Source organism: Manis pentadactyla, chromosome 18 (assembly GCF_030020395.1).
Source record: "Manis pentadactyla isolate mManPen7 chromosome 18, mManPen7.hap1, whole genome shotgun sequence".
NCBI lineage: Eukaryota > Metazoa > Chordata > Mammalia > Pholidota > Manidae > Manis > Manis pentadactyla.
Genome location: NC_080036.1, coordinates 26,493,421 through 26,634,298, shown reverse-complemented (window position 1 = coordinate 26,634,298; position 140,878 = coordinate 26,493,421). Strand labels below are relative to the sequence as shown.

Below are 140,878 nucleotides of genomic sequence, written 5' to 3'. Positions count from 1 at the left end.
CAATCGGGCAGCAGAGTCCTACGTCCGGCCAAGTCTAAAGACAGCAAGCTTGCTCCTCACCCCCTCATCCGTGTGGGGGTGCTACTGCGTCTCGGCAGCATGAAGGCAGAGGTAATTTTGGGCCATGAAGCTGCCAGAACTCCTGTATTTTGTGAAAATCAATTCAACTCCAATCCCACAAACATTCTCAGGGCACCTTCTGTGTGCAAAGCTTGAAGTCCAGTCGGGGGGCAGGTAGAGTATATAGCAGGCGTGTGGACAGGCAAGCTTTTAAGTGCATGGGCCACAGCAAGGAAGGCGAGAGACTGGGGTGTCCAGTGGGACGGGGCGGGATGGTGGGCAGGGGTGGGAAAGGGCATCATGAAGGACTCCTCTGGTCTGAAGGGTATCATTTCTGGGCGGGGAGGGGAGAGTAGGGGTGGGCTGAAAGCACAGGGTGGGGGCTGGCTGAGCTGTTAGAGAAGGCAGGAAAGGCAGGCAGGTTGGGGCCATGAATGCTGGGCTTCCTTAGGCAATGGGGAGTCATGGGAGGCATTGAAATAGGGGATGGGAGGCTGTGATCTGAGCCAAGCTGGGGAGGTTTCTCTGGGAGCCGGGTAGGAGAGATTGGTGGCAAGCATACCCGGGGTAGCAGGCAGAAAATGGGCCAGAATCAAGGGAAGTCGGAAAGGGGACTCAGATCTATAATCCATATTTCTACCCTTCTCGTTCCAAGGGCATATTTAGTGACCACCAGCCAGGAACCAGGCAGTTTTTAGGGCTATGGGTGACTACTTCCACCTATGTGAGGCCTGGGAGACACATTAATACTCCCCTTCCTCTGATGAGGAAGCCACAAGGCTCAGAAAAGTTCAGTAACTTGCTGAAGGCCACACAGACCAGGAAGGGATGCGGCAGGAAACGTGAACCCCAGATGGCTCAAAGATCTTAGGTCCCTGCCTCACTCCTTGAATGGATGAAGTGCCCACTCTGAGCAGGACTCCATGTTCTACCCTTGAAGCACTGGGCCAGCTACCATCTCCCTGGGACAGATCCTTCCTCGCAGGCCTCAGATCAAACCAGCCCTGCTGACACCTTGACCTTGTCCTTCCAGCCTCCAGAACCGTAAGTCAATATATTTCTATTGAATAAGCCACCCAGTGCGTGGTCCTTTGTTACAGGGGCTCTAGCAAATCAATGCACTTAATTCAAATGAGCCTCAGTGTCCCCATCTGCAATATGGGGAAAACAGGGGAAGATAGGGGAACGAGGAACCCAGCCCCCATCTGCAAGGGGAAAACAAGGGAACATAGAGGATACAGGCATTCTATGCACTTTCTCATCCTCACGATAATCCTATGAAATGCTACTATTATCTCTATTCTCTTTGACAGGTGGGGAAACGGTCCAGAGAGGTTCACTGATGTGCCCCAAGTAACTTAGCGGGTAAGTGAGCAGCAGGGGATTCAAAGCTGACCCTCTTCACCCTGAGAAACCCTCCTGGCAGGCCACTCTGTGAGGTGTGAATGAGCTCGTAGATGGTGAGCTCTTAGGAGCACATCCAGCCAGTAGCCAGGGCTTAGCAAACAGTAGCTACGGTGGGTTTATCTCTGGAGCCTGGCACACATGCGCTGTGTGGCGTTTTGACGGAACTCAATTCTCTGTGCTCTTCTTGGGCTTCCCCAAGCCCCAGCAGCCTAGAAACTGATGAGTCATCTTGCCCTTCTAACCCTTCCCAGAAGTGACTAACCCTGATGCTTCAGTGGTTGGGTTTACTTTCCATTTGGTAGTTCAGAGAAACAGAAAGTTAGACCTGGAGAAGATGCCGCAAGGTGAAGGGCGAGAGGGTGGGACATCTAGGGACCACATGCTGGCTTCAAACTGATGGGCAGCCTGCCAGGATCTGGGAGCAAGCTCCACCCCAGCCCTGGGGGCTCTGGCCTGTTCTCCGGGACCAGCACGGCCCACCACCAAGGGCCTGGCCGGTAAGGGCCTCTGCCCCACACCTGTTGCTCATTTCTCTGCAGGGCTCACCAGAGGCAGACCAGGACAGAGGAAAGAACGAGGAACCCAGCCCCCAAATCACTGTGTGAGGAACATCATGTGCGACTCAGTTTCCCCACTGCAAGGCCAGCAAGGTGGCCCAGATGTTCCCAGGTGCGAGTCTAAGGTTGTCCAATGGCAGAAGGCCTTATAAGGGGTGTGATGAGATGGCAACAGGTTTCTTCACACCCTGGTTCTCCCCATGCAGGGGTGGCAGGGAATCCAACACCGCTGGAGTTACAGGTCACTAACCTGGCACCTGGGGAAAGTGCCAGGGAAGTATGCGTGTGTGTGCAGCAGGGTGTCCACAGCCCACTTGGTCTGGCTGGCATATGGCCCTCCACTCACCTCCAGCCTGGCCACTGCGAACGGCGTGGCCTCCTCCATGTGCCGAGGCAGGACCCCGCTGACCCGGGTTCTGTAGTCGGTGATCTCCCCCTCAGGCCGGATGAACTTGTCGTAGAGCACGGTGCCGTGGAGGTCCACCAGGCTGCAACGGGCCAAGCCGCTCTCCCGGTGGGGCCCCAGCCCCACCATCTCACAGTCCATGGCCACCACCTCGCGACCCGTGGCCTCCACCTCAGCCCTGCTTGCCATCATTCGCCAGGACCCTCAGACTGGCTGGAGAGAGGGGGGTGGGGGGCACATCACTCAAGGGCCAACCGAGGGCCCAGACATCTGAGCCACCACCCAGCCAGCCTGCACTCTCCGCCCTGCTCTTTGTCACAAACGCCACCTGGCAACAGGGGAAGTTGGCCTCTCGCCACCCCACCCGCTTCCTCAGCCTGGCAGCCTCAGGACCAGGAGGGTCCTCCCACCGCCTCCCCTGGCCGTTCCTGGGGAGAAGCACCTGGAGCCGGCGCCCTGGCTCCCACTCTCACCTGCCCGCCTTCTGTGCCCTCAGCTCACGCCTGCCTCTCTGGCGCCACTTCTCGGCTACTGCAGCTGCTCTTAGCAGTGACTCATCAGTGACTTCAAGCCGGGAATCCTGACACTGTTTCAGTTTCTGGTTTGTTATCAAGCGAAGTCAGGGGCGGGAGGCCGGGCGCATGGGCTGGGCCGCTCCATCTCCTCCAGCTGCTGGCGCTGGGGAGCTCGGTGGCCTGAGGCGGGGCTCCTGGGGCTAGCAAGCTCCTTTTCAGGTGTCCCGCCTTTGCCCCTGACCTCCCCTTAACCGCCCAGAGCCCTCCCCTCCCAGATGACGCAGCCGGCGCGGCTCAGAGTGGATTGCAACATCTTTCTTTCCTTTCTCACCCTCCACCCATAGAATAAACATCCCAGGCCTGGAGCCCAGGGAATGTCCACAACTTCCGGGGATCTGGCTCTTGGGACACTGAGGCTATTAACTGGGAAGAGTGAGTGAGGGTGGTTAGCCTCCATTCCCAGCCCAGGGAGGGCAAGGAGGCAGTGGGGGAGCTGTGCCAGCCTTCGGGGGTTCAGGGGGGCCTCAGAAACGGCCACCCACCTGCCCTCGACGGGCTCTGCCTCCAGCTGGGCTGACACTGAGCACCAGGAAAAGCAGTTCTGGAGGGACCCCCTCCCCACCAAGCCCAGCCTTATTTCCTAGGGGCTACACTCTCCCACACTCAAACTTTGACCTCTTTGAACAGCGGGGAGCGCTCAACATTTACTCAGTAAGTGGATGACCTACAACTGGCGCAAAACCACAATCAGCTTTCGTGGAGGAAATTGTCCACCTTGTACAGCGTGAGCTTCAGTCATGAGCGGAGCTCCAGCTCGCCTCCCGTCCCAGACGCATGCGGAGTTAGCTTGGAGCAGTGAGATCTGATTGCCCCCGTGGGTCACAGTTCGCGGCTTGAAAAGGAATGTCCCCGGGCCTGTGGTGTTTTCCACAAGGGACATCTGTCTTGAACAGACTTTCAGAAATAAAATCCTGAAATATGCCTGAATGATAAGGCATGGTTCCTGGTTTTTGTTCAATTGGCTCAAATTTGAGGTATAAGGGGCTGTTTTTGGTTCTCATCCTGAGTGAGCAACTTTTGCTCAGATTCAGACTATTTGGGGACTTTTTGTCTCAGATGCATAAAGATTGCTACCCTGATTTAGGGGAAGATGAAACAAAATTCCCATCAGTTTACGTGAATGAGCATTGAAAATGTAACAAATTGGTTTGTTTCTACAATCCCCACACCCCCTCTGGTGACCCCACCTACCAACATCCCCACTGCAGACCCACCCCTTTGCTCCCACTCACCTCCTCTGGCCTCAGAATATATCCCAGCCCCTCCAATTTGTTAAAAAGAGAAGCACAGGCCCAACATGGGGTCACTTCCAGGACGAGTCACCAAACTGGGGCTAAATGTCCAACCTTACTGCAGTTTCAGCCTCTCCAAGAAGTAGAATTTTGAACCAGTTTGGAACTTCCTAGTGAGGTCATCTGCTAAGACCCCCTGCTCCTCCTGAGGGAGGGTCACCTTCCCTAATCTCTTCTTTTGCTAATAACGTTTTGCCTCCCCTGACCATAAAAATTTTCCATTCTGCACAACTCCTTGGAGCATTTCTCTACTTGCTAGTCAGGATGCCCGATTCATGAATCACTTAATAAAACCAGTTAGGTCTTCAAATTTACTTGGATTGTTCTTTTCCTTAAGGGTCCAGGCCCACTCCCTGGACTGGCTCCAAATTAGCATCAAGTCTTCCCGGCGCATCTCCTTTCTGCAGCCCTGGCCCTCCTCACACACCCATCGGCTCCTTTGTCGTCCTACCTCCATCTTCTTGCCCTGCTCTAAGCCATCCTTCAAATCCTAACATTTAATTTCCTAATATCTACTCTCTTGCACTGGTTGTGGCAGCACGTCGCTCAAGAACCTGCAGTTATTTTCCTATTGTCAAAAAAATTTAAAAATCAAAAATCAAAGCTCAACTCCCACTCAGGTTCAAGACTCTTTTATCCGTCTAACCCGCCTTTCCAACTCAAGGACTCTTAGATTTAAACCTAAGTTCAAGGCCACTGTGCATTCTCATGGTGAGTCTTCCCGAGCCGGCCAGGCCCGCCCTGCCTGGGTCTCACACGCACTGGGCCCTGCGCCCTGGAGCCCGGCTGGAGATCAGCTTCAGGGCTCGGCCCCGGGGAGGAAGAGACAGGCCGTCCTGCTGCAGAGGGCAGCCCCTGCCGCACGCCTTCCCCCTTCTCCTTCTCTGGCTTTGCTGCTCCCCGAAGCCGGGGCTTTTGCCATCCTGTCTGGAAAGTTCTTCCTCCAGGTTACCTGCCTCGTTTGCTGCCTCTCCCTCAGGACCCCAGAGGCCTTTTCTGGCCTCTAAAAACTGCACCTCTTCCCCACTTCATGGATCTCTTCAAAATGGCACCATCCAAAAAACACATGTATTTGTTCATTTTCTGTGTGCCTCCCGCTCATTTGGTTTGCAGCAGGGCCCCTAGCACCCAGAACTCTGCCTGGGTCATGCTGAATTTTTACAAAGGTATTTTGTACTGAGGTTGGACACGGCCCTGGTAACAAGAGCCTAGGCGAGGGATCCCTGGCCCCAGAGGAGCATGGGCCAGCGGGGTTTCCTAGTGGCATGCTTCCCAGGTCTAACTGGTGTCACTCATCAGCCCATAAATCTCATCCGGTCAGATGACAGCAGGAAAATGAGTCACTCAGGGTAAAACTCTCAGCCTTACAAGATGCACATCCTTCCAGAGTTGGCCCAGCTCCCAGCTCCCACCTGCCACCTCCCTTGAGCTTAGCAGGTGCAAACCCTGGGTGTACTTCTCTGCACAGTGCACAGGGCCCAGGGCCCGTGAATGACTCCTGACAGCGGATCAGACACCACTCCCCTCAAGGCAACCTGCCCTTCGAATTCCAGCTTAAGCGCCTCCAATCTCAGCTGGGCATGTGCCCCTGAAATGCGTATGAATTTCTAAATGATACACGGCAGGCGGAACAATCTCAGTCAAGTATCAAAAATGTCCTGTGGTTCGATTTAATATATTCCAAAACCATGCTAATGGAATGCATTTTAAGAGACAAAAAAAGGTTAAAAATTAACTCTATACCAGTAAGCATGTGCAGAGATGCTCAACAGCACCCATCAGTGGGGAATGCAAATCACGACAGTGAGGTAGCACCTCACACCCAGTAGAAGGCCTACGGAAAGACAAAAGTAACAAGTGCTGATGAGGACACGACGACTGGAACCTCTGTAGCTGTTGACAGAAAGTCAACAGTGCAGCCACGACAGGAAGCTGAATGGCGGCGCCACAAAAGATTAAGAACAGAATTACTGTATGACCCAGCATCTTACTGCTGGGTATGTACCAGAGTTGAAAGCAGGGTCCCCAAGAGATACTGCACAGCCATGTTCACAGCAGCATTCATCCCAATAACCAAGGGGGAAGCAACCCAAGTGTCTGCCTAGACTGACTAGATGAAATGTGGTATATACATCCGAGTGGATATTATAAATCATCTATACGTCAGCCTTCAAAAGGAGGGAAATTCTGACACATACCACAACATGCATGCACTTTGAGGACCCCGAGCTAAGTGAAATAAGCCAGTCACAAGAAGACAAACATTGCGACTCCACTTAGATGAGGTGTCTAGTCAAATAAAAGAAACAGGGAATAAAGGGTGGTGGCCAGGGGCATGGGGGTGGGGGGAAGGGAATGGGGAGTTGTTATTTGATGCGTACAGCGTTTCCGGTTTGCAAGATGAAAAGGTTCTGGAGATGGGTTGAATAACGTGAATCTTACTGAACACTAATGAACTATACACTGATAAATGGTATATTTTATCACAATTAGAACTAAACATTTATTTTAAAAGATTTTTTAAAAGTGAGTACATAGCATCAGGGAGAAATAAACTTCATGCTCTATTACAGAGGTTATATAAAATTTTAAATAAGCCATATAAATTCCATAGCTGTAATATTTTCTTGCCACACCCCAGAGCACGACTGTGAAAGTCCCCAGCTCACGGGCCAAAGCACCAGCAAGGCTCAGGGCCTGGCACCCTCAACCCCACCACCAAGCCACCCTCCCACCTCGCCTGCAAATCCACAGAAAAGGCCATTTTGCCCACTTTCCCAATTGAGTTTTAATCCAGAACAAATGGTTTTACAACAAGGCTGTTTTTAAATCCAGTACATTTCCCCACTGGTAACAGGTCCATTTTCCTTCAACCCACAGACTGAAGAATCGAAGCTACTGCTCAGCTCTGGGTTTGGCACCAGCTACATACTGTTAAGGAATCGAGAACAGAGGCAGGCCAGCAGCGGTCACTAACTCAGCCAGCTCCCTAGTCTGGAGACAAGGGGGTGGTGACACAACAGTCATCTATGGCCCCTGGCTTGTAGTGTGGTTTCGATAGTGTCTCTCCCTTCCTGGTCCTGCTGCTTTACTCAGGCTGACATGAAAAACCACTGTCACCTTGTGCACACAGCAGATGGATGCTGAGTATACACAGGTCACCCAGCCACAAAGACCAGCGAGGACGCCGACCCTCTGCGTTCCATCCTCACCCGGCCCCGTGCCCCACCTGTGGGACAGCCAGGCAAGGACAGTTCTGTCTGGGCCACGGCCCCTGACCAAACGGGTGTGTGTAGGTATTACTCAGAGACCCTGAAACTAATCCTTACAGAAAAAAGAGCACCTCACACGGACCCTGGCTCACTGTGCGTCAGCCTCCTGACAGCTGTGACAGGCAGGCTGCATCACCGCCATTTTAAAAATGAGGAACAGGCTCAAGAGTGGAGTCACATATTTGCTTAAGGTCTCAAAGCTATCAAGTGGCAAGTGGCCTGAGCTCTTAGTTACCCCAACACCCCTAAACTGCCCCTTAGGAAACAAACAGGAGCGGGGATGAAATCCTGAGAGAGAACATTTTCAGACATTTGGAGAAAACCCAGTAACCATAGGGACTGCCGATCAAAGCGACTAAGGGGAAGCCAGGCCAAGTGCGGACACACTGCACAGGGGCCAACACCTGGCCCCAGCCCTGGCGGACACGCACTCTGCTCCCCTATAGACTGGTGGCCTTGCTCCAAATACACAAAGATCTCTTGGGAGGGATTCCGCACAGGCGTCTCGGGACTCAAACTGCTGTCTTGTTTCTCAGGCTTTTGCTTAGAGAGCCCACTGCTAAGTGGGCAGGAGGAATGCCTGGTTGGGTCAAAATAAATATGCCAATCTCCACCCAAAGCTTATCCTGCTTTCCCTCTGCCAGGAGCTGTGTCCGGTGACTCCAGGAACCAAGCATGTTAAGGGGCCAGCTCGCCACAGGCCTGTGGGCTCAGTTACTCTGCCTGTCCTGGCACTGAGCTCCTACAATGGCTTCAGGGCACATTTCTTCTGAACCTGAGGACTGTGGAGGAAGAGGTAGACGGCGACAACAGGAAGGGAACTTTATCCCAAGTCACTGAGATGAGTTAAGGGAGCTCCTACATACCACCCCCCAGGGAGGGAGGGTTGGCCCTTTAGATAGCACAGCATGGGCACGGGGGAGGCCAGTGACAGCCTGGGGCTGTGGGCCAGGCTTTCTCTACTCCCGCTGGGCCCCAGTGGCTGGTCCACCTGACTTTCTCATAGTCTCTGTAAAGTGCCATTAGCAAAACGACGGAGTTGGGGAGGAAAGGCCAACAGCCCTGGAGGGAGGAGGGCTGTGCTCTGAGCAGGGAGTCAGGACAGAGGACCTGGGGACACTCTGGCCACACTCAGCCTGCTCAGGATGAAGTGCCCAGGCTCTCCGAGCCTGACCCCCCACGCCTAAGGCCTCTCTCCCCTCACTCCTTCCTGCCCTGTGCCTTCCCCGCTGTTCCCCCACTTGTGCTCGGGGCCAGGTCCTCAGGCCAGTACTGGTCCTCCATATACTGGTCCATGTCCGTGCTGCTGTCTGGCTCTCTGTCCTCAGGGTGGGTCTGCAGGCTGCTGGCCTGCTGTTCCCACTGCACCTCCACCAGCCGGTAGAGCTCCATGGCTGTCATAGCGTCCTCCACTGACGAGTGCCCATGGTGGCCCACCTGCAGACAAAAGCCACGTCACTGCCCACAGTCCTGGCAAGAGGTCCATTACCCTGGGCTCCGTGTGCAGGCCCAGGAACACGTACTTTCATAATGGGGTGTGCAGCTCGGTACAGTGAGAAGACAGGGTGCTGATCAGACAGAGGCGTGCTGGACGCTCAGCTGCACAACCCACCTCACTTCCCAAGCCTGTGACCTCAAACATAAAACACGGCAAACATCGCCAAAGGCTCGAGGAACGGACGGAATCAGTGTCAAGCACAGCAGGAGCAAGAGTTACTAGCTGCCATGACCGAAGGCTCCGTCTCTCTGGCTGCAGCAGATGGGGCTACACGCAGATGCAGGGACAGAGCCAGGAAATACACGGGGCACTGCTGGAAGCGCAAATGTGGCTGGCTGTCCCGATGACGCTGCGGAAGGCTGGTGGGGAGAAACACCCAGGGCTGCCTTTGCACCTGGGGGACTGCGCTTTGTCCCAGCCCCTGGAACCTGGACTGGGGAAGGAGGCTGCACGGCCCCAGGCCTTCCCCCTCCCGGGGACCGCTCCTACGCCACACACCTGGATCTTCTTGTGCAGCAGCTGCAGGGCCAGGTCCTTCAGAGAGACCCGGGTCCGAGTGTGGAGGCCGGGCTGGCTGAGGAAGTTTGGGACGTATGTGGTGTCGCGAGTCTGGCTCCGAGGGTGGAAGTACTTGAGGGCCTGGAAGTCATTGTGCAGCGCGTGCCCCACGACCACCTTGCCCTTCAGGAGCTTGAGGATCTGTGAGCGGAGAAAGGGGTTAGGAAGGCCCATGGGGCTGGCCCCGACACAGCCCGACACCCTGCCCAATGGGGACACGGACTCCCCCTGGCCGGAGGCAGCAGGGACCGGGGAGACCGTGAGCTCCAAAGTCACCCAAGCCGTCCCGAGTCTGAATCCAGGCCCTCTGCTTGCTACAGCCAAGGGCACCCTTCAGCTCTGTGCACCCCGAAGTCAGCCCTGCTGCCAAGAGCATCCCGCGGGGCCGCTGGAGCTCTGAAGGACGCGGATGGAGCCATGAGCCGGTTGCTCCACACACGCACCTCACCTCCTTCCTGCTGGCACACGCTGTCCTCTTGGCCTGACTCTCCAGCCCTCCCACCCCGCCCTCCTCTGCCGCCAACTCTCCCGTTTCAGCTTACAGGTCAGGTCGGGAGCCTCGCTACGACTCCCCCATAGACTCTGGGACCTGTGCTGTTTGTTCTCTCCTTCAGGGGGGTTCAGCACCTTCAGGCCTGGCACGGTCTATCCGCCTGCCCGCACTGTAAGCTCACCGTCCACATGCAGAGAGCCGTGTGCCTTCACTGGCGATGCTCAGCACACAGGTGCCCACAGTGCCCACAGACCCACTGGGGACACCACGAACAGCAGCTTCGGTTGGTGCTAGCAGCCACAGACCCCGTCCACAGGATCCCGTCCCTCTGTCCCTCTGCCCCAGGGTACTCCTAGTCACTCCCAAAGCCTGCTCTCTCGCTCAGGGCCAACATCTACCCAGCATACACTACTTTCCCCTGCCCTCCACACTGCTCTGGCCCCAGGGAGGCCACATCCAAGGCCCCTTGGGCCCTCTCTGCTGGGTGTGGCTGTCCTTATCATCAGCCACTGGCCTCCCAAAGCAGGCCTCTGTTGGCCGTGCACGGATTATCGCTAAACCCAGCTTTCACGGCAGATCGATTAGGTATGTCACACTTTAATGGTAGGGACATGCCACCACACTCGTGTCACCCCCCCCAATCACCAGCCGTGCGGTGGGAAGGGATCAAGCACACTCCACACTGGCGAGTCTGGGCAGACAGGAAGGGTCCTGCTCTTAGGAGCCCCTCCTACCAGGCCAAGGGAAGCACCAGGAGCTGGTCGGTTCACCGCAGGCCCCCTCCCTGTTTTTGCTTCTATTCCTGGTCAGCCTGCTTGATAAATAACCTCCAAATCTTTTGAAAGAAATGCCACACCTTATGTGAAAAAGGAGAACAAAGATGACAGCCACATACCAGGATTTCCCAACTTTACCTCATCCCAAGAATAACCCAGATACATGAAACAGTTCTGCTATAACTGCTTGAGACTCCACGTTTGCAATGTTCTGACATGACTGATGTACCTGGACATGATTTGAGAATCAATGCAAATTTCGCCCTTTGAGAACACTAAGTGAATGCAGAAGACGGCACCCCACTGAACTGAGGAACGCCACCCTGGCGAGCTTAGTTCCCGTGTGTGATGAGCCACAGCCACCCACCCTGGCCATCCCCCTTTCCGATTTCAGGTAAATCCTTCAGTCCCACCCCCACTCCACCGTAGGAGCTGCAACCTGACACCCACTTCCACAAGCAAACTTCCAATCTTTTTCAGGGTCAAGTGCCATACTTATTGCTGCACATGTGCATTTCTTCACTATTTAACATGTACAAAACTGTGCTAGCATTGTTAGTAGGTTTCCATCTTTTTATTTTTGGGGTTTCACAGATGAAGTTTTGGAGTGTTACGTTCCTAACCTCATTCTCCCCATAAGCTCTGAGGTTTTTATCGTCCAAGTCTGCACAGTGTGATGATTATCAGGAACACACACATCAGAACCCTCCCCAGGCCTGGAGGCCCATGGGATCAGACTCTCCCTGGAGGAGTCTGGGGACAAAGATCTGAGATCGCTAACAAGTCTTTAGGTGTTTCCTATGGTCAAGCACACTTGGGAATTCCTGGCACATTAGTGTGGTCCCAACCACTAATTAATTTTTTTCAAAGCACTGAAAAACTAACATAAGGAAATACACCAAATCACTGACACCTGAAAGTGACAGGACTGTGGGCCTTACAAATTTTACAGTGATACGTACATAATACTTTCATAACCAAAAATGTCGAATGTAAGCTATCTCACACCTTACAGTTGACAGCCTTCCCACAAACATTACCACATACAACATTCAGCAAGCCTTACACGGAAGAAGGTCAAGATTTTTATGTACCCTTTTCTCCAGAGAAGGAACCCACTGTTTGGAGAAGTAACTTTCTCAAAGTCCCTTGCCTCCTGTGGCTAAGCAGTGACTCAGATCCAGGGCTGCTCTTCCCAGCCAGTCACTGATCCCCCAAAGCCTGGCCTCCGTCCTCACCTCCTTCTGGGCCACCTGGAAGGGGATAGCCTTGCACATGTGCTTCCGGGTGATGCCGCTCCAGCGGGTGCGGAAGTCCACGATGGGCATCTCAGGCCGGACGTACTTGTCGTAGAGAACATCACCGTGATAACTCACCACTGAGCAGCGGGCCAGCTCGCTCACCCGCCCTCGGGGACCCGTGCCCACCATCTCACAGTCGATAGCCACACACTTGCTGGGCAAGGGCCCTGCGGATTCCCTGTGGGTGGGCTTTCTGCTACATGGGGCATCTCCAGTCTGAGCCCCTGGGCGCTGCCTCCCACTGCGGGCAGTGTCAGTGCCCAGCAGCGCCTCCGACAGCATGGGCAATGGGGAAGCTCCTGGCTCTGGGGGTATGCCCAGCAGTCCCTGCTCCTGCAGCAAGGCCTTCCGGGCCATGAAGCGCTGGTGCTGCCGGCTCTTCCTCTTGTGCTTCCTCCGAAGCACATCCTTGGCATTTGGGTTGGCCAGGGAAGGGCTGAGGCACTGGGCAGACCCAGTGGCTTCGCAGGGTACCATCCCAATCTGCTCACCCTGCCAATAGGGCAGCACCCTGGAAAGAGAACACACAGGGCAGAAGGGCCGGGTGAGGAGTGTGCCAGGCCAGCCCTGGCCCTCTCCCTGCAGTGCTCAGCTGCTGGGCTGCCCCGGAGCCCATACTTTGTCTCAGGCTCCCAGAAAGATTTGAGGACTTATTTTAGTAACTGAACCATGTGGTCGATACTATTGCATTTGCATGGAATCAATCTTCCCCCAACAGCTCAAACAAAGTATTACTATTCTCATATTACAGGTAGAAAACTGAGGCATCAAGATTGAGTAATTTGCTCAATTAACGAGACAAAAGTTGAGATGAACCCGGAATCCATGGTCTAAACCTTCAAGCCACAGCTTTCCTTCAATATGGTAAGCATCAAAAATTTGAGAAGTAGAATTACGGGAAAATAAAGGTTACAAGAAAAGTATATATATATATATAATCCCATTTGGAAAAAACATCAACCCTTTATGCAAGGTAAGGGCACAGACCCTCAGCAGAACCTCAAGAAAACACTTCAGAGGGAGCCCACAATAGCTGCATTTTGGGTATATGTATGTGTTAACCTAAATGAGATAATTTATTACATGACTTTCTAGTTAGTTAATCACAACAGCATCACAAACATTTTGAAATAGCTGGGCATGTTGTTCAGAAGGCCATGGTGTGCTAGGAAACCAGTTACACTTAAAAAAAGAAAAACAGAGAGAACACCCTGAGGGTAGCACCTGCAAACTTGAGGCACCTGCCCACCCAGGCCGTTTCAAGCTCTCCATCCTTGCCTGCAGGCTGGCAAGGGGTGCTTTCCTGGGCCACTGCTATAGGACATCCCCGTGAGCCTGCAAATCCCATGCAGTAAGGACACCATCTTCCCAACAGCAAGGGATCTAGCTTGGAGAGGTTCATCCCATGTACTGTGCTGAGTCAGCTAGTACATTTTAACAGACCAGAAAACCAGGGCTTTCAAGTAGGCAGACCAGGGTTAAACTCAGCTCTTTTTAAAGTTACCTAAACTGCAGAGCCTCAGGTTCCTTGCCTGTGAAATGGCCCTACTACCCTTCCTGTGTGAGACGAGAGGACACAGTGCATGTGTGCTGGGATCTGCATGCACGGTGCACACAAGGGGCTCAATAAGTACCTGCTCCCAATCCCCCAGGGAGGTTAAGAGTCTTGCTCATGGTAGGTAATCAGCTCTTCCCAGGCAAAAGTGGCCTCAGCCTGGACTCACTGCCCTCCCAATCCACAGCTCTCCCCACTCCCCGCCTCCCTTCCCACTCCATCCTCCTATCCTTTCTAAACCCCAGGAACAACCCTTTCTCCTACTGGGTTGCACAGCCCCCCATGGCACACACAGACTCGCTGGGGTCTCAGCTGTGCCAGGGGCTGAGCACAGAGTTACAAAGGTGGATCCTGGGCGTCTAGGAGCTATCTTGCTGCAGAGACAGACACGAAGCAGGAGGCATGCGTACAGGGCTGGGCCAGAAGTGCTAGGAAGCTGAACAGGCTGGAGGACTCCGGAAAGGCTTCCTGGGAGAGGTTAAGTCTGCCTGAAGGATAACAGGGTCCCTCCAGGTGGAAGGGAGGGGAATTAGTGGCCATTCTAGGGGCAAAGGCCTAAAAGAGAAGTAACCCACGGTTGAGAAAGGGGGGCCCACAAGCAACCAGGTGCCGCCGAAGCACAAGGCTGTCCCGGCTGTAGGGGCTGCCTCTCCCTTTCCAACACCTAACCTCCTGCCCCCACCCTGGGAAGCCCTTCAAACACTTCCACAAGCCACCCCTACCCCAGGCTCATGTCCCCAGACTGTCTCTGCTGAGCAACTGAGGGGCCCCAGAGGAAACTGGGGAGGTCGCAGAAATATTGCACGGTAGTCCTCACACCAGACGTTTACCGCCAGTCTGGGAACAAAGAAACCCACCCCTCTGCGCAGAAGGCACAATCAGAGGAGAATTTACTGCACTCTTCAAAGTTACAGACAGTCTACCTCAGAGCCCTCCTTAGTCTCTGTCCTTTCTTTCCCCATCGGCCAGCCCAAGACCTGGCGCATCACACATCCTCCTCTGAAATGTGTGAAGGCAGCTGAAGCCACCAGGCCTGCTATCTGGCAGACTATGGGGACTACAGAGCTGAAGTGAACCTCGACTCGGGGAACTCCTGGTTTGGCAGGGAGAGAAAGAGGCAGGCAGAAACTTACAACGGTGTGCTCAGCACAGGAGCGAAGGCCGAAGGACAGGCACCTGACTCACCCGGCCAGCCACTGAGGCAGGCAGGAACACTGGGTCAGGGAAGGCCTAGCAGTGGAGGGGCCCCGGAGAAGGACATCGGACAGAGAAAGTGAAGACACAAAGCGCCGGAGGCAGGGCTTGGTGCAGCATTGGAAAAGCCAGGCGGTAGTGGGGAGGGTGAAGCAACTGCTCCTGGAAGGTGAGTGAAAGCCCGGGCTTAATCTTAAAGTTTTAGGGACAGGGTGACAGGATCACAACTGTCTCACAGCAACCAGGTCTGGAGAACAGAACTTGAGCAATAGCAGCAGAGATGAAGAGAAGCGGGAGTGGCGGGCGGTGCCTTCGGCTGACGCCTGGATGCCTGGCGAGGCCCGGTGACTCACCCTTCTACGTGCTCGTCCTCCCCCCAAGAAGCACCCTCCCTTTTAAAAGGGCTCTTAACTGTAATCGACTTCCTCATAGTGACAAGGCACGTATTAAAGGGGACAAAAACAGAACCTCAGTTTGCCTCAGCCCAGCAATCGGGGGAAGGAGGCCAAGCTGAGACTGACTCTGCTAATATGGAACGTCTGTGGGGGAGGACTGCGAGCATCAGAGGTCAGGACTAGGGTCCCCGGCCTCCCTGGCCCTGCAGGCAAGGTAGCAAATAAGCCCGAAAGAAATTAGCATCCCTGAGAAATGTTCTCAGCACCTGATGTTTCCAGGGATGAAGGCAGGAAGTGCTACTCTTTACCCACCCCGGTCAACAGTTAATCATCAAGGGCCCCGCCCCCATCCTGGCCCCAGACGGAGTTCAGGGAGGCGGGGAAGAAGCGTCCCGCAAACACACCCGGTTCAGGAAGGACACACACTCTTCTCCCTCCAGCCCCGAGCCAGCGCTCTAGGGAGCGGGGGCCACCCAGCCTTCGGGCCCAGGGGCAGAGGCGTCTGAGCGAAGGCCACAGAGGACCCGCCGGGTCAGAATCGCCCGTGGCCTCAGGGTCGCCAGCCCGCGTGGGCTGCTCAGGAAGGCAGTGGGCAGAGCCCTAAACAGCTAAATGAACCGGACCAAGTCGAGGTCCCCTCACCGTAAAACGAGGGTATTTTAAACCGAGGGGGAACTAGGTTACGGGTTTCCCGAAGCTCGTAATTAACCAGGTACAACTAGGGCGTCTGTTTAAAACGCTGATTTCCAGGCACCCCCACGCCCACCTCCTTAACTACCATTTCAGGAAACGGGGCCTGAGAATCTGCGTTTTAAAGAGCGAGCGACGCCACCCCAAGCCCTGATACTAATAATCGCCCGAATTTGGGAGAACCGGGCTCTATATGACGCCTGTGCTCCTTAACGGTCCACGGGGCAAGCGAAGCTCCCGCACCACGTCCCCAGCCACCGGCGTGTCGGAGGAGCACGCAGGAGGCAGGCCTCACCCACGGGAGAGCGCGGGCGTTGGCCACTCATCGGCCGCGGCGGCCGGGCCGGCGCCCTCAGGCCGAGCCCCGCCGCCCAGCGCCGCCCCCTTCAGGCCTGAGCACCCGGGCGGGGACGGGAACGGGTGGCGCTCCGGCCCCGGGGCCTGTGGCCTGCACATCGCGGGTCGGAAGAGCCGGTCGGCTAGGCCCGGGCGTTCCCCCACGCAGGCCGGGGGCGGACATTCGCCAGGGGCCCCGCGGCCGGGGACACTCCACGCCAAACTGCCCCACCCCGCCGCCCCCAGCAGGGTCCCCAGGTCACCTGAAGCCGAGCGCGTCTCCTCCCTCCCGCACGTGGCGTCCGGACAGCCGGCAGCTTCCACATGCCCGGGCAAGCCCCGCTCGGGCTGCTCGCCTATTGGCTTGCTGGGCGGCCGTGCCCGTCTAAGACCTCTTCTGATTGGCCGAGAGCCTGGCTCTCCGCCGGTAGTAGCGCAATGCAGAGGAAGCGGGGATTCCTAAAGGGGCGTGGTTTACGTCCAAAATCTGCCAAACAGGCGGGAAATTTTTTAAAGAGACAGGAGGGTATGTGGTCTTTCTCTCTCTCTCTCTCTCTCTCCTGGGTCCCGCTCCCATCTGTGTCCCCTGGCTCTAAACACCCGGCTCCCTGGGTCTGGATGTAGGCTCCTATGGGCTCCGTACCACCAAAAGCAGAATGTCTTAGAGTGCAGACCCACATTTGCAGAAAGGTAATAGTAGCCCCTACCTTCTTGGGTGTTGGGATTTCTTGAGATAATATACAGGGTGGGCACTAAAGAAAGATTTCTAAAGTAAGGCTTGCTCCTTTGGCGCAATTTTTTCATTTGTCCTTTTGCAATACTATACTCATAGACATCAAGGTCCGGTTATGGGCTCAGCACCGGGATACACAAAGTAAGGGAAAGCCCTGACTAGTTGCTCCCAGACCAGCTTGGTAGCAGTATAGTTAACAGTTCAGCGCAAAGTGAATGACAACAATAATGAACAGTTCACATTCATTATGCCAGGCAATATACACATTTAATTTGCACAAGAACTCTATGAGATATGTACCATTATTGTTTGTTTTACAGTTAAAATAATGATAAGGGCTACTAAAATTCAGACGGGCTACTAAGGAGCATGATCATACAGCTGGAGTCCCTTCTGGGTCACCCAGAGGATGGGACCTTGCAAGCCCAAATCGGAGCTCTCAGTAGCCCCTCCCTGCTTATCTGAAGTAGGCCATTGAGACTGACACACACAAACAAAGACATTAAGGAGAAAGAATTAGGGGCCAAACAAAGACCATTACAGAAGCAGTCTAATTCCTGGCTCCCTTTTGCAAGCACTAGTGGCATTACAAAGGTACCCAGAAAGCCAGGGGTACGTGTGTCAAGGAATCCACTGCTTGGATTTGGAGGAAGCAGGATAAAGGAGAGGTAAGTCCCTCTACTCAGACACCTGAAGCCTTGGGGAGCTGGGAGTGTTAGACAGAAAATAGGTATGAGCAGGTAGGTGGAGGGAGAATAGGTCAGTAAAGCCCACTTAAAGGGACTCAAAGAGTTAACCAGATAAAACTAGAGAGTCAGAGAAGACTCATAGAGTTAATGAGTTAATGAGTTGAAGTTCCAAAGGCCAGGAGAAACTTAGAATGTCTGGATATTCCCCAGATAAGGAGAAGTATTGGAACACAGCCCATGTCTTCATTGTATCAATTAGATCATGCCATTGGAAGATTTACTTCAGCCTACTAAAAGTCCCAGCTTATTCTTTAATTTAACCCATATGCTGTTTTTTCCTCTTCCTCTAGCCCCTAATCAAGTAACTTTGTAACCAGGTCAGGAGACAGAACTCGGAAGTGTAAATAAACCTGTGTGGACAAAGAATGAAGTCCCAAACCAATACAGTCACCTAAATAACCCTATTCTTAAGACAAAACTCTAAAGGAATTATGAATCACCTGAATACTTCATGCCTTATGCTGACCCTTACCCAAAATAGCCCTATAAAACCCCAGACCCTGCACCCTTCGGCATGCCTCCTCTCTGAGGTTGCCCACACTCATCTTTGTTTGTGTGTGTCAGTCTCAATGTCCTACTTCAGATAAGCAGGGAGGGGCTGCTGAGAGCTCCGATTTGGGCTTGCAAGGTCCTGTCCTCTGGGTGACCCAGACGGGACTGCAGCTGTATGATCATGCTCCTTAGTAGCCCATCTGAAAATCTCTTTTATTTGCCTTTGGGAATTTCTCAGAACATAATCTCACTCCAACCAGTTCTCTGCAGCTCCCCCAAATCCTGGAGTGGGAGGGACTTAGTTCCCATGCCATGCAGATTCAAGTGGACCCTGGACACCAGGTGACAGTGGCTTCAGGAGTGGCAAGGGGTTATGCCCTCAGGCTGAGCAGCAGTTCAATGAGCGTCCCTTCCTCCATTTTTCCTTCCTCTCTGCTTTATTCATGTAAACCTGGTTTTGTCTACCTTGACTGGCCGGCTCCTCTCTTGGAGTGCATTCAAATAAAACTTTGACTCTGCTTCACTTCTGTGTCTCTGTTCTTCAATTCTTTGTTGCGGCGGGGACAAGAACCAAGGAAAATAAACTTAACACCCCCCCACACCCAATAGAAGGAATTTAAGCTGTGTGTGTGTTGGGGGGTGATTCGCATCTGGGGAAGCTCACTCAGGCAGCAGCGTGGAGAAGAATGGATTAGGCCTGGAGAAAGAGGAGTTGAGTCACCCTGGCGGCCAGAGTGGTAGAGAGGATGAAGCTTGGGACAGTTCAGAGCTTCTTAGGAGGCAACATTGATAGGACAGAACAGGAAAGGAAAGGGACATAGAGCAGCTGTCTTCAGTAGCGGAGACTCTGCGACAGGTGACTCTGGGAGCAAGAAGGGTTATAAGGGAGGCAGTAGCCAGCTCCCCAGCTCCCGTGGGACGGGACCTGCCCCTGTCCCTGTTGTCCTTGGCGTTCAGCTTCCCTCTCCCCTGTTATCACCAGCTGTAGCCTGCTTCACAATGGAGAGTCTCACACATACATCCATTGTAAATCTCATTCTGCTGCATTACCCTGGGAAATAAAAGTAGTCTCCAGGGAGGAAGAACAATAAGGAGTCCTGAATATGTGCTATTATTGTGGAGTAGGCAAGAAACCCACAAGTCAGGAGGTTTCTGATTCTTTGCTTTCACTACAATTCCCAGAGGATTTAATCATGTCGTCAACTAGTAGGTCATTAAAAATAATTTTTTGAGGATAGAAAATTATCAGGAATTGAAACAATTGAGAGACACATTGTCAGAATAAGCCTCCTTCCACTTCTATCTGCTTTGTATGAACAATATTTATTGGTATTTATATCCATTAAAACAAAACAGAAGGCCCAACTCTCTTTCATTCTTGCAAGGTATAATATTCGTTCCTAGAGTTTTATAAATGTATACATTTCATCAAGTTTTTACTTAATGAAAATAACTGGCTCAATCTATCTTCCCATTGACATTTCTAATGGAATTCTACTTTTTATGTTTGAAGATTATCACATACTACAAATAATTGCAACAATCTCAATCCAGAAGGAAGCTTTGGAGCCTAGAACCTTCTGGGTGTGAAGAATGGACATGACTAGGGTCCCGTTGTAAAACAAGCTGGAGCAGCCACTACAGAGAAACTGCCTTACCAGTCTTTGCACTGGGCCAGAATCTCTGGACTGGGAAAAACAAGCAGTTGTTTTAAGCAGCTGATGGACAATTCAGCAAGAGAATGGACATCCTGATCACAAGACGGAGGGATGTGAACTTCCTAAAGATCGCGTCAGTAGTTAATCAATGTGTAACCCTGACGGCTTAGCTTGTTAACACCCAGAGGAAAACTTTTTTTCCAATTCATGTAATTGCTCCCTTCTTTTTCCCCATAAAGACCCCTTAATCTCACTCTCTAAGCGATAACACTTTTTGGATTTCTCCTCTGAATCTATGCTCCCTAATTGCAACTCTGATCCCAAATAAACACTCATTTGCAGTTTATTTATTAAAATAACCTGTTTATTTCCAGGTTAACATGGGTCACAGAACATTATTTTCAAGAAAATACATAATTTTGTGGCAGAAAATTATGATTGGGTGCTCCAGAAAACATTGCCGAGCATGAAAATATATTGTACTAGGATAAAACTCCATAACAGGAGTTGAATCAAAGTATAAGTTGAAGAAGAAAAAAGAATGTTGCATGTCATGTATATAAAAAACAAATCTGAATTTAGTAAGGAGAGACTGTTTGAGAGAATTACTGTGGGGCTGTGGGGTGGGAAGGACTTTTGCAATAGGATAATGCTCTGACGTCAGGTCTGCTATCTCTCAAGTGTTGGACAAAAAAGGAATTTTTTCATAGGAGTAAACAAGGCTAGAAAGAGCAGGGCATGGGGAGGTGGGATGAACAGGAGTGGCCTGATAATAGTATCCAGATAGTAGGTGGGAGATTGTTTAATCTGAGGCCAGCCTGTTCTTGGAAAGGGTCTTTAGGAGGGACTGTAATCTGGCTCTGACTGAGGGTGGGCATAGTTTAGAGACTTGGGGGCAGAAGAGAAGCTTAACCCAAATTTGGTTAACAAGCATTTTGTTCCAACTGATCAGTTTGCTGAGCAATTCAGCTAATTGCTGATGAGGCAAAAGATGGGAATTTGGACTGTCCGGACCATGTCTCATCCAGAGGTAAACAACAGGGAGTCCATGAGGCTTATCTCAGGCACAGGGAGCAAGATGTTTCTTTGCACAGAGCCATTTCTGGAACCCCAAAGGGCAGGGGAATTTCTTCACCCTTGCTGTTTCTCAGAGTTAACAGGGCTCAGATAAAATTCACCATTGTCAGTAAGAGTTTCTTCAAGTACTTTTGGAACGGATAATGTTGGTATCAAATGGCTGTTGCATTTATACCCCATTGCACAAATTAAAGGACACTTAAAAAAAAAGATATCAATATTTACAATACATCCTTTGTAACTACTTAGACTTATGACAAAAAATAGTATCAAGCAAGCAAGCCGAAGGTCCGAGATATAAAATACAGATGGCTCAATACTGCATCTTAACTGTGGATGGCTGTAGTCCCCAACCCCACCTTTTGGAGACCTCACCCATTCCTGGAGTGAAAATCTCCTCTCCATCCACAAAAACTGGGGCTCCTATGTAACAGAACCCCTTTGAGCCAGGGCTTGGCAGGGGAAAGCCCATAACCCAAGCCCTGCCTCTAAGGACCCCATCCTTTCCCTCCTCCACCTTATCAATCCAGAAGCATCTGAGACAAACAACTTGATCTGCTTTGCACTTACAAATCATTGTTGCCACACTTAAAGGGCTGTTCTCCCAGCCTCATGTACCTGTTTTGAGGACTGTTCAGGATGCTATGGGATTTCCGTGCTGCTGGACCAGGTGCAGAGTTGAAGGCGGTTTCGATTTGGTTATTTTTGAGAGCAGTGGTCCTAGACCAGCAGCCTAGGTATCATTTGGGAATTTGTTGGACCTACTGACACAGAAATTCAGGGGGTGGGGCCCAGCAATCTGTTTTAACCAGCTGATTAACAGCGTCCTGATGCATGTTCAAGCTTAAGATTCCTTGTTAGAGGGTGTCTACCAATGGGTTCAGCCTCAGGCAAGTTCGCTATGGATTCAACGTGACCAAAGAAATTGACAGCAAAACACTCTTGGGGTGAAAGGGTGATACCCAACTTTATTTCCAGGTGGCAGGTCAGTCACTAGAATCCCATTCACTCAGAGCAAGTCTGCATGCAGCAAGCCAGTCTCTGCCTCTGGGCCTCTCTGCCTGCACAGTCATCCCACACAGCCATCCTCTAGGCCTCTGCTCTGCTCTCCTGCAGCCTTACAACCCTGCCACCCTGTTGCGCCCAGAGCACTGGGCGGAGCTCTTTATATAGAGTCAACAGCCATGTATTGCCCACAGGTGTGCAGTGAGCTAGTCAACCAGGGCCAGGTGAGAGTCTTGGCCACAGGAACTCTCATTTTATCCACAGAGGGTATGAAGCTGACAAAATTCTGGAAGCCAAATGCAAATAATTTTCTCATTTTATTCAAGCAAATTTCCTCTCTATTAGTGATGCCGGGATTCTTGCTTGTGGAGTCTAAGAATGAACGTAGCAAGCACTCAAGGTAGGAAGGCCAGGGAGAGGCTTTTATTTAGAGATAAAGTGAGAGGACAAAGCTCCTGGCTCGTGCCAGGAGGGGACAAGAGAGCCAGTAGTTGTGCATTGTCTAGGGGTTTTATAGGCAGTTGAGGATTTTCGGGAATGTGATGAAGGGCTTAGGGGTGTAGACTTGTTAAGTGGTTTCAGAATGTTCATCCTTGATGAGACATCAAGTCCCTTTTCTCATCAGTCCTCCAGGTAATTCTGCAAAATTAACATAATAAATTTACTGCAGATTTATTTCCCAGAATAGCATCTTCTTGGTCTGGGAGCCTATCAATCATCAGTCAAGACCGCCTGCCCTGCCCTCAAGGTGGACTGAGTTGTTGTCTGTTTGCTAAAGAGTTTAAAAGGCAATCTAAGGTGGAATCTTTCTTGCTTTTATTATATTGTTTATGGCTGGTCTTGCTTGCCATTATTAATTGCCCAGGTTGCAAATCACCTGATCAGGTCTGAAGGTGGAAAAACAGCATATTCACCTGGGCCTTTTAGCACGCTAACGTGAATCTTACACATGATTACAAATGATTAGCATAATAAAAACTTGGGCTATGCTGAGATACTTTCCTTTATCTGGGGAATATTAACTGATCTCACTGAAGAATGACTCTAGAGCTTAATGTTTAGGGTGGAGTTTTGGTAGGGGGTTTCTTTGCATATAGTTACATTGCTCTGACTGTAATTTAAAAAGCTTTGCCTTTTCCAGAGGCCTCCACCCTACTCTGTCTAAGCCCACAGTCCCTGTCTCATTAGCCCTCTTGATCAAACAATGATTTTGGAGCCACCTGGACAGAGGCTAGCCTGTCACCAAGACACTTTCTTGGCCCCCTTTCACCTTCCCTCAACTCCTGAGAATTTCCAGGATTCCTAGACTCAGGCTAAATTTCACATGACTGATTGTTCATGGAAAATTGGAGGGATTTGATCCAGGAGAATTTTATTCTCCGCTATTACTTGTTCCATTTGAGACTATGGTTTACTTCACATATAAAGTTAGTTCTCAGTCTCAGCTGAGCATCGGAATCGCCTGTCGAGCTTTGAAAAATACTGACGCCTGGGTCACACCCCAAGATTCTGACTGAACCGGTGCGGGATGGGGCCTAAACCTGGAGATTTTTACAGCGCGCCAGATGACCCTGGTTTGCAGCCGAGTCAGAAGAGCCGCTAAAGCGCAGCTACCTAGAGACTCCGGTAGAGGGCGCTGCCTCCCTGATCATCCGGAGAACCAAACGTGAGCTCTGGAAACCTGCTTGCCGGCTGCACAGCTCCGGTGCGTGAAGTTAAGGTAAGGGGGACCCAGGTGCCCTGACTTTCGGATCGCCGACCCTCTTGTGTTCTGAGACACCTAGAAAGCTGCCTTAAGAAGTAAGAAGCTGTTTTTCTGAGTGACCTAGAAGTCACAACCGCCCTAAGCCTTGGTTTCTGGTTTGTAAAACAGGGAGTGAGGGGACTTGGCCATTATTCAAGCTTTCAGTGGGTGCTGAGCCTCGTGAAGTAGACAAGATACTGATCTGGGAGGGAGGAGAAACATTACATGAGATAAAATTGCTATGCAACAGGGGAGATGCATAGAAAGACGGTGGGTCTCACTTTTTCCCCACTTCTGAGAAGGAGTTTTGCGGGGGACCCAAGTCAAGGGAGGGCAAGAGGAGGGAGAGATACTGGGATTTACATATGCCGTTATGTATCATGACACTTCTCTAGTTTAATGTTCATAACAACCTAGTACCGCAGTTGTGATAAATTCTATTTTACAAATGAGAAATCAGGCTCAGAGATGTCAAGTAACTGGCTCAAAGTCACAGAGCCAGTAAGTGGTGGAGCCCAGATAGGATCTGGGGTGTGTCTGACTTCAAAGCCAGGACTCCCTCCCCACCTCGTGCCCCCAGGAGTGCCTAGCTTCCGCTACAGGGTTTAAACCCTGCTACATATTAACAGGGGCTCTCTTACCCATCTCTCAGATCATGAGTGCACCCCTCTTCTCTCCCCGCATGTCTGTTTCACTGAGGCAGGATTCTTCACCTTCTGTCTCGGCACCAGCCCTGGATGCGGAGGGCTGCCTGGGAGAGACTCGAATCCCTTCTTCGGCCACCGTTCCCCAGCTCTGCCCCTCCTGCCCAGTCCAGGGCCCTCTCCTCCAGTCAAGGGCAGACACCCACCGAGTGATGCCATTTGCAGCCTCCTCAAGTGTGAATGAGATTTCTAATAGGACCGGCTGCCCACTGGCTTTAGGCAGGGTGAGGGATAAAGAGAAATTTAAGAGGCAGGAAATGGGGGAGAAGAGAGCCAGTTTGGAGGAGCTGAAGGAGCTGCTGAAGGAATGACAGAAGCAGCCTCTGGTGTAAGTGAAGGGCTGACTGCTTCAGAGAGGTTAAGTGCCTTGCCAAAGGTCACACAGCAAGCAAGTGGTAGAGGAAGGAAGGGTAAGCTCAACTAACGGTTGCATTTTTAGCACTCCCTAAGGGAGTATAACTGCCAGCCCAATTTAAATCGGTAAGATGCATTAGTGTCTAAAGGAAAAGAATTTCCATCCTTTTCTGCCTCCTGAGGCTGCTGAGTCCTTCACATTCTGGCAGCAGGGCCCCAGGGGTGCCTTACGCCTGCTGTGTGGCTGAGGAGGGTGGGACAGACTTGGAAAGGTCTAGGAAGGGCATCTGAGTTTGTTGCTTGAGCAACGTATCCCCACTGGGGGTCTCATCTCTGGGACTCGGTAATCACCTTAGGCCCAAAAGTTCCATCCATACAAGTCCACTTCACTTGTTTAGGTACCAGATAAGCTCCAGGCCAGCCAGGGGGGAACGTGTCCTCTAAACTGCTATCAGGGCACCTCGGTCATGAGCACACACCCATTTGTGCCTGCGCACACCCTGGCTCCCTCCTCCGAAGACGGCCAGACCTGTGAGGCGCTGGGTGTGGGGCACTTGGTAACACGCCCTGTGGGTGCTCAGCCAAAACCTGCTGTTGGGGGGATCAGCAAGTAACTGGGGGAGGGGCAATTCTCTCCCTGCCCTATGGTCAGCGGTGTGGGGCGGCCTGGGGCTCCCAAGGACAGAGACCCTGTCCACGAGCTTACTCTTCTCCCCACAGCTTCTTGCTTGCACTACAGTCCGTTCTTGTTTCTGGAAGATGCGCTGCCCTGGCGTGTGCAGAGGAGTTTTCTAGGAGACAGAGAAGGCATAGAAAAAGTACATGGAAGGGGAGCCAGAAAGTGGGGTGCAGCCCAGCCCCACATCCCGAGGCGGAGGCCAGCACCGTGCGGCAGACTGGGACTTGTTGTTGAGCAGAGCCGAACAACAACAAAATCACTAGTCTTCCAAACGGGGCCAGTCGGTCTGAGCCGCACCAGGGCCTCCCTGCGGCCTGCGACCCTCAGCCAGCCCGGAGCCCTGCAGGGCCCGCGCTCCTTCCCACCAGGCCCGTCGCCTCCCTCCACCCCTCCGCCTCCCAGTTCTCCCAGCCTCTGCTCAGAATTGGGGGGTATTGTTTTCTTATTCTCTTTTTCATTTCTCTGGAGCATTCCACTTTCTATAATGAACCTACTTCCTTTAATAATAAGAGCTTATATTTAAAGGGAGGGTGGGCAGGTAGGCAGCTCATTTCTCTGCCTTCTTCATTAATCATAGGCACTGTATTATCCTGGAGTTGGGGGAAAGGAGGAGCTTCAGGTAAGGGTGAGCCCTCCCTACCAGGCCTGCTCCCTTTCCCTGTCCCCTTCAAGTCTACAGTCATGGCTCATAGTGACAAATCCTCCCAGGGCTGATGTAGTCACAGCTCAGAATGCAGTGGGGCAAAATGGATGGGGGTAAGGGGAAGGTGGAGTCCTGGCCCTGCGGCCCCTTCCCCACAGGCCCAGCGCTGGGGTCCCCGTTTAATTTCCCCAGTCCAGAGCATGGATGGAGCACAAGCAAATGCCCCCCCTGCCTAGGCCAGCCCTAATTGCACTGGCAGGGCATATCTGCTTCTTAATTAGCAAAGGCCACAATATCCTGGCGGCTCACAGAGCACAGCCCTAATTGTATTTCTGCTGCAGCTGAGGGATAATTATCCTTCCCTATTGGTGCTGCTTTTAATTCTTTCTCTTTTTAATGGAGAACTCTTCTTCTGGAGTCCAGCCCTCCATCCTTCTGTTTGTTCTCTCCATCCAGCCTGGGGAAGGGCTCGCCTGAGGACATAGAGGGGGGATGTGAAGACCGGTAGTGCTTAGCTCTGAAGCCCAACCCCTTGCAGCTGTCAGCCCTAGACAGGTGGGCTTGACAGCTCTGTGGGGGGGAGGGATAGGGAACGGGTATCGCTCCCCAGGAGGCTGTTAGGACCCCCTTCTCTCCACTCCTCAATGGGTGCTGGCTCTGCAAGCTGTAGGGAGCAGAGACCCCCACCCCCCACCTAGCCCATCAAGGAAGAGAGAGGGAGCTGTTGCCATTAGTCTCTCTTTTAAAAAAACAATAATAACCCCATGTCTCTTTGGTCACCGCTGAGAGAGGACTAGCACATCATCCTCAGTGTACAGTTTCAGAAACAAAGATCTGAGTGCTCATGTCAGAGAAAAAGTCTAAGATGCAAGGTGTGAACTGGAGGGTTAGAACCCTAGGCATTCCTAGGAAAAACACGCCTTTCTCAGAGTGCTCAGGTTAGCGTCCTCTGGTAACAGGTAAGTTAGAAGTTATTACAGAGAGAGTTTGGAGAGAATCCTGGCAGCTCTCTGGGCTCTGCCATGCAGGACTGGAGTCCAGTCCAGCCCATGTGAATAAACCTGGCCCTAAAGCTGCCAAGTCGCTGTCCTGCTATAAGCTCACCGTAACAGCAGGGACTCTATTGCTCATTATCATTGCCCCCAGAGCCTAGCACAGAGCTTGTCTCCTAGTAATGAAACTGGGTGGCAGAGAGGCAGAGTTCAGAGATAGGGTATGATCATGACGTATGTACACAAATAGATCCATTTTCATTGGCTTTTTCCTTGCAGGACCAGTGAAACTGGACTTGAGCTTGACAATGGCCCCAGTTTTCCAAAATTCTTTACTCTGGGCTCTGTCTGAGATGGGGGAAGATGCAAATAGCCGAGGAGGTTGGGATAGCATCTGAGAAATGGACCTTGAAACAATGATCTGCCCTTGAGTCCACCACCTCCCTCTCCCCACTTTTAGTTTCTTTCCAATGAATTTAGAGCCATCCCCTTAGCAACACTGGTTTCCATGGTTTCTTCCATAACAATGATCCCCAAACCCCTCCTCTCTTTTTCCTCGGGACTGTAATGGGTGATAGGGATCCTCGGTGTGGCCACTCCACGTAACCATGGTAATGATTAACCGAGCCTTCATTTATCTTTTGTGCAGAGAGCTGGTAATATGAAGCTCTTGGAAGAAAGAGGTGGGGGAGGGTCCGGGCTAGAGCTGTCGTTATCATAAAGAGGAAGTTAAGGGACTAGTCCTCATACTAGCCTTAGGATTTAGTTCAAACTTTTGTTGAACTCCTATTTTAAGCTCCAGGAAATCAACACTATACAAGATTTAGCCCTTAATATTGAAGGGCTTATAGTCTAGAACCAGGGCTCCTGTTGCCACTGAAACCCTGGCACAGGGGAGCCACTAAAGGAGGTGGCTCTTGATAGCACCATCATGATCCAGCACCTATCCAGTCCCAGCACCCCCTCCAGCCATGAACCAAGAAAAGCCTGGCCGAGAGGGTCTGTACTCACATTAAAGCTTCTCCAGGCTGTTGACAGAGTTTCTGTCTTGCAAGTGGGGGAAGACTTTGATGCCCCTTCCTTGTGGAGAAGTGGAAACTGATACCAGCATCCCTAAAGAGGGCTGTTTGGTGCGGGGAGAAGGACAAAATGACCTGCCCAACTCCAGTACCAAGAGGGGCTGGGATAATCTCAGGGATCAACGCCACCTGCCCGCCACCTACCTTCTCGGGAAGTGATGGGTTTTACGCTGAACTGGAGGGTCAGTGTTTCCATCCAGCCCGCTTTTTTACTTGTCAATGAAAATGCAAGCCAAAGGGCAGCTGTGAAGAATTAAAGTTAGAAAAAGAAATAAAATTACCAGATACACCAGAGTAGGACAAATGAATCCAAAAGCTGAGATATCTGTTCATCATAGGTAACATAGCTCTTCCCTCTGCTAGTTTCCTATCCCCACACCCAAAAGTTTTCACCAGATTCTAAGGGGGTGGGATTTGAACAGGGTCGGGGGTGGGGGACCAATTCTGTACTTCTAGGTAAAATCACAAAGATTCCCTGGACCTTTGGTGCTGATACCAATAACCTACACTGACTTGGAAAGATGATCATGATATTTTTTTTTAATGAAAAAAATAATCCATGGAACAATATATTATGTGTTTAGGTAAGCTACAAATAACTAGGTAGCCAAATTCATTCTTGGAAGGCAAGTGCAACCTGGATTAGCCAATGCACGTTCCAGATCCTAGGTCCCAGAACTCTGAGTTTAATCCTTTGCTACTGGTTGGAACTAAGCAGGTTCAGTCATTCTGAGTGCAGGCTCACTCAACTAGTCAGAAAAGGGTAAATGGCATCTTTTGATTGGTTGACAAGGCAATACATACTAGCCAGTGAAAGAATACTTCTCCTTTTCTGACCAATAAGATCTCAGTTCTCTTGATAGGAAAGTAGACCTTATATCCATATAGAAAATGAGCTGAAAGGGAATGATAATAATTAAAAAATAAACACGGTTGCTATAGTCTATGGGACATTATTGATATGATCAATGATAGCTGTGCCAGAAAATTCATAAAGACACTTCTTTGGAAAGAAAAGTACAAAAAGCAGACCAGCTATCTGGTCTGGCCTAAAAAGGAAGTTTCTACAGTAACATGTGAGGGAAAAGCATTTTAATGTAAATGTCCCCAAAATGTATCTAACCGGTCCATGGAGGGAAATTTTGGCCTTTAACTTAGACTAAAATTATAATGATTTAAGAAATTTTTTTTCCCCACATTAACAATGAGTGAAGGAAAAGGTGAAGAAAAGAAAATGAAAGATATGTGTTTTTACTGATGCAGGGCATTGTAGGCAGAAATATGTTGAGTTACTGCCTGAAATAGATTTCCTCCATGACCATGTGGTCAAGTCACAGCTCAGTTTAAAACAACGTTTTGTTTTGGAAATAGCCAGTTCATGGCTCTTAAGGAGAAATATTCTAGAAGAAAGAGTGCACAGAACAACGGGTGTCCCATTAACTTACTAGTGATTTCCCTTTAGATCATTCTGGGACTGTTCCAGTCGCCTTTGAGAAATTATAGGTAAAATGATTTCCCATCCAGATATTACAAATGAACACAGACAAGGTTGACGGTTGAAAAGCTGAGTCAGTGTCTGTCAAGCAAGGAAGACGGGAAAGATCAGGAGATGGGAAGCGTCAAGTGCTGTGCTTACTGATTAGGAAGGCAGTGCTGGAGAAGGAGAGAGAATCCTGAGGAACCGAATGAAGGTGATGCTAGTGGTCATTTGCTAAGGAAGTTTCTACCTACTTTGTTTTTTCGAGAGAGGTGAGAAGAGTGAGTGATCTAGAATTCAGCTTCCCTCCCTTGAATGGAGGTGCTTGGGGGGGGAGGAGCCACTCCCAAACCAAGGAGAAACATGTTTTTGTTTTTTGGGGGGGTATGGGGGTCAAGATGGGAAAGGTCTTAATTGCAAATCCCAGAGAAAAGGCAGGGTAGGATACGAGACCGCCTCTCTGAAGGGGGGTGGGAGAGGATGGGAAGGAGAGCGGTGGTGGAAAGGATGCTGCTTCGCCTTGCACCCTGACTTAAAAGGAAAAATTCACAGTCTAGGATTTCCTCTCTACCCCCCAGGGACTTTGCGGGAGCGGCTGTGACTCCCACCCAGACCAGGGCAGCCAGGCAGGGACTCCCCAGCAGATATTTTAATCAAGGTGCTCACAGATAATCAGGGGCCAAAGCCCCTTCACGCACTGTAACCAAGGCAACAGGAGGCTGGGGCTGGTTGCTTAGTAACCACACTGTAGCGCTGGGTCCAGTCCCTTCTCCTCCTCCCCCCACCTCCGTTTGCCCTTTGTGATAACTTCTCCACCGCGGCATTTTTTTTTTTTTCCCGTCCTGGCAAAACAGTCGTTCTGCTCTTCCTACAAATGGCACTTTGGGCTCCTTTGGCTAAAAAATGCGCACCTCGATTTTCATTTTGGACAGATTTCACCACCCAGATAATTGTGACCCAGATACAATGTGCTTCCTACCTCGGCCTCGATATCCCAACATTTTCTCCCTCCATCCCACCCTTTCCCCTTCATTCACGCGCGTCAAGGCGTAAGAAGATTGTGGGGAGAGAGGGAGAGAGGGAGGCGTAGGGGTGGGCGGAGGAGAGGGAGAGCACGGCTTACCAGGCTGGGATCCCCGGCAGATCCCCGGCAGATCCCCTGGCCCGCTCGTCCTGACTCACCGCTTACAGTCGCGCCTCTTGTCTCTTCCGCACGCTGCCGGCACTTAGCACCAAATTATCCCAGTTGGTTTTAGCGAGGGGGAGATAGAATGCCCTCCTGGACTCCGACACCCAAAACCCTGCAAAAATGGGGAAGATGAGTCCCCCCCGTCTTCGGCCAACCCTGCCACGCCTCCGGCCTCCTCCACTTGGGGTCTGAGCCGAGCGCCAGCCGCGTCGGCCTAGGGCGCTGAGCCGCGCGTGGAAATCCACGCTGGGCGCTCCGTCCAGGGCGCTGTCCAGCCTCTGGTGCTGAAACTGGAGGCCCGGATGCGCAGTGGACGGGCTCTGGGGACCTTCAGCGGTCCGATTCTGACCCCTGCGGTAGGGACCCTAAAGGGAGGCGCTCTGTCCGCTTTGAAAAAGGCGAGGCTAGAAGAGTGTGCAAAGATGCCCGTTTTCAGGAGATGGGGCTCCCTCCGGGGCGTCATCCCCTGCACCTCCCCTTTCCCTTCCCCGGGTTATTGTCGCAGTCGCAGCGGACAGAAAGAGCCTTTTGCCCTGGGGTGATTATCCAGCTGTGCCCCGACACTTACCACATTTTCTCCTTGCGCGCCGGGCTCTCTGGAGGCCCGCAGGCAGAGTCCCGGGACTCCGGCGCTAGCGGTGCGGGGCGGTGGCGGGCAAGGCAGGAAGAAGAGGCCTGGAACACAGAACCCGCCGCCCTTCTGCATGCAACAGGTTTGCTGCATCTGGAATCTGAAGGGCAAGCAGCGTGGAGACCAGGCGGCGGCGGTGGGCTCGGGGAGACTGGGTCGGGAGAGCGCGCACTCACCAGGCTGCGGTGCTGCCCGTCTCCGGGAGGGCGCTCGACCGAGCCAGACAAACCGCAAGCCGTGTTTCGGCGTGGCCGCGCAGGTGGGTGCAGAATAAGACGCCCGCACAACTGGAGCTGGTCCACGCACCGCAGGAACGCTCATCTGCCGGACTGCGGGGCCGCCTCCAGCCGTGCAAGCGCCCTCACAGCTTCGCTCTTGGTGAACGTGGCGGCGGGCACCGCGTCTTTGGCAGATGTGGGCCCGACTGCCCCCTGCTCGGCCCTCCGAAGCTGCCCCAGGCTCAGCCTCGCGGGTCTCAGCTCCGGGTGGCTGCTCCTCGGGTATCGAGCCCTTGGCCTGCGGGGAGGACTGGACGAAGGACCCTGGTGGGATTCTGCCTGGCATGGACCGCCGCGTCGAGGAAGACCGCTGCTCGCCGCGTCTTTCTGGAAGAAAGCCCCCCTTACCACCCGCCTTTGGCTCGTCGCTTCTACCCCAAGAGCTGCAGAGCAGGGTCGAGGGGCTGGGGTTTGCGGAAGGTATTTTATGAAGCGCCCCTCGAATACTTGCCTCTCTCTGGCCGTCGGCTCTGTCAGGAGTGTGGCCGCGCCGTCAGGGCGGGAGCCCAGGGATCCTGCTGGCGCGGTCACCGTCCGCACGGCTGCGGGGCCGGGGGACAAGAGCTGCTTTAAAGCCGAGACCAACCCGCAGGTGGCCTGTCAGGGCCGCCGATGTCCATGACGTCATCGAAGGCGAGCTGGGACGCGAAGCGGAGGGGGCTGGTCCCCGCGCTTCACATCAAAAGTCCCCTGTGGCCATGGCAACAGCTCGCAGAGGTCGGCGGGCAGCAGCGGGCCGCCTTTTCTCTCTCTTGCGGTGCAGTTGGGCCCCGGGATCCCGCCCTTCCCCGGGGTAGACGGTTGGATCAGGGTCCCGCATGTGTGTTGAAGGCAGCGTTACCTGCACGGACGACGCGCCAGAGCGGCCCCGGGTCCTGGCTGATCAGGGACAGAGGAGAAGGCCTGCCTGAACTCAGGGAGACTCCCAGAGTGGGAGCAATTATTCTGCGTTGACCAACATGGGTCACACAGAAACCTTGATTTCCATAGGGACATTTCCTATCCTTCCTGCACCGCTGTCTCACCTTGGCAGGTCGGTCCTCCCCGAATTCAAGGACGTGAACGCCCACCCGTCTCACCCACTCTTCACCCTCGCGCGTACCTGAGCGCGCACCCCCAGCGTCCACACAGAAACACCTCCCAATCTTCACCTGTATATATGGCTACTCTGAGACTCCACACCTGCATCCTATTGCTTCAGAAAACAGCCAGACCGAGGAGAAAAGAGCAAACCCACAGCAGATCTGGTGCGCATTTATGGCTGGCGTGCTGGAGGTCAGGGGACAAAATGGTGCATGCAAGTGTTTACTGGGTTCTCGCATGCTTTTTAGAAATTTGAAGTACGTGTCAATGAGATTCAAAATGTTCACATAGACATTTGGGCTTTCCATGTCTCTTGAACACAGAGCTGGCACTCTGCATGCCATGGAGCAGTGATCCCTGTAGATCCCAGACCAACCTAGAGCCTCCTCTCCTTATGTCAGTGTCACCAAGGCCATTTATCACCAACCGTATCTTTTTTTTTTTAATAGTAAAGGAGAAAGTGAAATATTTTTGTCTCCACCTCACCTGCTCACTTCCATAACGTCATCCATCAGGCCCTGTAATCATGTGAGTTTTCTGCCCACTGGGTCCAGCAGGAGCTGGTAATGGCTTCACTGAGGCTGCAGTTCTTGCCGCACTACTGGCTGGCTGGTGCCCTGCAGGTCAAACCTTTGACTGACACATGGACTCCTGTGCTGCCCACATCTGGACAACAAGAGAGCAGGATAGTTCCTCGTAGTAAGGCTGTTTTGTTTTGTTTTTTCCATGATTTCAAAATATGCAGGCATTTGGAAAAAATTTTTAAATCGTATTTTTATTGATCACTCAGATATTTATTCACATAAAACAGTCTTTATATATTTAAATCTAAGGAAAAATATCTCATTAACAAATATATAGGAAAACTAGGGAAAAGAAAAACATTTTAATCAACTACCACCTTAACATTACAATGTTTTACATTTTCGGACTAGCAGTTTAAATACCGCTGTAAAAACCATTCTTGTGAACACAACCAACCAACCAATGTACAAAAAAACCCACAAAAACACTAATAGCAACAACAGAGCCATATAGTTGCATTTCATGCCTTATCTCTCATACAGTCACACTTAGTGGAACGGTCATTAAATGTGTATTTTGAATAAATACAAAAACTTGGAAGGGGTTGTCTTTTTTCCACCTTAGCACTAGAATTCCATCCAAGGAGAAAAAGGTTTTTAGTTATATATGCTTATTCTCCTAACCAAGTGTCTAGAAATTGTGGTTGAAAGCAAAAGTAAATTTATACTACATCAACTCCAAATCTTGACCAACATGGGTTACTTTTGGCCAATTCAGGAAGAGAAGGGCAGGGTAAAGATTCCACATCCATCCCTTGGTGGGAACCTTTTTATGGGAAAGACCCAATTATTTCCCTTATAAGAGTCATCAGAATTATTCATTATATGGTTAAGAAAATTAAACAATTTACAAAAGTGGAAAGATGACTGACATATCAACATTTGGAAATTTTTTCTGCTTTATTTCAAATAGATATGTAAATTGTGACAGTGTAGAGTACCATTTTCCACATACAGGATTAGCAAAAAGTAAAAATGTCTACTTCCCAATGCTGGAGAGGCTATGGTGAAATGGGCACACAGTAACATATGGAGGTTGTCTAAGTTGGTTAAAATAATTGGACAGCAATTTTTTAAGTTGTAGCAAGAGCCATAAATATATTCACGTCCTTCGAGCCAGGAGTTCTTCTGGAGATCTATTCCAATAAAGTAATCTTAACAACAGGAAAATTTAGATGCATAAATGTGTCCATCATAGCATTACTTAACTTTTAAAGAAATGAAAATAGCGTAGATATCCAATAACAGAAGACTAGTACATTTTGTATTGGATGTTTAGAATGTTCTACCAACTCTAAAAGTCTATGTTTGTGCTGAAACATGAACAAAGAAAATGCTCATAATATTAAGGAGGGGAATGAATGGAATGTAGAACTGCCTTCATACTTATGATTAAAGGCATGGCTTTAAAAGCATGCATATCAAAAAATAGGACAGAGGTACATCAAAGTGGGATAGTCTCTGCTGAAGTGAAGGAGTTGTAAGTGGCTTTTAAACTTTTTTCTTTTTATCACATTTTCCAAAGTTTCTGAAATGTGATTATATGCTTTCTATAATTAAAATATAATATGATACAACTATGGGAGTAGATGGTATATTAGGCATCTATTACTTATCTAGCACTCTGCCAGATGAGCATAACTGGGACAGGTGTGGCGACTGGGTCTCAGACCCTGTGTAAGTTACTTCACATTTTGACTTGGGTATTCAGTGACCAGAAGATGATTTGGCCTTATTAGCAAGGAGATGATAAGGGACATTTGGTTGTTAGTAGACTCAGGTACATCATCAGCTTAGCTGGCTTCACCCTACTCTGCAATAAACATACGGTGTTCCTGGTACCACTCCCTCACCAGGCTTCCTTCCAAACCTGAAGTAATGATGGTGATATTTCCCTTATATTTTTTATAGCATCTCATATCCAATGTTTTACATAACTTTATAACAACTACTAAGAAAAAATAACAACTACTTAAATATTTCATCATTTAATTATCACAATAACCCTGTGAGATTGTCACTTTCTCTAGTTTTGTTTAACCTCTGTTTCAGTAACTTGCCAGAAACCACACAGCTGACAAATGATGGATTCATCCATAATTTGACTTCTAGACACTTTCTTCATAGGAAATAGAAGTCTTCACTATGGATAACAATTCCTATTTGGATTAATATTTAATTGGAGGCCAGATTGGTAGCTCAGCTGACCTGACCTTGATCACCATTAGCCAATATTCTCATTCATTTATTCCTTGGAATCTGTAAACCTTGGACCAGAAGTCAGATTATGTGAGGGTCAGACATTCTGAAGGTGTCACTGAGTTTCCAGGTGTGCTAACCTTTCAGAATGAAGCTTTTCTGGAATGGAAATTAGACTAAGGTGCTGAGAAATCCACTTGCTATGGGTGGCCACGAAGGTACCAATCTCATGACAACAACCTCACATCCCGGATGTGGGACCAGAGAACAATTACAGCAAATGCACTGTTGTCCCCCACTTCATACATATGGTGGGCGTCACAGGAAACTGAGGAGCTCACAGCTCTCATTCCAATTGAAGAGCAAGTGTTTCTCAATCCTTGCCTGATTACCAAGAGTTTTAAAATTTAATTTCAAGGATTAACCCAACACCCGGTGGGTTGTCATCCTATCTAAAGAGAAGAAAACTATTCTTTAAAAAGAAAATAGAATATTGGCAATGAACATCAACCATTTGGAAAGCAGTTTTTCTAAAATTTAGATTATATTATTTCTGGAAAATTAAAATCCAAATTAAGAATTATAAATATACTTGGTTTCTTGGTTCCTGAGATACTTTTGATAGTTCAGCTAATCTGGGCAATTCTAAAAATGATGCACGTTTATTCTTGGATAATATAATTATCTTAAGGAATGGAAAATTCATCAGTTGCCTTAGTGTGGAAAACTGTGCATGATCAGATTTTTTTTAAGTTAAAAAGGAAGTGATTATATATTTGTACACCCATGTTCATATCATTATATTCACAGTAGCCAAGAGGATAAACAAAATGTGATATATACATACCATTAATGAAATATTATTCAACCTTAAAAAGGAAGGAAATTCCGACTCATGCTGCAACGTGAGCCAAGGTTGAGGACAGTATGCTAAGTGAACTAAGCCAGTCATGAAAAATACTGCATGATTCTACTTATATGAAGTACCTGGAGTAGCCAAATTAACAGAAACAGAAAGTAGAATGAATGGTGGTTGCCCGGGGCTAAAGGGCATGGGGTCATAGGAAATTACTGTTTAGTGGGTACAGATTCCATTTTGCAAGATGAAAAGAGTCTTGTGGATGGATGGTGGTTATGGTAGCACAACGAGGTGCATGTACTTCATGTCACTGAACTGTACACTTAAAAATGGTTAAGATGGTAAATTTTTTTTATTTATTAAGGTATCATTGATATACAATCTTATGCCCAGATTTTACATGAGGAACATGTGGTTATGACATTCCCCCTCTTATGAATTCCCCACCATATACCCCATTACAGTCACTGTCCTAAGATGGTAGATTTTAAATATGCACTTAAAAATGATCAGGGTGGTAAATTTTATCTGTATTTTATATATAATTTCTTGAAATTAAAAAAATTTTTAGAGGATGTCGTAATAATTATAATGTCTGGCAAATTTTGAGTCATTCTGTTTGGAGGCAAACAAAATGAGGATTTAGGGGGACAAATGCTAATCATCGCTTAATTTTTTTCAATAATTTGTTTGACAGATATTTATATATTGAAAAGTACATGATATAGGCCAGACACTACAATGGAACCTCAAACACAAAGAGAGTGGGACAATCAGAAAAGTCTAAAAAATTTACTTAAAAATATTTAAGGTCTTAAAAAGAAGGAATAGAAAACATGATGAAAGAATAAGTGGTCATTTTTTAAAAAGAACAGGTAGATTAGAGAGAAAGAGAATTTAAAGAAATAAAATTTAATGTGGAATCAGTTATGGGAGGTACCAGGATTTAGGGGGACAAATGCTAAAAAGCACAGTACATCAGGGTAAGGTTGTTATGCAGATTTAAGTCCATGCCTTCTCCATCGATAACAGTTTATAAAAACTTTCACAACTCACCAATAAAAAGACAACCCATTTAAAAAGTTGGCAGAAAATTTGAATATACAGTTCTCCAAAGAAGATATACAAAGGCTAACAAGCACGTGAAAAGATTTTCAACATCATTAGTCACTGGGGAAATACAACATCAAAACCACAATGAGATCTACGAACTAGAATGGCTGTACTTTTAAAAGTGGACAATACAAAGTGTGAGGGAGGATGTGGAGAAACTAGACCTTTCATACATTGCTGATGGGAATGTAAAATGGTGTAACTGCTTTGGAGAAAAGTGTAGTAGCTCCTCAAAATGTTAACTAGAGTTACCATATGACCCAGCAATTCCATACTCAGGTATATACCCAACATAATTAAAAATATGTGTTCACATAAAAACTTGTACACAAATGTTCATAGAAGCATTATTCATAAACGACCCCAAAGTGGAAACAACCCAAAGCCTATCAACTGATAAATGAATAAACAAATGTGATACATTCATAAATGGAATCTTATTCAGCTATAAAAAGGACAAATGGATGCACCCTGAAAACATTATGCTAAGTGAAAGAAGCCAGATACAAAAGGCCGATACTATGTGATACCAATTATTTCCAGAACAGGCAAATCCATACAGAAAAAGAGCAGATTAGTGGTTGTCAGGGGTAGGGGGCAGGGGGAAATGGGCAGGGAATGCTAAAGGGTATAGGGCTTTTTTGGGGGGTGATGAAGATGTTTTGGAATTAGACAGTGGAGATGGTTGCTCAGCATTGTGAATATACTAAAAACCACTGAATTGTATACTTTAAAAGAGTGAATTTTATGGTATGTGAATTATTTCTCAATTAAAAAAAATCATTTGCATTCTTGGGCAGCATCTGATTTAAAAAGATGATTTAATAAATGAACTTACTCAGAATTAAAAAAAAAAACAAACCTCTTAGGTACCTAGGAATAAATATAATGATAGCCTACTCATTGAGGAGATTCTAAATTTTATTGAAGTTCATAAAAAAAGACCTAAGTCAATGGAGAGACATGGCCTATTTGTGTATTATGGCAATGACATTACAGTTACTTTTCCTAAGTTAATTTATAAATTTATTGCAATTATAATAAAAAGCCAGCAGATTTTCTTGTGTGAACCTAATATACTGACCTTAAACTTTATATGAAAACAAAGAGCCAAGGATAGCCAAGAGAATATGAGAATTAAGGAGAGGCTTCCCGATCAAATATCAAGGTTATCAGAAAGCTACAGAAATTAGTGCTGTGTGGAGTGGCCAGAGAAATATTAAAATAGGTCAACAGAAAAGAATAGACAGACCCATATATGGGAAGCTTAGTCTATGGGTGTTAGGCAATTGGAATATTTACATGCAAACATTTATAAGGAAAATAAAATAATGTTACTTTCTAACCACCTGCCATACTCCCCAAATAATTTACATTTAGGATTAAAAACAAAAATGTGGAAAAGTTTTATAAAAATGGATAGTAAAATATACAGGAGAATATCTTTATGACCTCAGGACAGTGAATGATTTCTTGAACAAGACCCAAAAGAACATAGAAAAAGATAAATTCAGTAACATTAAACTTGTGCTTGTTTTGGCAGCGCATATATGAAGATTGGAACGATATAGAGAAGATGATCGTGGCCCCTATGCAAGGATGACATGCAAATGCGTGAAGTGTTCCATATTTAAATAAAAACAAACATTAAACTTAAAAACCTTAATGGAGACAAAAAATGCAAACCAAATTAAGATTAGCTTAAAAATTTGGAAAAGGTATTTGCAAAGCATATTGCAAGGAATTGATACCTGGAATCCCTAAAGAACTTGTATAGATCATTAAGTAAAAGGCAAAAAATATTGAAAATTGAGTAAAGGATATAATCAGGCAATTTGCAGAAGAGGGCAATAAACTTATGAAAGATGTCCAAACTGACTAGTTATAAGGACAATGCAGTTAAAACAGTTATAATGACCAATCACATCCATCAAATTGGAAAATTAACCAGACTATATAATCCCAAGTGTTGGTGAAGGTAGGGGGAACTGGCAATCCTTAGACATTGTTGCTGGAAGTATAAATTGCTGTAGTCACTTTGGAGAATAGTTTGGCATCTAATACATTTGAAGGTAAATCCTTCCACCCAGCAAGCCTCCTTCTAGGTACAGACTCTGAAGAAGTTCTCATGTGTGGTCACAAGGACGCATGAGCAAAAAAGTTCACTGCAGCAACGTTTGAAAATAGTAAGACATGGAAAGAGCGTAACTATCCATCAACAATAGAATGGATAAATTCTGATCTACTTATGCAATGAAATACTAGTTCAATGAAAATTGTATATAGGCCAATTAACTTGTAGCTCTATATTTATCAACTTGGACATCTAGAAAACATGTTCAGTGAGGAAAACAAGATACAAAATGATTCACAAACTATGACATGAATATAAAAGGTAAAGCACACATAATGTTCATATAGATTGTAAATACAGTTGTAAATACAGATGCAGTAAATGTTTAATAACAGGGACAGAAGGTTACATATCAACTTGAGGACAGCAATCACCTCTAGAGAAGAAGAGAGGAGGTGGGGTGGTATAACTGTATCCGTATCATTTTATTTCTTGTTTAAAAGCATTTGAAGCAAATATGGTTAACAGTTGTTAAAACCAGGACATAAATACACGATTTTTATATTTTATTTATTTACATATCTTTGGAATATTTAATAGTGTATTTTTTAAGTAGGCACAATCCATGCACAAGGTTGTTTGATGTTTGACCTTGAAGAGCCGTTCAACTTCCGGGTTGCAGGTTTTCTTTACTCAAATGGGGACGGCAACCCTTCTTGTTCTGCCTGGTAGGCTTCTGGTGCGCATTAAGTCGGCTCACACACAAGAGAGCACTATGAAAACCATAAATTCTGCTTAATGCTGATACTATTGTTATCACATAAAAGGAAACGGCAAATACATAATGAGCTAAGAACCGTTCAATCTGAGATTTGCAATTAGAGCACACACTACTTCTGAAGTCGGTTACAGATAAAGAGAAAGTACTGTATTTCCCTGTCATGTTTCCCCAGGGTGTTCTAAGCAGTGCAGATAAAGGCTGCTTGCCCAGGGAGGTGGGTGAGAAGGTCCTAGGTTTAACGGGAGCATAAATTACTCCTTTGGCCGTCTACGGGACTCTCCCTCCGAGGAGCCTTTAGGGGAAAATGCCAGCAGCTCTAAACAAAGGCAGCTTGTATAAGCAATCAGTTAGTTTGTCACAGAGGCAAATATTTTAAGGGAAGTTACAGGAGTGTTCTTGGAATTCCTGGGACAGGAAGACCTGCAAGAATTGCCCCTGAGCAGCTCATCTCCTGTCCCTGGGAAGGAAATTGATGAGTTAATTCATATGCACAGGAGAAGAAGTACTTGCTGACCCACGGCTTCCAGTCCTCACTATATTTACTGAAATGATCTCAGCCTTTCAACTAGATTGGGAGAAATCATTTCCCTGGGGGAAATCTCAAGAAAATCATTGTTTCCCTATCATCAGGTGGAAATCTTGTTAAGTGCTCCAAAGACCTTGGTTTGATGGGTTTGTGCTCCACAGCCCCTGGCAGCCTTGGCTAGGATTTCATTCTAAAATAACATTTCGTCTTTGTAAAAAATGTCTTATTGCTCCAGGCTTTTGGGGCTCAAAGACCTTCATGAGTTTTTGACTTGAGGAGACCCTGGGGAGAAATGGAGGACATTTACCTGTCATCTCTTAGTTGGTCTACAAGATGTAGGGACACCTGCCATGACTATCAAGACACTGCCCCCAACCAACCATTCAGAATTAGTATTAAATGTAATTTTTTTCTTTTTAAATAGATTTTATACTTTAGAGCAGTTTCAGGTTCACAGCAAATTTGAGCAGAAAGTACAAAGATTTCCCATATACCTCCTTTCTTCACTCATGCAGTGCCTTCCCATTACTAACATCCCTCACCAGAGTGGTTCATTTGTTACAACTGGTGAACCTACATCAATATATTATTGTCACCCAAGTGTCTATAGCTCACATTAGAGTTCACTCTTGGAGTTGCACATTCTATGAGTTTTGACAAATGTATGATGACATGTATCTGCCATTGTAAAGAAGAGTTTCATAGCCCTAAAAATCCTCTGTGCTTTGCCTATTCATTCCTTCCTCCCCCCAAGGCCTGGCAACCACTGATCTTTTTACTGTCTCCATAGTTTTGCTTTTTCCAGAATGTCCTATAGTTGGAATCATAAGGTAGGTCTACTTACTGCATTGCTTCTTTTAGAAATATGCATGTAAGTTTCCTCCTTGGCTTTTTTATGGCTTGATAGCTCATTTCTTTTTAGGGCTGAGTAATATTCTATTATCTGGATGTATCCACATTATCCATTCACTTACTGAAGGACCTTGGTTGTTTCCAAGTTTTGGCAAATACGAATAAAGCTGCTATAAACATCCACGTGTAGGTGTCTGTATGGATGTAAGTTTACCGCTTATTTGGGTAAATACCAAGGAGCATTTGGTATGGACAGGAAAACAGTATTGTTGTGGCTTGATGGATCTTATGGTAAGAGTATGGTTTAGTTTTGTAAGAAACTGCCAAGCTATCTCCAAAGTGACTGTGTCTTTTTGCATTGCCACCAGTAATGAATGAGAATTTCATTCCATTCCATTTGGTGTTGTCAGTGTTCTGGGTTTTGGCCATTCAAATAGGTAGGTAATGTTATTTTATTTTTGTTTTAATTTGCATTTCCCTAATGACATATGATGTGGAACATATTTTCACAGGCTTATTGACCATCCTTATCTCTTTCGTGTCCCACTTTTTGATCATATTTTTTGTTTTCTCATACTTGAGCTTTAAGTTATATGTATATTTTGAATATGGTCCTTGATGAAATAATTTCTTTTACAAATATTTTTTCCCCATTCTATGGCTTGTCATCTCATTCTCTTAACAGTGTCTTTTGCAGAGCAGAAGTTTTCATTTTAATGAAATCCAGCTTATCAATTATTTCTCATATGGATCATACCTTTGGTGTTGTATCTAAAAAGTTATCACCATCCCAAGGCATTTAGGTTTTCTCCTGTTATCTTCTAGGAGTTTCATAGTTTTGCATTTTACATTTAGGGCTGTGAGATCCTTTCTGAGTTAATTTTTATGAAGCATATAATTTCTGTGTTTAGATTCACTTTTTTGCACATGGATGTCCAGTTGTTCCAGCACCTTTTGTTGAAAAAACTGTCTTGTTCCATTGTATTGTCTTTGCTCCTTTGTCGAAGATCAGTTGGCTATATTTATGGGCCCTCTACTCTGTTCCTTTGATCTATGTGTCTTTTCTTTTACCCATACTATATTGTCTTGATCATTGTCACTTTACAGCGAGCCTTGAAGTCATGTAGTACCAGTCCTCCAACTTTGTTCTTCTCTGTTTATATTATTTAGCTATTTTAGGTCTTTTCCTTCTCATATAAGCTTCAGAATCAGTTTGTCAATATCCACAATATAACTTGCTAGGATTTGGGATTATGCTGAATTTTGGAAGTTCAACAAGTTGCGAAGAACTGACCTCTTGACAATATTGAGTTTTCCTGTCCACGAACATAGGATATCTCTCCATTTATTTGGTTCTTTGATTTCTTTTATCAGAGTTCTGTAGTTTTCCTCATATAGATCATGTTCATATTTTGTTATATTTATACCTAACTATTTATTTTTGGGGGTGCTATGTAAATGGTATTGTGTTTTCAACTTCAATCTACTTGTTCATTGCTGACATATAGGAAAATAATGGACTTTTGTATATTAACCTTTTAATTCCAGGGTTTTTTAAATAGATTTACTTGGATTTTCTACATAGACAATCATGTGATCTGCAAACAAAAGCAATTTAAAATCTTCCTTCCCAATCTGTATACTTTCTTTATCCTTTCCTTGTCATATTGCATTAGCTTGAACTTCCATTGTGATGGTGAAAAGGAAGGATGAGGGGAATATCCTTGCCCTATTCCTAATTTTAGTGGGAAATCTTCTAGGGTCTCACCATTAAGTACGATGTTAGCTATAGGTTTTTTGTAGATATTCTTTATCCAGCTAAGGAACTTTCCCACTATTCCTAGTCTACTGAGAGTTTTTCCCATGAATGAATGGGTGCTGGATTTTTCCAAGTACTTTTCTGCATCTATTGACATGATCATGTGATTTTTCTTCTTCGATTTTTTGATGTGATGGATTACATCAATTAATTTTTCAGTGTTGAACCAGTCCGGCCTACCTAGAACAAACTGCATTTCATGATGGTCTGTGTAATTCTCTCTATATTGTTGGATTCATTTGTAAACACTTTGCTGAGGACTTTTGAATCTATGTTCATGAGAGATACAAGTCTATAATTTTCTTATATTGTCTTTGGTTTTGGTATTAGGGTAATGTTGGCCTCATAGAATGAGTTAGAAGTATTCCCTCTGATGTTCTGAAAGACGTTATAGGGAATTGGTGTCATTTCTTTGTTAAATATTTGGTAGAATTCACCAGTGAACCCAGTCAGCCTATAAATTTATTTTTAACTCATCTTGACTCATATCACTGCTACCAGTTTTGCTTGATAGTAATAGTCCCTTAAAGTTGCCTATTATCCCACTGTCAGAGTAGTTATGGGGAACATAACCGGCTGCAAAGCAAAATGAAAATCGGGACTTTTGTTAAAAAATTATTATGACTATTAAGACAGCAACAGCAAAACATAGAGCTAATGTAGAGCCCTGTGCAACTGCACAAGACACATGCATATGTAGCCAGCTCTGACATGGGGGCCCAGAAAAAGTGGCCTAAAATCTATGGGAAGTCCTATCGCACCTGGGAGGGCACTAGCATTTACTGTGCTATGAATGTGGTCACAATAGATATTCAATAAATGTTTATTGAATAAATTTCACTAAATTCCCACAACCGCCCTAGGAGGTGCATATTATTTCCCCTCATTTTACTGATCTAGCATGTGAGGCTTGGAGTAGTAAGTAAATGTGCCCAAGGCACAAGGCTAGACTGGCAGAAATAGAATTCAAACCCTCTTCTGACCCTCACATGGGTTTCCCAACTCACATAGGTTTCCCTGGAGCCAAGGAGCCCACACAGTTCCTGCTCATCAGGAGGTCTGGGTGGGTTAAGGAACCCTTTAGTAGGGCTGGGAGCCCAGGTAGCCAGACCCACCTGAAATCTTAACTTCACCCTCAGAGCACTGCTGAGGGGTACATCCAGGTCCTTGAGAAGTAGAGTCACATAGACCCCTGTCTCCTTCTAGGACCCCAGGAGAGCCCCCTTACCCAACATCACACTTTCCCACCACCTCCTCACATTAGCCCTTGTGCTGTGGCTTAATATTTTACAAGAGGGGAAAGGCCTTTGGCTACACAATGTTTCTGCTTTCAGTCCTGTTCCAAGGTAAAGAATTACAAGCCCCACTCAGCTATTAGACTGAGAGAGAGGAAGTAAATTAAAGGGTAAACAGATAAAGAGTGGTGGTTCATAAATTATTCTACTATGGTATGTTATTATGATTCCATCTTAAAGGCTAACTAATTCATTCTTTCCCAACTCACTTTGTGTGTGCATGCCCAACACACACACACACACACACACACACACACACACACACACACACACACACACACACACACACACATTGCATTTAAAAAGACAGCTGGAGCAATGGTAGCTAACGCCAGCCAGGGTTTTCTTACACCTCTCCGTGGAGCAGAGACTCATATTCAGTAGCTGCTAACTAGGCTTTCTGGCCCTGTCACTCTCTCCAGTCTGTCTTTCCTGGAGGATCATCAAGGTTGCCTGGCAACCACCAGCAGGTCGGCCCCTCACATGGTTTCCTTAAAGAAAATGGCAAAGCTCTCCTTCCTGTCACAGTGCAAGCAAGGTCTAATTAGTGTGAACGGGAATCAATCACAGAGGGGGATGGGGAGAAGCACAGGCTGGGAAACAGTGTGTGGAGAGTGCAGAGGAGGGCCTGGAGTGGGTGCTTGGGAGCCAGTGTGAAAATAGCCATTATTTCTTAATTCCACCCCTTACTGCCTCCATGATGGAGCCCAGGGCAGGGCAGACAAGGGGAACTTGCTAGGCTCATGTCTGAGCTATGGTTGAATAAATAGGGCATCTTTAGTCTGGAGAAGGAGTGGAGATATGGTTGTCTTTAAATATTTGGAAGCTGAGAGTGCAGAAAGGGATTAGTCTGGTGCTAGTTGGTGTGAGCGGGGAGCGAATGTGGGCCCATTACGAGGTAGAGGTTTTGAACTCTGAGCGGTTCATGGAGGAAGGGTTTGTCTTGGGAAGACAGTGAGTTCCCAGTGGCCCAGGCATGCATGCTGGGGCAAGAGTGTGCACAGGTGGGCACTGACGCCTTTGATGGGTCCGGTCCACATCTATGACACATCACCTTGGACGTGTGTGCGTTCCTGAGTGGACATAAGTAACTCAGTGTGTGGGCACTGAGTTCATCCGACCCATGCCCTGGGTCCTGAGAACCAGACACCCTCTCGTCCCTACTAGCAAATGTCGGATATGCTGTTGGCGTCCTCTTCATACACCCCGAGGATCCCAGCCCAGGGTCTCTTGAACCCACAGGTATGGTGGGAGGCACTGAAAACAGAGTGGGGGTTGGGCTGTACTCACGGAGCAGACAAGAGAAAGGACTGGCTCGTTCTTGCTGGAGCAGGTGGCAGCATGAGTTGGGGGACAGGTCACGGGTTATAGGGGGGACTTTCGCACTTGGAACAGGGACTGGAAGACCACAGCGTGCGTGAGAGGAGATGGAGAGGGAGAAGTTGGTGCCAAATGACGCTGAAGTTCATTTCAGATGTTGGGTGTGTCAAGCTAAGGTTTGGACAGGTAAGCAGGAGAGGCAGGCCCCTGAGAGACCACCTATCACACAGTGACATTTAGTGTCTGCCATGTGCCGTGCGCTTTCCACTGAATTGTCTTTAATAATCACAACAACTCGTTAGGCAGGGAATTCTATCCCCATTTTACAGGTGAGGAAATTGAGGCACAGAGAGGCCAAGTGACTTGCCCAGAATGACTCAGGAAACAGCAGTAAAGACTGAAATACAGATGTGCCCTCTCCAAATTCCACCTCTTTCCACTTTGCTGCTGTTCCCTCCCACCCCCAGCAGACAGGGATCCAGGCACTAACGCTGCGGTTGTGCACACACAGACTGGCCCCTGCTGGTGGGCGTGTTAGACCTGAGAGCTCAGCATCACCTAGTTATGCCTTCTTTTTTTTAAAAAAATAGATTGTTTTCTTTTACATTTATACGTAGAGGGACACTAGAGAGTACGTGCATAAAAGGGTACAGATGCATACACCTGTAGAACCATCACCCAGGCCAGGAGACAGGACATTTCCAGAAGCTCCAATTGTGTTTTCCTTAACACAAATCAGAACTCTCTTGGAACTGCTAACTATATACACGAATGGGTCATGTGCCACTAGATAGAGCCTAACCAGATTTGCTAACATAGGGATTGCATTTTTCTCTCCAAATGCTATGGTTTCCAGAGCCCAGAAGAAGAGGGGATGAGGCGATTGTATAGCAGATAAGATCCTGAAGCCCAGCATTTGAGATGATTAATGGTCCTTGGGCTGCAGCTCCGCTCAGTCTGATGTGGAGAGAGCGCAGCCCTGTTTAAATTACCTCTGTTCCAGCCCCCACCAACCACACTGCTCTGTTACCCTCAGTGAGGTCAGAACCAACCCCTGTTTAAACTCTCAGGAGCCTTAGAGGGCGCGTGTCATCTCTTAGCAAAGTCAAAGGAGTATTTCTGAAGAGTTACCTGGGAACTCAGAATGCTACCTTACAGCCCTTAGGGTTTGGGGGCTTTCTCAGTCTGGGACTCCTGCAGCCTGCTAGCTTTGAGGAGGTCGGCAGCGGGGCCTGGGGAGCCCTGTTGGGAGGATGGAAATGCCAGATGGCAGGCAGGTGTTCCACCTGACTTAACAACCTTATCAGGTGCCCAGAGGGGCCCAGCCCTCAGCAGTCATGCTGTGAAAGCCAGGGAAGGCGTCCACACTCCTCCCCCTTCCCTCCTCCATCTCTTTGGCCTGCCCCCCGCAGTTGGTCAGAAGGCCATCCCGTGGTTCTCAGCTTGCGGACTCAGTCCCCACCATACTAGATCCTGGGCAGAGGCTGATGGCTAGGAATCCAGAAGACAGAATTTGCTGTCTCCCAAATTCATCGTTTATAGACTGGCAGGGAGATGATGGGCCGTGGAAAATCCCTCCCTGGCTACGTGCAGATTCCTGTTAGAGTGGAGGGTGACTTACCTTAACGCAGCCATACTGGGGGCTTTGGCACCCCCACATTCTAACTGCTCTGCCCTGCTGCACTGGGCCCCAGCTTCTAGCCTTTAGTTTTTGTCAGTGGGGTGGAGGGAAGAAGAGAGTAACTCTGGGTAGCCTCACCTCTGGGTGGGGTGGCCAACTTCACATCCAAATATCTTGGTTAGTGGTTATATATCACACATTCCAACTTCCACCTCCAAATGCCCAGCCCAGCCATCTTGGGACAGAGCCCAGCTTCTTTATGAATATACCTAAAATGATGTTCTTTTCCTATATTCAGCCACTGAGGACTAGAGAAGCTGGATGTCCACAGGCTCACAATTCTTCCCAGCACCCTTGCTCCTACAAAAGAAAGGAATCTCCATAAGGGACTTGTATCTAGAGTAAAGAATTCCTACAACTCAATAAAAGGACAAATAACCTAGTTTCAAAAAAAAGAAAGGAATCTCCGGGTCAAGGTGGCTCCCTGCATACATCTGTTTTCTCCTGTCTTCTCAAAATCCCCTGGTGAAGACAGTGATGTTCAGAAGGGCCCATGGCTCATATGCATAGACCAATAATGAGGAGCGAAACAGGAAGAGGGATCAACAATGGATTAAGCGATTAATGGATTTCCGGAAGGCAGAAAGTTACAGGTAATACTGGGCAGAAGCAACTGAACACTCTCAACCGTGCAGAGGATGCCCTCGTCACTGCCCCAGAAGAGCGCCAGATTCAGAAAAGTGGCCAGCTGCTTGGCATCGATTCTAGGAGAAGGTGGGAGAGCTTGTCCGGAGACAGACCGGCGGGATACTGCTGTTTGCTGGTGGTCTACAGGCTCTGAAACATCCCGACGCCCAGGCTCACCCCAGGTCAGTGATATCAGAATACCTGGGGAGGGGACCTAGGGCTCAGCATTTCTAAAGCTCCGTAGTTGTATGCATTGGGTAGCCACAGGTGAGAGCTACTGGTCAAGAAGACAGTCTTCTTTTGGGCATTGGGAAGGGAGTGAATCAGCCTGTTCCCTTCCTGCCACCCTTCAGAGAAGCCTGCCAGTCAATAGGCAGGGGCTCCCTGGCCGAGGCCCTCATCACCCGAAAGGGTGGCCCAGCCTCCCCCATCACCATGTCCCTGATTCCGTGCCCCCACTTGTCCTCCCACAGCTCCAAGAACGATGTTCCTAAGGATCAACACTGACCCTCTCACACCCCTGCTTTCTCCCACAGACCAAGTCCGGAAGGTGGGGCCTCCCCAGAAGGTCCCATACTTTTCTTTCTAACCCCATCTCCTCCCCCTGCCCTAGGCTCTAGTCAAACTGAGGACAGGGCTCCTCTTGTTCTACATGTGTCTCCTCACCGTGCGTCTTCCTCTAGTGCCCGGCCAGACGACCCGGGCACAGCAGGTGCTCACATAAAGGGCTCATCGAGCCGAACTGAGTTTAGGCGAATGCGTGCCTCTGGCCTATAGAGTGAAGGAGACATAATTCGTCCTTGCTGAGGTGCTCTGGCCACAGATGGCATCCTTCTTAGGGAAAAGGAGGGCTCTAAGTAGCTTGAAAACTCAGTATGTTTCCCAACCTACCATTTTTTGCTGTTATTCATGTTTTATCTCACATAAGTATAAATATCTGTACTGATTTTGCCAATTATTAAAATAAAACATGCTTATTATAAATAAGAAAATAGAGATATGTCTGAAGTGGAAAGTGAATTTCTCCCTATTACTCCCGCCAGGAAAAACCATTATTGAGGATTGAGGCATAAATCCACTGACTTTTTAAAATCCACGTGAACTGGTTTCTGCCTCAAAGGGGTCCACACTCTATGAACTGCTTTCTTCACCCAACCGTTGTCCATATTCTTTCCAGTCAACACAGGCTCACCACCTAACTTTTCCATCATGACCTTCCTTGGTTAACCAGGGTCCCCTCTTGGTATAGGCTTACATTATTGCAGCTTTAGTTGTAACATTTTATGTTTGTGAAAATAATGCAAAAGATGTGAATTAGAGCAATAATTCATGAAAAGAATCATGTGAACAAAGAATCACCCATTATCTCTTATTCAAGCACAACTATTGTGGTGTATTGCCCTCCAGGCGTTGTTCTTCCCTTATGTTTAAGACGGTTGGCCTTGCTGCATGCACTGTGATCCTCCTTTGACCCTGAACTCATCATAAACGTATTAAGCGTTATGACTTCGTTGGCATTACCACTGGCTTTGGAAGCTGCTTGATATTCTTTGAGGGGCTGTGTGGAGTTTCTTAGTTTTCCCCACTGTAGGACATTCTGGTTGTAATGAGCAGTCTGGTGTGTGGAAGGTTCTATTTCCCTAAGAATTGTAATTCCTGGTCAAAGTGATGGGGTGCTCTTCCAAGTTGCTTATCACCGTTGCTATGGCTTCAGTAACCTCCTGCAAAACCTGCCTCCTAAAGTGAAAACCATTTTCTAGAAGGTGTCTCTCACCTTATGCTTTCCCACCTGCTATGCCCTCTGCTGTCTCTCCCCTGACAGCCACGCACCAGACCTAGTTAGGGATCACTTCTTCCTCAAGACATTCCCTAACTAAGGAACACCTGGGGTGCCTGTCACATCCGGGCTAGCTGTCTCTGGCTATGTGTATCCACACGGCTCTGTGCTTCCCTAACCAGCACGTTCCACAGCTCATTCTCTGTTGTACAGTGTAAATTAATCACTACTGCATTCTTAGTGGGTGAAAGGGACGGGACAATCAGGGGAAAGCGGGAATGCCTTGTCCCTCCCTAACAGGTTGCCCCCCCAACCCACTCCTTCCAAACCCTCAGGTGGCCTGTGGCCTAGAGGTAGACAGGAGGTCATGCCTTCCTCAGCCACACTCGGCAGCCTGTTGCCCTCCAAGCAGATCCCAACACCACAGTTCTTGGGCTCCCAGACCCTGGGGGGTAGGATGGTGGCTGGGAGGAGGCTCATGCCTTGTGGGTGGCCAGGCCCTGCTGCTCTTCCAGACGCCCCAGCTGCCTCCATTACAAGGCAGCGCTGGTGCGGGGCCGGGAAGGACTGTTTGTTCAATTGTCACAATAGAGGGGAGATTACCGGTGCTGGAGGGGAGGACCAGCTGTTCCATCTCCCCAGCCAGTCCTGGCCTCCTGCACCTGATAGCTTCCCTAGGTTTTATCGAATCTCTGTGTCTCACAATTACCTCTAATTTCATTGCTTTCATGGTAAGAATAGTGCTTTTCCTGCAGCTAAGGTTTTTTATGTTCCCTGGGCTTTGCCTTGTCGGTCCCCAGCCTCTTCCTTTCATTTCTAGCAAACTACATGAGCAATCATTTTCCAGGAGCTCTGCCTGCACCCCTACCCTGGCCACTTACACCCCAGCTACTTACCCCTGTCCTGCTCTGGAGAGTGGAGGGTGGAACTGGGCAGGCCTTAGTCACCCCAGGGACTTCTGGTTTAAGGAACCCACTCTGCAGGGTTCTGTGGCCCAAGCAGCTAGCTACTGCTGTGGGAAAGAAGACGCATTTCCTCTTCTCCTTCTCTCCAAAAACCTTCCTCCAAGCCCCATCTCAGGTACATCTAGAAGGAGGGAGCCCTAGACTTCAGGTTTGTCTTAACTCATACCTTTGACAAATATTTTTTAGTATTCTCATATGTGCTAGGCACCAGGCATTCAAAAACAACTTATTTAACAGACTTATTCAGCACAATGCTCAAGTGAGGTGTAGCCATAGGCATGATTTTAAGATGCAGCAGCTGCCTTTGAGAAGTTGCAAATCTTCCTGGGCGCAGAAGGGATTGTTGATTGAATACCTAATGGGATGTAGCCCTGTTTGAGGTAATACTGTTGTTCCTGTTGTAGAGATGAGACAGTGAGCCGGGGTGTCTTTCCCACTAAGCCGAAGGCTTCTCCGAGGCAGGAACCTGACTTGTTCACCTTGGGTGAGGCACACCCAGCACGCTGCCTGAATGTTCTAACACAGAGCAAGTGACCTGAAAAGATTGGCTGCACAGAACAGAGAGATGAAGTTTCTCACTTGTCCAAAGTCATGCGGCTAGCACAGGACAAAAATGAGTTTTTCCTCTACCACACCGTGGTTGCTGCTGCTATAGGGCACTTTGGTGTGAACAAGGCTCTCTCCCGCTTTGAGCAGATTGACTGCAAAAAAAGGCAAGTCCTCTGGGTAAGCCAGTGAGAAGAAACACTCTATCCTCAGCCGATGTAGCCTCATACCAGAGTCCCAGGGCTTGCTGAGCCAGCTAGGGCTACACTTGAGCCCTGTCCTTGTCCCCAACCACCCCAGATCAGGCACAGCAAAGGCTCATCTGTGTAAACCCAAGTCAGTCTCACTTTGAAGCCCAGACTCTTCGTCTCTGCCCTATGAACAAGAGCAATTCCCCCTAAACATTTTCATGCCAAGAGAAAGCTGCGTGCGTGCGTGCGCGCGCGCGCGTGTGTGTGTGTGTGTGTGATTTTTGGCAAGAAATAGCTAAAATAGTAGAAGTGCCCAACAGCTGCTGCTAGGTTCCTTTTAACCCAAATCTGGAAGTTATTCTTTCCTGCCCAAACTGAACAGAACAAAACACATCTTGTTGCCCGAGCACTAAGTCATAGGGGCCAGAGCCGTGGCAAGACTGTTGGAGAAATACCGAAGGCCACAACGTCACCAAAGGTAAAGAAAAACCACTCCTGGGGCCGGAAGCATTTAGCCAAGAACATGGAGGGAAGATGCATCTTCAAACAACTGATAAGAACTTGGATTTGAAATTTGAAGGCTAAGAAACTGGAAGTAGAAACTGAGCAGTTCCTGCAAGCAATAAAGGACTTATTTTGAAGAAGTAAGCCTTGTACAACAAGAATAAGGTAGGGGAATCTAAAAGAGGGTCAAGTGAAACCCAGCCTCAGTTTCTGCATCTGTAAAATGGGGATAATAATACCTAACTCACAGGGTCACCCAGGGGATTAAATGAGATGATGCAGGTGAAATGATTGGCATAGGGTCTGGAGTACAGTAAATGTGCACAAAATGGTGATTGCAATGATTCTGATTAAAGGACCGGTGGTGCTGATGACGATGATGACAGTGGTGGTGATGGGGTGATAGTTGTGTAACACTCAGGTAAGAAATGTCTGCCTCTGAATACAGAGGTGAGAAGAGCTGTGCCAGCCTCTTCTAGAAAGGGAGAAAGGACAAGAGCCTCTTGTCCTGCTTTTGTTCCATCCCCAACTCTCACGGCTAATGCAGATAGCAAGCGGAGTTGCTAAAAGCCTTGGCAGAGAAGCCACAGGAGGACTGAAGTGAGAGGAGAGAAAGCTCTCAAGTCCTTCAGGCCCCCTCCCTATCCCTCCATCCTCCCACTTCTTTGGGGACCCTGTGTGCTCGTGGACTCCTGAGAGAGACAAAGGAGGCAGGAGCATCGGGGTGCAGTGAGGGCTCAGGACTCAGTGTTCTTCCCCTGGTGAGAGCATGATGGGAGGGAGCGGGGGAACTAGAAATTGGAACGTCTGGGAAAGGTTGGCTGGAGAGCTGGGGAAGTGAGATGCATTATATGGTGTGCTTGAAAACTACCCACTGAGGCGCTGCCCTGCATGTACAAAACGCTGTTATTGACATTCAACAAAATCTCTATTGAGTGTCTATGTCCCTGGCACTGTGTTGGGTCTCAAGAATCAGTAGTTGCAAAACAGAAATGGTCCTTGTCCTTGTGGAGGTGATTTCAAATATAGCCCAATCCAAATATTCTATTACGTTCTGAACAAAAGCATTCAGTTACTTAAGCCAAATACCTTGGCATATCCTTGCCTCTTGTCTTTCTCTCACACTACCTGTACACCCACTGGCGAGTCCTGTTGACTCCATCTTCAGCATATATTCCAAATTTGACCACTCCTCACAACCTCCAACTCTACCACTCCAATCCAGGACACCATCATCTCTTGCTTGGACTGTTACAGTAACCTTCTGGCTGGTCTTGTCAATAGCCCCCTCTCCCTGCGGCAGCCAGAGTGAATCTTCTAAAACATACACCTGTTTATGCTGTTCCTCTGCTCAAAGCCCTCCTGTAGCTCTGCATTTTATTCTGAATTGAAGGCAAAGTCCTTGCACAGCCCCAGCCATGAAGCTGGAACAACCTGAAATTTAGAGGTCCTTTTTTTTCACTTGAGATATAGTATACACACCATAAAATTCACCATTTAAAAATGAACAATTCAGTGGTTTTTAGCATACTCACAGAGGTGTACAATCATCAACCACTATCTAGCTCTAGTACATTTTCATCACCCCCAAAAGAAAGCCAACCCATTAGCAATTCCCTGTTCCCCTTATTCCTTATCCCCTGGCAATCACCGGTCTGCTGTCTATATGAATTCTGGATATGTCATTTAAATGGAGTCATACAATATGTGGCCCTTTATGTCTGACTTCTTTCACCTAGTATAGTATTTTCAAGATCCATCCATGTTATAGCCTGTATCAACACTTTATTCCTTTTTTTGATTAACTTATATTCCATATGGATACACCACCTTTGGTTTATCTATTCATCCATCAATGGACATTTGAATTATTTTTACTTTCTACCTATTATGAATAATATTGCTATGAGTATTTGTGTATAAGTTTTTATGTGGACATGCTATTTCTTTTGATTACATACCTAAAGGTGGTATTTCTAGGTCATATGGTAACTCAGTGTTTAAGTTTTTGAGAAACTGCTACTCTGTTTTCCACAGCACTATTCCCACCAGCAATGCATGAGAATTCCATTTTCTTCACATCCTCACCAATATTTGATATCTTCCTTTTTAAAAAAAGTATAGCCGTCCTAGTGGCTGAGAAGTAGTATCTCATTGGGGTGTTGACATGCATTTTCCTGATGACTGATGATGTTGAGCACCTTTTCATGTGTTTATTGGCCATTTGCATACATTCTTTGAAGAAATATTTATTCAGATCCTTTGCCTGTTTTTCAGTTGGGTTGTACTTTGGTGGTGAGTTGTAAGAGTTTCTTGTTATATTCTTGATCCTAGATCCTTATTAGACGTATGATTTTCAAATATTTTTTTCACATTCTGTGTGCTGTCTTTTCACTTTCTTTTAAGTGTCCTTGGAAGCACAAACATTTTTAATTTTGATGAAGTTCAGTTTATCTATTTTTTCTCTTCAGTTGCTCGCGCTTTTGGGGTCACATCTAAGAAACTGTTGCCTAATCCAAAGTCACAAGGAATCATGCTCATGTTTTCTTCTAAGAGTTTATAGATTAATCCTTACATTTAGGTCTCTGATCCATTTTGAGTTGATATTTATATGTGGGATGAGATACACATGTGTGTGGATGTGGGATAGAGTTTCTTTCTGAGGCGTGTTTCTCTCTATCTTTCTCTTGCCCAGTGCCACATCTGCAAGGAAAGATACTGTGCTGTTTATTCTTCAACAGCTGGTGCTGATGAAGCTCCCCGTTTCAATTCCCAGGCCTGGCACAGAGGCAGCAGGCCTCCAACATTTTCATTTGGGTAGCATTTTACAGTTTGAAATACATCTCCTATCTGATCTCCAAATTGAAAAATAATAATTTATATTATTGATAAATAATATATTATAAAAATAATAAAATCTCCTATCTAATTTATTCCTAAAATAATATAGGAAACAAAGTGGCAGAGTTGGAATTTGAACCTGGAGGGGACAACCTTGGAAAAAGGGACATGCAAGTCCTGGGTCATACTCTCAGTTCTGCTACTTGTATTTGTATAAACGTGTGCAAGTTGTGACCCTCTCAATTTAATCATCGGTAGGTATGGGAGTTGGTCTTGGGTAATTACAAAAATAATGACTTCCTGAGCAACTACCACGTTCCAGGCTCTGTGCCAGGACTTTGGATGTAACACTTCAAATTCTTTGAGTAACCTTACAAGGCAAGTATACAAATATTCATTTCCCAGAGAGAAAGTGGAGGGAGATTCTGAAGTTATCTCCCAGAATACTCAGTTTGGAAATGTCAAAGACTGGGTCAATAATCCACCCCATTTCTTTTTGGCCACCCCACATCTCCAAGACACTTACCATCCCAGAGTCTCTTTCCTCAAGAGTTGCTGTGAATTCTGTGGGCACAGCCATTCATTCATGGACTGAATCTTTACTGAGCATTCACAAGATGCCAAACCCCGTTCTAGGTGAGGAGAGAACAGAAAACTAGACAAAACCCCTGTTCTGAGAGTTTACCTTCTGGTGGGGAGAAGGGAAACAGAACAAAGAAAGAAGTTACAATACACCCCCCACCAGGTCATATCAGATGGCTATGAGTGCTATGAAAAAACAGCGTGATGGCAGTGGAGAGACAGCAGCCAGGGAGGTCCTCTCAAGGGGTGACATTTACGCTGAGACCTGAATGATCTGAGGGAGGCTGACACCGGAAAACCTGGCAGCAGGTCGTCCAGAAAGAGGTCAAAGCAAAGGCTTCTCTTGTAGAATCAGCTTTTAAGCGACCGAACGAGATAATGTAAGAGAAAGTCAAGTAAAGATGATGGGATTACGTTGGTGCAAGAAGCTTTTCTGTACACGCCAGCGACTCTACTGGGGACCAAATATTTGGAGATAGGTAGGCTTGGTCCTCCAAGAGCTCACTGTTTCGGAGACCACAGAAGACTTCTCAGCTGATGACATGGTGCACTGAGTCAAGGGGTGAAAAACTAATTTTTATTCATGCTTCTGCAGAAGTGCTCAGCAGGTGCAGAGCCACGGCGGTGAGAGAGCACGGGGCGCCCAGCTTAGGGCTCTGCGTTGTTTTCCCTTCGCAGCCAGTGGGCCTCGGTGGCTCCGATCCTCCTCCGGGCACAAGGGGGCGCTGTAACATATCTCAGCGCCGACCGCACGTGGCCACGCTCTCCCCACTTCTCTTTTCGCTGCGCCGCACTTCCGGTGACTAGCGGAAGCGGGGACGGGCAGCCGGGGGCGCCGGGCCTGCCGGCATGGCGGGGGCGGGGCCTGGGGAGGCGCGCGTAGAGCAGGCCCGGGGGTTCCTCGCCCTGGCCTTTTGAACCCGGACCGGACAGGTGAGGACTTCTCCTTCTTTGGCCCAGCCTCCAAGCCCGTCGGGCCTTCCCCGAGCCCTCCTCGGGTCACCGGCACGGGGCTGCCCCCTCCCCGCCTGACGTCGAGGCCTGGCGGCCCCCGCCTCCTCAGAATTCTCTTCCCACTGAGGCCCCGCCCCGGGCTTTTCTTTCCGGGGGCGCCCCCTTGGGGGTGTGTTCCCGCCCCTCGGCCTCCCCTTCCTGTTGTGGAAGCCGTCACGCTGCATTGAGGCGTTTGTGCACCTGCCTCTCTGGGGAAACAGACCCAGCAAGGGGGAAAGGACTTGCCTGGTACCCCACGATGAGTTAGTGGCCCGACCCCCTTGGCTGCCTTCTTTGCTTCCATAAATAATGTACTGAACGCATACTACGGGCCAGCCCCAGCATTAGGTCTTGAGAAAACTGAGGTGACTAAAGTAGACGGTTGGTTACATTTTGCTTGGAGAGTACAAGTTAGTGGGGGAAAGTCAGTCATCACACACATAACCATGCAAGTAAAAGTACATACTCAAATTGTGACAGTTGCTACGGAGAAAACAAAAAATAAAATAACGGGGAGCCCTGTTTTAGGTAGAATGGTCAGGGAAGACTTCCTGAAGGAGATGACACTTAAGGTGCAACTTGAGAAGTTATGGCAAGGGCCAGGGGAAAGACATTCTAGACGGAGGGAACAGCCTCTGTGGTTACCTAAGGTGGCCAAGAACTTGGCATGAGGCAGTTCCAGCGTTTGGGAAAGGGGTCGTGAGAGACCACAAGTACTGGGATGGCATACAGAATATAGTCTTTGTGTACTGCACAGGAGCTCACCATAGAAATAGTAACATGCAGAGACAAAGTTGCATGCGTGTTAAGTGCTGTGAAGGAGAGGTGTGGCCAGTACATTGGTATTTTATCTAATGGGGAGGTAGGTGAAGGAGGACTTCTCTGAGGAAGTGATTATTAGACTGATCTGAGATAGGAGTTATGAGAAGGGCTTTTTTAGATGGAGATTAACAGCAACTGCCAAGCTTCCAAGGCAGAAGGGCAGAATATTTGTTGGAGAAATGGTTAGGGTTAAATGGGAAAAGATGAGGCTGGAGAGACAGAGCTGAGACCTTAAAGCACCTGGTTGACATGTTCAGGATTTTGATCCTTACCATTAAGAGCGATGGGAAGATACTGACCTGTTGTAATCCATAGGGGGTAAAGGATTTTGAAAAGATCACTCTGGCTATTGAGTAAGTTGGAGGTGGACAGGAGTGGATTTAGGGAGACCAGGTAAGAGGCTGTTGCAGTAATGTAGATATGAAGTAATAAAATTTTGGGTAAGTGTGCTGAAAGGTCATGGTAGAAAGAAGTGGAAGATTAGAGGACTATTTAGGAGATAGAATCTCCAGAGTTTGGTGACTGATCAAGTGTGGGGGCTGAGGGAAAGAGGTATCAAGGAAGGCTTAGATTTCTGGTTCCTGTTAGATGGGTAACGGTGCCATTCACCCTGCGCTAGGGAAACTGAAAAGAGGGCCAGCTTTTGGGAAAAATACCTGAAGTTACTCTCTTTTTTTGTAACCTTCTGTCAAGAAGGGACTTTTGTTACATACTTTTTCTAGAGTGTTTGAATTTTTATGAGCGTGAATTGTTTTTATAATCGAAACAAGTTGAAAACTTGTAAAAAGGCTTTTAGAATTTATGTCTCTGAAAACCACAATTGTGAGATATAAAATGCGAGTTTATATATATATATATATAAAATATGTTTAATTATGGAGTGGGGAGACAGCACACTGAGAGAAGTACTGTTAGGAAATTCAGCGAGGATTTCCTGTATGATCTAGAGCGGAAGCGAACAGGTCTTTCTCTCCTTCCACCCCACCCCACCCCTCTCCTTCCACCCCTTCACTCTTTCCCCCCCAGTAGTAGTGTCTTAAAAAGACACTCTGAGAATTTAAGATGGAACTATTAAAAACGTACATGAAGAGTTAAGCATCTACTTTGTTTAAAATGATCAGTGGCTCTTACAAGTATAAAGTAGTGTGCTTTATCTGTTCTATGCAGGTAGTCTGCTGGGAGGTGTCTGGTACTCTTCCTTCTCCAATTCCTGGGCCTTTCCTGCCTCTCTCATCTTACTCTGGTCTCTCTCTCTCCGACTCCAGCCCGCATCTTAGGCTGGCAGAGGTGTCTGGGCAGGGATTGAGTGGGGCAGTTTGGTATATGATTTGGTATTTGAAATGTTTCAATGTTAATAGTGTATTTTTTAGGCTGTACCAAAGCTTCACTGTTAGAAGGAGCAGCTGTGTGAAGCTGAGTATTGTTTTTATTGTTCGGATACGGAGGATATTGCCAGGGTCCTTTGAGAAAGCTCACGAGGGAGATTTCTTTTAAGTTGCAGTGCTGGGAAGAGCTGTGCTTCTTCCAGGCATTCCAATACAATAACTGATTGTATTTCTCTCTTTGCTGTGTCTGCTAAGAAAATCAAGCTAGAAGCCTGGCAGTTCCGTAGGGCCTTGTGGTATGCATTTCTGTGTACTTGTTTCTTCATCTTATTGTCCAGTCTTTGTTTTCCCTTCACAAAGATTGTTTCCTAATTTGGAAAAAATTCTGAGTAAGTACAAATAATACAGAGTGAAAGTACAATGAGTACTGATTTAAGAAAAGTAGACCCCTGGGAGTTGCCAGTGTGGCCCCACCTCCCATCCCATTTTTTTCTTCCTCGGGGTAACCAGTCTTCTGAATTTTATATTTATAATCCCTTCGCTTTTGTAATTATATACCATATATATTTGTATCCAAAGGGAATCACCCTGTGTGTTCTGTAGCTTGTTTTCTTCATTCAGCATCTTTGTTGTTCTGTATAACTAGTGCATTAATTCATTGTTTCATAAGCTTCTACTGCATGAATATGCCCATGTGAATTTATATAGGGTACCTTTGATGGGCATTTGGAGTGCTGTTGGTTTTTGGTGCTGTTAACAGTCCTAGTACAGACATTCTTCTTATATGTGTGCAGACATTTCTCCAGATCAGGGTTTCTCAACCTCAGCATTGCTGACATTTTGGGCCAGATGTAGAAGGGGTTGTCCTATTTATTATAGGAGGTTTGGCAGTGTTCCTGGCTTCTGTTTGCCAGATAGCATCTCTCCCTCCCAAGTTTTGTCAATGAAACGTATCTTCACATGCTGAAAAATTGCCCTAGTTGGGAACAGGTGCTCCAGATCAGAGGCTGGGAAACTGTTTCTGCAACGGGCCAGATAGTAAATATTTTAGGCTATTGAGCCATGTGGTCTTTGGTCATAACTAATCAACTTTGTCTTTGTAGAGCAAAAGCAACCATAGGCAAGGTGTGAATGAATGGGTATGGCTGTGTCGCAGTAAAACTTCATTTATAAAAACAGGCTGGCAGGCGGGAGTAGGCCTGAGGGCAGTTGTCTGCAGTCTCTTGCTCTAGTCTAGATCAGTAGGAAATATATTTATATCCTTACCCAGTACATATAACTCATACATATATACATACACACACATGTACATATATAATTGAAACAAAAGTTTCACAAAACAGTGCTTACCCTTATTATGTGTGATACAGTTTGGCATTTTCTATTTATTCCATTTTTAAAATTGTCAGTCATTATATCCACTAAACTAGTTTCAAATCCCCATTAATGAGTTGTGAGTAGCAGTTTGAGAGATTTGATCTTTTCAGTCATCTTATTAGAGGTATGCACACTTTTAACTTGACTAAATAGTATCTATACTTATATAAGGTATCTCAAATCTCTCTTAGAAGGAGACAGGATATAAATAAATACCATATTGTGAGTATGTTTTTATTTCTAAAATATAGATGGGATCAGTCACTGTCCTGCTTAAAACCTGTAATGGCTCCCATGGCGTGGCATACGAAGTGTTTTTCAATCTGGCTCCAGTCTACTCTTCGAGGCTTCTTGTTTATCTTTCACTATGTGTATCCTATGCTCTGACCACTGGAATTATCCTGTTTCCCAAGTGTGCCCTGCATGCTCTTTCCAAGTATATATTTTAGGCTACTTTCTTTCTGGAATGTTTCTCTTTTACTTTGCCTGGTGAAATCGTCCTTTAAGGCCCGAGTCAGGTCACTGCATTGGCTCATCCATCATATCGATGAGCACCTTGCCTCAGGTGCTGCTGTAGGTGCTGGGCATTCAGAGAGGAACTGGGCAAGGTCCCTGGGGTCTCGAATGGGGAGACAAATACTAGAAATGTAAACAAGGTAATTTCAGAAAGTGATAAGGGCTGAAGAAAATAAAATAGGGTTGAACCATCAATTGATGTGGATGGAAAAAGGCAGTACTTTGCGTGAGGTAGTCAGGGAAGCATTCTGAAGAGTTGCTGTTTTAGCTGAGATTTAAAGGTTGAAACAGAGGCAGTTCTTGCAGTGCTTTAAAAAATGTTCTTTCTCCTCCTAACCTCTATCGTTTCTCATGAGAAATCCACAGATGTTTGAATTTCTGTTCCCCTATAGGTAATGTATCATTTACCTGGTTGCTTTCAAGATTTCTACTTTGTAGTTTAGTCTTTGGCAGTTTGACCATGATGTGTTTGGGTGTGGATTTCATTAGGTTCATCATGCTCGCAGTTCTCTGAACTTCTTGAATCTTGGCTTTATATATGTGAGGGTTTATTTCTGGGCTCTCTATTCTATTGCATTGGTATATTTATCCATATGCCAGTACCACACTTCTGATTACTGTGGCTTTGTACTGTGGTTTGAAATCTGGGTGTCTCAGTCCTCCAACTTCATTCTTCTTTTACAAAATTGTTTTGGCTGTTCGGGGGCCCTTAAGAGTACATGTGCATTTTAGGATGAATTTTTCTATTTTTGCCAAAAATGCTGGTGGTAGTTTGATGGGGATTGTGTTTAATTTGTAGGTTATGGACACCTTAACAGCCCAATAAATGCTTTTTAAGTGACTGCATATTGAATGTGACTCTTACACTGAGCAAATGTTATGCTGTTCTAGTTTATTCTGCTGACTGTTCCCAACAGCTGAGCATGCTTTGAAGGAATTCCTGTGAATGAGGACCTCCCGGCAAACCTGTTTCTGGACTTGGAAATGTCAGGGCCGTTTCCCGACTGTAATCTGGGAAGGAGAAATGCTGATCACTGTCATCTCGGGAGCTCTTTGGTCCAGGTTATAAGGAGGGAAATGTGCTTGGCTTCTGTATACTAACGTTTTAGTAAATTTTGTTTTATTTTCTTGACTTTTACTTTACTTTTCTATGCAGAGATGTGATAATGGATTACCATGTTTCCACCATTAAACCTCGAAGAATCCAAAACCAAAATGTGATTCACCGCTTGGAGCGCCGGCGGATCAGTTCAGGCAGGGCAGGCACCCACTGGCATCAGGTCCGCGTGTTCCACCAGAACGTCTTCCCCAACTTCACAGTCGTCAACGTGGAAAAGCCTCCTTGTTTCCTGCGCAAATTCTCACCCGATGGACGCTACTTTATCGCTTTCTCTTCAGACCAGACCTCCCTGGAAATCTATGAGTACCAGGGCTGCCAGGCAGCTGAGGATCTCCTGCGGGGCTGTGAGGGTGAGATCCTGTCCAACGGCAACGACCAGCGGTCAGTCAACATCCGGGGCCGGCTTTTTGAACGCTTCTTTGTCCTGCTGCACATCACAAACGTAGCGGCCAATGGCGAGCACTTGAACCGCGAGTGCAGTCTCTTCACTGACGACTGCCGGTGTGTCATCGTGGGCTCCGCCGCCTACCTCCCCGACGAGCCCCACCCGCCTTTTTATGAGGTGTATCGAAACAGTGAGTCTGTGACCCCCAACCCACGGTCCCCTCTGGAGGACTATTCCCTTCACATCATTGACCTTCACACTGGCCGCCTGTGTGATACGCGCACCTTCAAGTGTGACAAAGTGGTCCTGTCACACAACCAGGGTCTGTACCTGTACAAAAACATCCTGGCCATCTTATCAGTGCAGCAGCAGACCATCCATGTCTTCCAGGTGACCCCAGAAGGCACCTTCATTGACGTGCGGACCATTGGCCGCTTCTGCTATGAGGATGACCTCCTCACCGTGTCGGCCGTCTTCCCCGAGGTGCAGCGGGACAGTCAGACAGGCATGGCCAATCCTTTCAGAGACCCCTTCATCAACTCCCTGAAGCACCGGCTGCTCGTGTACTTGTGGCGCCGAGCAGAGCAGGACGGCAGTGCGATGGCCAAGAGGCGCTTCTTCCAGTATTTCGACCAACTGAGGCAGCTGCGCATGTGGAAGATGCAGCTTCTGGACGAGAACCATCTGTTCATCAAGTACACTAGCGAGGATGTGGTGACCCTGCGGGTCACAGATCCCTCGCAGGTATGCGTGCCCCCCTGCCCTTTCACTCCTCCCATCCCTGTGGTGAGATGGGAAGGTGTCTCTCTTTGCCTATAGCCAGCCTCTCGGAAACACATTTTATGTAGTCTTGAATTTTTACCATTCTAGAGCTCAGAGTTAACACAGCTCCATTTTTCTCTGGCCACCTGCATGTATTTGGACACAGAAGCTAATGCCAAGCCTTTGGCATGTAGATGACAGTCAGCTCTGTGATTATTACCCTCATTCTTCTGCAGAGCATTTTCAATACCCTTGAGTTAGAAACCCAGATGCCCCAAGGTCAAGGTTCGGCCTGCCAGTGGATAATTCTGCCTTGATTTTTGTGCTTGTTGGTCTGACTGGCTTAGTTCTGGCAATGAAAATGAGCCCACCCTACAAAACAATGCTCTCAAAGTCTAGTCTCTCTTCCCTGCTGTGTTGCCAATGGTTTCAGCCCCAGGCAAGTTCGCAGTGGATTCAGTGTGGCCAAAGAAATTGACAGCAAAACGTTTTTGAGGTGAAAGGGTTATACCCAACTTTATTTCCAGGTGGCAGGTCAGTCACTAGAATCCCATTCACTCAGAGTGAGTCTGCACGCAGCAAGGCAGTCCCTGCCTCTGAGCCCCTCTGTCTGCACAGCTGTCCTCTTGGCCTCTCTGTCCACACAGTCAACCTGCACAGCCGTCCTCTGGGCCTCTGTCCTCGGTGTTGCCACCACTCCAGCCTCTGCTCTCCTGCAGCCTTGCAGCCCTGCCAGCATGTCGCGGCCCAGAGCACTGGGCGGAGCTCTTTAATATCGAGTCAACAGCCATGTATTGCCCACAGGCGTGCAGTGAGCTAGTCAACCAGGGCCAGGTGAGAATCTTGGCCACAGGAACTCTCATTTTATCCACACCTGCCTAAATAATGTCAATATACTCAGTCACAAAGACTTTCGAAGGTAACTGATAGGTAAGTTCACTTGCAAGGGAAGTTTAATGACCTTCCCCTGACCTTGACCAGCACAGTCTGTAGAGCAGTGAAAAGATTAAAAGGAAGGCCAGCTTTCTGGTCCCTCACGTGAATCATCCTGTGGCATTTTCAGCTGGGGTGAAAGATGTTGGTAGGAGATAGGCGTTTCTCAAACGGGAATAGGGTGTTGGATGGTAAGAACACAGAAACCTCGAAGACTCGGGTTGAAACACCCATGTTGAAATTCAGGGTAATTTGGCCATTTCCCTTTGAGAAGCTCTTCACCTCATCACTGACGAGTTAATAGACTCACCTGTCTGTATATTTGCCCCATTCTCCTATTTCCAGATTGTCTCCTTAGATACTAGTTTGGAAACTTGGAACAGAGAGCAAACCAATAAAACCACGAAGTCAGTTGACTCTAGTATCTCCCAGTGACCTGTAGCCGATTCTACCGATAAGAGACTGTGTAGGGCATTGTCTCCTAAAGCCTTAACAAGCCATCCATGGTAAAATGCTTTCTAACATTTTTCTTCTGAATCATAGTTTGTGTGTTTTCAAAACCAAAAAAGGTGTGGGGGTCAGTAATATAGTTAGAAGTAATTTTTTCTGGATTCTTTTTCTTCGCTGACAATTATGAAGCCACTCATTGGGCCTTCGTGGGCGAGCATCTAGTTCATCCTATGAGTCATAGGAGATTGGCGGTGAAGCCCTTGACCTCTATAGCCTCCTGTCCTGTATTTCCCAGTCTGCCCTGGAGGGAAGGCTATAAATGTTTGTGTAATTCTATATTCATCTAATTATGATGGATCCTGGTAAAGCCCTGATATGATCAAAGTGCTGTCCAGGTCTGTAGAAAGGACGTGAGTCAATCTTTGTTTAGGTTTGAGTTATAATTACCTTCTTATTTTGGAGGGAATAAGTTGTCTGTGATTGCCACATTTGAGATTATCCTTTTTGCCCTTGCTAAAACACAACCTATTTATTTTTGATAGCTATGATAAGTTGTAGTTGGAAACATCATTAGGGCTCTGTGCTTTGGTTACAGAGTCTGTAACTTCAAAACCCACCTCTCTGCCCCAGTGACCTCCCTGCTCTTTCCCCAGTTAGGTTTGATATGTTCCAATAAGGTTAATGAGGAAAAAGTACATCCAGACACAAAGCCTTGCTAATATTAGGGTATTATTCTCAGGTTACCCTCCAGTTTCTCTAATTTATAGACAAATTTAATTTCCAGGTGACCACAAAAGACATGTAATAAAAGCTCTGGGAAGGACTAATTACTAGTAAAACAGGTGGGCCAGATGACTCCAGAAATTGGTAATGGAGATTTAAACTTGATCATGGGAGGGGGAATACTAGTCTTAGTGTTCTGAACACTTGGAATCCTGTTGGAAGCTTGCAGTCTGATTCACACTGCCACATTCGCTGTGACAGAACCTGGGGTTCCTTGTTAGGTCAAGCAGAGCTCTGGAGGTTTAAAGGAAGAGGGCTAGTCACCCAGGGGCCCATTCAGAACAAGCAGCGACAGTGCCTCCTATGGCATTTGAATGCTTCTCAGGTTCCCCCACCGATCCTAACTGCTACAAATCTCAAACATACAGTATGGATGTTCTTGGCTGAACAAACACTTATGAAGAAAGAAATGGAAAATGTCTCTCTGATTTTTCATTTGTTCAGCAGCTGTACCCTGGTTACAACTTGCCTGGGCAGTTTTAGGACACAATGTACTTAAGGTGTCTCTCTGCATGTTAGAAGTACAAAGAGGGAAAATAAATGCCCCTAAACTGAACTTTCAACTGTACATATACAAGAGAAAATAATTTGCCAACAGGCAGCTCCAGGCTGCAAATCACTTCCTCAGCAGGGAAGAAAATTAAATCTGGCATTTAAAAAATGTGTTTTTTATTTCAGGGTGGTTTAGGGATCAGGTAGGGAATAAATACAAAGAAGGAAAAATATGGAATTTGCACAGTCTGAAGTGCATACAGGCTGGCCAGTTCAGTAATTCTAGCAGCACTGACCGAGGTCCTTGACTGATGAAGCCCAGTTAGGCTTCCTCCTTTCCCAGAACCACTTGGAGCCATGGCTCTGCCTCTTGTTGGAGCAGAGGTGTTTGCTTCTTTTTTTTTTTTTTTTTTTTTTTAAATAATTATTTTTTATTGAAGGGTAGTTGACGCACAGTATTACATTACATTAGTTTCAAGTGTACAACACAGTGGTAGAACATTTATATACATAATTCTAGGTTCCAGCTATCACCCTACCAAGCTGTTACAATATCTTGACTATATTCCTTATGCTATACATTACATCCCGGTTACTTATTTATTTTACCATTGGAAGTCTGTCCTTTTTTTTTTTTTTTTTTTGTGAGGGCATCTCTCATATTTATTGATCAAATGGTTGTTAACGACAATAAAATTCTGTATAGGGGAGTCAATGCTCAATGCACAATCATTAATCCACCCCAAGCCTAATTTTCGTCAGTCTCCAATCTTCTGAGGCATAACAAACAAGTTCTTACATGTAGAACAAATTCTTACATAATGAATAAGTTACATAGTGAACAGTACAAGGGCAGTCATCACAGAAACTTTCGGTTTTGCTCATGCATTATGAACTCTAAACAGTCAGTTCAAATATGAATACTCATTTGGTTTTTATACTTGATTTATATGTGGATACCACATTTCTCTCTTTATTATTATTATTTTTAATAAAATGCTGAAGTGGTAGGTAGATACGAGATAAAGGTAGAAAACATAGTTTAGTGTTGTAAGAGAACAAATGTAGATGATCAGGTGTGTGCCTGTAGACTATGTGTTAATCCAAGCTAGACCAGGGCAATAAAACATCCACGTATGCAGAAGATTTCTCTCAGAACAGGGGGGGTGAGGTTCTAAGCCTCACCTCTGTTGATCCCCAGTGTTTGCTTCTTTTACTTGGGTGGCTTGAATTTTCAGCCCAGTGCTCCTTACCAAGGCATGGCATTCTACCCAGGTGTCCCACAGCTCTCTCTGTTCTTCTGCAGGCATCTTTCTTTGTGGTGTACAACATGGTGACAACAGAGGTGATTGCTGTGTTTGAGAATACATCAGATGAGCTTTTAGAGCTCTTCGAGAACTTCTGTGACCTATTCCGTAACGCCACCCTGCACAGTGAAGTCCAGTTTCCCTGCTCAGCTTCCAGCAACAATTTTGCAAGGCAGATCCAGCGCCGGTAAGCTGTCCCACCGGGCTTAACAGTCAGAACTGCAGAAAATTCACTGGTGATAGGCTAGTAGCCATTTCCTCCAGGAGTCCTTCCCATATTCTCTCTGTCCACCCAACTTTGGTTAGGTGAGCCTGTTGTAACCCTTCGTTTTTCTCTCTCAGCACGTGTGGCATTACGTATGCATTGTCTGTGATTCCTCCTGGACTATATGTGAGCTGCAGAGACTGTGTCTTTATTATTAATTGCTGTATTCTCAGTGATGCACTGTCAAGCACTTACATAGTTGTTGAATGAGTGACTAAGGAACTTATTTTAGAACTTTTGGTTAAACATGGTGTATTGAATACATGCATTTATCTCTGCTCCATCCCCAAATCCCACTAAAATAACAAGAAAGGAATAAGAGGGACAAGCTTCCCAGAACAAAGAGAGTGGGAGAGGAGGCACTGGAGATGAGATGATTGGGGACAGGGGATACCAACTGAGTCTTGGAAGCTGAGAAGCTAGTTGATGAGTGATAACCGATTCGGCATACCTCAGAACAAAGACTTAGCCGTCAGAGAACAAGTTGCCTTGCACCAGCTAACTGGAAAGGGTCAGGGAATCGGAGGCCCTGTGTACCTCTGTAGGTACCGATAAGGTGGGCGGAATTGTTGAGAGGAGTTCTTGAAAGGAGCAATGAGACCCTCTAGGTTCCTTCTCTAAGCTACTCTGCCAAATGACTGTCTCTTCCTCTCCTCAGCAAAAGACTGGAGGTTTATTCTCTGGAGAAACTGAGCAGTGAAGGCTCTGGTTTCATGTTCATAAGGCATAGCTGAGAGAAGGGATGAGACGTGTCATGCTGAAAACAAGAATTAAGCGAAAATTGATGTATTGAAGGGTAAAACCCCATCCTCCTTCTCAGATATGACATACAGCTTTATCCTCCTCAGGCAGGAGGTTAGAGACGGTTCCCTAGGGAAACTGACCAACCCAAAGAAGAGACCTTCAGATACTCACACTTGGAGTCCCTTCACAAAACCCCTAGGTCACCCTAAATTGATACCCACCAGTCAGCAAGCTCCTCCAGAGCTTCTAATAATTATCTGCATACATTATTGTGAAGCAAATGGTTACTTGGGACCAAGTGCCCAAGCGAAATCCTGCTCTAGTCAGTCATTGCCTCATCAGGTTCATGTACCTAAATTGCTCTCCTCACCTTAGCCAGTCATGAAAAATACCTGCTTTAGGTCCCAAGATAGATCAGACCAGAGCAAACAAGTGAATCGGAACAAGCATTACTGCCACCGGGGAAAATGAGCAAAACAGATCTCTCAGCGCGGCAGCGTCGTGTTGTATGAAAGGATATACTCCGCTAGAAGTAGGTGGATACTGATATTCACACGACTAATTTGCTGAAGTTCTTTTTCTCTGGTTCACACCAGACAAATTTTCTGCCTCATTAGAATTTCTATTCAGTATAGAAGGATTTTTGGAAGAAGAGCTTGAATTAGATTTTGCTTTTTCCTTTTGGAATGAATTTTCTCCTTTAAAAATTAACATTAAAATTGAGCAGATCATTATCAACTAGTAACCAAAGCTGGGTAGGCTCAGTCGAACATCAAAGAAGTCACTGAAAGATATGCCCCATGAGGGCAGGGGTTTTTGTCTATTATTTTTACCTAGGCCAGTGTCTTTCACATGGGAGGAGCTAAAATTATTTCAGAATGCATCTGGAATTCAGTGAAATTGTAGGAAGTCCCTGGAGGAGACAATAGAGGTTGAAGAGAAAGATGGTATTTCAGTTTTGTGTCCTCAGAGTTGTGTTTCTCATACCACCAAAGGGTTTTAGAACACTGTAGCTATCCTCATACAATAATTTTCAAGTTGACCTTTAAATATTTTTACTATTAAATTTAAATAGTTGCAGAAGATGCCATTTTCACTGTATATTAAATACTGACATTTAAAACTAAAATTACCACACTTTTATTCTGTTCCCCCCTTTTTATGAGACATGATTGGATTGACATATTACATTTATAAGATTAAGGTGTACAGTATAACACTTTTAAATATAGCAGAGGGAATCTAAATGCCACAGTAATTCGGTACTCAATATTTGATATAAAAGTATAGAGCAGATTGTTCCCATAGGATTTGGAATTTTACGTTGTTTCTTCTTATCTTCAAACTCATGTTATCTATCCCATTTCCCTCATAGAATTATATCCTGATGTAACATACTTTATGAACCATCTCATCACAGTTTGCTGCATGGAAAATACAAAGTAAATATAAATGGAAATTATTTTTTATTTCTTGTGAACACGTGGCTCTCAGTACTCTATTTTATAGTGTCCAATAATCATCTGGTAAAAATAAATGAAAGTGGATTCATGATAGCTAATGAATTGAAAAAAAATTGACAGCAAGGATCAGGAGTCACTTAAAGCCTTTATCTTGAAAGATAGAGACCAAAATATAACAGGCAGCATAAGCAACACTGCAGTGGTTAAAGTAACTGACACTGTTAAAAACAGAAACATTCCTAGAATAGTAAGATGCTTTAGAAATTTAAACTTTCTTAGGTATAGTTGAGGAACTGTCCAAGAAAAAAATAAAAAGATCAGAGTACGAAAGTGGGAGAGAAACAATTTTTGAAAAATCAGAGGATTTGCCCAGGAAGCCCACCTGGCCAATTCCAGAAGGAGCAGTAGAGAAAATGAGGGGGAGGAAGCAACGTAAGACAGTTTTCTAGTCCCAAAGAAGTTCTGTTTCCAGACTGTCAGGACCATCCAGTGGTGCGCTGGACAGGCTCATTCTTGCATGTGGGGCCTGTAGTTTAAACTGTGGAATTTTTGTAAGCAGATTGTTAAACACAGCCATTATGAACAGTTATTTTCTAATTATTATTTCCTAATTATTTTACTGTTATTTATGCTCTTGAGGTTACTCGTATGTGGTTTATCTGTATGGTGAAAATACTATATAATGATGTGCTACAGCTTATCTTTTGACAACTCCACATTCAGTGATGTTGCATTGGTGCCTTGAAATTGGCCACAGCAGGAGGATTTACACCACAGAAATTGGCAAGCTCTGCCATCATGGCTTCTTTCCCTGAAAGAAATAATTATTTACCCTTTATTAGCACATCACTGGTTCTATCAAATACCTAGTACGGTCAGTGAAAAAAGACCCAGTCTGAGGCACATCATCATGAAATTTTAGAACATTGGGGATAAAGAGAAAATTGTAAAATTTTCAGAAAGAACATGTATTTCACATATAAATAAGTCAACAGCATGGTATCACACTTAATAACAACACTGAAAGCTTGAAGCCATTAAAATCATGCTTTCAGAATTCTGTGAAAAAACAGATTTTCAACTAGAATTCTGTATCCAAGTAATAGGATGTAACAAAGACATATTCAGACCTGTGAGGTCTCAAAAAATTACCTCCCATGTTTCTAAGGAAGCCTCTGGAAGATGTATTTTCTAAATCAGCCATAAAGGAGTGGTACAGGAAGTAGTCTGAAACTGGAGAGAAGCAAAGGAAAGTTCCAGGATGGCAGACCACCGAGGGGACCAGGGGAAGCAGGAGGATGGAGGTCTCCAGGAGGAGTGCTTCCGAGGAAGGGTTGGAGCAGTTAGAATGTCCGGCAGCTGTGAGGGTGTTAAGACAAGGTGGTTGGGGTGGACCCCACTGAGAAGATGATACTTGAATGAAGCGTTTGAAGGTCAGGGAGCAAGCTGGGTGGACATCATGTGGGAGAAAACACCCAGCAAAGGGAATAGTAAATCTAAAGGTTCTGAGGACACAGGAGTGCCTGGGCTGGAGTGAGTAAGAGTGGCTGGAGAAATGTTCCGAGATGGGCTGCACACTAAGTCTTTGGCTTGAGTTGTCCATGAGATTGTGGGGTGTTTGAGCAGAGGAGCGATGTGCTCTCACTTGTGTTTTAGCAGGATCATTCTGGCTGCTGTGTTAAGAGTAGCCTAGGGGTCTCGGGTAGAAGCAGGGACACCAGTTAGCAGAGCACTGCGATGATCCAATAAATTGCATTCTGTCTCCTGCCACTAGGATTTAAGTTCTTCTTTGTTCACTGAGACATTCTAAGCACTTAGAAGAGCATCTGGCACATACTAGGCTGTGAGTAATTATTCACTGATTGAATAATGGTGGCTTGGATCAGGGTGGTACTATTGGGGGTGGTAAGTAATTGTATTCTTAATGTATTTTGAAGGTAGATCACAGGCAGTTTACTGGGTGATGGGATATGGTTTGTGAAGGAGCAGTCAAAGATGATTCTAATGTTTCTTGGCTTAATCAACTTGCAGGAGATATTTACCATTAAACTGTGATGGCAAAGCTTGTGGGTGAAGCAGGTATAGGGAGAAGAGCATTCCATGTGTGGAGCCGTCCAGTAGTCCTCGGAGGAAGGGAGGTCAGGTGCGATGAGGGCTTATAACCGTTGGGGTTAGCCACCCAGAGCTCACTGGTGCCCTTGAGAGTGCTTCATTAAGATGGTGGGGTGAAAGCCTGTGTGGGGTGGGTTTAAGAAAAAAGGAAGGGAAGGAGAATTGGAGAAAGTTCGAAAAATGATTTTGTGGAGTTCTGTTGTAAAGTGGAGCTGAAAAATGGTGCGTTAGCTGGAGGACAAGTGGTGGTAAGTTTTTTTGTTATTTTTTAAATCGGAGGGAAAATGGCATGTTTGTATGCAGTTGGGACTGATCCTATAGATGGGAGTGTGGGGGGTGGGGAAACTGATGGTTTAGGGAAAGGTGGGGAGAATTGGTGATAATGTATGAGAGGAGATGGGGACCGATGCCCAAGTGGAGGGGCTGGCCTTACAAGGCAGCGCAGTTAAATAGTACACATGTGCTGATGAGCTTTAAAAAGTTCTCTCCCCATTGCTTCTATTTCTCAGTAACAAAGTAGGCCATGCCGGTAGGTGAGCATGGAGAAGGGGGCGTGAAATACTCAGTGAAGAGAGTGGGGGCTCCCTGGACTGTGGGAATGTGGCATGAATGCCCCACAGCACTGAGGGCCCCCATGAGATTCATGGTTCTAAATTTAAAGTGAGCATTGTCCAGTGTTTTTCTCCAGTTGTGGAGAAAGTTGAGTGGGTACAGGCATGGAACAGGCAGAGTTGAGCTTAACTAGGGTTGTAGTTTTTCTAAGTAGAACCACAAATCAAGGTTGTAAGGATGAGAGCCTGGTGGAGTGATTTTAGTGACTGGACGTGGAATTAAGCTGGTGAGGAAGGAAGGAAGGGAGGGAGGGAGGGAGAGAGGGAAGGGGGAGTGGGGAGTGGGGTGAGGGAGGGAGGGGGGAATGATGAGGGTGTAGAACAACAAAAAGTTGGTAGACTCAATGAATAATAGGTCCACGAAGTAGAGGGAGTGAGCTGGAAAGGTGGGAGATAAGATGTTGGGGAGCATGGTGCTCCACGCTGAGATTACAGAGGGGTTGCAGCCATTGGTAGTGGGGAGACTGCGGATAGGACGGTGGGAATGAGTGGCTGAGACAGAGAGGAGGTCCAGGAACCAGGAGGCCTTGGGTTTGGAAGGATCATCTCTGCAAAGTTTGAAATCACTACCAATTAAGAGAAGCAGAGTTGGGCAGAGTGGCAGCGAGCCAGGAATTAAACAGGTGGCGATGTCCGCGGGGTGACCGCCTCGTCTTCTAGTCAGTGGGGAGCACGGAGAGTGGAGGTGGTGGGCACTGCTGGGGAAGAGGAGAGGTTTCAACCTGCAGACTGTCGTGGAGGCTTTGATGAGGCATCATCACAGCGCGGTGGGCCGGCCTCTCCCTTGAAGCCAGGGAGCCGCGCAGGGTCGGAGTGTGGAGTATGAGCTGTGCTTCTGGGTCTTTGCTGAAGAAAGGGCTGAAACCAAAGAGCCCAGGATCTTTGATTCCAGCTCAAGTGAAAGGGGGAGAAAGAAGGTCTGTTCAGCCCAAGGCTTAATCTTACTATTCACACAGAGGCTGTGGAAATCACTGTCGAGAGGGGTAATGGAAAGCAGACGTGATAGCTAGGCTTTCTCCTCGGGGAGCTGAGGAGGGTGAATGTCCGCCGAGCACCACAGGTTAACAGTGAAAACAAACATCAGATTTCGAATGAATCTTTCCAGTCTCATCAAAGTTAGGCATATTTGTTTTCATTTCATTATTTTTTATTCCACTAATTTCAAGGATGAAGTGTTGTGTTTTCCTTCCTGCACACAAAAAAATCATTTATTTTCCTGTTGATTCTTAAACCAGAAGATACGCTTTGATACCGAGGTTTTTAAAAATATATACTGATAGTTGACATTCTTTCTAAAAAAACTATAGGAAAGGGAAAAAGGAGAAAAAGTCTAAAATGTCATTGCACAAACACAATTATTGCCATTTTGATAATATTTCCCACCAGTCTTTTGTTTTTTATTAGGCATAAGTTTTTTTCTTTTGGTTTTTACTCATACTAAATAGGCAGAATGTACCTTACTTCTCCTTACCATTATGATAAACATTTCCTCTGTTACCTTATAATAATCCTTGAAAATTATAGCTTTCCATTAGGTTTAAATTTTTTCTGTCAGTTTTTTATTATAAACCATGCTGTCTAGAATGTTTAGAGATTTTTCTGCATATGGAATATCTTTTTTAGGGTAAATGTCTAAAAGAACAGAAATAGTTGGTCAAAGGGTATTAAATTTAGTATTCATATCAATTGTGAGAAGTAATTGCTCCATTGTTATTAAAGATAAGTCAGATATGTGACTGTGTCTGTGTTACTCCTCTTCGAGATGCTGGGGTTTCTGTAGGAGTCTAGGTAGCTGGCTCCCAGACTTAACCTGGGCAAAGAATGAGTGATTTGTCAGATGGTTCTTTTCAAATGAAAGTTGGCTTATAACTGATCCCAGGGAGAGTCAGAGAGGCTGCTTCTGTTCCGGACTCCCTGTGCCCTACAGTCCTCTCTAATTCAGTCTACGGCTGTTATTTGGGGGGACTAAGTGTGATAGAAATAGTAGTCATAGATTAGTTATACTCACTTTAAACTTGTTGGTAGAATCTTTAACTTTTCTAAAGTAAAAACTTTTCTTAGTGTTTCCCATTTCTAATTTTGTCTGCCTTTTGAGGGTATTTATAGCTAGGCAGATTTGCAGTGTGTGAGAGTTCTGATTTCATTCAGTATCTAGATTTCTATTTACAGAATGAGTTGTTTTTAGACATGTTTGTCAATAGGAAGTCCATGGCAGCTTTGCACTCGCTAACACAGCCTTCCTCACTTGTGCTTTATTTTAGGTTTAAAGATACTATTGTAAATGCCAAGTATGGAGGGCACACAGAGGCTGTGCGCCGGCTGCTGGGCCAGCTCCCCATCAGTGCCCAGTCTTACAGTGGCAGCCCCTACCTTGATTTGTCTCTCTTCAGCTACGACGACAAGTGGGTGTCGGTCATGGAGCGGCCCAAGACTTGTGGAGATCACCCTATCAGGTATAGGCCACCGCTTCGCTGCGCACTGCCTGGGCCGAAGACGGCCCCTGTCTCTGCCTCTCCTTGGACATCATTTCACTGACTGTCCTCCTGTACTCACGGGTTGGATCAAAAGGGCAGGTTGTTTCTGTAATGTGGTGGGTGCTGTGATCATGTAGGTACTCGAATCATAAATTAAGTAGTTTCGCTAACTTTGCTTGTCATCAAAACATCTAATTCAGGTAAGTATTGTTCGTTTAAAGGTATCCCGGGAAGGAAGCTGTACTTTTCTGTCTGATAATTGAATGCCATTTCATAATAACTGTTTATAATTGGGAGCTTTAAATTTTATCTATCTCAAATTCTTTTATCTTCCCAAATTACTTGGCAGAAAAGATAGCTGAGACTGTTACCTTTGGGTAACAGGCAGGTTGGAGAAAATCTTGCCTCTCTTGGTCTTCCAGTGGAACAATTTTGGGATCCCCATTTTAGAACATAAGCCTGCTGTCTTATCGCTGAAGCCTGAAACTAACTCTCTCCCCCACAGGTGTCCAGTTCACAGAGCCCCTCTCTTCATGTCGGAGCTTGTGTTGCTCTGTGAGTGTAGTAGGTGTGGGGAGAGGAGCTGTCACCGCTGTCACTAGTGGGGTCCCTGCAAGGGAGGTGTGTGCCTGGGGCCCTGAGCTGGAGCCGGGAAGGTCTTTTTCACATAAAAACAGTGCTAGAAGTATTTAATAATCCAGCTTCATTGTATGTTAGATAGGCTTGTGTAACATATTCCGTATAATTGATCACCATTCATAATATTTCCTTGGGAAATTGCAATTAAGTTCCAAAAACCATTTAATTTTTTTTCTTTATTATGGGAAGTTTTAAACATATAAAAAGCAGAAGAGTATAATGAACCTCATGTATCCATCACCGAGCGTCCGTAGTTTCCAGCTCGTGGTCATTGTTGTTTCATCTCTTTCCGTTACCACCACCACCCTCCCGACTGCCGCTGCATAACACTGAGGCAGATCCCAGGCTTCATAGATTCTACTGGTAAATATAGAAGATAAGGACTTAAAAACAATACAGCCACCATACCATTATTCCATCTTAAGGTCCTGCTTCTCTTATTTTCCTTGCAATGAAACATTTTTTTTTTGTCCTGAGTGTTCCCCACAGTCTAGATTTTGGTCATTGCATTCCTGGGGTAGTATTTACCATGTCTCTCATTTCCTCATATATCCTGTAAACTGGTAGTTAGATTTAGAAGCTAAAACAACTCACTTTAAATTACAAGCTCTTTGTATGTTGGGGACTATCTGGGTAAGGTGAATATGTTTTTCTCTCATAATGGCACATAATGGGTCTCATTTGATACTGTCAGGTAACATGATGTACATTTCTCTCTTTTCTGACTTCCCTGCCTTCCTGATTTGGAAAGATTAACCCAGCCCAACTAACAAATCTGGAAATGCCATTGCCACTGACTGTAGGGGGTTTTCTTGTAATTCTTCCTTATTTTTTTACTTAAAATGAGAAATGTAAGGATATTAAAGGCATTTGAAGAGGTAATACATTACTCTAATACCTTTATTGTATATTCCATTCTAGTCTTTGTCAGTGTGCATGTTTCCATTTATACAGTTATAATCATGATTAACATAACACTTTGTAGTATGCTTTTATTTTATTAACTTTTTTCATGTTGTCCTCACAGTTGCAGTCCTAATGACAACATATTCTGTCAAGTAGATCTACCACAGTTTATTTAACTATTTCCTTATTGCTGAGCATCTGTTCTACATTTTTACCTTAGAGTTAATCCTGTAGTAGCCATCTTTATTCCTGTCACAATTTACTTTATTTAAACTGAATTATGAAAATACCTATTCTTGGAAATAGGATTATTGAATCAAAGGGTATGAATATCTTTTTGTCTACTATGTATTTGCGCTCTAAAAGGGAAATTATAGAACTCTTTAATTCAGAGCTCTTCATTTTCTAGAACTTCCCCCAGTTCGGTCTTAATTTTCTAGTCTTCATTTCTAGTTCCTAATAATACTACAGGGCACTTATTTTGCATAAGAGAAAAGGTTAGGTACTGGGATGGATGGAAGCATCTTTAGTTTTACTGGATTAGAGGAAAAATTAAAAACCATTCAGTATTTTGTTTTGATGTGTGAAAAAGAAGAACCTTCCAAAAGAATTTATTCTTAAAAATGAAAACCTTAAATATTGGGCTGAATCTTTACTGTCCTTGTATTGTAGCCACTAGACATGTGTGGCTGTTGAGCACTTAAAATGTGACTAGTCCAAGTTGAGATGTGCTTAGGTGTCAAACACACATCAGATTTTAAAAGCTTAGTACAAAAAAGTGTGAAATAGCTTGTTACTTTTTTTTAATATTGATTATAGGTTGAAATGAAAATATTTTTGATACCAATATTGGGTTAAATAAAATAGACTATTAAAATTTCACTTTTTCTTTTTACCTTTTTTAATGTGGCCACCTAAAATTTAAAATTATACATAGGCTTGCATTTCATTTCGAGCCCTGGCCTAGACAGTCCTGGGGCAGGTAGCTTCTGGAAAAGGGGCGGCAGAATTAGGGCATAACTAAGGGCTGTGTTGGAGAGGGGAGCTGACCCAGTGACTCAGGACAACATAGGGAAATTCATGATCACCCTGCCCACAAAACAGGCTGATCTGACAAAGGGGATTCTGTAGTTCCCGGAACCGGGGGCTGATGCAAGAGGAGATTTCATTGAAAGGCAAAAAGAATTGTACGTTCCCCTGCTCTGCAGATTTCAAGATGGTAGTATCTATACCGTCCTCTCTCTCTCCTTGTTCTGTTTAGGTTCTATGCCCGGGACTCAGGCCTGCTGAAGTTTGAGATCCAGGCAGGCTTACTGGGCCGCCCCGTCAACCACACAGTGCGCCGGCTTGTTGCCTTCACCTTTCACCCCTTTGAACCTTTTGCTATTTCCGTGCAGAGGACTAATGCTGAGTATGTCGTCAACTTCCATATGCGACACTGCTGCACATAGGTGTCTCACCGAAGCCAGGTTCTCTGGTCTCCCAAGACCTTGCCCTGTCATGTCTCCATGGACGCTAAAGCGAAAGCTCCTGATGTCCAGCTGTGTTGGTCCCCGGCTGGCGTACCTCAGGTGGGGAGAGCCTGAGGACCAAGGTGTCTTGGCCTAATGAGAGTTTTTCGTTGTATGCAACTACTGATCAATCTCAAGTCCTCTTGCCTTTTCCCTGTGGGAAGGCCCAGCATTCATTAAGTCCGTGTAACTCTTGTATTTTGTATCGCATTGCTGTGAAGATGAGAGCATTACACCTTTACCCCCTTCGTGTCGCTTCCTTGGCATTATGGTATGCAGCCTGAAGCAAGTAGATCTTGTTTACTCATGAGAACTGGGTGCGTCCTTTCCCTTAGCCAACCAGCAGGGCTATCTTTATAAGAAAAAAATAATAAAGCCTTGGTATTTTCTTACTTAAATATATCCAGTTTGATAACTGCCTTATGTTCTGATCACACCAAATACTTTTCAAATACATGGGTTCCAGGAAGGACTGGATGGAACTAGACGCCGTGGGTCCAGCAGCTGCCCTTGGGAGAGCTAAGTGGTGTGTGCCAGCATGGAAGATAGTTATCTGCCAGGACTGTGTCTCCTTCCCTTGGGTTTTCTTCTGGTAACTGTTGTAGCTGGAGGAACTAGACATAATTGCGCATTCTCATGTGGAGGCATGCTCCCATCTGCACCATCTGTGTCAGGCAAGTGGAGGAGTGAGCGTTTCTCTTCGGCCCCAGCAGACACAAACACTGTGGAGCACGTACTGTCATTTGGGTAGGGGGAGCTGGCGAGCTCCAGGTGTCCCTAAAGAGATCAGACTGGTTGTTCCTGGACAGCCAAGCCATCCCAGCTCGTGCAGACACCTGCTGGCCCCCAGCCAGCATCCTTCTGTCACATCCCCAGCTCGTCTCCTCCACAGAGCTTCTCAGGCTCTTTGTGCTTCATCTTAATAATGTGTCCACCATTTGTGTGGTAAGCTTGTTTAGTAGCATCTGACTTTGAAGGTAGCTTTGAAATGCTGGGTTTTTAGAGCAGGCTGTGAAAGGAGCCATGGATGCAAATAGCTGGTCCTGTCCCTCTACCTGCAGACTGACCTCCCTTGGGAACATGAGGAACATGATGGGAGATGCTGAGCCCCCCCAAAGACAGTTCATGGATTTCATGATCTTCAGTACTGAACAGCTAGATCATCCTAATTCCTCATTCAAAACAGGATTTGAGCACCTACTATGAGTCAGGGAGATGCTGTGCCAAGAAGTCAAAGATGAGAGAGAGGCAAGTAGAATTCTAATGCAAAATGGTAAAAGCCCCAGTAGTGTATATGTGGGCCCAGTGTGAAGGAGGGCAGAGGAGATGGAGAAGGGGGCTGTGCTGGGGAGGGAAACAGGAACTGGGTGAACGGAGTGTGCTGCGTGAGCCAGGGTAGAGGACAGGTCAAGGGGAAATGTGCAGAGTCAGAAGCTCGGAGAGGGCTGTCACGGTTGTGGAATGGCAAATCATCCAATGTGGCGACAGCACGGGCTGTGTGAAGGCCTGGGAAATGTGCCTGAACGATGACGAGAAGGCTCGTGCACTGTGTTCAGGTTTCATGAAGCAGAAGCCATGTAGATTTCACAGAATTTTCAGCAGTCTGGCTGATGGCTTGGGAACAGAGATGCAGTAGACAATGGGGGTAGCACATAGGAGAAGGGTGGGGGACTTGGATGACATCACTGGGCATCTGGGTGGATGGAATGCCAAGCCTTCTAAAATCCTCGGAGGTCATGACGAAATCAGAGTCTCAGAGAACTACCTTTTCTTTGTAGGGCAGTGTACCTGTAGCCATTGCTTTGTACCACGTTGCTGCTGGTGCCTAAGGGCTAGGCAGCAGAAGCAGAGTGCAGACTCACCCAGGCCTCAGCATGACCCCCAGCCCTTGCCCTCATTAGCTGCTTGACCCCGGGCAGGTGCCTCGCCTTTCTGAGGCTTAGTTTACGCTGCCCTTGCCTTAGTCATATACTCCCTTGGTCACATCTTAGATCCTCTCATCACCTCCAACTGCTGAGCAATCCTCACATGTTTTCCTTACCTGTTTATTTTCCCATTCCCTGAAATTGCCACGTATGCCTTCATTTATCTTCAAAACCCTTCCTCCCATTTCTCAGTGATCACCTTGCTGCCTGCTTCATGACATAAATAGAAACGGTGGGGTGGGAATTACCTTGTCTGTTCTTTAGTATGTCAACCATGTGACTTGCACCTGTGCTCATTCTCTGCCTTTCCTCCTGGATGAAATACCCCTGCTTTTGTAAGAGGCCAGCCGTCCACCTGGTCCCGGAATCCTCTCTCCTTTTGACTTCTCAGTGTGTTTCCTTCTACAATTATTTTCTCTCTCTTGCATCTTTCTCTTGACAGATCATTTCCACTATGGCAGATCATCCCCACTAGCATATAGATAAGCTCTAGGATCTTCCTTTTTTAAAAACTACTGATTTGGCCCCATTTTCCCCTTGGGTTAATGCCCATTTCTCTGCTACCCTTCACAGAAAAACTTGAAAGAATACCTATACGTTTCCTCTTCCCCGTGGTCCATTTTTCCTTAATCCACCCCAGATAGGTTTCTGTCCCCACCACTCCACTGAAACTGCAGTTGTCCAGGTCACCAGCGACTCATATCATCAGTACAGGGCTCACGTCTTGTCCCTCTTGTACTCAGCCTCCCGATGTTGGATGTAACTGATTTCTCTCAATATCAAGAACACTCGCTTCTCTGGGTGTCCAGGGCAGTACATGTTTCTGGTTTTCATCTTACTGATGGTTGCTTCTTGGTCCCGGTTGCTGGTTTCCCCTTCTCTTCGTTTACCTCTAGATGCTGAAGTGTTCCAGCCCTTGGCCTTGGGTCCTCACTTCTCTTTCTCTGTATATTCTTTCTTCAGTTGATTTCATCTTTCCCCCTGGTTTGGATTCCTGAATTCTAGCTGGTTACTGATGATCCTCAAAATTATAACTCCCTCCTTGAGCTCCAGATTCATATATCCCGTGGCTTACATGGCAACTTCATGTGGATATCTAATAGGCATTTCAAAACTAGCATATCCTAAACAGTGCTTGTGATTCCAACCTCCACCTCCAACCTGTTTTTCCTTCAAGATTTCCCATATGGCATTAGTGTCTACTCATTCACTTGAGGCAAAAACCTGGGAATCATTCTCACTTTCTCTCTTTTCCAGCCTCCTCCCTTCTCCCCCAGTGCCCCCATATCTGACTTGTACTCTAGGGCTGTGCTCTGAGCAATCTAAACCAATCACAATAGTCCCATATCCCTTGTTAGTAACCAGAACTAGAATTAGGCCAAGACCTGTCAGCATCAGGGCTTAGTTTAGGAATGTCGTGTGACAGTTCAGTCAGTGGAACTGTGAGGTAAAGGCTTCTGGGACTTCTGGTGGGACATTTCTTTTTTGAAAAAGTGAGGAACCATGTAGCCTGTATTTCTCCCAACACCCTCTGGTCATATTCAAAATCACGAATTCAGATCATACTCAGATCAACCTTGGGATGAAGCTGACCTGGAATGGCAAAATGAAAAGGAAAGAACCTGGGTCACAGATGACATTGTCATCTGATCGCACAACTCTGAAACCCACCCTTCATCTGACTTTCTAGTTCTGTGGGACACTACATTTCCTTACTAGTTAAGCTGCTTTAAAATGGGGTTTTCTGTTTCTTGCAGTTATAAGCAAATTAAGAGATGCAAAGAGAGGGGCTGGTCCCTTGTGGAAAGAGTCCTGAGATTCCTGCTGGTTGGGTGTCTTAGAATCAGTTCCAGTTTCTGTGAGGCCCATTTATGATTCCTACTCTTGATTTCTTACTCTTGGATTTCTTTAAGATTCCTGGATCTCCCGTAGCCCCCTGCAGCCATACCTGAGCTGGCCTGGGTGCTTCTTGTAACTAAAAGGATTTAACAAAATGAGAGAGAGCGCACCATTGAGTACTTGACCCGTTAAGTTCTCAACCCCTATGTGTTTATGTTAACTTTGTTTCTAAAGGATTTAAGGCTTCTCAGTAAATTCTAGTGCCTTCTCTCTACAGATGTCCAGTGAATCTCAAGAATCTTTGGAGAAACGAGTTCTTTGGATCCAAAATGTTTAAGAGAAGCAGAGACTTCAGGGGATATATCTTTGAGATCTGAAGTGTTCCCTGAACCTCTCTCCTTTCATCCCTGCCCTGCAGGGAGCTGGCATGTCTCATCAGTGTGTAGCTGCTCTGGGCTTTTGAGAGAATGGTTCCATTTACATTTAGCAAAACCTCTTATATTCAGAGTCCTTGTAGAGTAGCACAGTATAATCAGTGAAAAGCCTAAATTAGATAATTTTTAAAAGAACGGTAGCTTCATTATTTTCAAGTACATAGAGTAACTCCATCATAGCCATGAAGTGTTCCTTTGTAGAAACCCTTAGGGACTTTTCCTAATGAGTAGATTATAATTATTGGTAATCAGCATAACGGTTCTCTGCAATGCGTGCTTCTAAAACAGTTGAGCATATTAAGTGATTTTTATGTTCCAGAGGGCAATTGTATTTACAACATTAATCTGCTCAGTATATACCCTTTATAACTATAATCCACTGTTACTTAAAAAAAAAATTCTGAAGGTTCTTTCCACAATATATTTGGTTACCAGAGCAGAAATAATGTAGGAGGAGAGATGCATAGTAGGACTTACTCCTTACCCGTGGTATCCTGATAGGATTATGGGAACAAGTGAGGCCTGGTGCGAACCCTGACTCTGTCACCTACTCACTGTGGCCCTTGGGCTTGACGACAACTTTACTGAGTCTCAGTTCCTCTTCTGTAAATGGGGATAATTTATATTCTTCAGGGTTGATGTGAGTACTAAATGAGTGTTGATTAAAGCTGTTAATATAGTAAGGACTCGATAAATGCTAGCTGCTTTCTTCTGTCTAGATCTTGGCCAGTGTGGGAGGCTCCCCCACCTCTTTTAGTGTCCCAGAGACTGCATGCCGTCCTCGCAGTGCCTCTTAGTTCCCTGTTATTCAAGCAACATACACTTGTCCCTTCTCCAGGCCCAGTCCTGCTCACCCACGGGAGACTTGTGGCATTTGAGGTGGTACCATTCTGCTGCCATGGCCTTTGTCCCCACCATACCAGGTTTGAGGACACCAGAATATCCCTAACTCTCTTTGCAGCCAAACATTGGATAAAAGAGACTGGTTTGTTGAGAGTTTGTTATTGTTGATTGTCAACATTTCTTAAGAGCTTATTATGGGCCAGAAACAATGCTAAGCACCTTATATCGGAAGGTATTACCTCATTTCATTGATTCTGAGATGCATTTTTCAAAATTGGAATGTATCTGAAATTGGCACCTTATTGGTCTGCCAGGCACCAATCACCACATCACTGCTGTCAGCGCCTGTGCATGTGCACACTGAGCATATTGGCATCATTTCTGTTGAAATATGCATTGCTGATGTCACACATGTTCAATGAATGTACTGTTTGAGATGTCTTTAAAAAGGTTGTACTATGATTTGTATTACTTTGTACTTAGATACAGAGGTAGAGCAGTGGGGTTAATTTTGGTATTTAGGGAAGCCAGGGTTTGCCATTGGAGAAATGAACGTGAGTCCATATATTTTTGCAAAGCAGCAACCAAGTGCTTTTCAGAACTAAGAAAAAAAGATACCCACTACTATATGAAGTTTTACCGGCATGACGAGATGTGTGCAAAAGGGTTGCCTGGCAAACACCAAACAACGCAAATGAGTGAAGGGGAAACTGTCAGATCTCTTGAAATAAACGGAAGCAGTTTTAATGCAATAAGAGGCCTAGTGTGACCAGTCCATGCAAAGCACAGGATTAATCATTAAGGTGTGAACCAATTTGTCGGGAACTTCATGCTGACTTTGATTAACTTCCAGGGACATGTGATTCAATATAGGGAAAAAAAATGAAACTATAGAGTTGAGTCAAATGGGAATTACTGATGAAATTGGTTATTCATCAACATGCCTTGAATGCCCCTAAGTTCCAAAAAGGTCTAAAATGCTTTTTGAATAAATATATATTTTAAGAGTACTGGGATTCGTTTTAATTTGATATGGTAAGACACACTGACCTGGAAATGACTGTCATGAGGGAAGACATTTATTTTACTCACAGGTGTCCAGGTAGGAGGCATGGCGTGCTGTGCAGGGTCCTGTGGGGAAGCCCTGGGTCAGTCGGGGCCAAGGGCGTGAGCAGAAAGTGTGGGCAGGAGCCCTGGTTGTGGTTTCTGTAAGAAGGAACAGACAAGGCAGGCCGAGTAGGCTCGGACTGAGTAATTTTGGTGGGCTCTGGGAGGCTGGCTCTGGGGGGCTAGGGCAGTCAGACAGTGCCTCAGAGTGTGAGAGGCCCAGAATGGAGGTGGTTGGGGTATTGCCTCTGGATCATCCATCTGGTGTGCGTATGAAGGCACACTGCCTGGTGAGTTGTTTGCTGTCTCTACGAATTAGTTAACTCTGAGAGGGGCAGTCCCTGTAGGCTCAACGAGGCCCCAAGATTCAAAGAAAATAAAGGCATGGCTAATTTTATACTGACAAAATGGTAATTCCTAGTAATAAAAAAGCATTGTTATGGTAAAATGATCTGGGTTCTTTTTTGTCAGTGCCACGTGGTAGCCAGCCTCCAAAACAGCCCACAATGATCCCACCTCCTAGATTCATGCTCTTGTGTGGTCCCCTCTCACACTGTGTCTGGGTTGGTCTGTGTGACCAGTAAAATGCAGCGGAAGTGGCAGTGTGTCACTTTCAAGGCTAGGTTGTAAAAGACGTTTCACGGCTGGGCATCTGCCCCCACTTGGAATCACTCACTGTGGGGGAAACCAGCTACCGTGTCATGCGGGCGCTCGAGAGAAGCCCACTTGGCGAGGAGCCGAGACTGTTGCTAATAGCTATGTGAGCGAGGCACCCTGGAGGCAGATCCCCTGGTCAGGCCTGCAGATGACCGCAGCCTCGTGAGAAACCTGAGCGAGAGCCAGCGGCCACACCGCTTCCAGATTCTTGACTATCAGAAATTGTGTGAGATAAACATTATAAGCTGCTAAGTTGGGGTAATTTGCTATGTAACAATATATAACACATAAATAATGGCCTGTTTTACAACATGACACCTTATATTTGAAAAGTGCACTTTTGTCCCCATTTTATACATAAGGAAACTGACCTCAGAGAAATTAGGTGATTTGCTGAAAGTCACATTACTAGTTAATGGTAGGTAAACCTGTAATCCAGCCTGGCCAGAATCCATTTAAATCCTGAATTTATAGTTGTCTAAGCTAGTATTCTACTGACTACCAAAAATACTAATAGGCAATTCTGATATTTTTATACCTGTGTTTCTACCGTTTCCTTATATGCATCTTTTATTAAAGGTATCAACAAAGGTATCTTTTATTAAAGGTTGACAATATATCCCACAAATTCTCTTTCTCCCTCGTAACACTAATATGTTGGTTGGCTTTGTTCACTAAACATTTACTGAGGACCTACTAAGTGCCAGGAACTAGGAATAAGAATGTATACGGCAGCCCCCACCTTTGACTTGTTAGTGTGGGAATGTGCCTGAATACCTGTCTTCTCTCTTTGGTGGAAAGAGGCGCCCTGCCTGCTCTTTCCCATCCAGCACCCTCCCATCCATCAGTAAAGGCACCAGGTCAGCTGTCTGTGAGTGTGGACTTAGCAAGGAGCTGAGTGGAGCCTGCGTTCTTGTGGGAGCCACTGCTCCTCCCTGTAATGGTTCATGAACTCCGTGAGGAGGAAGTCCGGGGCCCCGCGGGAGCACTGACAGCGTCCCAGGACCGCTGTCTGCAACTAGCCCGCGTGACGCTGCCGGCAGGAGCGGGGCTCCCAGGCCCAGAGGTCTGGTCTTCAACTGGTGCTTCTCTTCCCAGCTTAGTGACGAGCTTGCCAGGATTAGAAGAGGAGACGCAGCTTTAATCAATTGTTGGAGGAATAGAGAGGGTGATCTATATTTTTACTAAAAGAAAAAATAAGGAATGGAAATACTCTGAATGGAGGAACAAAGAAGTGTAAGAAGGATAAGTTTCAAACTCGGGCTCTTTACCCTGATCTTTAAAAGTTTTTGTTGGGGTTACTAGGTGTGAAGTCTATTCCCAAGGAGGGGTGAATGACTCAAAATAAATTACCCCTAGACTATTTTCCCAAGTTAATCATAAAAAAATCATTCTGGTTCCTTTTTCTGAGAATATTATTAGGTTCACAGAAGATAAATACACATGTTCAACAGCTATATAAAAATGCTTATAATACTTACCTTTCATCCATCAGGTTAGTAAGGTTTGATGACCCTGTAATCATTGAGCACGTAGGGTGCTCTCATCACTAATAGTGGTGAGAGTAAGTTGATTCAGATTTCTTGAAGGATAAAGAGCAATGTCTTAATAAATCTGCTTGTCTTTTTATCCATTAAGTTCTATTTATTTACCATGGCAAGACATGTGCATATGTGAGCAAGACGTATGTACAAAGCTCTCTCATTGCAACTTTTCCATTATGAAGAAGTGGAAATGATTAAGTGTGCATCAATGGAGGACAGACTAAATAAATTATGAAATGTCCATAAAATAGGATCTGATACATCTGTTAAAAATTATGAGGCAGGTCCATATATATGGATTTGGAAAGCTCTCTGAGATGTATTAATTGAACAGCTGTGTCTAGCGTGATAGTGTTTTTTCTAAAAAGAATGACAAATCTACTGAGAAGTTAATATAGATACAAATACATACATAGTTGCAGAGTCGTGGAACACTTTTGAAAGCATTCAGAACATGCTATTAATGATGGTGACCCCTGCAGAGTGGGCCTGCGAGTGAGGGAAGGTGGACATTTACTTTTTAACTTACTCCCTTTACCTTTGTAATTCTTTTCCTGTCAATGTGTATTACAATTTTCATTGCATTATATTTATTTGTAATTGTAAAAATCATATAAAATTTATCATATAACTATTTCTAAGTGAAGAGCTCAGTAGTGTTAAGTACATTCACATTATTGTGCAACCAGTCTCTACAACCTTATCATCTTGCAGAACAGAAACTGAACCCTGAAACAACAAGTCCGCACTTCCCTCCCCACGCCCGTGACAACCACTGTTCTACCTTCTCTCTGTGTGACTGTGGCTACTCCAGGGGCCTCATTTAAGGGGAACCATACAGTGTGTGTCTTTTTGTGACTGGCTTATTTCACTTAGCATAATGTCCTGAAGGTTCATCCCATTGTAGCCTGTGTTAGAATTTCCTTTTTAAGCCTGAGTAATATTCCATTATATGAATACACCACACTTTGTTTAGCCACTTGTCCATCCTTGACACATGGATTGATTCTACCTCTTGGCTGTTGTGGATAGTGCTTCTATTGAACATGAGTGTGCAAAGATCTTTGAGATCCTGCTTTCAATTCTGTTGGATATATACCCAGAAATGGGATTTAATGAGCTTTTAAAAAAGTATTTAACCGATGAATTCGCCTGTCACAGCAGGGGTGGTAGTCAGTAGACACCCTGTGGGCTTCTTGAGCTGAGTAGCCTGAGGCCAGGGTTTTCTTTACTTACCAGCCTCCAGGGGCCTAGCAGTTTGATCCCTGCCCCCTGAGCCTTCCTTTGCTCGGGCAGGAGGGGCCTTAGCAGGCTTGCCAATCCCCTGCTCCCTGCCTGCTTCTGCCTGCATTCATTCGTCACGTTTCTATAGCTCCCTGAAGGAAGGGATGCTGCAGCCGCATTTAATTAGTGGCCAGGAACATGCCTTCCCCAGGACACGACTTATTTCTCAGCCAGCTGTTGCCAGTTGCTCCCTAGCAACACGCAGCCCTCACATCTGATTGCCTCTTTCCAGACAAGGGGGTGGCCGGCCCACCTGCTGTCACAGCCTGGGATAGGGGTGGGCGGGGGCTCCCTGGGTCTAGGGCTAATTCTCCAGAAGAAGGGAATGGTCTGAACCTATTATTCCTGCCAAGCCAGGTGTAGTGTCCAAAACTCTTGACCCTTAGGCCACCTACCCTGCTTGTCTCCAGCATGATTAGAGCAGACAGAATGTCACCAGCTACAAGATACAATAAAACATGGTCTAGAAAAGTTTGCTGGGATGGTGAAGTGCAGCTGAGAGACTTTGCGGAAGAGTGAGTGATCTGGCCCTGCAGTAGGTAGGGCCTGCCTTACAGAAGGAACTTTGGGGGTGTTGGAGGCTCTGGGAGGGAGCACTCCATTTTGGGCAAGTGGAAAAGGAAAACCTCATCCCAAGTGGCCCGCAAACACTCTGGGGTCCAGGGGCTGGAGAAGAAGGTGAGGACAGGTAGAGCTCAGCAGCAGCCACCACCCTGGAGCTGAGCTTGCTGCTCCCCAGGTTCTGAGAGATGGCTGCCCAGCGACCTGACTTCTGTCCCCGATTGCTCCCAAATGCTTCTTGCGCAGAGTTGTAGACTGGACGTTTGAGATGAGGTCCTGCTCAGTGACACGCTTTATTTGGCATACTTTGTGTTTCTACAATTCTGAGGATTTGTAAAATGCCCTGCTTTTCCGTGTTGCCCTCAGGAGGCCACAGTCCCACAGCTGGAGTCCCTTTAGACTGGGCATGGGTTCTCCCAGCTCGCATAACCTGGCTTCACCCCTCCACTGGACTGTGATGTGTGGCTGTGCACCCTTCTAGGGGTGAGTGAGGCTGCATCTGCACCAGTCTGCTTGTGCTTATTTGTTCCACAAACAATCCTTGAGCTTCTTCTGACTGGCAGAGCCTGGGTAGGCACTGGGCCAAAGGACCAGTCAGGAGAGGTCTTTGCAGGCCTGAGTTTGTGAACAGATGCAGAGGCAGACAAGGAGACGGGCTGGATGATTCACTGAGACCACTGGGAGGTGGGTGCACAAGGGGCCAGGGGAGCAGAGGCTGGGCACCTGGCCCAGACGGGTGGGGTCATGGAAGGCCTCTGGCAGAGATGTTGCCTGAGCTGAATTCTGCAGGATGAGAAGGGTTAGCTTGGTGAAAATGGGAGGGGAGGGGTAGGAAAGAGAAGGGGACCCCAGCCAGAGGCTTGGGGGCACCAAAGTTTGGCATATGTGGGGACCAACAAACCCCTTGCCTAAAGCTCAGAATGCCCCAGGCTGGCCTGCTGATGGTTTGCACTTCAAGAACCCCTGAAGAGTTTAATCTGAGAAACCATTTGCCAGATTTGTGTTTTCAGGTCTCTCTGGCTCCAGAATGGGTTTGATGTGGCATGGGAGGTCGGGAAGCCGGGAGGGGCTGTGGGGAGGCTGTTGCAGTGACAGTGGGGCGGGAAGTGAAATTTCTACCCTTGGGGGCCCTGAGCACCTCCCTTACATGCCCCCCCAGGGAGCAGACCTACCTTTGTAGGTGCAGAAATGGCTCCAGGCAGGACCTCCTGCCTTCTGCGTCTGGCCTGCGCGCCCTCCGCCTCCTGTGCTTCGGCCACCCTGATGAGCTCCTAGTAGCTGGATGGGAGCATGTCAGTGGGGCTTGGCACCGTGCTGACAGAGTCAGCATGCAGGACGGGTCAGTGACTGATGGACGGCATAGCTGGTTAAAAACTCGGCCTCCCTCTGAGCTGCTGCCCCTCGGATGTTGCTCTCAGCTCTGGGCACCCTTGCTATGGCCTGTCCCAGCTCAGGTCATCGGCCCAGCCACACCCAGCTGGCCTCAGTGCCCTTCAGCCTTGGTGGGGCTGGTCAGGAGTGCTGGTGGCCTGGCAGCAACCGAGGGGTGGAGAGGAGGTTGTACATGGGGACCGAGGGCAGAACAGAGTTAGGGATGAGTTAGGCAAGGGAGAAGGTGCCCAGCCAAGCCTGGGAACCCAGGAGGAGGCTGCTGCAGAAGGGACAGCACCCAGCATGGTTGGGGTGCTGATGAGACGCCGAGGGAGGGTGCCCACCGGAAAACTGGGTAATGAGCCTGGGGAGCATAAGCTCTGCCTTAGAGACCAGGATTGAGGAGCCAGAGGCAGGCCAGGATGACCCCGGGGAGTGTTTTGTTTGAGAGGAAAATATAAAAACAATAGCTAAAGTCAGTTGAGCAGTCTTTGGGCCTAGCATGGTGTCTAACTTTACAGTTATTAACTCCTTAAATCCTCTCAACAACCTCCAGCAGAAACTATTATGGTCCAGGAAGTGGAGATCAGGAGACATTTCTGGGCCACCCAGCCCGTGGCCCTCAGTCACGGGTCTGCTTCTGCTGAGGGCCATCGCATGCCTGCGCAGCTGCGTGTCGTGTGCGCCTGTCACTCCAAACAACGGCTCTGTGGGGGAGGCGGCAATACTCCTGTTTCCAGACACCCACAGTGAGGCCCAGAGACTGCACGTGCCCTGAATAACACACGGCGGGTGGGACGTCAGAGTTCAAGTCCAGTTCTCTCTCATTCTGATGCCTGAGCTCTTTGGCGAGCGCATGCTGCCTTGAGGGCTGGGCCAGAGAGTGGAGGAGGGCAGGACTCCACGGAAACCTGAGGTGGGGGTGCGGGTTCACACGGTTGGTGAGGTTGGTGAAGCAGAGAGCAAGGCAGGAAGCGGACTGCAGGGACAGCGGTCACTGACCTGTCACTGAGGGAGGGAGCCTACTGAGTGGCTGAGAGTTTGGCCTCTAGACTCCAGACGTCACCTCTGACTCTTACTGTGTTGCCTCTCTGAGCCTCAGTCTCTTCACCTATAAGTTGGTGTAAAGGTACTGCCATGGGGCTTTCTGAGAATGAAGCGAGAGACTGCACATCTGGGCCTGTCTGGCACATCGTTTGTCCCCAAAACACATGGCAGACAGCACTCTCTCAGGGGCACAGCCTCTTCTCAGGTCCAGGTGGACGCAGGTGGGTGTCTGAAGGGTTAACCGGCATTTTCAAGTCATCCTTCCCATGGCAGAAAGGGGCTAGCTTTTCCCATTTCTAGAGAGACCATGGGAGACACTGGCCCTTGGGCCTGGCTTTCCTTCCAGCTGCTTCTTACTGATGAAGTGAAAATAGGAAGCCACCACCTCTCAGTGTCCCCACCGTGTGGGCAAAGGCTGGCTTGTCTCAGCCTGTAGACATCTTCTAGGTGTGTGTCTTGTATTGTGTTAGCCACAAAACAACAGGAAGGCTGGCACAGGGGAGGCGGCGCAGAGCAAGGCAGTGGAAGATGGAGTCTTCTCCCTGCCTGCTCTACAAGACACAGTTGTGGCTGCAGGTGTCCCAGAGCCGAGGGTAACGTCACTATGGTGAGGCAGGTGCCGGAGGCCACCTTATTCAGAGGCTCACAACCACGTCAAGTCCCAGGGCTCCGCTCTTTCTGTGACTTCAGTAGGCTCACCCCACAGCCCTATGTTTCATTCCCACTGAGTGACATTGTCGTTGCTTTGGTTCCCCCAGCATTCGAACCTCTCTCTGGGTTTGTGGGATTCTGCATTTTATGAGTTCTAATTGGAAGTAAAGACCAGGTCTGCCTGCAGGGGCACCAGAGGTGGGGCTCTGCCTACCAGTCCACCTGTGCCAGACCCTGCAGCTCATGGGGCAGTGCAACGGCTCCCGCTGTAGGGCAGCAGACCCCAAATACTAACACTTTAGTATCAAAACTGCATTTTCAAAATAAAGCTTGCACTAGAAATGGTGCAATTATTGAGAACCTGCTCCTGGAGAAATGAGGATTAGGCAAAATGACTCCCTGTTTATAGAACAGGAAGCCAGCTAAGAACTGCAACAGAGCTGCTCACAGACCCAAACAAGTGTGCAGACCTTGAGTTTGTAGACTGTCCACTAGATTTGTGAGGTCCCTTCCGAGGTCCCAGGGCACTTTCTTCAGGCCGTTGTAAAGTTGCTTCTTGGCTGTTCTCAATGCGGACAGATGGAGTTGGAGGCCTGGCTGGCCTTAGGGCACATCCTACCCAGAGTGCCTTCTGGAGACACCGCAAGAGAGCTGAAAACAGCTGGCATTTTCTTGGACACTCGAATCAGACCCTGTGCAAAAGTCTTTATGTATGCTAACTCATTGAATCCTCTCAGCTCTCTTAAGGGCCTACTATTATTGTCTCCATCTTACAGATGCGGAACTCAGGCACAGAGAGACTAAATAACTTGCTGAAAGTCACAAAGCTGGAAGCAGAATTCAAATCAGACGTCAGAGTCTACTGCTCAGCCAGTCCTGCAGCCCTGCATGCAGGGAGGGGCTCTGGGGAAGGGCATGGGATAGAGGAGGGCAGATGGCATATCTGGGACTCACACTGCAGGCAGCTGGCCACGTGGGAAGGATGGGAAATCCCCATCTGAGCCACGGGTGCAAACCAGGGAACAAGGGGACATGCTCCGAGGCATAAGAGCCATCTCAGAGAGAGCGGTGAGCCTCTGGCCAGGCAGGGCCAGTGGCAGGTGGGCAGCCATGGAGCCCAGACCTGACCAGCTATCATTTGCCGAGGAGGGCGAGTGCCTGGTGACAGCTGGATTGGGTGCACCCAGCAACCTCAGTGACCACTGGGTGGAGGTGTGCAGCGGGCCCGCCTGGCTGGCCCTCCTAGCGCCTCCAGGCCCTTGGAGCTTAGTGCTTGCTAATCTCCATCCCCAGGGCAGCAGGAGGTGACAGGGCCATCGCTAGGCCATGGGATCTCCCGCCTCCCCATGGCCAGGGAGCCTCCTCCCTTCTAAAAAGGTAAGATGTAAAACTAGGATGACGGGCCCGGAGCCTAGAGCCGGAGTGAAGGGGACCTTTCCTGCCCGACCCTGGGTTCCTCTGAGCTCCGTGTTTTCCCTCTACATCCCCTTTGACTTGGGTCTGCTGAGCTGATTTCCTGTGTTCTGTCTGCCCTTCTGTTGCCTGCCTCATTTCACAAAGGATTTGAAGCATCTCTCAAAAATACACTCAAGACAATAGGATAATTAAATAAATATTAGAGTATCTTGGGGCCAGAGGAATATGTGGGTAAGCGACCAGAGCCATAGATGGATGCCCCTTTCCCCCTTTGAGAATACTGCTTCTGGAGCCTTCCCAGTCTGTCTTATACTTTAAAGATTAGAATGACATTTGGGTCATATTTTCTTTTTCAGATTACTTAAGCAGTTGTTTCGTTAGTATTTATTATGTACTTATTTAACCAAAAAAACAGAAAATCATCCTCATCCTTTCCATTTCTAAATTTTTTTGTCACATTTTGGAGATCGCAAAGATGGTGTCCTTTCAGAGTCAGACACTGGCTAATGTTTTGAATTCTAGATAATTCTCTAGAATCCACACCTATATGTCATTCCAGTCACTCATCTTGCTCGTAATCCACAGTCTTTCTACTTACTGTTTTGGAAGGTTTCTCCAGAAATGTCACAGAAAACCTTTTTGAAAATCCCATTTTGTGATGCTCCACAACTTTCTCATGGCATTTTCTGGACTCAGGCCGACTTAGTGGCTGGGTCTTGCTCCTCTGCAGCGTGGGGCAGGTCAAGGTGGCCCTAGGTAATTGACAGGGTCAGAGGTGAGGCCCCCACCCAGCCACTGGCTTAGGCTCCTTCATTCAATGAGTCCTACAAGTGGTTCCTGGGCACTTTCCTCAACCCTGGGTCCATACGCACAAGTCCCTGCCTTCCAGCAGTGATGTTCCAGCGGGTGTGACAGAGCACAAGGAAAGTAACACACAAGTGACATCATCTGGTTTGTTTTAAAACGATCACTCTGGCTGCTGGGTGGAAAATGGGTTGTGTTTGAGGGAAGGAGTAGTGGGAAAAGGGGAGGTCAATTAGGAGTCCAGGGCAACAGGCCAGGCAAGACTAGGGTGACCATAGGAAGACATGGTGAGAAGTGGTCGGACTGTTACTTACAGGCAGAGCTGGGACGTAAGTGCAGTTCTGTTACGGACACACTAAGGCAAGGAGAGCGATGAAGTGAGTGAAATATATTTTTTCGTTTCCCAGTGCATATAAAAGTTACATTTACACTATACTCCAGTCTATTAAGCGTGCAACAGCATTGTGTATAAAAAATATACATATCTTAATTTAAAAATACTTTGTTGCTAAGAAATGCTAACCATTAGCTGAGCTTTCAGTGAGTCCTAATCACTGGTCACAGGGGTCACCATAACAAATATGATTATGATAATGAAAAAGTTTGTAATAATGTGAGAATTATCAAAATGTGACAGAGACACAAAGTAAGCAAGTGCTATTGGAAAAGTGGTGCCGATAGACTTGCTCAGTGCAGGGTTGCCACAAACCTTCAATTTGTAAAAAATGCAGTATCTGCAAAGCTCCATAAAGCAAAGAACAATAAAGTGAGGTATGGTAAAAATGAGGGATGCCTGTCTTTTGGAGGCAGGGCCAGTGGTGAATTCCACATAGGGTAAGTCAAGGGATCAAGGACGCATCCAGAGGTTCTGGGCCTGAACTCGGGAAGTGGTTTCATGAGCTACCTTAGGTAACACTGGGAGAGGGAAAGGGTTTTCTGGGTCGGGGAGAGAGTCAAGTTTTATTTTGGCCATGTTACGTTGAAGTGTCTATAGACATTTCAGCAAGAAAGGTCCATGGTTTTGTAGTGGTCAGTGAGCACCTGGCTGAATCTGGGCTGTGCCCAGCACTGCACTGCTTAGATCTGGGCAGCCCTGGGTTTGCCTGGAACACCCCACCCAAGGCAGCTTGCTCGAGCGTCATACATTCATTCATTCATTTGACACATTCAACACCTATTTACTGAGTGTGGAACTGGATGTTTCCCATTTGCCCCTCAAAGACACGTGTTTATCCAGTAATCTAAATGGACAACATGTTCTTTGTTATTGTTCCAGTTAGTGTTCCTGCTTTTGAAGAAATATGAGAGCCAGCAAAGTGAATGGATCTGTTTATAAAACACAGTTAATAAGGCCCGCAGGCCAGGCTCGTCTGACCTGGCCGGTGGGGGAGCATGTGACCTGCGAGCTCTTTTACCCTGTGCCCCACTCCTCAGGGCACCACCTCCCCTGCTCTGTTACCTGATCAGAACCCTGCCCAGATCCTCAGGCATGCCCCGATCCCCTTAGCATGGCCTTCCCAGCGTGGCCCCAGCCCCTTTCAGTCCTTCCGCTCAGCATTCCCAGCCAGACCCTGCCCTCCCTCTGCCCCCTCCTGTCCCAACATCACTGGGGGCTGTTCCCAGAGCATGTGGCCAGCTGGCGACATGTTCCTGCTGTCCGGCAGTTGTTCTGTGTTCCTTGCCGCCCGGACCCCCTCACTGGTACCAGGGCCCAGCTCCTCTGAGCCTCCTTCCCTGGCCCCCCACCTGCTCCCGTTCCCAGCCCAGGAATGACGGTCCTGCTCCTCTGTGCTCCTGAAGTGCTCATCCTCTGAGGAACCGAAACCCAGTGCCAGCCAGGCAGCACCGCCGGCCTGTGCTGGGCAAGCACTTCTCTAGTGACGAGGCGTGGCCTCTGACATAGGGCTCCGCTTAGAGGTGCTGTGGCGGGCCCGGGTCGCAGGAGCTGACCCGCTGTGACCCTGCGGGCCCTGAGCACTTCTGTGGCCCCGTGCACCTGGCCTACCCCATCCCCCCATCTCAGGATGGTAACGGGACATCCTCCTGCTGCCTTGGAATTTCAGCGAGTTGTCCAGAGCTGACATTGGTCGGTGCTATGCACCTTCACAGTCTAAAGTGGTGCTTGCCAGAAGGTCCCAGCAGGGTGACTGCAAAGGCATTACCTGGACTGGTCAGAAATTCACTCTCAGGCCTCACCCAAGACCCTCTGAATCAGAACCTGCGGTTTAACCAGGGTCGCAGGGGGATTTGCATACACAGTGGAGGATGAGGGGGTAAAGACCAGGGCTAGTCACATCCATGTGGACTTAATCAAAGACAGCAGAACGAATCCAACAACCGCAACGCTATCCAGGCAGAGGAAAAGATGTGAAATGCAAAAACATATCCTGCACCGGTCAGGTTCACAGTTACAGGAAATGTAAAACTGGCTGTTTTAGGCAGAAAAGGATTTGTTACTGGAAATTGTTTGACGTGACATCCTGCAGACCCTCCGGGAAGCTGCTGCCTCTGCCCCAGCAGGAACGCAGGGCTTTGGGAGCGATTGTGGGCATGGGTGACCTCAGACCCCTGCCTGTCCCGGACCCCCGGACAGGGATGCTGCTCTGGCCTCTGCAAAGCTGCCGTGGAAAAATCCAACATCCACAACCGAAGCGGAGGGAGAGGGTGCTGCTCTCTTCCTTCTGAATCCGGTGCGGGCGTGGCTCGTCAGTGAGACCTTGTGCGTGACTACTCCTGCTTCCCCGGGCTTTGATGCCAGTGACGCGGGGAGGGCTAGCAGAGTTGGGGGCACCTATCGGAAGGGGGGAGTGGTGTCTTACACCCTGGCTGGAAGCATGCAGAGCTTCAGAAAGCCTATGAGCCTGCCACGCCACCTCTGAGCAGAGTTCAGCAACAGTTCCTGGGAGCAAGACACGAACGCAGCCCATGGAGCCTGGGTGGGCATATACATGAGGATAGAGAGGTGCCTGCTTCCTGCCGGGGGAGCCTGCAGGTGCGAGGCTGGAGGCGCAGGGCGAGGGGAGGGGCAGGGCTTGGGTAAGCCATGCTGCGGGCATCTGGTGGGGCACGGCTAAGCAGGGCACCCCGAGGTTCCTCAGTGGGTGCTGTGGAGGGAACGGGGCTTGAGCCAACATTGCTGCTACCACACTTGCCTAATGGGCTCAGGGGTGCCAACAGCAGGAGGCTGGGTGGGGTGGGCCGCAGGACCAGGAGCTGAGAGGGAGGGGAGGGATCTGAGTGCACACGTGTGTCACTGAAGGGGCTGTGTTAGGGTTCTCTGGGGAGCAGACCCTGTGACTGTGCATGGAACGTTTCTTAGAGAGTGGCCCAGGATTGATGCCAGTGGAGGGAGCTGGAAGGTGGGGTTGGGCAGAGCTGCTGTGCAGGCCCACAGCCTAATCCAGCCCACAAGGTTCAGCGGAGCTGCGAGTGCCCGTCCGAGCTGGCCCTGTTCAGCTGAAGTGGCCAGGCCCTTACCTGGGCTCAGCTGGGCATTGGGTGGGCATGCCACTGGAAGGGTGCAGCGGGGACCTGACAGCTCTCTGAGGCTGTCCCTGGGGTGAACAGTGCTCCCTGCACCTGGGCCGCAGGCCCTTCCTCAAGGGGCTCTGGACAGCACATGTCCACGTCCACCACAGAAGGCCCCAGGCCCACACAGGAGCCGGCCTGTCATAATGAGGTGTGGCGGCCAGCACTGGGCAAGAGAGCCTCTCGCCTGGAGGACTAGCTTGGCACCGTGCCCCTAGGTCCTTCCTCCCCCATGCCAGCCTTGAAGAGAGAAGACAGGGGCTGCAGGCGGGGAGAGGAGACTCTTCGGACAGCCGAGATGGAGGTTTTGTTACAGTTTCGAGGGACCTTTAGGTCTCTGAAGGAAAATTGTATCAAATTGGGACTTACTCTTACAATTAAAAGCAACCCGAAAGCCATGGACTCTTCCTAAGCTGGGGTTTAGGGGCACAGAATGGAGGACCTGACATGGTTGATTTTATGGGGAAAAATGAAGTCGGATCCTGTTAGTCCAAGTTCAGCCTGTTTCTTGTCCCTGCCCTTCACCGAGGGGCTGCCCAGAGCAGGTTATGTCCTCGGGGGGCATGTAGGGGGTGGGCCTGCACCTGCTGCTCGCATCCTGGGAGGCTCTGGAGCCCACGTGGTGACCCAGTTTCCTGCTTCTCTCTGAGCTACGTGAGCACTGATTATAGGAGTGTGAGGGTTCTAAATGACTGCAAAGTACTTTTCAGTCAGACAGAAAATAGGTGAGAAATGCATTTCTGTTAATGCCCCAATTATCCCAATCCCAACAGGACAAAAAAAAAGTGCTTTGTCTGCTCCCAGGGACGTGCTGTCAGGATCCCGATTGTCCTCTCCCGGGAGCAGCTTTGTGCTCTGCTAGCACATCCAGGGCTGGGGCGGGTCCTTGCAGTGACTGAGGTCCACCTGCTCCCACCCAGGGCCCAGGAGGCAAGGCCCCCGGTTCCTGGGTGTCTGAGGAGCTGGGGCTGCTGCAGCCCCACTGGTGACTTCTGATGGGCCCTCGCTGTGGACCTTCCGTGCTCCTTGGCCTCTCTTCCACCCAGAAAGAGCAATTTTGCCTCCAGAACCTCTTTTGAACGAGCCTGCTGGACAGCACTGATTGCCGCTGCCCTCTGTCACTCTCCTCTCTGGGGGACAGGCCCCTCCTGGCCTCTGCCAGCGTCTGGTGGCTCCAGGCAGTCCAGGCTTGTGGCTGCATCACTCCCATCAGCCTGCAGGGTCACAGAGCCTGCCCCTCTTCTGTCTGTGAAGTCAAAGCTCCCTCCGCCTCCATTTTATAAGGATGCATGTGATCTCATTTAGAGCCTATCCGGATGATCCAGGATCGTCTCCCCATTTTAAGGATCTTTCATCACATCTGCAAAGACCCTGTTTGCATAAAACGTAACCTGTACAGGTTCCTGGGTTTGGACCTGCCGGCTCTGGGGGCCGTTACTCAGCCTGCTCCAGCCTTCCGTCATCCTGGGCTCTGAACTGTTTGTGTTGACTGCAGACTGGCATCTCTGCCCTCTGCCCTTTGTTCATGTTCCTGCATCCTCCCTGCTGGAAACTTCCCCTGTCAGCTCTTATCTCCCACATTTGTCCCTTAACTCTTAACTCTTATTTTGAGCTGAAGTGTCACCTCCTCTAGGGAGTGTTCCTTGATACCATTATCATCATGCACACTCACACTCTGACACACACACACACACACACACACATGTGCCCTTTCTGTGGTAGCACCAGTGGTATTACCACGGGGTTTTTCAGAATCTGTCTCCCTCACCAGCCTCTAAGCTGCTTCAAGCCACTTCCAGGTTTTAGACATATTGTGTCTGAATATTGAGAGATTCTCAAGAAAGGAGGGAGGAAAGAAAGACCCTTGAGGGACCAATTCTTGAGTCATGGAGGCTTTTTAATTTAATTTTTGGCTGCAAATTTTTAACAATCTGGCTTAATCTACAGTTGAGTGGATTCAAGGGAGTAGGAGGATGGTTGATTGGCTCTGAGAGAACATTTTCTGATTTAAATAACTGGATAAAAACTTGGGTGATGGTGATGATGGTCACAGGAAGATGGGCACACGCCTGCATCCACCACCATGTTCCTGGCCAGGACCCCACACTGGAGCCCAGGGTGGTGTGGGGGAAGAGCAGAAGCACCCTGGGTGAGCACCTGCTGTGTATAGCTGTTTTTTTTTTTTTTTTGGTATCATTAATCAACAATTACATGAGGAACATTATGTTTACTAGGCTCCCCCCTTCACCAAGTGCCCCCCACAAACCCCATTACAGTCACTGTCCATCAGTGTAATAAGATGCTGTAGAGTCACTACTTGTCTTCTCTGTGTTGTACAGCCCTCCCCATGCCTCCCCCCACATTATACATGCTAATCGTAATGCCCCCTTTCTTTTTCCCCCCCTTATCCCTCCCTTCCCACCCCTCCTGCCCAGTCCCTTTCCCTTTGGTAACTGTTAGTCCATTCTTGGGTTCTGTGATTCTGCTGCTGTTTTGTTCCTTCAGTTTTTTCTTTTTTCTTATACTCCACATATGAGTGAAATCATTTGGTACTTGTCTTTCTCTGCCTGGCTTATTTCACTGAGCATAATACCCTCTGGCTCCATCCATGTTGTTGCAAATGGTAGGATTTGTTTTCTTCTGATGGCTGAGTAATATTCCATTGTGTATATGTATCACATCTTTATCCATTCATCTACTGATGGACACTTAGGTTGCTTCCATTTCTTGGCTATTGTAAATAGTGCTGCAATAAACATAGGGGTGCATCTATCTTTTTCAAACTGGGCTGCTGCATTCTTAGGGTAAATTCCTAGAAGTGGAATTCCTGGGTCAAATGGTATTTCTATTTTGAGCTTTTTGAGGAACCTCCATACTGCTTTCCACAATGGTTGAACTAATTTACATTCCCACCAGCAGTGTAGGAGGGTTCCCCTTTCTCTACAACCTCAGCCAACATTTGTTGTTGTTTGTCTTTTGGATGGTGGCGATCCTTACTGGTGTGAGGTGATATCTCATTGTGGTTCTAATTTGCATTTCTCTGATGACTAGTGATGTGGAATGTCTTTTCATGTGTCTGTTGGCCATCTGAATTTCTGCTTTGAAGAAGTGTCTGTTCAGCTCCTCTGACCATTTTTTAATTGGATTATTTGCTTTTTGTTTGTTGAGGTGGGTGAGCTCTTTATATACTTTGGATGTCAACCCTTTATCGGATCTGTCATTTATGAATATATTCTCCCATACTGTAGGGCTCCTTTTTGTTCTACTGATGGTGTCCTTTGCTGTACAGAAGCTTTTCAGCTTGATATAGTCCCACTTGTTCATTTTTGCTATTGTTTCCCTTGCCTGAGGAGATATGTTCATGAAGAAGTTGCTCATGTTTATGTCCAAGAGGTTTTTGCCTATGTTTTTTTCTAAGAGTTTTATGGTTTCATGACTTACATTCAGGTCTTTGATCCATTTCGAATTTACTTTTGTGTATGGGGTTAGACAGTGATCCAGTTTCATTCTCTTAAATGTAGCTGTCCAGTTTTGCCAACACCTATAGCTGGGTTTTATACATAGTTTATCTTAGCGAATCCCCCCACAGCTCCTTGAAGGTGGAGCAGAGCCGGGCTTCGGACCCTGCCCTGTTTGTCTCCGAGGTCCAAGCTCTTCCCACCTCAGCAGGCTGGAAGGGATGGGCAGCTGGGGAGAAGAGCAGTTCTAGGGCACCCAGTCAGGACTTTATCATGTCCCTGAAGTTCTCATGCAGTGTGGCCACTAGTGTATCAGCACCCTGCTTTCCTCCCGGCCATGAATGAGCTGTAGGCGCCTGATACCAGAGCAAATGCCACACAACCCCTCTTTGAGGGGAAACTGAGGTCCAATGAGGGAAGGGGCGTGTGGCCTGACAGCCTACGTGCAGAATCTGTGCTCAGCAGGGTCTAGACAACAGGTGTCCTGACAGGGCCCCCTGGGACACCACGCTGCCCCTCAGTTGACATTTCCTTTAGTTCAAGAGGATTAGGCAAGTCAAAGGTGGTCAGCTGCCTCAGGGCACTATGGAAACGGAGCCCCTGCCTGTCTGCCCCCTCCTTCCAGCCAAGCAATAACAGCATCGAGGCTGACTTTTTCTGGCAAGGTTTGTTATGCTGAATCACAGAGCGTGTGCACAATCTAATTTGAGCCTGGGAAGGCAGAGGGGAGATGCTAGATTAATTACCAGGACAAATTTCCAAACCAGATCAGACGGCTACTCCCAAATACTGGGCCACCGGTGGTGCGGGAGGTGTTACAGGATCCATGTGTTGAAATACCTATTAGAAAATGTTATGTGCACATTTCAGCAGGTAATTTACATAATGCCTGACTCTGCAACTTCCATACATTTTAAAGAAACTGGTTATTTCTATTTTTATTTTAATTGGTTCATTAATTTGTATGAGCAACAACCTGTACAGAGCACCTTCTTATAAAGGTGCAAAAAGTGAAAAGGTAAGTCTTTTTTTCCACCTGTTTCCCAGTCACTCAGTTTCTCTCCCTGGAGAGAATGCTACCATTTTTGGATGTGTCTTTCTGGATATTCAATGCATATACACGTATGTATATGTCTTGTCCTTTTCTGCAAAAATTAGACACTATACACGTTGTCCTCCCCCACTCCCCCACCTTGGTCTTTATCATTTACTTGGCAATACACTTTGGCTTGTTTAGGGCTAGCATTCCATTATACGGATGGACCACAATTTCTTTAGCTAGCCCCTTATTGATGGACATTTAGGTTCCAATCTTCTACTGTTACTCACAGAGCCTCGGTGAATATATGTCTTTGCATTCTTGTTCCACAGTGGAAAAAATGTCTAAGGCCCAGTACAGTGGCCACCAGCCACTTGTTGCTATTTGCGTTTCAATCAATCCAAATTAAATAAAACTTAGAATTCAGTTCTTCAGTCGTACTAGCCACATCTCTAGTGCACAAGCGTCGCTGGGCCGTGGCAGTGCAGGCAGCATGGCCGCTGTGCAGGGAGCTCTCCTGCACATGCCGCTCTGCGCCCCAGAGTCCTAGGAGGGAGTCAGGCAGCTAACGGTCTGAACATCGTGAGTGCTGACAGATGTTGCCAAACTCCCCTCTAAGAGGCTCTAGCTATTTATATTCCCCCAACAAGAGCTCAGAGAGGAGGGCACTTTTATTTCAGAACAATTGGCATGTTGGGGGAAAAAAAGAAGAAACGTTCCCTGTGTCCTGATGGCAAGGACGCTGTGCTTCCAAGGTTGGTGCCCGCGTCACGTTGTCCCAGTCGGACACCGCTGCTCCCAGCTTACGACAGCATGGCCACCCCAAGCCCGCACTCTGCCACCCTGGGTGGCTTGGCCTCATGTTCCCTGGCTGAGGGCTGCTTCTCTGCTTTTGGCTCTTTCCTCTCCTCTCCCCAAGGCCCGGAGCTCCTGCACACCCCAGCTCATGACCTGCTGTGTCTCGGGTGGGGAGCAGGCATGCTGACCCACACAAGTTCCCTGTTGCCAGAATGCAGCCTTTGTCAGAAGACTTGGCACCCATTTCTTTTCTCTTTTTTTCCTTTCTTTTTTTATTAAGGTATTACTGATACCCACTCTTATGAAGGTTTCACATGAAAAAACAATGTGGTTACTACATTTACCCATATTATCAAGTCCCCACCCATGCCCCAATGCAGTCACTGTCCACCAGTGTAGTAAGATGCCACAGATTCACTAGTTGCCTTCTCTGTGCTACTGTTCTCCCCGTGACCCCCACACCATGTGTCCTAAACATACTACCCCTCAATCCCCTTCTCCCTCCCTCCCCACCTGCCCTCCCACACCCCTCCCCTTTGGTAACCACCAGTCCCTTCTTGGAGTCTCTGAGTCTGCTGCTGTTTTGTTCCTTCACTTTTGCTTCATTGTTATACTCCACAAATGAGGGAAATCACATGGCACTTGTCTTTCTCCGCCTGGCTTATTTCACTGAGCGTAGTACCCTCCAGCTCCATCCATGTTGTTGCAAATGGGAGGATTTGTTTCTTTTTATGGCTGAACAGTATTCCACTGTATATATGCACCACCTCTTCTTTATCCATTCATCTACTGAGGGACACTTAGGTTGCTTCCATATCTTGGCTATTGTAAATAGTGCTGCGATAAACATAGGGGTGCATCTGTCTTTTTGAATCTGAGAACTTGTGTTCTTTGGGTAAATTGACTCGGCACCCATTTCTGCATCTCCCACTCTCCGCCTTTCCCTTTGGTGACTGGTGACCCCCACGTGCCAAATCCCCATTGTCATCTTGCCTGAGCTGCTAGCTGAGCCTGGCGCAGTCCGCACTCTGTCCCTTCCTTCTGGAAGCACCTGCCCCTCTGGCCTCCGAGCGGCCACACCTGCCCTCTGATGGCTCCACCCTGCCTCCTCTGCAGTCTCCTCTCCCCCTCCTCCTCACAGCATTTAAAACTTGGTTGTCTTCTTCCTCATTCTCTACTTTTTTCTGGGTGATCTCATTCCCACCATGGCTTTGATCAGCATCCTTTTGGGGAATGATGGTCAGCATTTAAATTCCCATTTCCTGAGTACTAGTGAGATTGAGCATCTTTCTATGAGTGTCTGACCTTTTGTATTCTTTATAAATCAGCTTAGAAGCAGAGAAGACATTGGACATGGGTCCCAATCCAGACCATGGCCAGGGCGGGTCACTGTCCTTGTCCCTCCGGCACACCCGGCCTCTTCGTCTCCACACCCTCGCAGGTCCCCTCGGTCACCACGCAGCCTGGCCCCAGACCCCCTTCTCCAGGGCCCTCCTCACCAGCTCTACCATCAGGGGCCCAAAGAGGAGCCACCTCACCACCCAGGCCTCCTGTTCGTCCCCTCACTGTGCCTCCCCCCAGGGCCACGGAGAGGTGTCCACAGGCTGACCACACCCAGGCCCCTTGGGACAGTCTACTGCTTCCCCTCGGCCGCCCTCCTCCTTTGGGGTTCATCTATCCCCCCCTCTTCCTAACCCCCTATGCTCCTGAACTCTGGACCACGCTGCTTGAGGACCCCCACTCTTTCCAACAACTTCTCTGTCCCCTCCCTGCCAAGGTGGGGGCTTCAGCATCAAGACGCTTTCTTTGTCCACTTCTCATAGTTCCTTGACTTAAACCTCAGTGACTCTTACTCCCGTTCTGTTTTAGGTGCCTGCACCCCTACCGTCACGGCCTGTATCACTCTGAACTAACTCTGAGGCTCCTTCCTGACGGCAGCTGTCTACACGCCCACCTCCCTTCCTCCGTCACGTCCGCTGAACCTACTCTCTGTTCTCAGTGTGACCGTAAAGCCTGTGACTCCTTGCTTCGCCCTTGATGTGTGGTTAGCTCGTGCTTCCGTTATTCTGGGCCGAGCGAGGAGCCCCAGCTGCCCGCTGAGCCGCACCCAGTGGGCAGCCCCTGCAGCCCGGGGCTGTGCTGCTTTGCGTGTCGTCCTAGGGACCCCACAGGGCCGTGTGGGGCGTCTTGCTGGCCTTCTCCACAAAGCCTTCCCTCCCATCCCTTAAACTGAGGGGATCTTGCTTTCACTCAAACACCAGAAACACCCGTGCCTCTTACGGGACTTCTGATTCAGCTACGCGCCCGTCTAGCTTCCCACGCCCGAGCTCCAGGCCGGCGTCGGTAGTGCCGTATCCATTCCCCCAGAGCCCAGCGTGTCTGTGCAATAACCATGTCTGCTGAGTTTGGCTGAACGAACAGTTTCCTCTTTGGCAGTGGCCGCTTCATCACTTTGGGCTGATAAAACTCAGATTTAAAAGGCAATGTGTCTATCCAGAAGAGGAAACAATGGATGGAGAAAAAGAATAAAGGAGCCCAGGGGGAAGTTATCTATGCCCGTTGTTTTCCATGGCCTTTCAGGGCCAGGTGTTGGCAGAGGCGACTGGAGTATAGTTCCTCCTGAAGCACCAAGTGATATTCTGCTGGCGCCCAGGCACTCCAGCGTCGAACAGCTTGTTTTGGTAGTGACAGGACATCTCCGTGCTGGCTGATGACCGTGGCTGAGAGGAGAAAACATTGCGTCTGCGCTGAAAGGAAAGACACTGTATTTGTCTTCCTGCCTGCACAGGGGAGCAGAGGAGAGGCTTCCCTTCCACAGCCAGTCCCGCACTACCAGTTTTGGGCAGAAGCAGATGCACTCACAGAAGTGATGAGGCCCTGCACCGAGGAAGCACAACCCGATTCCAGTACTCCGCTGGTGCAGATACCCGGGACCCAAACGAGTCTCCGCCTCCCCCTGCCCTGGGGACGTGCAAGCACATGGCTCACCTGGATCCCCAGGACTGAGACGTCTGCTGCCAAGAAGGGCTTGAGCAGCGGGGACTGGCAGCCTGGCATTTTAGGCAGATAGTAACTGCCTTACTTGGCTCTCTTTGTCTAAGGAGGCATCTCTCCCGCTGGGCCTCCAGAGCCTTCGCCTTTGGCCTGTGTAGTGTCCAGGGACCCCAGAGCCCCAACAAATGAGCAGTCTCGCCTAGGGTTCCCAGGCCGAGCCCACTTGTCAGCACATCCAGGCTCCACACCAACTCGCTTTTCTGCACCTTCTCCATTTGGGCTATGCCCGTGCCCAGCCCTCCACCCACTCTATTTTCTACAGAATCCTATTTTATACCACTCTGCTGTACCGCCCTTTCGGGTTGCTGAATCGTGGGGGCTGGGACTGTGGAAGCCTGTGGAGTGTGCAAAAGATGACTTTCCTGTAGGCAATCTCTGACTGTCCACAATTCAGGTCAATTGTCCCATACTGTCAGAACTAACTTTAAATATGCCTGCCAACAGTGAGATCTTCCACTATCAGAATACTCCAGCGGTAGGAGGTAAAAAGTTCTCATTTTGGGGCCAAATTACAAGTTAGTAAGAAAAGTTGGCATGTGGAGCTCCGGAAACCTGCTTAAGGAGATAAAATGGAAATACCCGAAATCAAAGCTGGAGGTGTGTGAACAGCAGCTCACATCTACTTTTCCACCCTTTCGTCTAGGTTCTAACCTCAGTTCATAATCTCTTTTGCAACTCTGGAAGCAGAAAAACTCATAAACTAATACAAATGGCAGAGAGATTTTTATTTTTCAGAGCAGAGGCAGCGCCAGTGGCTGGAGTTGGGGCCACAGCTGCGCCTGGAGCTCGCCGGTGTCACTTCTGGGCACGCTGCCCTCTAGTCATAGGAACAGGCAAGGCCACCCCATTCGGGGTGGGTGCACCTTGCTGCCGGGAGGGCCCCGACAAGCGGCCTTTGGAGAGGCCGGCAGTGTGCGCTGCAGGCCAGGTTCAGGCGTGGGCTTCCTTCCCGTCACAGCCTCCGCGCCTTCCGAGGGCGGCAGCCGTTGTGGGGGATGGGGGTGTTGTCTGTGATTGAGATCACCTCCAGGCCCCCCATGGTCAGTCCTTTGATAGCAGACTGGAAGGAACAGAGGAAGAGTAGAATGACAGGGTCCCAGGAATGACGACCCGGTGTGTCCAGACGGGGCCTGAGAGGGCCGGGTGGGGTGGGGAGGAGGGTAGCGAGGCTCCCTGGCTCTGAGAGCTACAGCCCCAATCCTGTTCTCTCAAACCCCTAACTGAGTCCCGGCGCTGTCCCCTCTTCCAGGTGCACTGCCATGTCCCACCTTGCGCTTTACAATCTAAGAGCAGAGACTACTGACAAACCTTAACATACCTTATGCATTCCACTTTTGTAGTTTCCTCTGTCTGGAATGGCCCCCTCCCAACACCCCCCACCTCTTAATACTTCTGTCCACATGGAGATAGCACCTCTTTGGGGACACCTTCCAGATCATTCCCAGTGGGCTCCCAGCACCCTGGGCACAAGCTTTCCCATGTGCTCACTGGTCTGTACTGAGGGATCATCTGTGATGTCCCTGGGGACAGTGTTTCTATTCCCGGAGCCTGGCACACAGTAGGCACTCAGCAAGAGTCGGATGAATCACACTGAGCCATCAGGACTTTGAGAAGCTTAGTGGATTAGAAGAACAACAGAAAGAAACTTTGGGCTATGCTGGAAACGCACGACAGGTCCTCCCACCTGCTCACACTGTTCCCGAGCCCCCTCCTACGGAAGCGGCCCATGCATGCGGAGAACCCCGGTCACTTACCAAGCGCCCCGGCCCCAGGCCTTTCACCACAACTCGGACGTGGGTGACGCCCTTCCCCATGGCTTTCTGGAGAGAAACAGCAAGTGGTCAGCATCCCAAAGAGAGACTACATCCCGGCTCATGCTCCTGCCGCCCGGGGCAACAGGGCTGAGCTCCAGGAAGAAGGCACCTGCTTCTGTAAACACGCAGAAGACAGGGAAGGACGAGGGGACAGATGGCCGCAGAGCAGGACAGACACCAGCAGAGAGCACAGAGCTTGTCAAGCCCTAGTTAGACAGCTCTGATCCTTTTTAGCCCAGGACATCACTGCCACCTCATGGAGGTTTCTAAGTATTGCTCAGATTTTTCCCAGGTAGGTAAATGGCAGAATTTCGGCCCATGACGAGGTGCCCTGGACTTCAGGACTGAGCCTAAAAACCCACTTAAAAAGTGTTACCATTTTACATCTTCAGTTATGAATTTTTCTTTCTTTATTATAAAGGCAGTTCATTATGGAAAGCCTGGAAAACACACAACTCACTCAACCCACCATGCAGAAGCCACTGTTACCGCTGCCATTTCTGTCCGGTGGTGGACATTTAGTGTGTCTGATGATCGCTGATACATAGCAACCGACATTCTTGGGCACTAAGCCTTGTTTGAAGGCTGAGGTTTTCCTTCAGGAAATACTCCTGCTTTGGCAAAGTGAACCTTTTAGGGCCTAGGCTGCAGGAGGCTGTGTGCAGGAGGCTAGTCCCAGACCAGTATATTCAGTTCAGGGAAGCGAGCTGGCTGCACGGCTCCAAGCAAGATGCACACAATATCAACTGCCTCTTAAAAGTGTGGGTACTACTGAGGGTCTTCTGAGGATTTAAGATAATGAATGTCAAGTATCTGGTGTAAGGTAGATGCTCAATAAATATACCAATGGCAGCACACGGCCAGTTTGCTTCTAGAAAGGTCTGCAACAGTCCACCCTTGAGCTGGTCTTGCACGCGAGTCCTTACCATACCACATCTTCCCCAGATAGGTTACCATCACCAGCTGCCACCCCACTGGTCTTAAATTGAGAAGACCTTGTAAGTCTTCAGCCCTTTGCCTTTTTTAGAATAACTGACACGTGTTTCACTTCTGCTCAAATGAAGAGAGAGAGAAAGGAGAAACCTCCCTCAAACCGCACCTCAGACCTCTGCAAACTGCACCAGTGTCAGGGCACCTAACAGAAGCTGGCCAATGGGTACCCCACTGGGGCTGAATGGCCAGTGTGGGAGACCTGCCACCACAGTGATCGGCCTCGCAGAAAGCAGAGCGCACTGCGGAGGGCCAGGCAGAGCTGTACTCACCGCCGCGGCAGCGATGCCAGCTGTCTGCGCTGCGACGCCGGTGCCCTTCTTGGCGTTCCGAAACCCCTCCGTGCCGCAGGAAGCACGGGCAAGGGGCTCGTGAGCGGCAGAGACTACCTGGATCTGTGTGCTGGGCAAGCGGGGGAGGCAGACGGGACACAGTGACTCTTCAGGGCATCGGGGGCGTGCTGACCTATGCCCTCACGGGCCCCCGGGACGGAGGAAAAAGCTGCTTTCACTTTATCAGATAAGGTTTTTTGGCCTCCTATATGGAAGGTCAGAATCAGCCCCCAAACTGCATCGAAACGGACAGGCCATACAATCTAAAGAGAGCTCTGTTAGGGACTGAAGGTGTGTGTCCCCCAGTTCATATGCTGACACCCTAATCCCTAAGGTGATGGCATTTGGAGATGGGGCCTCTGGGATCCCTCATGAATGGGATTAGTGGCCTTATAAAAGGGGCCCCAGTGTGCCCTCTCGTTCCTTCCACTGTGTGAGGACAGTGAGACGCTGGCCGCCAGCAGCCTGGAAAAGCTCTCCCCTGGACCTGACTGGGCTGCACCCTGATCTCGGGCTTCCAGCCTCTAGAACCGCGGGAAATAAACGTCTGTTGTTGAGGCCGCCCGGCCTGTAGTATTTTGTTACACAGAAGCCGGAGCTGACTAAGGCAAGTATATACTCTGAGGGTGGTTAAATGTCGTCCAGAAGAAGGGAGGCGAGTTTTCCTTCTAGTGTTTAGATTAGATTTGATGTCCTTGTCTGCCTTTTTCCACCTAAGAAATAGATATTTCACATCAAATAATTTTTAAGAGTTTTTTCAATAGGGAGAGTTTCAAATAAACACAAAAGTGAATATAATAGTATATGGACTCCCATGGGCCCATTACCCAGCCTCACCAATTACTAATTCGTGTCCAATGTAGTTTCAGCGATGAACCCTGTTTCCAGCCCCTTTTCCCCACTAAAGAATTATTTTGAAGCAAATCCCAAACCCATCATTTCATCTGTAAATATTTCAGTATATTTGTCTAAATGATAAGGACTCTTTAAACATATCCCACAAAACCATTAGCATACCTAAAAAAAGTTAGCAATATGACTATATTGTATCATTTTAATGCTATGCCACGCTAACCCACGATCAAATTTTTTTTAATAAGTAAAAACTTTTTTCTGATCATTTCTAACTTTACAAGTTAAATGAAAACTAAGAATAACTTGAAGAAGTCCTTAGATGTGCTTTCCCTTTCCCCCTTAGCCGCCACTGTCCTGTGCTCCGGTCTGAGGGCTCCCTGAAGAGGAGTCGGGGGGCAGCTGTGCTTGGCCTGCTGGAGGCACCCCGGGCTTGGCCTCCTGCTTCTGGCCGGGCTACGGCTGCCACTGGCCCCTGCCAGAGCTCCCTGCGTGTCCTACACTGAACAGAAACTAAGAGAATTGCTGGTCCCTGAAAAAAACTGCAACAGTGGTCTCCAGGGTAGGTCACAGCGACTTCAACCAACGCACAAACAGGGCGAGTTACCCTCTGTCCTTACTGGCCTGAAAGGGGCAGAGAAGGACATGCAGCTGCTCTCATCTGAGCCCATCAGACGGGTGCCGAAAGGGACACTGTGGAACCTGCCCACACTCTCCGTGACTACCAGTAGTCTCGGTTCCTCTCTGCACCGCTACACGGGCAGGCCGCCAGCAAGTACTGGTCCTTCTCCAAGACGGGGCTGCCTTCAAAGCGGTCACCAGTATCGGCAAGGCTTCCACTGCCAACACAGTCGGGAATTCCCTCGGCACCTGTCTGTCAGCCACACAGAACACTAGTCTTGTCGTGTTAAATCTGTCACCACTCCCGTTTAGTCCTGGGAGGTTAGAGGTCAACGCGCAACGGCCCCAGATGAGTCCAAAGGGTCAACACTTCCTGAGAAGTGTACATCTTGGTTAGATTGTTAATAACTCATACATTCCTAAGCCATCTCTCACCTTATTCACGTATCACCCACGCCCTGTTCCCCAGTGCTCAGGGACACTCAGTACCTTCATGCAGGGACCTTCCTTAAAACAATCCCTCCAACTCTTGGGCAGAACCAGGAAATACTGCTCCAGAGGAAAGCAGGGAAATCTTATCAATAAGACATGCCCAACCTAGCTCAGATTTTCATGAGATCTGAATAAGCCTCATAAAGACAGAGGTGGTTTCCTAAAACAAGGAGGAGGGGCCTGGGTGACCCTGCACCTGCAGGTAGGACTGTTACCCCGCCTTCCACTCCAAGCAGGGCGCCCAGGGCCCGCCTTGGCTCCCTTACCCTCCACACCAGCCAGGGTTGCCCTGCTGCCCGCTTACTTGTGGTAGGACGCTTTAATGTGTGCGATTGGGATCTCCTCAAATTTCTTTCCTGCCCACTGCAGAGAGCTCTCCTGTCCTGGGACTGGAGGGTAGATGCTGCAATTAGAGGAAATACTTTATGTAAAATTGTCCTCATGTTTTTTAAATTAAAAAAAAGTCATCACATGGTTTAAAAAAAAATCAAACAGTACAGATGAACTCATAATGCACGACAGCAGCTCTCGGCCCCAACGGGCTCCCGCCCTCTCTGTGGACGTTGTGCTTGAACGGCTATTTCTTGAGTTGTAGACTTGACTTTCCTAATGATTTTCTTCTAGGACAAAAGAGAATTTAATCCCCCCTCCCCACCTTCCCTTGTCCCTTTTAGTATATAATCCGATCACTCTTTTTAATCCCCTACAGGCTACTCTTTCTCCAATTTAAAAAATAAAGTCAAACCTTTGTTTCATCAGCCACAGATGACTCTCTACTTTATATAAAAAAAGACAAAACAATGTAAATAATACTTATAATATTATTATTTTAAAAATCCAATATCCCTTAGACTAGAGGTCAGCAAACTTTTTCTGTAAAGGGTCAGACAGTAAATATTAGGCTTTGCTGGCCATGAAGTTTGTGTTGCAACTACTCAACTTTGCCACTGTGGTGCAAAAACAGAAAATAGATAAGAGGAAATTAATGGTTGTGACTATGTTCTAAGAAAACTTTATTTGCAAAAAAACAACCAACTGGCCAAATTTGGGTAAGGGCCGTTTGCCAATCCTTACCTTAGACCACTGATCCTCCATTCTATGCTTGTTTTCAAAAAAACAAAACAATCACACAGGGGCATTCAAGAGTCACAAGTATATTCTTTCCTGTGAGGCCTTTAGAGATGGTTTAGCACCTCAGTAGGTTGCTGACTTCTCAGCCTACATGCTGAAGTGGACCAGGCTCTAAGAGGACGTTAATGTGTAAAACACCATCATTTCCCCATTGGTAATTTCCCCTATTGACTACGGGGCTGAAAAACTAAAGCCTGCTGAAGTCTGAACATCCCAGTGTAATGCTTCTTATATGCAGCAAGGTTTTTTGAACTAGGAAAGCTTTGGAGCTTGAAGCATTTAACGGAAGGCATGGACAAGATCAGGCCTTTACACCTCCCGGGTCCAGTGTACAGATGAACAAGTGGTTCACCCAGAGAGAGGAGAGACAAAGCTTTGGGGCACTGTCTGCTGCCTCTTCATAGCCACCCTTACACCAGGGAAATGAAGAAAGGGACCGGCACTGCTTCTGAATGGCCACAGAAGGCTGAAAACAGTTGCTGTTCTGTCCCGGGGAGGGTCTGAAGATGGGGGCTGACTTCTGCTGTGAGCACTTCCGGCATGAGAATTTGCTGACCTCTGGGCAAAACCAACCCAAACTGACCTTGACGCAAATGTGGCAGTGGCTGGAACCTGGGCTGGCTAAGCTGCAACTCTGCTCCCAGACAGAGCAGGCCCTTTCTCATGGTCTTCAGCCTGTTCTCCAATTGCAGCCAGAGTTTGTTTTTTTTTTAATGCAAATAAATGGAGAAAAATGCAAACATTATAGCTCTCGGCTCACTATTCCCATCATAATAACATATATGATTTCAGTGGGATCCTTCCAACTCCTTGGCTTCTGTGTCTTGACCTCCTTTTCTCCAGTGGTCCTGTGTACTCTAACCTACCCTGGCTACTTAGTTCCATGAGCACACCTAGCCCTTATCATCACCGTATCACACCCAGGCCGTCACCTGTGCACTCCCAGTAGTACCCTCATTCCAGGAACCCTCCATCCACCAATCCTGCCACCTTCACTCTCCTCACTTCGCTCCTGACCTGAAGCGAATTCCATGCAGAGTCATTACAATTACTCCCAGCCATACACCCTCAATTCTCTGCCCCCTATTACTTCATTCTGCCCCTCCTGGCAAACCCCTAAATCTGGTTAAATCCACCTCTCCAGCCACTCTGAGCCTGACCACGCATCTGCACAGTCAGCTAGAGACAAATACACAGCAATGCCAACTGGTGTCTCTACATATCACGGTTTCTCAACCTCAGCACTACTGACATTTGGGCAAGATAATTCTTTGTTGTAGGGGCTGCCCTGTACACTGAGGGGCGTTTGCAGCATCCCCGGCCTCTACCCATGAGATATTGTTCCCCAGATTGTGACAATCAAAATGTCTTCAGACATTGCTGAAAGTCCCCTTGGAGGTAAAATTGCCCTCAGCTGAGAACCACTGCCTTACTTTAATGACTTCTAACATCAAGTGGGCCCTCAGCACTGGCAATCATACAGCATATGCCCAGTTCAATTACCCTTCTGGTCTCCTGGATGACTACCTAATACCTTCTTTTGTCTCTTCAAACCTCCAGCTCCTGCCTGCTTCCTCACTGCCAGCTGATGACCTTCACAGAAAAATGGAAGCCATCAGAATTCCTTCTAGCTCCCACCACCAAACACCTGTGCCCAGAGTCCTTGCCCTCGCTCCTGTTATGCTGTTCCACTTGTGTGCCAGCCTCAAGGACAGACCTCCAGCAATGCCTCCGCTCCAGCACTGGCATTCCTGCCCACTGTCACATTATTCCTATCAACAAAAAATGCTGTTATTTCCCCAACCTAAAAACAAACAAAAACCTCTAGATCCCAAAACCTCTTTGGGCTACTGCCCACTTCTCTATTCCCCCTTAAAGAGCTGACTGTATTTGCTGTTTCTTCCTGTCTTCTTCTCTTCTCTGGGAACCTGCTCCAATCAGCCTTCAATCCTACGGCTCCACAAAAATGCTCTAGTCAAGGTCATTAACTAACTCACAAGCCAGTGAGCAATTCTGTCATCAGCATATTGACTTACGTTATCAGCAGCACCTGACACAGCTGATCTCTCTGTCCCGAACCACATTAAAAAAGAATCTCTCCAGGATTTCAAACTACCTCTCTGGAGGTTCCTTGTTTCTTTTGCTGATTCTTCCTCATTTCCCAAGTTTCTAAATGTCAGAGGGCTCCAAGGGTCAGTCCTCGGACCTCTTCTCTTCCTAGATGACCTTGAATAGTCTCATGGTGTTAAACATGATCTATGATAGTCTTCCAAAGGTACATCTCTAGCCCAGCTCTGTCCCTGCACTCCATTTCTAAAAGCCTACATTGTACCTCCACTGGGATGTTAATTAAACATCTCAGATGAAACCAAAATCCTGGAGTCTTCTCCATCTTTGTAAATGACAGCTCCACCTTTCCAGGTGCTTAGGCCAAAAGAAACTTTGGAGCGCTCCTTCACTCCTCTCCTTTCCTCACACCTTACCTTAACCAGTTCTCTTGGGTCCCCTTCCTAAACATATCAGTCCAACCATTTATTTTACCCCCTAAGCTGTCACCCTGGTCCAAGCCACCATCATTTCTTGCCTGGGTTATTTCAATAGTCTTCTAACTGCTTAGGAGACTTCTCCCAGCTTTTGTCCTTGCTCATTATCAACACATCAGCCAAAGGGACTCTAAAATGTAAGACTCTGAAAATGCGACATCATTTCAACCCTCTGTTCAAAATTCTTATCTCAGAGTAAAAGCTGAAGTCCTCGTGATGGCCTACAAGGCCATACAGGCCGTTGCTGCACCTCTCACCCCCACCGCCTGCTTTTACTCCTTACTCCACATCGACTTTCTTGCTTTTCCTCGTAAACCCTAGATACACTCTCACCATCTGTCATACTCTCACGTTTTACTTGTTTTCTATTTACTGTCCACTGTTCACTAGAATGTAAGTCTATGGGGGCAGGGATTTTCGTGTTTGGTCACTGACGTGTCCCCAGCACCCAGAATAGTGCCTAACATTGTTGAATGACCACAACAGAATCGTGGCTTAAACTGCTGCAGCGGCTCCCGACTGCCTACAGTGGGAACAGTGTAAAAGCACCAGGAGTACAGGTAACACCCTCAGCATTCTGATTTCTTCTTGTCTTGCTGGCCTCATCTGCCATCAGACACACACTTGATTCCTTTCATCTTGCCCAGCTGAACTCCCATTCAATTCCGCCCTTAGCTCCCCATTTACCTTTCTGAAGTCTCCCCTTCTTTCCTCAGGAGTCAGACACTCATGCTTTCATACTTGCAAGTTACCAGTTCTTCCCTCCAGTATGCTATTGATGAGATCATGGTGAAAATGTCCGCGTGTTTACCTTCCCTCCGAGACTAGGAACTACTTGCGGGCAGGAATGATCTTTTATTTGTATTCCCAGCATCTAGCACAGTGCCTGGCACCAAGCAGGTTCTCAGTGAACGTTAAATGGATGTGAAGAACAATTAGCACGCAGAGGTGGTGGTACCGATGGAAAGCAAGATGCCAGTCCATAGGGCTGAGCACAAAAACCACCCTGGTCCTTAGACCAACTCTAAAAAGCACTATTATCTATATCACAGGGTGCCCCGACCCATCCCATTCTGTATCCGAGGCCGGGGAAACGTTGTGAGTCTGACATGATCCCCCTCTCAGCGAGGAAATAAAGTATATTCACTATATATACACCTCCGCACGCACTCATTCATCGAATGTTCACTGGGCACCCATTCTGTGCCAAATCTCATTTCATTTGAATGAGATGATTTTGGCATTATTTCCCTTTTATCATGAGAAAGCTGAGGTTCAGAGATTAATTTACAGAAGGTCCTACAGATGGCAGGTGACGGAGTTAGGAAGGCACTGGGTCTCGGACACCGGAGGGGGCTGCCGGTCTCCAGAGGGCAGGACCTAGCGGGCCCTCACCTGAAGCTGCCCCGGCTCAGATTCTGAGCCGCCGCCTGTTCAACTTCCGGCTTGGCCGCCGCGTCTTGCAGTTGCTGGGCGCCGGTGTGCAGGGCGGGACCCGGCGCCCCGGCCACGACCCTGCAGGGAAGGAACGCTCGGTTGGGTCCGGGCCTAAGGGCCACCGGAGTCCAGGCGGCTCATGGGGCAGGAGCGCACCCCGGGGGGTGGCCGCGGGCTCGGAGTGGTTAACCGTTCGTACCTGGTCGTCGGCGGCCAAGCCCATGACCGCAGAAGCCGCGACCCTGCGTTCCTTACAAACTGCATGGCTTGAATTGGCCCCAATCGGTTCCCGTCCGCGCGACCGCAGAGCCGGGCGAAGCTGGAGCGGCGCCAGCACCACGAGCATTTGGGGGGAGGCTGCAGAGGAAAATGCATCTGATTCCTTCTCATAGGGCCCATTCAAGATTTTTATTCACATTTAAGTGCTTTATAATAACTGTCGTTGCCAGTGTTAACTGGAAATTTCCTCCATCTTCCCTAGTCTTCTTCTAACGAGACCTTCGCCCACCCCCTCCATGTCGGAATGGTTCGTCCTAACAGGCTGCAGCCTGAGCTCCTGCCGCCAGGCCACTCCCGCGCTGCCTTGTGGGAACACGGGATTGGCTCACGACCTCGCTGGGAGCCCCCGTGCACGGTGGGAGGGCAGGAAGATGGCGGCGCCCGTGAGGCGCACCCTGCTTGGGGTGGCGAGGGGCTGGCGGCGGTTTGAGGGGCTCCGGGCCGGGAGCCTGGCTTCTCGCAGCCTGGCCCTTGCGGCCGCATCCCTGGGCAGCGGGTCTCCATGGCGCCTGTTGGGCGCGTTGTGCCTGCAGCGGCCACCGTTGGTCTCGAAGCCGCTGACGCCGTTGCAGGAAGAGATGGCGGCTCTACTAGAGCAGGTAGGACTCACGTGCGGGTGGTGGCTGCAGGGCGCCGTTGGGGACAGAGGCACGCGGGCCTGGGTTTGGTCCCGACTCCGGCACCAATTAGCATGTCTGACCTTGCGAAAGTCACCTCACCTCTCTGCACTTCATTTATATGCAAAATGATACCGATCTTACTAAATGGGTAGGTGTTAAAGAAAGAAGGGTTTGTTTTCATTGACCAGTTATTGTCATCTTAGGTAACCCTGGAGATACTCAGCATTCTAGGATGCGGCGGTGAACAAGATAACTCAGTCCCTATCATAGATAGGTAGTTGACAGTTTGAAAAGGATGTGATAAGTGAGGAGAAGGCAGTGGGCATATCTCTGTAAGATGCTTGTACTCTGGGCAAAAACGGTGTAGTGGCTGTGAGGGTCTTAAATCCCCATAGTGCCTGAACAATGTTATATTTCTCCAGAACCTGAGATGTTTTTGTCTCTACTGCTGAGAGGTATGACTTCACCTAAGTGCTTTTTTTACTTGACTTATTAATTTACTCTGCAAATATTTTATTAACCACTTTACAAATAATCATTTAGCACCTCCTGTCTACAGACATGTGCTAAGTGCTGGGGATGCATTGGTAAGACAGACATAGGCAGCTCTGGTTCTCGGTCTTTAAGTCTAGTAAAGGGGGCCCAGTTAATAACCAGATAATCACATGACTGTATAATGGCAGGTACTGTTAAGTGTTGTAAAGGAAAAAGTAGGGGACTAAAAGAGGGTTTAGCAGGGATATCTAATTTGATTTTAGGGGGAGTGTCAAGTAATATCTAAGAAAGTAATATTTAAATTGAGATCTGAAGGATGAGTAGGAAACTCCCAGCAGAACGTGAGGGAAAATTCTAGGAAGAAGGAACAGCTTTTGTGAACCCCCTGAGGCAGGAAAGTCCATGGTGAGTGAGATTCTGACCCAAGACCGAAATAACTGGAGCACGGTAAGTGAATAGGCAGTGCCTGCCCCTTTCCTCCAGTCATTCTAACAGTTAAGCAGATGGACTCAAGCCCAAAGTTCAGGTGACCTTTTTCTTTCTGTTTTCTCTGTGCTGTTTTGATTGTATGTATTGTGTTGGGTGGGAAACTTCTGAGTCTGTCAAGTGTGCTAAATCTCTGTTTCATTCTGCGTTTTTTTTTTTTTGTCTCTTTAATATTCCCAGATTGAGGAGATTTTTGCCCTTCCAATTTTCCCAGATCGAGATAGAGAGGAGCCTGTATTCAGACCATGAGCTTCGTGCTTTGGATGAAGCCCAGCAACTGGCAAAGAGGAAAGCTGACTTCGGCGATGAAGACGATGAACAGAACATACTGCTGGTGCAGGATTTGGAAGATGCGTGGGAACAGAAATTCCTGCAGTTCAAACCCGGAGCCCGCATAACAGGTTTGTGGTCTCTTCAGGCCAACGAGAAGGAAGGGCAAGTGCGGTGGGGGAGGTTATTCCGGTCCAACCAAAAGTTAGTTGCTCAGCCCCTGCTTTGTGTTTTAAAGTGACAAATACTTTAAAATGAAAAAACTTCTTCCAGGCGAGAGAAAGATAAATTCTTCTCTGTGTCCCTCACATCTATCCTAATAACATTTTTAAAAGGCCTGTGTTATTTTTGAGTAGGAGGCAAGGGTGTTAGGATATCCTTTTCTCTCTGTTAAACTTCATGAATGTTATCTGAGCCTTACTCCCAGTTTGGGACTGAGAGGGAGGGAAATGAAGCCTTTCCCACTAGTCTCTTGTATTTTACCTGCAATGCCTCCTAAAGCAGGGGACTGGGTTCTCCTATCCTGGTTTCACAGATGAAGCCTGAAGCACAGACAAGGTGGGGGCTAATTAAGTTAGTAACAGTGCCAAAATCAACAGGGCAGCACTGTTTGATTCAGTATGGGTATCGCTTCTTTTCCAAAGGCTCCAAGTACCTTATGTTTTGCTCTACAAAGGAAAAATTCAGCTTTTGGTTTCCTCCTCTTATATTTTAGTTTCCTCCAGATTGTGAGACTCTACCCTGAAAGAGGTGAGAGTTAGAGACATGGGTCAGGTTGGCAATTTGATTATAATTCCTTTGAGGGCAAGGCTTGTGGTTCTGCCTTAAGGGAAGACTGTGGAGCGCTGACCTCCTTTGTTCTGTCTGGTCACATCTTGTCTCCTCTGACCCCCTTTTCTGCACAGAAGCTGATGAAAAGAATGACAGAACCTCGCTGCACAGGCAGCTAGACAGGAACCTTGTTCTGTTGGTCAAAGAGAAGCTTGGAGATGAGGATGTTTGGATGCTTCCCCAGGCAGAGTGGCAGCCCGGGGAGACCCTCCGAGGAACAGCTGAGCGGATCCTGGCCACACTGTCAGGTGAATTCTCCGCCTTCCTCTCTACCCCACCAGAGTCACAGGAGATTCAGGCCGACTGTGAGGATGGCTTTAAGGGTAGGAGGTGGGTTGTTAATGGAGAATTTGATATTTATAAAAATTTCAACTAGAAAACATCTTTAATTAGGTGACAGTCCATCTTTGTTTCCCTGAGATTTTTAAGTTTTATTTTCTTCTACTTATCTTTCATAATGGCACATTGGTTTTATTGCTGGCAGAAGAGAAAAGTTTCTTTCTTTGACTTGGAAAAGGTATTTGCTTTATTTAACTCCATATTTTTTCCTATTCTTTGTATGGGTTGAATATCCCCTCCCCCGCTAAAATTCGCTGTTTTGTTCCCTAAATAATAATATCCCCGTGGCTACATCTTATTCTGAAGGGAAAGTAGGAGGTGCATCAACAGGTTTTGACCAGGATGTTTCCGTCACTGGCTCCTTTCTTCATAAAGACTCTTCAAATACTTGTTTTAAGCCTGGGGAGGTTTGCAAACTCAGCGGCTGATCCAGTGAATCATCTTGGCTGGCGGTCACCTCTTCTCTGGAGACTCAGGAGTTTGGTCGCAGTGCCTGCTCCCTCCCAGGCCTTTGTTTGAATGGACCAGCTGTTGCTTAGTCACCCTTGCATAGTTTCCATGCATTTCTATGGATTTAGCAACTGCTCTCATACCTGAAGAATAGAGGCTTCCACCTCTGCTCGGTTAAACTCATCTTCCCAGTAAAGTGCAAACGTTCGTCTCTAGGTTTCTGCAGTTTTGTACACTCCCTCAGAAGAGGTGACCGCCAGCCAAGATGATTTAAGTACTTTACCTGTTTGACTTTGCAGGTCTTCTTTTGGGCCTGCGGTTAAGATCCTTGATGACCCCGGGGTGGGGCTGTGGTGGCTCCCGTGGCTTTGTAGGCCCTATGCGCCTCCCTTTCATGGGTGCTTCTGTACCCATTTGGAACACCAATGAAATGATTAGATCAGACAGAAGAGTGCTAATCAGTATTTACATTAAAATGTTTCTCACATTTTACCCCACCGGAAGTGTTAATTGTTTGTAGTTTCCTGTCATAAAGATGATCAGGATTTGCTGTTCGGTTTTCCCTTTTCCCACACTTTTGATTATTATGATCTGTGTGCCTCGGGGAAATGGGCTTTCTTTTGCGTCTACGTAGGACAGACCTTTTCCTGGTTTGCTCTGCACGCTGCCCCTTTTCAAAAATGCACCGTCTGCGTGCTAAGAACTTACAGGGTGTGAAGTAACTTTAGTTCTGTTGTGTCTGGAATATGGTTTGTCACACTTGATTCCCTCTTCCGCCTCTATTTCAGATCCTGAAGATACAGTCTGTCCTTCAGAACCTGTATTTCTAGGTAATCTATTGCCTTCTAAGATTGACTTTGAATTTTGAGTGTCTCCTTGAAAATGGGGAGATTTTTCATTTCCTGGCTGGCTGGTTGGTATCACTCTGAGGAAGAAGCCTCGGCTGTTCAGTATTTGACGACCTGTGTCATTCTTGATGCAGCTGCTGAGGCTGTGATTTAGGTTCCGTCCCAGGGCCCAGCGCAGAGGCAGCCAGTGGAAGAGCACCGAGACTCCCTGTGCCAACGTTAGCCCGAGCGAGAAGCATGTACAGTTGAACACGCGTCAGGGGAGCTCATGAAATACCCTCCCAGGGTGGGGGTGGGTGGGCACCGTCCCACCGTCCCTGTGTCTCCCTCTCCCCCTTGGAGATGTTTAAATCTCGTTCTTCCAGAATTTATGTGCCTACCGTTCTCGCTGCCTTCTTCTCTTCTTATCCTTGAAGCCTTCTATTGGCACTGCCGCCTGCCCATTCACCAGCTAGAAACCTTAGAGTATCCTTGACCTTATCCCGATGTCTGTAATGCTTGAGTCCTACCTGGTCTGTCCTAAATACTCCCCTTTATTCCTGTAACTCTAGCTGGGCCTCTTTCTCTTCTCAGTATGCCAGAGATCTCGGTTTGGCACATTTGGGGCCAAATAACTCATTCTGGGGGCCATTCTGTGTATTGTAGGGTACTGAGCTGCATCGCTGGCCTCTGCCCACTACCTGCCGGGAGCACTGGCCCATCCCCGCGCCCCTTAGAGTGGCAGCCGGAGGTGTCCTTAGACATTGCCTAGTACTACCTGGGCAGCGAAACCACAGTGGTTGAAAACTGTTCCCCCGGATCCGGGAGTAGATACCAAGTAAGTTCCCCTTGGATTTTGTGTCCACCCTTCAGTACTGCCAGGATGAGCTTTTTAAAACACAGGTCCTTCGTCACTTCTCTGCCTAGAATTCTTTTAAGATTTCGCATAAAAGTTCAGACTTCAAGCATAGCTTACATGTCCTCTTTGCTCTGGTCCCAAGCTCATCAGTCTGTCTTGAGCGCATTAAAGTAAATTCTGTGTTCTGACCTACCAAACCTTTTGCCTTCCTTGAAGAAGGGGGTCTTTTCACAGATCCATGTTTTGAGGCCTGCTGGTTTCTAACTGGAGTGCATTGCTCCTCCCTGGTCTGACCGCTCCGTTTTTAAGTTGAGCTTGTACATTATACTTTCTGTGGGAGAGCCTTCTCCTGCCCTCTCCACACCTCAGCACTGTGCTTTCCTCCTCTTAACATCCCCTTTTAACATGTAATAAATGGGAAAGGAAATACATGAAAGATGTATATAATAGGTGCATATAAAATAAAATACATTGACTTACTGCAAATTCATTAAAATGCCAAATATTATAAAATAATTAAAATGGCAAGGAAAAGCTCAAGCAATATGAAAGAATAGACAGTCAGTGTCCATTCTTTTCCTCCCCATTGGCACCACACTTCCCCAGGATTTCTGCAAGCTGGAATTTTTAGGGGTGCAATAGCAGTCAATGGTAGACACATTAAAGTTTTTGATAGGTACTGCCCGATTTTCCGGCAGAAGGTATTTAACATTTTGATGCTCTTAGGAGTGGTAGACAGGCACCTGTTTGTCTAGACCTCACCAGCATATGAAATAGTTTCTCTAAAATTTTTGCCTATCCAGAAAGTGATCTCTTTTGGATTGGCATTTTCCTGATAGCTATAGAGATCGACTATCTTTTGTATGTTATTGGCTATTTGTGTGTCTTCCACAAACTGCTCAGATTCTTTGCTTGTGTTTGCAGTGAACTGTTTTTTTACTTCTTGATCTGATTACATTTATACCCACACAATACATGTTACCCTTTTTCCCTTGCCCTTGACAAGCAGTGTACAGCTCGAAGTTTTTGAATGTCAGTAAAAATATGTTGTAGTGACCGTTTTTCTTTAATTATTAATAAGACTGTTCATATGCTTATTTTGTTTTCCTATTAGATTTGATGATTTTCCTCATTGATTTCCAAGTACTTGGCTATACCTTAAGATGTTATTATTTGGTTGAATGTTTTGCAGATATTTTTCCTAGTTTTGTCATTTTGTCTTTGTCTTTTTTATGCTACATTTTTCTTTGCAGGAAGAATATAAATTTTTTGTAGATGAATAATGTGTTTTCTTGTTTGGATTTTTGAATTTTGTGTCTTGGCTAGGCCTTCCCCTCTCAAAAATGATTAGGTTTCCTACATTTTTTTCTACTACTCTTACTGTTTCTTTTCTCTAAGAATACAGAACAATTCAGAAAATATTAAGACATCTGTGAAACCACCATCCAGAATGAACAAACCTTTTATGAAAAATTTGTTCCTGTTGTTACATCTTTGATCTGTATGGTACCAGTTTTGATGTGAGGACCAAGTTGGGAATAGCTTTGTTTTTCCTCTGTAGCTATCCAGTTCCTCAGGTGCCTTTTAGTGACTAATCCATCATTTCCTATCCTTAGAAATGCTGGGTTGGGATTATTGAGTCTTTGTTGCAGACGGCAGATATTTTCTATCCATCTGTCTTTGTCTTTTAACTTTGGTTATGATGTTTTCACCCTACAAAAGTCAAATCAGTTCCTTTCTATGCTTTCCACGTGACATGCCCTTTAAAAGGTTGATGAGCTCTGCTTTGCAGATACCAAGCGTCTGGGTCCAGCCGCAGAGGAGATGGGGCTCAGTCTAGAGGCTCGGTGCTCTGCCTGCACATGGTGGTGTTTGAACCACGTGGCTGACTTCACCTGAAGGCTGTAGCCTGACACAGGAATGGACCCAGGCAGTGTGGTGCCCCTGGGCCAGGAGTGTTTGGATGGGGGGTGGAGAGGCTCTTCAGGAACGACCCTCCTCTGCACTCCCGGACACCATCCGGAGGGGATCGCTTTCCCTCGTGCCGGAAATCGCTCTCAGAGAGCCCGAGTCCACAGGTGTGTGTGTCCTCATCTTCCGATTCTGTTTTCCCCCCTTCCTCAGAGAACAACATGGAGGCCAAGTTCCTGGGAAATGCACCCTGTGGCCACTACAAGTTCAAGTTCCCCCAGGCAGTGCGGACAGAGAGGAGCCTCGGGGCCAAAGTTTTCTTCTTCAAAGCCCTGCTGCTCACCGGAGACTTTTCCCAGGCCGGGAAGCAGGGCCGTCACGTGTGGGTCAGTAAGGAGGAGCTGGGTGACTACTTGAAGCCCAAGTACCTGGCCCAGGTCAGGAGATTTCTCTTGGACCTCTGAGCGACTGGGCTGCCTGGGGGCGATGCCTGGGCAGGTCTGCCGCTGGGCCCTCAGGGACGTCGTGCGGTTGCCCCGTCTTTGCAGGGTATCAAGCAGCAAACTGAATTCTGAGAAATAAACGAGTTTGTCCTTGTGTGGGTCTCGGCTGTCTGTCCTCTGAGGACCCCCGGCCCCTCCCTCTGAGCGGGGAGCCCGCTCCTGGTGCCTCCCGTTTGTTCCAAGCTGGAATGGAGCCTTGCGTTCCTCCCGGGGAGTCGGCTGGCTTCCTGGGCCGGGAGGAAAGAACCCAAGGAGATGGGTCGACTTCTGAAAGCCTGGGGTTCTGCGGAAGCTTCTCGGCCCGTGGGAGAAAGTGGTTCTGTGTAGTTTTTTAGCTGTTTTCTGTTTTGTTTTTCTCTCCCTTTCTTCTTGATGGGAAAGTGTATCAATCTAGCTGAGGAAATGATTCTTTCCTGATTTTCTGTTTTCTTTTTTCTTTCTCATTCCTTTTTTCTTTTCCTCTCTTTGTTTTGTTTTTCTTTACTACTTTAATTCTTCCTTCCTTCCTTTGCTTTCACTTTTTGAAAAGCATTTTGTGCTTACATGGAATTTAGTCACGTCTTAATCGGAGTCCGGCATGTGACAGGAGCAGGCCGGCCTGTCGTCTCCACTTGCCAAATGGGGCGTCAGGGCCCGTGAGACTCGGCCGAGAGCCTTACTGCTCGCCACCGACGGTGCAGGAGGAGAACGCCGGCCCCCTGCCCCTGCCCCTGCCCCTGCCCCGACCCCTCTCTGTGTGGCTTGAAGCACCGCGGGTCCCAGGGCCCGGTATGGGGAAGGCGCCCTGATCATGGGCAGAACGAGTGGAAGTGTGGGAGGGTCGCAGGCAGGCCTCTGCCCGGGAGAGGGGTGCCCGGGGCAAGGCCACAGTCCTGGAGCCTGTCCCTGTTACCGGTGTCCTCTCCTCTCAGGTGGCAGCGTCCAGGTTGGACCGACCGACCTGCCTGACGCAGGCTTGTCAAGTGGGATGTCTGTTTCCGCGTCAGATGTAGGCACGTGTTCTTACCCAGCAGGGTCAGGGAAGTGGCTTTCCGAGATAAGATTGAGCTGCCTAGGCCTGAAACTCCCGCCTCCCCTTCGACGGCCTGTGTGTGCCTCCCCCCCATTACTGGGGGGGGAGATGTCCCCTCGCTGGGGCTCCAGTGCGTGCGCAGGAGGCACCCTCGGGTGCGGCCTGAGGAGTAGGGGAGGGTGCGGGCCGTGTGTGGCTGGGAGGCCGTTTCTCCGCAGGTTCTGGAGTGGGTGGTGTGTGTGAACTTCACTGCGTTTTTGCCTCGGGTACCTGTACTGCCCTGGAAGCTAAGCAGTCACCAGCGTGGGCTGGCGACTTTTCATGACTGATCTCGTGGTTTGTAATAAGAAATGCCTATGAGGGCTTCTGTCCCTATTCCTGACACGGAGCTCCTAACCCTTGGCATTTCCCGGGCGGAGTTCCATCGAGGTGTCTTGTCTTGTTAATGAGGTGACTTTTAGAAAGTCATTTGACAGCCTAAGGTCTGGGGCTGGCTGCCACGGGAGCCCACCAAGTGACTGTACGGTTTACGGCCTTCCGCCCCGACCCCTGACCTAGGAGGGGAGGGGCCGGAGGTCAGCCACCAGGTGGCCAATGAGGCCATCAGTCGTGCCTGGGTAATGAAGCCTCCGTAAAACCCAAAGGACTTCCAGGTTGGTGAACACGGGGAGAGTGGGGACGGCGTGTGCGCAGAGAGCGTGGAGGCCCTGCGCCCTGCCCCGTACCTTCACTCCGCATCTCTTCACTCTGGCTGTTCCTGAATCATAACCTTTAAAACAGACCAGCAGTCTGGTAAGGAAAGTATTTCTCCCGAGTATTGTGAGCTGTTTTAGCAAATTAATTGAACCCAGGGAGAAGGGGTCCTTGGAAGCTCAGATTTATAGCCAGTTTGTCAGAAGCACAGATGACAACCTGGACTTGTGATTGGCATCTGAAGGGGGTAGGGGGAGAGTTTTGTAGGACTTAACTTGTGGCATCTCATGCTTTCTCCAGGTCGAAAGAGTCAGAATTAAGTTGAACTGTAGGATACCCTGCTCGTGTCTGGGAATTGCTTAGCATCGGGGAAAAAACCTACATATTGGCATTGGTGCCAGGATCTTAGTGACCATAAGATGGTCTGTGTTGTTATGAAGTTGTTTCTTTAATGGAAATAGCATATATATAATTGATAGATAGAAAAATGGTGTTAGGATAACCCCAAATTAGGTTAGTTCTTTTAAGATTTTCCCTAGAGCATCGGTAATTTGAAGTGGTCAGGGACAGGATTGAACACCTTAAGAAAAAAATTGAAAATTTTATAGAGGTGCCTTCCTTTATTACAAATAGTGACGGGGTTACCAGCTTCAGGAATCACTACTAGCCCTTCCACTATGTTAGACTGTCTGGGGAAACTGGGAAGGAAGGTGCTGTAAAGGTGCCACCCTCCCCTCTGATTTACACAGTTGAAGAAGGTCTTGTCCTGGACCACATTTTTTATTTTGATGGAACTAGTCTCTGCCAGGACCTGCATGTCAGGAAGAAGCCTGAGCCCCAGGATTCCAGGCTGCAAGGGACAGGTGCACATGCCTGAGGGAGTTTAATTGTAGTAGTGTCATTACTGGGCTTGATTCTATTTTGTCTGCTATGACTGCAAAGTTGCCTAGACTTGGAGTGGTCTGCCCCAACCCCCTTTTCCCAGAAGCCTTGTCATTTTTGGAGTGTGATTTTTCAGGGCACAGGGTTTTTCAGGATTATAGTAGGAATGACTGGATATGCTGACTGCCTATCAACGTGAGTCTCCTTCTGGCTTCCAAACACAACCAGAAAATTGTTTCCAATGTTTCCTGTGGGAGAAGATCGCAAAGGGAACAAATTAAGAGGTGATGTTCCCTGTGTTCTAGGACACAGAAGCGTTCAAAGCAAATGGTGCAGTAGGAAAGAGTAATGTGTGTGGTGAGTCGGAGTCGCAGTTTGAGGTGTATTTGTGTACTCTAGAAAGAAGCCACTGTGTGTGTGTGTCACACGTTTTGGAGAAGGCACCTCCGAAAGTGTAGCCCCCACCTGGGCATCGCCTTCCCACGTGATTTCCAGTCCCTCCTGTTTTTCACCTTTGCTGGTATGATGAGAAAATGTTGCCACTCTTATAAACTTGTTTTCCTGGAAACTTATCAAGTTCCCTCCTGCTGGGTCTTTTCTGCAGCCTCTACACCTAGCACTTCTCTACAGGACGGGGAGTTGTTAGTCTGGCTCCTATGCCTCACTGAGCTTTCAGATTCTAGGGCAGAGCTTGCTTCAGGGCCATACTCAATAAATATTTAAGTGCTTCAGCTGCTTTGCCCATGAGCCCTGAACTTGGGAGTCAGGAAACCTGCCATTTAACTTACTTTATGACCTTCGACAACTTACTACTATCACTTCACAAGCAGTGGCCCTGGGTGACAGACAGTGTGCCGGAGCACCTAGAGTGTACACGTCCGCTCAGACCAGCAGGGCAGGCCTCATGATCCCTCTCAGAGATGAGAAGTAGATGCAGAGAGGTTATAGTCAACTTGCTTAGGGTTACTTGCTGGTAAGTAGTGGAGCCAGAATTCAAACTCCGATCTGTGTGCAAAGCTAGTTCTTTACCTTTCTCATCTGTAAGATGAAGATGATACTGTTTCACAGGTAACCTGATAACATATGTGAAAGTACTTAGCACTGTGCATGGCTTGTTACAAACACTAAGTAAATGTTACCCTCCTTCCAACATAAGCTCCTATGTTTTGAGTTAATCTATGTCATCTTTAGCTTTTACAACTCCTGTTCTTGCCTTTTCCCGGTTATACATTGTACCAACCAAGTGTTTCTGATCTATTTGGAAAGGGATATAGGGAATTTGGACATTAATGGCTTCCATCAGCTGATCCTAAATGGGTGGGTGCAAATTAACCACAACCACAGGCAATTGGTTGGGATGTTAGCACTGCCCAACCCTGGGCCACGAAATTCAGAGCCACTATTAGGTGCAGGCATTTGGAGCACTATGAACAGAATGGACTTCTTGACCCAATCTGTTAGCCCAGCCAGGGGAGAAAGGAGCCCAGCTGAAAGGTTGTCAACGCAATTGTTGAGAGCTCACAGATCACCAAGCAGCAAGCACATTTGCCTAAATCTTAGGGCACCTCCGTCCTCTGCCCTTCTCGGCTTTATTTCCTGGAAGCCTGAATTATAGCCAGTCATTCTGGATACCAGTCACTTCCTGCCTGCCTGGGAACGTCGGTGCTTAGATCACAGGAAGTGAGGGAGGAGACTGCCCACCCTGCTTCCAGGAGAGGTGTCCAGAATTGGCACTCAGAATAAACGCCCAGGGATGGATCAGCACAGACAGATCAGTGCCACAGCAGAGGGCAGGGACCGGGAGGACCGTTGTGAGTTGGGGTGGGATGGCCAGCCCAGAGTACGTACACACACACACACACACACACACACACACACACACACACACACGCACAACACACACACACAGAGAAGAGCCAGCTACAGGTTTTGTTCCGAGGAGTTGGTGGTGCAGGCTAATCGGATCCCGAGGCCCCAGGGAGCTGCTGAGTGAAGAAGGGACTGGGGTTTGGAGAGAGACCCCTGGGTCCTCCTTGGTTGGGGGAGAACAACCCTCATGAGTACCACCGGTAGTAGGGGGCTTTGAGGATGGCAAGACTGGTAGGCAAAGTTGAGAATTCCCCGAGGCTCAAGGGTCAGGAAGCCTTGGGGTAGACAGGGCTAAGAACAGAAGGGACTCCCCCAGCCCCCAAGACAGAGTGGCTGGGTGGGCGCTGAGGGGATGAGGTGGGGCTTCAGCACTGGTGGGGTGGTGCTCGTGTGTGTGAGCACCACAAGGTGGCAGGATCTGACAACCACTTTGTCCTTTGTAACCTCATCACATCTGGCCTTGGGCTGCTGCCTTGGAGAAGGTCCTAGCTCAGGTTCTCAGATCCCCCAGGGCAGTGTTCCCAGGGGCTGAGGGTCAGCCCGAAGCTTACATACAGCTGGGCAGTACGGGTGCGGGCAGGTTCACATAATCGGCCTCATTTGCTGCACGTGTGGTTCACATAATCGGCCTCATTTGCTGCATGTGCCAGCCCTGTGTGGCAGCTTTTACTGCCACCGTGTTTTGGTCAGCACACCAGCTGGGTGGGGTGGGGGCGCCGAAGGGACTTTGTGAAGGTCTCCGAGCCAGTGTGCGGTGGACCCAGGGTTGGAACCCGGTGCTGTGTGATTGCAAAGCCACCCACTGTCCCGTGCTGCCTGGACAGTTGCCTTTGCATCGTGGAGTGCCTGTCCCCACGGGGCAGTCTGCTGCAAGCCTGTGGACACCCAGAAAGGCCCAAGCTGGGGCAGCTGGGGAGACTGTGATGAGAATCTGGAATGAGAACAGTGAGATGAGATTGAAGTCAGTGAATTTGAAGAAGGGAACGGCGAGGACCATGGTCTCCCTGTGCGTATATTACCCAGGGATGCCAGTCAGTCTCCTTAGCATTAAAGTCAGTAAACCTGAAATGCAGCAGGAGGAACTTTGGGAAATTACAACATGGAGAGAATTCCTTGACATTCAGGATTATTGAACATTAAATTCCTGAAACATCCTGGTTACTATTCAGCAGATAATCGTGGAGAGTTGGTTTGGCTGCTAAGCGCCGGGGATAAAATTGTCACTAAAATACTGGCCAGTGCCTCTTGGTATAGGGCTGAGGGCTGGGGAGAGAACCTGACCCAACAACCAGCAAAGGATGCGCCGTAGGAACACGTGCTGTGCCCCCCACCACGTCAGGGCCCAGGGGTCGGCCTCCTGGACAGACAAGGCTAAGCTGAGGCCCCAAGAATGAGGGGGGACAGGGAGGAGTGTCGGGGGCGAGGGTCAGGGGAGGGGGCGTGTGCCCGCAGAGGCCCCAGAGGTTCAGTGGGGCTGGAGCACAGTGCCTATGGGCATCACTTCACGTTCTTAACTGTCCAAGGCAGCTTCAGAGATGTTCTGTCTGAAGGCAAGAAAATGAGTTCCGTGATCTCTTACAGTCAAGCCACATCTTATCTAGGGGCTGGATTCTAAGTCTGTGCATAAGTCAAAACTCATGTGCAAAGTTACCATCGAATTATCTTTTAGGTCACATTTGAGAAAACTCCCGTTCGTGCGTGGCCCAGGGCTGCTGGGGGAGTCCAGCGTGGCAGCGTTTCCTCCAGGGGTGGAACCAGTCACGGTTTATTTGGTTTAGCACGAGATTAGCCAGTTGGCTTGTGTTTTGGGGCTATGATGCATAAAATACTGGGACTCCCATCCCGGTCACTGAGGGGCGATTGAGTGCAACTCTGTCCCCTCCAGGAAAGGCCCAAATTGGGCAGTTTGGGAGAATATGAAGGGGATTCAGAGTCACACTCAGTAGCATGAGATGCTCGCACCAAGAGGGACATTCGTGATCCAAGATGGAGTTGCCTCGCCCATCCCAGGCTCACTCCAGAGCAGCCCCTGGGAGCAGTAAGCTCATCCATAGTGGGAATGCCTGCCCTGTTCACAGATTATTAATCTCACCTTTAAAAATCCCAGTGTGGTAGTTTGAATTCATAGAAGTCAGCGCGCCTATGCTGAGATTCTCTGGTATCCGTTTGTTTCTGTATCTCTCTGTACACTCCCCCATCTGCGGCGGGTAGTTACCAAGCAGTGGAGCTCGTGTTTTAGCCCATGAACCAAGGGACACTTGGCCTCAGAGGGGAAAAAAATCAACTTTTTCTTTTTTAAAGGAGAGATATTTGGGTTTTGGAAAAGTTCTTAAGCCATCAGTAGGGGTGATTAAATGATTAAGTTGGGTAATTCTAGTCCTAGCCAATAAGAATATGTGATGATTATAGTAATGATTGTAGGTTTTCTACATGGCACACAAACTGGCTGAAAGCAGGTCCCAAAACTTCATTGAGCCATGGCTGCATCAATAAAATAAGAATTTAACTTTTTAAGGTGACTCGTGTGAAGCAGGTGACACTCATTTGGATGGGAAAGTGTTTCCAAAAAAATACTGTGCTTCTTATGGTCACACCTCATGTGCAACCTTCTCTGAACACCTCCTCTTGGCCATTTTATGTACATATGTAAGAATGAAAAGTTTTGCATACATATGTGTTCCCAGTAAAGGCACAATGGCCGCATTTTCTACCATGTCCATAGAGAACATTTCTGTACACTTTCTCCCATCCCCACTTTTCACCAGTCTCACACCCAGCACCCCCTGCCCCCATCACACACTGTTGAACATCACATTGGCTTTGAGCATTCCCAGCACACACACACACACACACCAAGAGCTTTAAATATTTTCCTCGCACATATGCAGATCCTTGAATGTTCACATCACACAAACCCTTGGGTGCTTGCTCCTATCACACAGTTATACAAACTCCTGAAATCCATCTGATACATACCCTCGAACAGTCACACTAAATATACACACATGCATAGTGTACACACACATCTTTGAAAGCGATATCATGATACACGTGTGCATTCCTGAGCATTCACATCACACACAGACTCTTGCATAGTCACCTCCACACTGTTTGGGTCATTTGCTGTGCTCCACCATGTGTGTGTGTGTGTGTGTGTGTGTGTGTGTGTCGCCGCCTTCAGCCCTAGGGGTGGTCTCTGTCCCTTCAGCCCTAGGGGTGGTGGTGGCTTCTCTCGCTAATCTCTGGGTTGCACTGTCTGTTATTCAGCCCTTCCAACACTTGCGTAGCTTCTCTGTTACATTCCCTCCCCTGATCACTTGGCACGGGTGCCTTTTCTCTAACCGGACCCAGCTGCCGCTCAGCTAACACCCACACTTTAGAATCTTCTCAGCCCTGACCAACAGGCTTCCCTCCAGCTGTGCTTGGGTCTTTGTTGGGCCACATCCTGGTGCACAGTAGGTGTTCAGTATTTGTTGAATGCATGATACCATCCCTACCCCACCTCCTTGTCCAGGACTTTCCTGGGGCAGGGCTTGTCACCCTGAAGTAGGTGGCTCAGGGGCATCTTTACCGTCTCCAGATAGATCACAAAATACAAGATAGCCCAGCCTCGCAGGGGTCCAGGGCATGTCGGCCAGAGTCCATTCGGAGGTGACAGAGTGGACAGCCTGTGGTTGGTCGTGGAAACGTGCTCAGAACCGCACGCGTAAGCAGATTTTGCATCAGTAAGCCAGAAGCAGGGAGACCCCCGCTACCTGAGATAATTAGGAAAGATTGGGGGTGTCTCCTTTCCCCTAGTGATTTGGGTGCACCTGTGGTCTGAGCACTGGCCCCCAAATCTAGAGTCTTAGTCCTGAAACTGACTTGGGCAAGCTGTTTTTTGTCCCAGCGTCATCGCTTACAGAATCAGGAGGGACTATTACCCATCACTTAACCCCTGTGACAAACTGTCTAAGGAGCTGTTTGATTTTGACAATTACTGTGCGCCCTTATGAGCCTCGGTTTCCTCATCTGTGACATAAGGAGTTGACTTCTGAGAGTGGTGGGTGCTTTGGGGTGGTGCTTAGGTGTCGGGGATCAGGGTGGGTCCCAGGCAGTACATGTGACGTCCACATGGGGGCTCCACACACAAACGCACCGCCTGACTGCTCCAGGCCAGAAAGCCGGCATTGCCTGTTCCCCAAGCCTCTGGCATGTGAGTGCCTCCGGGTGGCCATTTGCCTTTCACAAACTGAGTTAAAGCATTGAAGGCCCCTGCAAATATGCAACAATATGAGGCAGAAGTCACCGACCAAGTCATTAACACATTAGAATGAGCTCACAGGATTAAACAGAATCATGAAGAGGGTGTGGGAACTTGGGAGAGAGAAAATTTGAAAGGGAAGATAGAGCCAGGGAAAAAAAAATAACACCAACATCCAAGCATTTTCACATGCATTTGATTCAATTTAGCGTATTTTTACTTTGAGCAGACTGTTACGCTAGAATCTTCCTGTCTGGTGTCCTGAATTCGTGTGATCTTTACAGTTTGCCCAAGGAAGGCAAGGGTGTTTACGTATCCCTGACTGACAGACGAGGGGACGCAAGAGCTGGGGTAGTGAAGTGCATGACCCTTGTCACACACCTAGTTAGTGGCAGAGCTGGGACTTAAATCCAGGTCCACATGAGCCATGAAAGACACCCCTGGGTCCTGGAAGCTTTAGTCAATAGGATGGGTGCCGGCTTCAGGGTGCCCTTGGGTGTTTCTATCTGGCAACAGCTCCTGACATGGGACAGGGTGGGGCAGTGCTGGCTGGATTCACACACAGCAGCGGGTGAAGCAGGTGAGCACCTTTACATTTGAAGTAAGAAGGCCCAGAGGGGCACACGTTTCCTGTCTTAAGCCTCACACAGAGCTGGAGGCCAAGTCAGGAGCCTCTGGGAGCCCTGACTGGGGCTTTTGCCCAGACACCAGGTGGTCTGTTTGGCCTAGCATGAGACCCTGCACCTTCTGGAGGCCTCTGGGAACCTAGGGGCCTCTCCTCTTCCCCTCAAGTACCAGGCCCTGAGGAGCTGGTCAAGCCTCTCAGCCTCCTGCCAGGGCTCCTCGGGCTTCATGGCCCCCTCCCAGTAGAGCAGGGATTACCCAGCAAGCCAGGGCCTGTGGAGGTGGGGAGAGCCAGCCCTTGCCCTGCACAGCTTTCCCCGGGATTACAAGATGCTGCCTATGAAGGCATATTAGCTTATCCAAGTTTATGGATTATGTAGAAATCAAATTACAGCCATCTCCCTGGCCATCTGGTCTTGGCGCCACGAGCCAGGACCTCCCAGAGGCCTGCTCAGGCCCCAGTGCAGGGCGAGGGCCAGGGCTGGACGAGCTTGTTACGCCTGGGGCCAGGCCAGGGTTTTCCAGGGGGTCTGGAAGGGTGCTTGCCTCCAGTACCTGGGAGAGGGAGGCGGGACGGGGCCGTTGCCGCACAAGCAGTGACGTGGGGTCCCACTCATTATCAGTAATACTGCATGTGGACAGCCCACCTGTTTTTGAAATGAAAACTCAACCTTGCAGTTTAGAAGGCACATGTCTGGGGTTGGGGTGGTGGGAGGTAAATTTTTCTCAAAATTAGATGCAAACATCCGTCCTTCTTAAGAAGTGCAGCGTGAGCAAACGAGTGTGGTTCTTCAGCCCCGAGTCTTTGCTACCTGTGAGGAACGGGAAGCCACATTTTCTGCGGCTGGTAATTAGGGCTCTGCTTTCACGGCTGACAGGAAGCCTCCAGCCCTCTGAAGCCCTTGAGGAGGGGGGGAGGCAGAAGAAAAGGAAGGCAGTGGCACGTAGGGGTGAAGCATGTGGGCTCTGGCTCTAGCTGGCCAGGTCTGCACTCAGCTCTGCCACCTTATGGCTGTGTGGCCTTGGGCAAGTCATTTGATTTTGCTGTGCCCAGTTCCTCATCTGCAAAGGGGGAATACAAATAGGGCTTAACCTTGTGAGGTTGCTGTGAGGATTAGATGAGCGTATATATTATACTTGAATTACTTGGAAGATTGCTTGGCGCCCGGGTCCACAAGTGCAGAGACCGTGCTGAATGGGGAGTGGCAGCTGATATTTAGCCAGTACCAGCACTGTGCTGGCACACAGGGTCTTGGAGGTGGTGGGCAGTGGAGAGACAGCACTGTTTTGTAGCACTTGCCAATTTCCATGGCATAAATGTTCCCACTATGGCTGGTTTTGAGCCAGCACCGTGGTGTCACTGATGAGGACTCGGGAAGCGGTGCCCGTATTTGGCCAGTTCCAGCGCAGCTGTGGCCCAGTCCCACTGGTGTCATAACGCTGCTTCATGAATATTAACATTTTTCATACCGGTTGGTGAATAGCCACTGCCTTGTGGAGTCCTTCTCCCGATCTGTGAGCCCTCGCTTCTCTCCTCCTGATCCGCCATTAACTAAATATTATGAGAACCCTGCTCCTCAGGACAGCCAGTATCAGCTCTGGCAGGTCACCGCTGTGCCACACCAGTAGGTAAATTCCTTGAGTATCCCAGGTCTGTAGCCGAGAGGTGCCAGGCCAGTAGGCTGAGGGACCTTGCTTAGGGACGCGATGCCCGACCCACCACTGTCAGCCACCTCCTGCGGCCCCCTCCCCAGGGTGTCCCCCAGCACTGCCGTAAGACAAAGGTAGAGCTCCTGTCTGGAGGTCGAATTGGGGCAACAGGGAGGGAATATCCTGTTAAAAGAGAGTTTGCACATGATTTGCTTAAATGATTAAAATGCAATCAGTATGAACTCTTCTCCATCTTGGAATGCAAATACAGTCACATTTCTTTCATTTCTCCAATTAGTTGCTTGAGCAGTCCTTATTTTTCAGAAGTTCAGGAACTCTCTTTTGAGGCTTCCTGTCCCATTGAATGGTGGGCTCGGGGTGAAGGGAGTAGGCCCACTGCCAAATGCCAGGCAGCAAAACAGCTAGAGTCAGATCAGTCTCCTAGCTAGCAGTCTGGGTAGATGGCTGCTGTGTTGCCCTCCTAGCCTGACCCCTGTGGCAAGGTGGTCGGATCTGGGGCAGTCTGGAGCCAGGCAGGTAGCAGAAATGAGTGATGGGTTGGAGATGAGCAGCAGAGAGTGGTGGGGTCTGTGGTGAAGTGGCATGTCCCTTCCCCAAGTCAGGGGGGCCAGATGACCCTGTGTTGCCAGATTTTCTCATGTTGTCAAAAGAAACAAGAAATATGTGGGGGGTTATTTTTGAGGCATAATTTACATACAATGAAATGCACATATCCTAAAGAGTTTTTACATCTGTATGCACTTTACATACGTAGCCACCATCCATACAAGATACAGAACATTTCCTTCTCCCAGAAGTCCCCTTGTGCTCCTTCCCAAGAGTTACCGCTTCCGCACCAAAGGTAACCACTGACTTCTATGTCCATAAGTTCGTTTTGTCTCATCTTGAGCTCCTGTGAGTAAAATCTTACAGTATGTATTCTTCTGTGTTTGGCTTCTCCTGTTCAGTATAATACTCTTGAGAGTTGTCTGTGTTGTATGAATCAGTAATTCATTCCTTTTATTGCTGAGAAGTAGCAAATGCTACTATTTGTTTACCTACGCTCTTGTCGAGGGATTTTTGGATTGTTCTTGCTTATTGGCTTTTGTGAATTATAGCTGCTATGAACTTTCACGTACACATCTGTTTTGTGGACATTTGTACTCATTTCTCTTGGGTATACATATCTACATAGGAGGGGTATTGCTGGACCACAGATAACTCTGTGTAATTTTATTAGAAATGGACAGTTTTCCATAAAGGTTATGTCGATTTCCTCTCTCACCAGCACTGTATGTAAGTTCTGAGTGGCCCCACGTCCTCACCACCATGTTTGGCCATTCTAATGGGGGTGTAGTGGTACTTCATTGTGGTTTTAATTTATGTATTCTGAGGAACAATACTGTTGCGTACCTTTATGTACATCTATTGGTCACTCAGTGTTTTCTTTTGTGAAGTTCCTTTTCAATTCCTGGTCCTCTTTTCTAATGGGGCTGCCTTATAATTTTATATATTATATATGCTATATTCTCTGTGTGTGTGTATTTATTTATTTATTTATGTTCTCTATTTTTAAAATATATTCTGAACATGCCCCTTGTCCATATTCATGTGCTGTGAATATTTTCTCCTACTCTGTGGCTTGCCTTTTCATTTTCTTGGTGGTGCTGCTATTTTTTTCCTTAAATGTTTGGTAGACTCCATCCGTGATGCCATCTGGATCTGAAGTTTAATTTGTATAAGATTATTTAAACTACAAACTCAATTTACAAAAAAAAGACTTCCTCTTTCCTTTCCAATCACTTTTAGAAAGTGGTGTTTTTCAAGGCTTTTTTTCATTTCCTCTAAGTTGTCAGATTTATTATCCCCCTATTATCTTTTCATCATCTGTAGGATCTATAATAATATTCTCCTTTTTATTCCTAATACTAGTATTATTTTTTATCTTCCTTTTTCCTGATTATTCTTACTAGATATTAACCAATTTTAGTAATCTTTAAAGCAGATTTTTCCTTTATTGGATTGCTCTCTTTTCTATTTCATTGACTTTTGCTTTTAAATTTTATTTTAAATTCTCCTACTTTCGTTAAGTTTCTTCTTTTTTTTTAACGTCTGGAAATAGAATCTTTGGCCATTGGCTTTATTTATTCTTTTCTTACAGATTCCTTTAATGCTATAAAATTTCCTCTAAGCACTACTTTAGCTGCATCCCACAAATTATAGTATATTGTTTGTTCACCGTGGGCCAGAAGTTTGTAGCCACTGATCTAAAAAGATTTATTGAATAATAAATCATTATTGGTGGTATAACTGTGAGTTACTATAATATCTTGCCTCCCTGAAAAATGGTTTGAGGTTTGTGTTAAAATCCGCTTGTACCTCTGGAGTCTATCATGCTTATGTTCTTCACATCTTTCACAAGTGGTATGATGGTGGAAGATGTTAAGAATCTGCTTGATAAGACCATTTTTCCTCTTGGGTGGTAGTCCTATAACCACTTACATCCTTGGGTCACAGCAAGCCCTGACTTGAGTGCAAATGGGCTGAGATCTCCTCGTGGAGAGAAGAGAAGGAACTGAGGTTGCCTGGTTTTCCGTGTGTGTTGGGAGGGGCGCTTGGGGAAATGATTTAGCTGGGCAGGGCTAACTAATAGTCCAATGTGGTGTATAATCCCAAGGTCCTGAACAGAATGCAAGGCTGCCTTTTCTCCAAGTCCAGTAAGGGCCCGAGGCTTGGATCAGGAGATGAAGGCAGAGAACAGCCCCAGGTACGGGAGCTGATGGGAAATGAGCCATCCATCCCCAGTGTAACGAACGAATGCACTCTGTTCCAGCATATCTCACCTGCTACTAATAAAATAATATTTTTAAAACTATTTCATTGCAAAAAGTTAGCCTTATTCTTTCTTCTCAAGTATAACCCTTAATGAGCCCAGTGATCAAACCCCTGACAGAGCACATCATTCCTTAGGATTTGAAGTTCTGCCAAAAATTATTCCCTGGGGCTTGTAGATGATTGTTGAAAAACCCAGGAGCCTGTTCTTTTGAATATGGAGAGCAGCAGGGGGAGTGGCAGATAGTGTCTGAGTTCACTATGATGCCCACCTTTGTTACCCATTTCCTATCTTGGGACCAGCCATGTGGACTTTGGCTTCAGCTGCTATAACAAAATACCGTGGACTGGATGGCTTAAACAAACAGACATTTATTTCTCATAGATCTGAGGCTGGAAAGTCCAAGTTCAAGGTGCTGGCAGATTCATTTCCTGGGGAGGGCTCTCTTCCTGGCTTGCAGAGGGCCACCTTCTCACTGTGTCATCAGAGGGTGGAGAGAAGCTCTGGTGTCACTAATCCCGTCATGCTGGCATCAGCCACATGACCTCATCTGAGCCCAGTTACCCCCACCAGGCCCTCTCTCCTATTACCATCACCAGGGGGAATAGAGCTTCAAGATACAAATTTTGGGGGGACAGAAAAATTCAGTCCATAGCATGCACTGATGATTTATGCCCGGAACATCTTTTTGGTCAGTTCTGAGATTTATGTATGAACATCTTTGGTCTTCTCCCTGTTTCTAGTCTTTTCTCTCCACCCTCAGGCCTCTATGTATCTTCACTGTCACTGTTTCATTTCTGCCTTAGAGTTTATTTCATTGCTTCTCTAAAGTTATATAAGCAGTTCTCAGAGTTCTTTCATTTGGTTAGCCATCTTTACCCTTTTTAAAAATTAAAAACCTTCAATGAATTAAATAAAGGCACAAACACATACAAATTTTTGATTACACAGATAAATGCTCAAAAACAATGCAATTCTTGTATTTTTATATACTATGTTAAGAGAAAAAGAACTGACGTGCTTAACAAGGCACTTTGCAGAAATCCAAAGGTTAATTTAGGGGATTAAGTAAGCACTCAGAAATGCATACAGTTCTTATAAACACTTTTATATACAGTTCAAAATAGGTGACACATTCAATATCAATGCTGTAAAAATTCTAAGTTTAATTTGAAAATATTATGTAAACAAACTCTCAGTAGCATATCAGTTCTTTCAACGGCAGTTACCTAATGGACAGACATGTTTTTCGGTGGCTGCAGTCATTATTTTAAAAATGCAAGCTCAGCGGATTCTTGGGGAAACAAACCTTTGGGTTTTATATGTCAATAAATGGGGTTCATAACTCAGCCCTGGTCTGGCCCCAGCCTCAGTGGAGGCCTGAAGGGTGGCAGGAGGTGGGGGGCACTAACAGAGGATCACTTGGCCCAACAATCAACTCAGTGTCTATTCCTGCCCCCAGGCCATGTGGCGTGGCTGCAGGGCCGTCTCCAGAGCCACAGGGAAGGAGGCGCTCCTGACGGGTAGGAGATGTTTTGCCTCATCTGAACCTATCTGGGCAGGGGCAGCAGGGAGCCATGCCCTTGTGCTGATGTCTTCTTCTTGCCCCCCTGGGCGACCGCTCGGGGCAGAGGAAAGGACCCACACTTCAGGTCGAGAAATCCTGGGTCGGGACTTGGCTTCAAAGCTCACCAGCTGGGCAGGCCACTTACCAGTTGACAGTCACCATGCTGTACCTTAGATCCTGAACTTGCTCATCTCATACTGGGTTTATACCCTTTGACCAGTATCTTCCCATTGCCCCCACCCCGCAGCCCCTGGCGACCACATCTCCCATCTGTCTCTATGAGTTTGGCTTTTTAGACTCCACATAGAGACCGAGCAACATTTGTCTTTGTCTGACTGTTCACTTAACATAATGCCCTCGGGTTCCATCCATGCTGCTGCAAGTGGCAGGACTTCCTTTATGGCTGACCCAGTCTTTCAACAGCAGGAGGCCGTCTGCTGTTTCCCCAGATGCACACCTGGCCCCCATGGCAGTGACTCAGCCCCTCCTCCCAGGTGGCAGCAGGCCTGAAAACTCTTTCTGGTTGTCATCCATTGCCCTCTCCTCTCCTTTTAACCAATTCTAAGACCTGATCTCATGCAGGGAAATCTTCCCTGAGAAGTAGGGGAGAGCATGAGCTACTCCCCTACACAGCACCCCACTCACCCTGTCCAAGATGCCCCTCCCCCAGAGAAGCTGGACGGGCGGACCGCAGAGGTCAGCCAGGCGCCGACGGAGGAAGGGACTCTTCACTTGCAGTTGGCAAGCCAGTTCCCGGGTCAGGACAAGCAGCCAGGTCTCTGCGTTTCTGGTCCAGCCCTCCTCCTGACCTTACGGACTAGTATTTTTTACATTCTTTATTTTTTCACTGTGGCATCTCAGCTGATTTTAGATCAGTGTGGTTGGTGTGCCTTGGCATCTATGATCCTAGGGAAAGGATGGCATTGTTTGGTAGGGTCCTAAAGCCGTCTCTGACTTGGCATTCTGCTGAGAAGGGAACAACAGGAGCTTCCGATAACAGGATGAGGATGGATGGAGAGGTTGTTTTGGGCCATAGGCTCTAGTGGACCGAACATCAGCCTGGTCAGTGGGGGTCAAGGACAGGTCTGTGTAAAGCATGGGTGGGTCCCTTCCCCAGGGACCTAGTTGAGTTCCTCAGCTGCCGGAGGGACTTTCTGCTTTGGACTCATTGCTCCTCTCTGGGAAACGGGACTTACCCCTTGCTCGCGTTTCCTTGGACAGCGCGCTTGAGGACAAGCTCTCCTGGTGGATGGTTAGCTTTACGAGAGCTGGCACCAGTCTGCAGAGGGTGTGTGAGTGGGTTCGTGTCTCTGCCTCTGTCGTATACTTATTCATCTCATAGGACTCCCAGTCGCTGCAAGGGGCAGCTTTGCTCCACGTCATCTCTCTTCCCTTTGCCCTTAGCTGATTAGACCAGGTGGACATACGACTTAACCAGACCAGGTCCTCTTGAATTTGAAATCAGGGGGATAAGCAGATGATCTCTTGGGTGCTGAGGTGGGAGGTCCCGTGGAGTCAGAGTGCCAATCAGCCTGACACACGGAAGCCATGGAAAGCCTGTGTTATAGGTGAGCCGGAACCACAGTGCCTAGACGAAGCATTCTGCAGAGGGAACTGGATGCGGGGTCGTGCCCCCCAGAACCAGGAGAGGGAGAGAGAAGCCCCCAGTGACATTCTAGCCCCTGTGAGAGTTACTTTCACCTGCTGTTTAACGTTGTCTTGAGTTTTCCTGGTAGCCCTTCGATAAAACACTGTTCGCTGAGCTAATTTGACGGGTTTCTATTCCTCGCAACGGAGTGCTCCCTGATTAAGACGGTGTCTCACAGAGGCTACGCCCCCAGCTCCTTGCAGCAAACCCTACGTGTTTGCTGAGTGCAGATGGGTGCCTCTGAAGGCTGGGTGGCTGCAGCGAGGAGTACTCAGCCCTCCAGCCGAAGGCCCGCCTCCGGAGCTGAGACACCAACGGGGAGGAGTGAGCCGCGATGTTGCTTCTGGGACGTTCCTA

General features: G+C 47.8%; 5 protein-coding genes and 1 non-coding gene across 13 annotated transcripts in view; 3 read left to right on the top strand and 3 right to left on the bottom strand.

Annotated features, from left to right (window-relative positions):
• ISG20 (interferon stimulated exonuclease gene 20) overlaps positions 1-3,120 on the bottom strand; it is a 10,168-nt gene extending 7,048 nt beyond the window's left edge. Inside the window, exons 1-2 of the mRNA XM_036931835.2 lie at positions 2,904-3,120; positions 2,371-2,643 (exon numbers count right to left, since the gene is read on the bottom strand). Coding sequence (XP_036787730.1) covers positions 2,371-2,622 — 252 coding nt within the window. The 5' untranslated portion in view covers positions 2,623-2,643; positions 2,904-3,120. The remainder of the gene's footprint in view (positions 1-2,370; positions 2,644-2,903) is intronic.
• Positions 3,121-6,749: 3,629 nt separating this feature from the next.
• AEN (apoptosis enhancing nuclease) lies at positions 6,750-16,713 on the bottom strand. 3 transcript variants are annotated; one of them, XM_036931829.2, is made up of 4 exons: positions 16,629-16,713; positions 12,133-12,706; positions 9,566-9,766; positions 6,750-9,006 (listed from the first exon to the last, which is right to left on the bottom strand). In XM_036931829.2, the coding sequence occupies exons 2-4, from the start codon at positions 12,670-12,672 to the stop codon at positions 8,770-8,772; spliced, it is 978 nt and encodes a 325-aa protein (XP_036787724.2). In that variant the 5' UTR covers positions 12,673-12,706; positions 16,629-16,713; the 3' UTR covers positions 6,750-8,769. The 3 variants fall into 3 exon arrangements, with proteins under 3 accessions (XP_036787724.2, XP_057350743.1, XP_057350744.1); XM_057494760.1 differs by lacking the exon at positions 16,629-16,713 and adding an exon at positions 16,325-16,584; XM_057494761.1 differs by lacking the exon at positions 16,629-16,713 and adding an exon at positions 14,936-15,199.
• A 22,501-nt stretch (positions 16,714-39,214) lies between these two features.
• On the top strand, positions 39,215-39,321 carry LOC118935611 (U6 spliceosomal RNA). The gene has a single exon (XR_005033925.1). It is a non-coding gene; the product is annotated as a U6 spliceosomal RNA (small nuclear RNA).
• A 17,541-nt stretch (positions 39,322-56,862) lies between these two features.
• On the top strand, positions 56,863-113,753 carry DET1 (DET1 partner of COP1 E3 ubiquitin ligase). Of its 5 annotated transcripts, XR_005033836.2 has the most exons (6): positions 56,863-57,001; positions 62,258-63,350; positions 67,333-67,520; positions 74,790-74,981; positions 75,831-76,004; positions 77,809-77,945. XR_005033836.2 is itself a non-coding variant. In XM_036931804.2 (5 exons), the coding sequence occupies exons 2-5, from the start codon at positions 62,268-62,270 to the stop codon at positions 113,476-113,478; spliced, it is 1,731 nt and encodes a 576-aa protein (XP_036787699.2). In that variant the 5' UTR covers positions 56,863-57,001; positions 62,258-62,267; the 3' UTR covers positions 113,479-113,753. The 5 variants fall into 5 exon arrangements, 4 of the variants coding, with proteins under 4 accessions (XP_036787699.2, XP_036787701.2, XP_036787700.1 ...); XM_036931804.2 differs by lacking the exons at positions 75,831-76,004; positions 77,809-77,945 and adding an exon at positions 113,211-113,753; XM_036931806.2 differs by lacking the exons at positions 75,831-76,004; positions 77,809-77,945 and adding an exon at positions 104,234-104,417.
• MRPS11 (mitochondrial ribosomal protein S11) lies at positions 106,127-115,984 on the bottom strand. Of its 2 annotated transcripts, XR_008994672.1 has the most exons (7): positions 115,830-115,984; positions 115,589-115,708; positions 110,824-110,922; positions 108,495-108,624; positions 107,173-107,238; positions 106,907-107,032; positions 106,339-106,478 (listed from the first exon to the last, which is right to left on the bottom strand). XR_008994672.1 is itself a non-coding variant. In XM_036931808.2 (6 exons), exons 1-6 carry the CDS (start codon positions 115,892-115,894, stop codon positions 106,371-106,373), a joined length of 588 nt encoding a protein of 195 aa, XP_036787703.1. In that variant the 5' UTR covers positions 115,895-115,984; the 3' UTR covers positions 106,127-106,370. The 2 variants fall into 2 exon arrangements, 1 of the variants encoding a protein (XP_036787703.1); XM_036931808.2 differs by lacking the exon at positions 106,907-107,032 and having other exon boundaries at positions 106,127-106,478.
• Positions 115,985-116,247: 263 nt separating this feature from the next.
• MRPL46 (mitochondrial ribosomal protein L46) lies at positions 116,248-123,594 on the top strand. Its single transcript, XM_036931807.2, has 4 exons — positions 116,248-116,508; positions 117,725-117,911; positions 118,686-118,859; positions 123,211-123,594. Exons 1-4 carry the CDS (start codon positions 116,281-116,283, stop codon positions 123,459-123,461), a joined length of 840 nt encoding a protein of 279 aa, XP_036787702.1. The 5' UTR covers positions 116,248-116,280; the 3' UTR covers positions 123,462-123,594.
• The last annotated feature ends 17,284 nt before the right edge of the window (positions 123,595-140,878 follow it).

Excerpts from the sequence above, each read along its gene's own strand:
- AEN (XM_057494760.1), bottom strand. The coding sequence starts at position 16,485 with ATGTGCAGGCCACAGGCCCCGGGGCCGGAGCGCCACCCGTTCCCGTCC. Across the intron at positions 12,707-16,324 it reads ACGCCCGCGCTCTCCCGTGG|GGTGCTGCCCTATTGGCAGG; the intron begins GTGAGGCCTGCC and ends TTCTCTTTCCAG. Across the intron at positions 9,007-9,565 it reads TGCTGCACAAGAAGATCCAG|GTGGGCCACCATGGGCACTC; the intron begins GTGTGTGGCGTA and ends TTTTGTCTGCAG.
- DET1 (XM_036931804.2), top strand. The coding sequence starts at position 62,268 with ATGGATTACCATGTTTCCACCATTAAACCTCGAAGAATCCAAAACCAA. Across the intron at positions 63,351-67,332 it reads GGGTCACAGATCCCTCGCAG|GCATCTTTCTTTGTGGTGTA; the intron begins GTATGCGTGCCC and ends GTTCTTCTGCAG. Across the intron at positions 74,982-113,210 it reads TGTGGAGATCACCCTATCAG|CTCCTGCCTGCTTCCTCACT; the intron begins GTATAGGCCACC and ends TCAAACCTCCAG.
- MRPS11 (XM_036931808.2), bottom strand. The coding sequence starts at position 115,894 with ATGCAGTTTGTAAGGAACGCAGGGTCGCGGCTTCTGCGGTCATGGGCT. Across the intron at positions 115,709-115,829 it reads GCTTGGCCGCCGACGACCAG|GGTCGTGGCCGGGGCGCCGG; the intron begins GTACGAACGGTT and ends CCTTCCCTGCAG. Across the intron at positions 110,923-115,588 it reads CTGAGCCGGGGCAGCTTCAG|CATCTACCCTCCAGTCCCAG; the intron begins GTGAGGGCCCGC and ends CTCTAATTGCAG.
- MRPL46 (XM_036931807.2), top strand. The coding sequence starts at position 116,281 with ATGGCGGCGCCCGTGAGGCGCACCCTGCTTGGGGTGGCGAGGGGCTGG. Across the intron at positions 117,912-118,685 it reads ACCCGGAGCCCGCATAACAG|AAGCTGATGAAAAGAATGAC; the intron begins GTTTGTGGTCTC and ends TTTTCTGCACAG. Across the intron at positions 118,860-123,210 it reads GATCCTGGCCACACTGTCAG|AGAACAACATGGAGGCCAAG; the intron begins GTGAATTCTCCG and ends CCCCTTCCTCAG.